Source organism: Scomber scombrus, chromosome 21 (genome assembly GCF_963691925.1).
Source record: "Scomber scombrus chromosome 21, fScoSco1.1, whole genome shotgun sequence".
NCBI lineage: Eukaryota > Metazoa > Chordata > Actinopteri > Scombriformes > Scombridae > Scomber > Scomber scombrus.
The window spans coordinates 24,989,008-25,109,533 of NC_084990.1; the positions used below are offsets into that span (position 1 = coordinate 24,989,008).

Below are 120,526 nucleotides of genomic sequence, written 5' to 3' on the forward strand. Positions count from 1 at the left end.
TCGGTCAGATTATTATTTAAAGCTCAAGCTACAGCCAACTGTAGTTGTTCCTGCTAGTCTGAGGTCAGCACATCAGATAATCACGTTAACTCTGAGTTAATGTGAATGACTTAAATACACGCTAATGCTTTGTGTCTGTGTGACAGTATAAAAACATATAATTTGGCATGATTATTCATGTAGCCTGATAAAGAGAGAGAGAATTAATACTGCACATAAATAACAAAAATTTAACAATAACTGATGAAATGTCACATTATCTCCCAACAAGCTCAACTGAGCCATGTGACACTCATAAGTTTTCTTTAAATGAAACTTTATTTGTAATGTTAGCAGGAGCTTTTGTGGCAGAACCCTTCAAATTCACAAATTCACTATTTGGGCAGAAGTGAAATGGCCAACACAAAAACACCTGCAGCCAATGAGAAAAGGAACATGTGGGAGATCTTCATCCTTGCCCAACCCACAAGCTCGTCAATCTTCTTCAGCAGTCTTGATGTGCATGCTGCTGTCTGGAGAATGGTGGTGATGTCGTCCATGTAGCCTCTCACTGGTGGTAGCCTTTGACCTGATGGCAGTTTCACTCCTCCGACCATCTCCCTTGCCCCAATGAGGATTATCTTGAAGGCTGCAACGAACAGGATGGGAGAGATCGAGCATCCCATGGCAATTCCCACTTTCAGCTGTTGCCAGCCTGTGGTGAAGTCCTGATGGGTGCAGCACATCCGGAGGTCTTCGAAGTACTTGGCTACCAGGGCTCTGGTGCAGACAGGGACATGGAAGAAGTCCAAGGCAAACTCGATGAGTTGGTGGGGGACGGACCCATATGCGTTGGCAAGTTCCAGCCACACTTCATGCAAGTCACCTCTCTCTGTCTTCGACCTCTGCATCTGCTCCCATATCACCGCTGAGTGCTCCATGCACCCTGGGAAGCCAGGAACGCCTGCCTTCTGGCAGCTGGTGTCAATGTACCCGTTGCTTGTGGGGTAACTGGTCAGCCTCTTGGCCAGGATGGAGAAGAAGATCTTCCCCTCAACATTCAGGAGAGCAATGCTCCTAAACTGGCTGATGGAACTGGAGTTCGGCTCCTTCGGGATGAAAACTGTGACAGCTCTTTGCCATTCTGATGGCTTGGTGACAAGCCACTCTCAGGAGGTTCCAAAGGTGCTTCAGGACCCCTGGGAGGTACTTGTATAGTTTGTATGGCATCCCGTTGGGGCCTGGGGCTGAGGCTGCTCTTGCCTTTCGGACTACGCCTGCTATCTCGCTGAGTTTGGGAAGAGCAGCATTGAACGGGGAGGCTGGGGGAGCTGGGCGGGGAACATAGCCAGGCGGTCCCAGCGGAGTTACCTTCGCTGGGTCACTGTACTGCTCCCTGATGTGAATCTCCAGCTCTGATCTTGAGATCTCCAGCTTCCCACTTCTCTTGTCCTCCAGCAGTTGTCTTGCATCCTTGAAGGTATTTTTGAAGAAGTTACTCCTCTCTTTCTCCTTCCGCCTTCTGCGCTTGCGAATGTGCTCTGCCCTCTGCAGGCTGGCAAGGCTTTTCTTCACCTCCTCCCACAGTGGCTTCAGGCCCTCCCTCTCTTCTTCGCTTGCCGTCCTCCACTGCTTTTGGAGCCGCCTTTTCACCAGCTGTTCCATCTCTCTCTTCCTCCTCCCCTTCTGCTTTGGACCAGAACTCCGCTTCTCAGCCTTTACTCCAAACCTGCCTCTGCACTCCTCGTACAGGATGTCTCCTATGGCGTTCAGCTTGGTTTCCACCTGACTACGCAGTGAATGCTCCAGGATGACACTGAGGTCCTTGTCCAGCTGCTGCCAAACTGTGGTGTCATTTGCTTTTGGCCATTTGACTGGCTGCCTCCACCCGTGTTCTTTCCTCTCTGTTCTCTGGCCTGGCTCCTGGTTGATGTCGTTTGTTGGTGTTCTGGGTGTGTTTTCCTCAGTGCCACTCTCAGAGGCATAGGTGTTCACTGAGGGCCCTCCTGTGTCCTCCACCTGCCTTCCCTCAACAACGTTGGATCCCTCAGCACTGTGGTTTGCTACCTGGCTTTGGGTTCCTTTTGTCTAACCTGCGGTTGCAGTGCAATGTTGTTGCTGGCTTTCAACTCCACACCTCTTCCTTCCTTGGTGGATCCTTAATCCTCTGAAAGTGGTCACCTTCTCCCACCCACACCTGCATCTTCTCATGATCCTAGAATCTTTGCCTGTGTCCGTTCCAGTCGTTACCAAGAAATCCATCTGGTTTGGCCCTTCTTCCATAGTCCTCTACACTTGATACAAGTATCAAGACATCTTGTACCTTTCATAGCTTCCTCCATCAACACCTGAAGTGACATCCTGGTTTAAGGTCTATTTTCTTATGCAATAGACTAATATGCAGTACTTCCCAGCAATAAGACGACTACATATCTAACTGCAACAATCCAAAATTTAGGCAAAGCTCAACATCTTTAAAAACTTTGATTGTGACATCAGTGGATCAGTGTGGTTCTAACATGTATCACTGTTTGATGGTGATGGACTCTTTGCTTACCTAAGCTGCTGTTGGCACAGATGTTTATGGTGAGGTCATTCACAAAGGCCTGGAGGGCATCGAAGTCATTGACCATGTACACATGTGCAGGATTTACGGTGATTTCCAACAGCTGTAACAACTTGACATGGCCAACACCTGAGAAAACAATTGTACAATTAAAACTGATTAAAAATTAAACTCAAAAGCGGCTGGAGGTGGAAGCCGTGGCTGCTTTTGTCGGTCATTGTCAGTCGCTACTGTCTGTTTATCTCCGTGGATCATGGATGTATTATAATGCTGTGCATCCACAACAGACTCTCTTCCGGGTGGGGGGGTGCGCGATTACGTAATGCAGAAGGAGAAAACAGACAGGTCGCTCGGCCAATCATATCATCCGGACCGAATGATATGATTGGTCAGAGTTTTCACTGAATATTATGAGAATGGAATAATGATGAGTTTCTATGCCTGGTGGATCTCTCTAACATTTTAGAGTCCATTACCTTATTAATAGCATTTTAACCTAAACTAAAACATGTGTAAACATGTAACAAAGGTAAGGGTAGCTTTAAAGAAATTAACTGATACTAACAGCAAATGTAGTCATATATTTTCTAGCTAATGTTTACATTGTGACAAACATGAAATAGCTTGTTTAATTCATATTATTGTCACTTCATCCTCATTCATTAATTCATTTTCCAACCTGCTTATCCACTCTAGAGGGTTGGGGGGGGGGGGGTTGGAGTCAATCCCAGCTGTCATTGGGTGAGAGGCGGGGTACAACCTAGAGAGGTCACCAGTCCATCACAGGTCTATCATTTCTTTACTTTGTGGTAAAATTATGTAGTTTCATAGCTGCAGAATATTTTAGAGTTTAAATTAACTTTAAAATCTTTTCTGAGGCTGTGCTGCTTCTTTGTTAATCAGACTATCACAATCAGAGCCACTGAGGCACATATTGGTATTTAGTGAATAGTTTCTGTTATGATTAAATGCAGCTGTGTATGTGTAGTTTATGAACATTTTAAGTATATTTTGAAGACTATTATGGGTGGACTTCATTAATCTATGTATAGAATTACAGTACTATTATTCTGGGTGCTGGGATGCAGGAACATCTATTTTTGTTACTTTTGACAGTGAACAATACAAAATGTAAGGTTGTTAACAGTGCATTTCCAAATATCCCTCCAGAAATGTGCTTGGATGTTCAGTATCAGTCAAAAATGTAGACACACATTCCCATTCACTTAAAGATTCAGTGTGTCCAAACCTCTGACTGCTGCTGTACAGAAATCAGCAAATAAGTTCAGACTGAAAGTTTGTTGTCTTGTTTTTTGACTAACATGTATAATATGTACATGTGATAGCTGGTAATACGATTTTTAAAATGTGGAATACAACATCAGGTCAGTAATGGACCAGGCTTAATGTGACTTCAGTGTTTTTCCTGCCTCCTGTGGACTTGTGAGAACATTTGGTTTCCAGAAAAGTAGATTTGATTCAGCGGAAGTCAAAACTAAGATACTCTGCAGATTAAGTGGCCTACAAACTTGAAAAAGGTTAAAATGGCCATACCAATAGCGTAGATCTCAATGCTGCTGTCTCTCAGGTGATCTGATGCAAGGGATACATCGTCCTGAGATTCTCCATCAGTAATCAGCATAACAATTTTTTGTGAGTCTGCACGCATTCCCACATCGGGTTTAAAGTTGTTATGGAGGACATAGTTCAGAGCGATTCCTGTATGACAGCAATAAAGAGACTTTAAAAGGTACAGAGTGGAAAAGCTAAATCCACAACCTTGTTAAAAAAAAGTCAAAGCTATAAACCTGTGGACACAAAAAAGAAAGAAAAAGAGAAGTTATCTACGACACCCAAGATGAAAATTACCACAATTGTTCATCAAATGTTATAGATGAACAATGTTTGTTGTAACCCTATTAATATCATAATTTTAATTATTATTTATTATAATAATATTACAATTACATATTCATAATTATTTTGTGATTATTAATATTATGATAGCAACAATAATAAAAAATTACCATCATCGTTCATCTCTTCTCATTTATATTAACTCTACTATTTCTGGAATCAGTAGAAATTAAAATACTTTTTACTAAACTTACAGTATATGAAGTTTCTGTTCTGATGTTATTTGTTAGAGACACAGTTTAGATGATCTGTCAGTGGAATTAATTGTATACAACATACAGTCACTAATAGCTTCACTTTCCACTGCTGACAGAAATAAATAGAGGAGGTAAATATATGTGGATGTAATCAGAGCCTCTGCCTCAGTCCCTCAGTGTAAAGCTGGTGTGGATCAGCCTGATGTTAAATCACCTGTCATGGTGCCTCCTCCTCTGTATGGCAGGTTGGTTATGGCCTCCAGCAGGGATTGTTTAGTCTGGTGGGTGTTCAGCTCCCACTCGGTCATTGCGTCTCCACTGTACTGAACCAGACCTGCAGAAAACACACAAATGTGTAAAAGTGACACACTGACCCAGCTTTTGTTTTTAAATGATAATGAGAACATCAACGATGATAATTTGACATGTGCATTTGTTTATTACTATTATTATTGTTATTATGTCTTTGGCATCATTGTTTCCCCAACACTCATACACACATGTCTCACACACTCATGACTATTCTTTTTCTCTTGCATAGAGCGATCAAAAGAATTAAAGGACCTATCCAGCAGTTCAGTCCAGTAGGAGTCTACTGACTGAGTCTACTGTCTGACCCTGATACATGAATGAGTCTGGTGAGGCCTGAACCCCTGAGTGTCTCTTCAGTAATCTTTGGCATACAGGACACAGTTCATCAAGTACAGGAAGTGAACGAGACCTGGTATCAGTATCAGCAGCAGTCTTGTACACAGGTTGATGGTACTGAACTGTCAGCAGCTAGAGCATACACCTACAGTAAAAATGTGTCAGTTGTTCATGGTTTGGGTAAATAATTGGTACTAACAGAGGCTGTATGGAGAAAGTGGTAACTTTTGTAGAACATGTAGATTTTTTGTTTTGCTCATTTTGATTATGGTACCTGCACCTGTATTTGAATATATTCACATCTTGGTGTAAATATTTTAGTATTTTGAACACATTTACACAAACATTAGTAGTTGTAGCAGCAGGAGCAGTGGTGTGAACTGTAGTAGTAGTAAAATATTACCCATCTGGACTTTGTCAGGGCCGATGTCGATGTTGTTGATTATTTTGCTGAGAAAGGACTTCATGATCTCAAAGTTTTGACTACCAATGCTCCCAGATCCATCAACCAACATCACGATGTCGGCCTTACTGTCACACTGAGAACCTGAAGGAGAGCAGAGGATTATGGGAAACAACACAGGAGACCAAATGTTGAAGCTAAGGCTGTGTCTGAGTGTCTGTAAACTGAGTTTAAATGTATCCAATATGTAAATCCCTCAAATGTTCCACAATGGAACAACAAAGTAGTGTTCATGTTGCGTACACCACTTCCTGAAAGCAATCCCCCAAATCCATGGATCATATTTTATAGACACAGAATTAGTGGCGAGTAACTCTGCTGCTGACTGGATGACATAAAAGTGATGATGATCAGTGAGTGTCTGAAATTTGGGATTTCTGATGAGTAATGAATAAACTTTGTGTATTAAGAAGTGGATGAGTGAATGAAGGAGGGATTTTGGACACATCCTAAAGGTTTAACATGCTAACATCCTGGCCCAGATCTACCATACTGGCAATCTGGGCAACTGCCCAGGGGCCTTTGATCAGAAAGGGGCCCTTCGTGATGGGAGGAAAAATTACATAACAGCTTCATCTGCCCAGCCCAGCAGTAGCAGCAGCTCAGTGCAGCTCGTCCCAGCATCTGCAGCACTGTCAAGCCCAGCCCAGCAGCAGTCCAGTTCAGAACAGCATCAGCAGCACAGCCACGGTCCCGGTGAACAGCACAGCCCCACGCAGTATCATCAGCTTGTTGGGGACTTTCTCAGTACGAATATTTCAAACATGCCTATCCATTTTTCTTTGTATCCAATAAGATGTTATGTTAGGGTGTTCAGTGTACAAAAGTGCCACATCACCTGGTGTTTACAGACAAGGATCACAAAGGTATACATTGTCCAGTGAATGGCAAAACTGTGAAGTTTCCCCGTATGGATCAACCAAATACAAACAAATGAAATCACTGCGCAAGAAAATACATGACCACAAGTCATCACCTAGTCACAAGCAAGCAGAGGCAATTCTAAAATAGAGATCTGAAAAAACAGATAGATTCAAGTTTGCTAGTGGCACAGGAGGATATGTGCTCCTCTACAATGTCAGTGTCCAGAACAGCTTATTACATTGCAAAACCCAACAGACCCTTCACAGACCGCCCTGAACTGCTTGACCTGCAAAAAACGGATGGGGTAAACATCGGCAGGGTGCTCCACTCCAATGTGACTTGTACAGATATTGTACAATTCATTTAAAAAGAAATTAAATCTGCCCTAATTGAAAGCATAAGGTCTACGAGGCCTAAGCTTACTATTCTTATTGACAAGGGCACTGCCTTAAGCAAGAAGTCATGCCTGATTGTATACTTAAGGTGCTTAGTTAATAATTTGGACCCCACCAAAATCTTCTTAGACTTGGTGGAGCTTGAGTCCACCAATGCAGAGGGGATAACTGAGGCACTTTTGAACTGCCTGTCAGCTCATGGCCTTGACAATGCCTTCCTCAGTGAGTGTTTATTTGGGTTTTGCAGTGACGGAGCCTCTGTTATGTTAGGAAGAAAAGCTAAAGCTCTACACCAAGCTTAAAAGCCAGTTTTCCCATCTCATTGGCTGGCATTGTTTAAACCATAGACTCGAGCTCTCAGTTGGCGATGCTGTCAAGAAATGTGTTGAGGTGAACCGTTTCTCAACTGCCTTTACTATCAGTCCCCAAAGAATCAGAGGGAACTCAATGCAGCTGCCACATATTTTGGCATTCTTGTAAAGAAAATAGGCAGAGTCCTCAGTGAATGAATCCACTCCTCCCAGTCGTATTAATACTCCCATTCCTCCGGCACCGGTCAAGGAGGTGGAGTTGCAGCCATTTTTAACTCAGACTTAACAATCAACCCCTGACCTAAACTTAGTTATAAATCATTTGAAAGTCTTGTTCTCAGTCTTTATCATCCAGCCTGGAAAACTTTACAGCCAGTTTTATTTGTTGTAATATACCGTCCTCCTGGCCCGAATGCTGAGTTTTTATCTGACATGTCAGTTTTTATCAAATGTAGTCCTCAGTTCTGATAAAGTAATTATAGTAGGTGACTTTAACATTCATGTGGATGTTGAGAATGAAGCCTTAACACTGCATTTATTTCATTATTAGATTCAATTGGCTTCTCTCAAAATGTGAATGAACCAACTCACTGTTATAACCACACCCTCGACCTTGTTCTGACATATTGAAGTTGAACATTTAATAGTTTTCCCTCATAATCCTTCTTTATCAGACCATTATTTAATAACTTTTGAATTTCTATTACTGGACTATACACCATTAGACAGACATATTCTTACTAGATGTCTGTCTGAAGATGTTGTCACTAAATTTAAAGAAATAATTCCATCAGTATTGAACTCAATACCAAGTCTCAATACAACAGAGATGACTTATTCTGATTTCAGTTCCCCCCAGATTGACTGTATTGTCGATAGCGCTGCAGACTTACTGAGAACAACTCTGGACTCCAGCGCTCCTTTTAAAAAGAAGGTAATTAAACAACAGAAAACAGCTCCTTGGTATAATTCCCAAACTAGAAAATTAACACAAACTTCACATAAACTAGAAAGAATCTGGCGTTTTAACCAAACTAGAACTCACTTAGCATGGCAAGACAGTCTTAAAACATATAAGAAGGCCCTCCGTAACACCAGAGCCGCCTACTAATCATCACTAATAGAGGAGAATAAAAACAGTCCAAGGTTTCTCTTCAACACTTTCGCTAAATTTAAAAAAGTGAGAACAATTATATAAATGTCATGAAATTGACCTCAAAATGTACACTCTAAATTCCATCAGACAGCAACACAAGGTCTGATGTCAAAGTCCTCATTTAGACCCTTAGGGGCCAGAGTTCCCAATGTGTGGATCCAAAACAGTTCTCGTTTGAGAAGCATAGAGTTTATATCACCCCCTCTGCGTATGTATAAGAGGCGCCTCTGATAGTCCTTTAAGGTAGCTGTAATTAAACCGCTTCTTAAGAAGCCAACTCTTGATTCAGAGGTTCTAGCCAACTATAGGCCTATATCTAACCTCCCCTTTCTCTCTAAGATCCTCGATAAAGCAGTTGCCAATCAGCTGTGTAACTTTCTACATAATAACAGCTTATTTGAGGATTTTCAGTCAGTTTCAGAGCTCATCATAGTACAGAAACTGCACTGGTAAAAGTTACTAATGACCTCCTAACTTCATCAGATAATGGACTCCTCTCTGTCCTCGTCCTGTTAAATCTTAGTGCTGCCTTCAACACTATTGATCATCAAACCCTGTTAAAGAGACTTGAACATTTAATTGGTATTAAAGGAACAGCGTTAAACTGGTTGAAATCGTATTTATCTGATATATTTCAGTTTGTAAATGTTAATGATAAATCCTCCATGCAAACAAAAGTTAGACATGGTGTTCCTCAGAGTTCAGTGCTTGGACCAATTGATAGCCTGGTCACCAGATCCAGGTCCATTCCTCGACTGGCCCTGATGGTTACTGCTGATGATCCTTCTGGTGTTAAATCTGCACTAAGTTGTTAATTTTGAGGGTATTTGGTCATGAACCCAAATCCACCACTGATGGAGGTGTGAGTAACGTCCTCCAGCTCCTCCTGGAGGATCAGAGGTGTTCCCAGACCACATGACATACATTCTCTGTTTTTACCTGATTGGTGATCATCTTCAGCCTGGAGTCCTGGAGACAAAATCAGACAATTAATATTAATATTGGTGCAGAGCTGTGAACTGAACAAACACTGTGAGGCTTTCCAGCAGCTCAGAGCTCATCTCAGTGAAAACACAGATTATTGAACTCACTCAGGAGTCATTTGACCAGTTTACCACTGACCTGCAAAGTGGACCACAATATGACTTTACATCAATATAACATGAACTATAAAGTTTATTTTCCCTGAACAAAGAAAGCAGAAACATGTTTTTGTAGATATTTCATGTTTCCTCGCATTCCTGCAGATGTGTAAATGTAGACTGCAGTATGAGGCACTCAGTTATTTAGAGGTGAAAATAATCATAAAATAAAGACAAAAAACAAACGTCTCTCTTTGATCAGTCTGAGACTTTAAAACCTTTTTTCTCGACCTCACTGCTTCTAGTTTCTGCTTCTTCTTTGAAGATCATCAGATGAGATGAACACATGAACACGAGCTCAACAGACTTATTTATATTTGGGTTGTTTGCTCTGTGTTTTATCTTCTGTGTTCCTGCTCTCCTTCCAGCCCATTTCCCCTCCACACCTGTCCTGTATCAGTCCTCAGTGTCCCTCCAGTCTGTCCTTGTCTGCTCACCTGTTCCTCATCCACTTATTAGTTCTCTTAGTAGTTAAGTCTTGGTTTGTCAAATTTGTCACTTATTGAGTTTTGTACCCAATCACGTTTACATAAAATGTTTAATCAACTGTCCACATCTGATCTGTTCAAGTTTTGCTTTTGCATTATATGAATTTATTTTGTTTGAATGAACTTGTCAAGAAAACAGGATTATTATTTGTTAAAATGTTAAATTTGTACTTGTCTTTGTCAGTCTCTGAACCTCTGTCTTAACACACACACACACACACACACACACACACACACACACACACACACACACACACACACACACACACACACACACACACACACACACATGTGGCTGTTACAGGCTGACAGACTGATGATCCAGTGATCTCTGTGAAGTGCCGCTTTGTGTAATAAAATAGTTAATTAACAGCCGTGAGCTGTAAAGTTGATAAGCAGGTGAAATATACTTTAGACTAGTTGAGCTATAAAATACATTTTGTTTGTACTGCTGTTTACAGCCTTTATATACTGATGATCTGTTGGTTGAGCATGTTTGATTCACAAATTAAATCGGTCGCTCATTTTTCAGTTTGTCTGAATTTGTTCAATTTTCAGTTTTTCTGGAACAAGATGGTCCACTGGAAATATAATGTGTGCCTCCACTACAGCTTCCATGTTAACACATCAGTTATTAAACTGTGAAAAGCGATGTGAAACTATCAGGACTGAACTGAAGATATTTCACTACTTTTTACTGATAAAGTTTTCCTTCAGTGAACTTTTGACTTAAATTCAGTATTTTTCAAAGAGGTTTTGAGTCTTTCACACATCCATCATTAAAGCAGAGTCCTACCTGAGCTGCACAGCAACACCAACAGCATCAGCAGGTGATCCATGACCAGGTAGACCGTCTGTTTCTGTGTCTGTCTGACGGACTCGATAGCTCTCCTCTGCTGATCACATGATCTGTTTCCTCTCATCATCCAGGAAATTAACTGATGAGCTGCTTCTCAGAGCTGAAGCCACTAACCACAGGTGAGCAAGATTTTACTGTGATTAGCAGTTTGACAGAGTTACAGGAAGCAGCTCAAACATGTTTACTGGGTTAGAAAAAAAGAAAAAAAAAGAGGTGCGTCTCAACTGTCAGTCCTGTACCAATAAACATGTTTACCACTGAAAATCTTCCAGCTCACTGATAAGCAACGTTTACTTTGGCTCTGCTCCGACCCAGTCTCACATCAACATGTATCACAGCTACACTGGTCCACAGCCCAAAACCCACTTAGATCAGGGGGAATTCCCAGTGATAACATGCTTTTCATAAGGGAACCCTGCCGTATTTGACATATGGAAAATAATAGGGCTATGGGCCAACGTAGCTATGATACATTTTGATGTGAAACTGGGTTGTCTGCTCCTTCAGGTTACAGGTGGAACATTAATTAGCTTCACTACGTTTCATCTTCCCGCACGTTTCTTTGTGCTGTAGGGCACAAATGAGAAGAGAATGACTGCTGCTCTGCTTGGTCTGCCACACTACATATCAGGACAAAATCCATCAGACGTCATCAGGATGTGTGATGTAAGACCAGAACTATCTCTGTATTGCAATTACTTTAATGTCATTGTTTGTTGTTGTTTTTTTTCTGTGAATTCTCATATTTTAACGTCACGTTGTTGAGGTGAAAGATGTATCCACTGAAACAGCTTAAAAGGAGCATTTTTGATTCTTCTGCCATAATGAGATGAAGAGAGAGAGAGAGAGAGGGCATTGAAAGAGTTGAAATTTAGAGAATTAATTAATGTTTTGTGTTTATGATCAGGAAGGATGCTGGTTCAGTGTTTGAACTTGTAGATGAAAACGGTCTCATACTATTATTTCTGCTTTTCAAGGCTCATGTTGAGACTGTGGATGAAGTCATGAAGGGGATGCAACCCGGTCTGCTGATTGGCTGTGAAGGTGCTGAGAGGCATGCCTCCCCATTTTCATTTGTATTGATGATCCACCTTAGCAACACCCAACTCTTTCTCTATGAACATCAACAATTCCACTGTCCCTCCCTTCAGGTAAAGAGCCTGGGTGTCATCCTGGACAGCACATTATCCTCCGAAGCCCACATCAATAACGTTACTCGGACTGCATACTTCCATCTACGGAACATCAATCGTCTCCGTCCCTCACTTTCACCAACCTGCACCGCTATCCTGGTAAACACCCTGATCACATCCAGTCTGGACTACTGTAACTCTCTCCTCTTTGGTCTTCCGCGGAAATCTCTTCACGAACTCCAGCTGGTCCAGAACGCAGCTGCTCGTATCATCACCAGAACCAGAACCCCCTCTATTGAACACATCACTCCTGCCCTGCAGCAGCTTCATTGGCTCCCTATCAAATCCCGCATTGACTTTAAGATTCTAATCCTCACTTACAAGATCCTTCACAACCTGGCACCATCATATCTCTCTGAACTGATTCACATCTACAAACCTTCAACAACTCTCCGATCCTCCTCTGCCAACCAGCTCTTTGCCCCATCTGCCAACTTAACTACCATCATGGGGTCCAGACCCTTTTATATTGCATTTTATATTCTTAATATTTTTATTGTTATTTTTTTAAATTATTGTTATTATTATTATTATCATTGGAACTTTTTATCATATGGTTTGTTAATGTCCGCAGTATTGAAGCTAACTGTAAATGATGAGCGTTAATGGTTAGCTGGTATCGTGTGACTGGAAACCACCTCATGTACTGGTCACAGCACAATTACGCTCTTCCAGAGAATCAGTGCTATTATACATTTTTTTACTTTTTTCTTTTTCTTAGATTCTGCTTGTTTAGTTTTCTCCCCTTCAGGTTATATATTTATATGCATATCATACATGTACATAGTATACTGTATGTACACTCTTTGGTCACTTCATAAATGTACATATGTGTATTTGCTTAGTTATTTCTGTTGATACCATTTGGGATGACGGAGGAAGTCCATGATGGCCTTTGGACTCCTGTTTAGGAGCAAGTTTTTGTGTTCTTCTTTACTGTGTATCATATATATGAGTATAATGTTGTTACTCCCTTCCTGTAAATTACAAACAAATGAATAAAAAAGGTGTAAAAGTGTTATTGATGCATTAGATTTATTAGCATGAAGCTGTAACATACAATAAATGAGGGATGAGTGAACATTCAGCAGAAACACAAGGAACAGCAAAACAAAGATAAAACATTTGATTTCACTCAATTTTGATTTTCTCAGTTTCTTTATCTCAAAAATCTCTTATTTTGAATATAGTAGTAATGCATTAAAGCTGAATAAGTAGTATATAGAATATAAGAGGCAGTGAAAGAAAAAGATATAAACTCATCAATCATCAATCATCCAGCGTTAGTGCTGGATGTAAATCAGAAGCTGCGGAATCAACCAACATGGACGTCATTCATCGCCATACTGGGCTGAAAAGACCAGAGAATGAGAGGAGGCAGGAAACCAAACATGATTTTCTGCTTCTGAGGGCTTGTGTGGCTCCTTGGAGGTCCTACTCTGCTCCTTAGGCTCTTTCCTCTTCAGCTGGACGAACTGGGATGATAATAATCCATCTCAGTGTTCTCCTGCGGTCCTGACGTCTAACTCCTGCTGACCTGGAGAGACATGACAACACAGATATAAGTGACTGTATCACTCCTCACTTCAGTTCATGATAAACAGACTGAGTGCTTCATTTCAACCAGTCCTCTAAACCATCAGCACAGGGGAAAAAGCAACTCAACACTTTTTTGGATTATTTGAATGGAGAGTAAGGGTTGAGAATATTGCCTACGTAGTACTTTAAAAGCAGGAGTCTCTCTATTATTAGGTAATCACGCCCCTCATTACTCTGTTCACAGTAGAATAATGGATGAAACTACAGCTAATCTGAATTAGACTCCTCCTGTTTTCCTCTGTCAGATTATTGCTTTCAGCAGTAGCAGCTCATGCTATCAGACCTCAGCTCAGACTACAGAGAACTGTAATTATTAACACTGGTCTGAGGTAGGGATGCCCCCTGAAACCTGCTTCTGAACTGGAACCAGTATTAACCAGTTAAAAACCTGAGGTATTTTTAAGCTCAGTTCTTTTATCAGTACTTGAAGAAAACAAGGTGTGAGATTATTGGATGGTAAAATCTGGTTTTGGGTTCTGCTTGTTTCCATGGAGATATTATTGAGTTCATATTGTGACACTGTTGTAAACATTGTTGTTGATGTCAGCAAACTCTGTATTTTTAACTCTAAAATATAAATACATTATAGTCCTGTTGTGGATTCATGACTTTCATTAATTATAATTTTAATATAGTAATAATTTCATTAAAATAATAAAGAGCTGATAAGAGTATTGATGAAGAACCAGATCAATAAGAGGTATTGATAAGAGTAGTAGTATTGATAAAATCCTAATGAAACTGATCCCTAGTGTGAAGTCAGTACATCTGATCATGGTTCTGACACTGAGCTGACAGAGAGCAGCAAACTGCTCTGTTTACACTGTGTTAATACAAAATGATTAAATACCATATACATACAGTATATTGTAACTCTAAACTGCTACTACTGCTGCTTTCTCTTGTAGTGTGAATATCCTTAAAGGTGCAGATTGTCTCAGTTTGAATCAATGAGCCTCCAGGAACAAGCTAACTTCTCTACCCTTTAGGATGCTGTCGTCCTGGATAAGTTTACAGTTCAGTCCAATGGAAACCACCAACTATCACTGTGACAGAGGAAGGAGAGTATTACTGTCAGAGATGATGTCACTGATGGACTTACCTGAGCAGGTGATTTCCAAGATGGAGGAAGAGGAACCTGATGATACACAGTCCCTCAGGTCAGATCCAGGCTGAAACCATTCAGATCTGATCCACCATACAGATCTGTGTGAGGCTCCATTTTTGCTTCTTGTTGAAACAGCAGAGCCACAGTCCAAATATCTACATATTATATCTGCTTCCTTAAGGGACCAGACAGAGTCATTCAGGATCCAGACAGAGTAACTCACTGGTCTCCACTTTCCCTGTTTCACCTCCAGTGTACCTGCACAGCGACTGGCTCCTCCCACCAACCTGACAGGCTCTGAACAGAAACAAGAGAGTTATCAGTAAAAGAATAAAGTGAGTTTCATTAGAACAGAAATGAAGACAAATCAAAGCTGCAGCTCCTCTTCTACCTGAGCAGGTGAGTCCAACAGCTTTACCAGGTGAGCAGGTTCTTCTAGCTGAGTCTGATCTTCTACAGTCCAGGAGAGCAGACTCATTGCCTCCACACTGGAACTCTTTGGTCCACATTGGAGCCTCCACTTCTACATAGAGCGCCCCCTGGAGGACTAAAGGAGCCCCACAGCCAAGCTCCCTACAGACCACCTCTGCATCCTGCTGGTCAAAGTCAGCTTCACACACTGAGGACCACGACTGCTCAGACTTCACCTCCAGTCTGCCTGAACACAGACTAGTCCCATTCACCAGCCTGACAGAGTCTGGAGAGAGAGAGGACCATCATTAGTTTTGGGTAGGGTATTAACTTAAAAATGTAATATCTGGAAGTATCGGTATCAGGTTTTTATAACCGATGTTTGCTCTGTAGGCTTCAGCATTTCCGAGCCTGCATGAACGCAGCATGGGACGTTTACCGGTGCACGCTTGATGACGTAAAACAACAACATGCTAGACTCGTGGGTCGCTTACCGTGGCTAACAAGTTCATATCGTCCATTGCCATGTACACGAGCACACAAACCAGGAACAAGGTTTACTTCCTCGTTGTCATTGGCACTTTTTTCCATAACTTAAGTTGAAGTTGTTCTCTTATTTTGCACAGACAGTGTTTACATGTGGAAAGCCATGTTGCATTTATGTTTGCATCCAGTGGAGCATCACAATAAAATTAGGCTTAATGTGTTAATTCAACAATAGGAGATATGTTATGTTGTTATCTAATAGTTCTGGTGTAAAAAGCCTGCAAATATCAGTATCGGAAATTAAGAGTTGGACAATATTATATTAATACAACAATAATTAAATGTTAAATCAATTCACTTTAATTGTCATTCTTATGGAGGTACATAAAAACGAAATACTGTTTCACAAGTTAAAACACTTTAAAAGAGAGTACAGTGCAATAATTAACATTCAAATTAAAAATTAAAATTAAGACACTATGTAAATAAATATTCCATAGATAGTTAATAAGTTCTAAGTTAGTTAAGTGCATAGTGGGGAGGACAGAGAGCCAGTGATTATTGTGATTATTCTTGTGCATTCAGTAGTCTGACAGCAGATGGGAAACAGTTGTTATGTAATCTAGAAGTCCTTGTCCAAATGCTCCTGTATCTCCTTCCTGACTGCAACAAAGAAAAGTGTCTGTGAGAGGGATGAGAGGAGTCCTGGATGATGCATTTCCCTTTGCGTGTGCATCTCATTGTAGATTTCCAGCAATGGTTACAGCGGGACACCAATAATCCTCTCTGCTGTTTTAATCACTCTGCTCAGTCTCTGTCTCTCTTCTGCTCTGCTGTTCCCGTACCAGGAAGTGATACAGTAGGTGAGGATGCTCTTGATGGTCCCACGGTAGAACACAGTCAGGGCTGACTTGGAGAGGCCTGTTCTCTTCAGCCTCTGGAGTAGATGAAGACGCTGTTGTGCTTTCCTGGCTACAGCTGTGGTATTGTCTCTGGAGGTCAAGTCTTCCCTGAGATGGATCCCGAGGAATTTGGTGCTCTGGACTCTCTCAACAACAGTGCCGCTGATGATTAATAGAGGATAGTGGGCTGGCTGAGCCTTCCTAAAGTCAATTATCACCTCCTTTGTTTTTCGTGTTGAGAGAGAGTTTGTGTGAATTGCACCAAGTCATTAGGGTCTCCACCTCATCCCTGTATGCTGATTCATCTCCATATGTGATGAGCCTCACAACGGTTGTGTCATCAGCCAATTTAATTATGTGGTTGGTGTTATGATTGGCAGAACAGTCATGCGTCAGCATGGTAAAGAGTAGTGGGCTCAGAACACATCCCTGTGGTGATCCAGTACTCACTGTGATGGTGTTGGATGTTCTGCTGTTGATTTTGACCCAGTTGCAGGTGTTAGTGCCCACTCCCAGCAGCTGCAGTTTCTCCACCAGCTGCTGTGGCAGGATGGTATTAAACTCCGAGCTAAAATCAACTAGCAGGATCCTGGCGTAGGTGTTCTTGTCTTCCAGATGAGTGAGGGTGAGGTGGAGCAGGATGGATATGGCATCCTCCGTAGACCGGTTTGTCCTGTATGCAAACTGTAGATGATCCATGCTGGCAGGAAAGTGGGATTTAATGTGGTCCTTGACAAGCCGCTCGAAGCATTTCATGGCAACTGGTGTGAGGGCAACAGGGCGATAGTCATTTAGACAGTGGGGGTTTGAATTTTTAGGAACTAGTACTATGGTGGCGCTCTTAAAACAGGTGGGCACAACAGCTTGGCAGAGAGAGGTGTTAAAAATGTCCGTGAAGACATCCTTTAGTTCGGCTGAACAGCTCTTTAAGACACGGCCTGGTACATTGTCTGGTCCGGAGGCCTTTCTAGGATTTATCCTGGAGAAGGTCCTCCTAACACTCTCAGTAGACAGCTGTAGAACCTGGTCAGTAGATGCTGGTGTCAGCCTTTGTGCACTCCTGGTGTTGGTGTCCTCAAACCGGGAATAGAACCTGTTTAGGTCATCTGGGAGTGTTGCACTGAGCTGTTTTGGCTGTATGTTTATAGCCTGTTACTGTCTGAAATCCCTGCCACAGGCGCCTTGTGTCCATGGTATAGTTCTTCTCCAAGTTCCTCCCATACTGTTTTTTAGCCTCTCTGATCCCCCTTTTCAGATTGTTCCTTGCCTCCATATATGCTGCAGCATCGCCAGCTTTAAAGGCAGAATCGCGGGTCTTCAGGAGTGAACGAACCTCGTCTGTCAACCATGGCTTATTTGTGGCACGTGTTTTAACAGTTGTCACTTCATCAACACATTTGGAGATGAATCCCATTTCTGTCTCTGTGTATTCCTGCAGGTCGTTACCTAACAGTTTTGGTGTAAAAAGCCTACATATGTCGCTATCAGGTGATATCAGTATCGGAAATTAAGAGTTGGAAAATGTAATATTAATATAATAATAATTAAATGTTGGACCTCAGCTCAGACTACAGAGAACTGTAATTATTAACACTGGTCTGAGGTAGGGATGCCCCCTGAAACCTGTCAGAGATGATGTCACTGATGGACTTACCTGAGCAGGTGACCTCCACGGTGTAGGAAGAGGAATCTGATAATACACAGTACTTCAGGTCAGATCCAGACTCAAGACAACCAGATCTGATCCTCCATACAGATCTACGTGAGGCTTCATATCTGCTTCTGGTTGAAACAGCAGAGCCACAGTCCAAATATCTACACATTACAGCTGCTTCCTTCAGGGTCCAGCCAGAATAAGTCACTTGTCTCCACTCTCCCTGTTTCATCTCCAGTGTACCTGCACAGCGACTGGCTCCTCCCACCAACTTGACAGTCTCTGAACAGAAACAAGAGAGTCATCAGTAAAAGAATAAAGTGAGTTTCATTAGAACAGAAACAAGAGTCATCAGTAAAAGAATAAAGTGAGTTTCATTAGAACAGAAATGAAGACAAATCAAAGCTGCAGCTCCTCTTCTACCTGAGCAGGTGAGTCCAACAGCTTTACCAGGTGAGCAGGTTCTTCTAGCTGAGTCTGATCTTCTACAGTCCAGGAGAGCAGACTCATTGCCTCCACACTGGAACTCTTTGGTCCACATTGGAGCCTCCACTTCTCCATAGAGCGCCCCCTGGAGGACTAAAGGAGCCCCACAGCCAAGATCCCTACAGACCACCTCTGCATCCTGCTGGTCAAAGTCAGCTTCACACACTGAGGACCACGACTGCTCAGACTTCACCTCCAGTCTGCCTGAACACAGTCTAGTCCCATTCACCAGCCTGACAGAGTCTGGAGAGAGAGAGGACCATCATTAGTTTTGGGAATATTTAACTGCAACATTCATACCAATAAGGCTTTTTCTGAATTTAAAAGGAACATCTGATAAAGAGACAGAGCACATTCATACCCTGACTCAAGTCTTTATTTACGGAAATATTTTATGTTATTTCTTGTGGTAGAATGAAGAATGAACCAGTGGTGGACAGAAATGCATTATACCTGAAAAAAGAAGATGTAGAAGTTTAAAAGGAGGAGTCTCTCTGTTATTAGGTATCACGCCCCTCATAACTCTGTTCACAGTAGAATAATGGATGAAGCTACAGCTAATCTGAATTAGACTCCTCCTGTTTTCCTCTGTCAGATTATTGCTTTCAGCAGTAGCAGCTCATGCTATCAGACCTCAGCTCTGTCACAACTCAACTAGGACTTGAACCCGGATGCACGACTCTGAGACAAAGTAAAAAAATTAACAATATTTTAATAACAAAGTAGCAAAGCAAAATCACTCTTATGAGGAAAAACTGTAGAGCAAAAAAACAAATCACTCTTTCGAGGAAAACCAACAAAGATTCAGGACAAAGGCAAAGACAAAGTATCAAAATAATGTTAAGCAAGACTATGGCAAACACGTAACACAGAATTCAAAACCTGACTTGGGATAACGTGGCTGGCGTGGTTCTCTGACAACAAGACAAGACGAACTGGCACAGGACAAAGGGAGACGCAGGCTATATACACACACAAGGTGGAAACAATCAGACCAGTGGGAAACACACAAGGGGAAGGAGGAAGTTACCTGAAACGAAAGGAGAGTTAGATTTCAAAATAAAACAGGAAGTCACGAGACAAACAAAACTATACATAACTTAATGTTTCTTCTTGGACATGACAGTACCCCCCCCACCTGTAGGGGCGGCTCTGACGGACCAAACAACTGAGGGTGAGAATTGTAAAAGTCCATGATGAGGTCAGGGTCCACAATGAAGCTTGCAGGGACCCATTGTCGTTCCTCCGGACCGTAGCCCTCCCAGTCCACCAGGAATTGTCTTCCCTGACCCCTGTTGCGCACATCCAGAAGGGCCTTCACGGAGTAGACAGGACCACCATCGACCATCCACGGTGGCGGAGGGGGCAAGGCCGCAGGAACCATCAGACTCTCCTTGATGGGTTTTACCCGGCTGACGTGGAAGGTGGGGTGAGAATTACAGAGAACTGTAATGTAATTATTAACACTGGTCTGACGTAGGGATGCCCCCTGAAACCTGCTTCTGAACTGGAACAAGCTAACTTCTCTACCCTTTAGGATGCTGTCGTCCTGGATAAGCTTACAGTTCAGTCCAATGGAAACCACCAACTATCACTGTGACAGAGGAAGGAAAATATTACTGTCAGAGATGATGTCACTGATGGACTTACCTGAGCAGGTGAGCTCCACAATGGAGGAAGAGGAATATGATGACACACAGTCCCTCAGGTCAGATCCAGAATTAAGACAGTGAAATCTGATCCTCCATACAGATCTGTCTGAGTCCACATTTCTGCTTCTGGTTGAGGCAGCAGAGCCACAATCCAGATATCTACAGATTCCATCTGTTTCCTCCATGGTCAACTGAAAGAATTTGCCATTCACTGGTCTCCACTCTCCATATTTCACCTCCAGTGTACCTGCACATCGACTGGCTCCTCCCACCAACCTGACAGGATCTGAACAGAAACAAGAGAGTCGTCAGTAAAAGAATAAAGTGAGTTTCATTAGAACAGAAACAAGAGAGTCATCAGTAAAAGAATAAAGTGAGTTTCATTAGAACAGAAACAAGAGAGTCATCAGTAAAAGAATAAAGTGAGTTTCATTAGAACAGAAATGAAGACAAATCAAAGCTGCAGCTCCTCTTCTACCTGAGCAGGTGAGTCCAACAGCTTTACCAGGTGAGCAGGTTCTTCTAGCTGAGTCTGATCTTCTACAGTCCAGGAGAGCAGACTCATTGCCTCCACACTGGAACTCTTTGGTCCACATTGGAGCCTCCACTTCTCCATAGAGCGCCCCCTGGAGGACTGAAGGAGTCCCACAGCCAAGCTCCCTACAGACCACCTCTGCATCCTGCTGGTCAAAGTCAGCTTCACACACTGAGGACCACGACTGCTCAGACTTCACCTCCAGTCTGCCTGAACACAGACTAGTCCCATTCACCAGCCTGACAGAGTCTGGAGAGAGAGAGGACCGTCATTAGTTTTGGGAAGATTTAACTGCAACATTCATACCAATAAAGCTGTTTCTGAATTTGAAAGTAACAACTGATAAAGAGAGAGAGCACATTCATACCCAAGTGCTTGCTCATGATAAAATTAATCAAAGAATACAGTCTAGTCATGCTCCATGTGAAAAGTGCCTCAAGATGATTGTTGTTGTGATTTGGCCCGAGATTGATTGATCAAAGTCATCAGTAACCACCAGTATCTGGACTCCATGGGGGGAACTATCTTACTGCTGCTCAGGACAGACGTCCTTTGATTCTAAAACTCTCCCTGCAGAGTCCAAACAGATTACTTTTACTTCATTCTCTGGTCTCTCCTGATTGAACTGTAATTATTAACACTGGTCTGAGGTAGGGATGCCCCCTGAAACCTGCTTCTGAACTGGAACCAGTATTAAACAGTTAAAAACCTGAGGTATTTTTAAGCTCAGTTCTTTTATCAGTACTTGAAGAAAACAAGGAGTGAGATTATTGGATGGTGAAATCTGGTTTTGGGTTCTGCTTGTTTCCATGGAGATATTATTGAGTTCATATTGTGACACTGTTGTAAACATTGTTGTTGATGTCAGCAAACTCTGTATTTTTGACTCTAATATATAAATACATTATAGTCCTGTTGTGGATTCATGACTTTCATTAACTATCGTTTTAATATAGTAATAATTTTATTATAATATAAAGAGCTGATAAGAGTATTAATGAAGAACCAGATCAATAAGAGGTATTGATAAGAGTAGTAGTATTGATGAAATCCTAATGAAACTGATCCCTAGTGTGAAGTCAGTACATCTGATCATGGTTCTGACACTGAGCTGACAGAGAGCAGCAAACTGCTCTGTTTACACTGTGTTAATACAAATGATTAAATACCATATACATACAGTATATTGTAACTCTAAACTGCTACTACTGCTGCTTTCTCTTGGAGTGTGAATATCCTTAAAGGTGCAGATTGTCTCAGTTTGAATCAATGAGCCTCCAGGAACAAGCTAACTTCTCTACCCTTTAGGATGCTGTCGTCCTGGATAAGTTTACAGTTCAGTCCAATGGAAACCACCAACTATCACTGTGACAGAGGAAGGAGAGTATTACTGTCAGAGATGATGTCACTGATGGACTTACCTGAGCAGGTGATTTCCATGATGAAGTAAGAGGAATATGATGATACACAGTCCCTCAGTGCAGATCCAGACTTTACACAGTCAGATCTGATCCTCCATACAGAAATACTGAATGGAGGATCAGATCCGACTTCAATTCTGCTTTGTGAAATAGCAGAGCCACAGTCCAGATATCTGCATATTACATCTGTTTCCTTTAGGGTCCAGTCAGGGTAACTCACTGGTCTCCACTCTCCCTGTTTCAGCTCCAGTGTACCTGCACAGCGACTGGCTCCTCCCACCAACCTGTAAGGCTCTGAACAGAAACAAGAGAGTCATCAGTAAAAGAATAAAGTGAGTTTCATTAGAACAGAAACAAGAGAGTCATCAGTAAAAGAATAAAGTGAGTTTCATTAGAACAGAAATGAAGACAAATCAAAGCTGCAGCTCCTCTTCTACCTGAGCAGGTGAGTCCAACAGCTTTACCAGGTGAGCAGGTTCTTCTAGCTGAGTCTGATCTTCTACAGTCCAGGAGAGCAGACTCATTGCCTCCACACTGGAACTCTTTGGTCCACATTGGAGCCTCCACTTCTCCATAGAGCGCCCCCTGGAGGACTAAAGGAGTCCCACAGTCAAGCTCCCTACAGACCACCTCTGCATCCTGCTGGTCAAAGTCAGCTTCACACACTGAGGACCACGACTGCTCAGACTTCACCTCCAGTCTGCCTGAACACAGACTAGTCCCATTCACCAGCCTGACAGAGTCTGGAGAGAGAGAGGACCGTCATTAGTTTCGGGAATATTTAACTGCAACATTCATACCAATAAAGCTGTTTCTGAATTTGAAAGTAACAACTGATGAAGAGAGAGAGCACATTCATACCCTGACTCAAGTCTTTATCTACAGAAAATATGTTACATTAATTGTAGGATCAGTTCAGTCCAATGGAAACCACCAACTATCACTGTGACAGAGGAAGGAAAATATTACTGTCAGAGATGATGTCACTGATGGACTTACCTGAACAGGTGATCTCCAAGATGGAGGAAGAAGAACCTGATGATGATGCACAGTCCATCAGTGCAGATCCAGGTTGAAGACACTCAGAGCTGATCCACCATACAGACATACGGTATGAGTGTACATTTCTGATTCCTGTAGAAACAGCAGAGCCACAATCCAGAGATCTACATATTGCATCTGCTTTCTTCAGGGTCCAGTCATAGAATTTTCCACCGACTGGTCTCCACTCTCCATATTTCAGCTCCAGTGTACCTGCACAGCGACTGGCTCCTCCCACCAACCTGACAGGATCTGAACAGAAACAAGAGAGTCATCAGTAAAAGAATAAAGTGAGTTTCATTAGAACAGAAATGAAGACAAATCAAAGCTGCAGCTCCTCTTCTACCTGAGCAGGTGAGTCCAACAGCTTTACCAGGTGAGCAGGTTCTTCTAGTTGAGTTTGATCTTCTACAGTCCAGGAGAGCAGACTCATTGCCTCCACACTGGAACTCTTTGGTCCACATTGGAGCCTCCACTTCTCCATAGAGCGCCCCCTGGAGGACTGAAGGAGCCCCACAGCCAAGATCCCTACAGACCACCTCTGCATCCTGCTGGTCAAAGTCAGCTTCACACACTGAGGACCACGTCTGCTCAGACTTCACCTCCAGTCTGCCTGAACACAGACTAGTCCCATTCACCAGCCTGACAGAGTCTGGAGAGAGAAAGGACCATCATTAGTTTTGGGAATATTTAACTTCCTCAGGATCATGGCGGCGCGCGGTTGTGCAGTCGGTCTTAGATCTACTGTTTTGTTCTTTTTTGTATGTATTTTGTTGATTCTGAAGTAATCCTGGCAGGCTCTGCCAAGTAAAGCTTGCGTATAGCCGTCCGGAGTTAATTATTTCGTAAATTACTATCGGTTTACGAAGTAGTTCTCCTGTTACAAGCTACTTTTAACAGACGCATAACACACCGGCGTATATCTACAGGCCACCAGGGTCTCCGTGGATTGTTGTCGGCTCCAACATGCGGCGTAGACAGCGTAGTGAGAGAAAGCAGAAGCGAGGCTGTCAAGCTGGATTGCTAACCAGGTTGAGGAAGCAGCCACACAAACCTCCACGCCTGAGCCTTTTTCTGGCCTACGTCAGATCCATCGCACACAAGATGAACGAACTGGAGCTCCGACAACTTTGTATGTGACGGTTGTGTGATGATTATGAGAGAAACCTGGCCTCAACCGCGATTCCTGAATCTGCCGTAAAGCTACCGGGACGCATTGCCCACCAACAGGACCAAAACAGAAACTCTGGTGGTGGAACTCATAATAATGGGGAAGCCATTATTTAGGGGAGTGAATCTCGTCTCATCACAGGAGCACCATTTGTTGTAACTGGTAATAACAGTCTCACTAAGAGAACCCTAAAATTGTAGGGATTTAGTAATCACTAGAACTAATGAACTCACTGCTGAGCACCAAAATGTAAGAACTAGCTCCACTAAGGAGGGACTACTATACTGTAGGTGATAGCCTTGCTACAAGGCAACCATACATGTAACAGTAGAAAGGAATGCATTTGGTTATTATTAATGACTAATAATTATCCTAAATAATTATTCATTATTAACAAGAAATGAAAGAATAATCAATTGTAATGATTAATTCAGGGCACCACCGGGAAAACCGTAAATAACCAAACTGTCTGATTAGCCTCACTCAGTCATATAATTAAGAAAAGGTGAAGGTGTGAAACTCTGAGCTCTGTCTATTTTGATCAGCCACTTGTCACAATAACATATGCACAATGATCACAAAAATGCTTCTCTTTAAAGCTAAAACACTGTATTATTAAAATGATTAATCAACAACTTAATCAATGAATATTTATACATTGCACTACCACTTTAACTAATAGACAAACAACAACAGATGTGTATGACTGCAAATAAACAGGTGTGTGTGTGTGTGTGTGTGTGTGTGTGTGTGTGTGTGTGTGTGTGTGTGTGTGTGTGTGTGTTGTGTGTGTGTGTAGGAGAGAAGAGGGATGTGTCTGTGTGCGTTTGGGCACAGGGAGAGAAAGGGTGTGTGTGTGTGGGGGGGGGTTCGAGCTGACGGACTCTGCAGTCTTGTCACACAAGAACAGGAACCAGGTCCGGGACCGTTTCCGCTGGACAAAGTGGCGCACGGTCGCTCACTCATGGTCACAGCTCCCAAACACACCGGCTCAACAGCACCCACGTAGAGAATGAATGAGGCTAGGATGTAGCTTAGCTTGTTTCCTATGCTGCCTCACTAACAGCAGAGGTATGGGATGTGAACATGTACGTGTGTGTGTGGTTAGTAAGACGAAGGGAGAAAGAAAGCAGACGACGATCAAGAGAAAGAAAGTAGCAAAGCTTGGTACACAGATAAACATGCACACAGCGTGGCGGCTGTGGACACGTATCACCTGATACTGACCGACAGCTTTTTATTTCTCTCACTCATGATGGCGCTAACCCACGAGCAAGCTAACTTGCTAACGGGTGTAGAGACGTGATTTTAAAGGAAATACAGTAGCTGGTCTGCCCACAGATATTGGCGACCCACGGCGGGGCCTGTGGTGGCTTTAACCGGTCTTTCCACACAGTAGGGCCACTTATTTCCTTTGCAAAAAGCACAGTAACACGAGGTCCTGGCCGATTAACAAACAGTTTAGCATGTTGCTATGACAAAAACTGTGAACAAAGAACAGCCGGTGAAGGCGCACACGCTTAGACAGCAAACCTAAACAACAGCAATAAAAAATAATACTCAGCTAGTATTATACACACAATAATAACTCCGCCCAGACAAAACCCCTTACTGTCCGTTGGTGGCGAGTGGTGCGTTTCTTCCGTTAGGAGGAAGTTCAGCTGTCCTCAAAGCGTCCGACCATTCATCGGCTAACGACGCTGATTTTCAGCTCTCTCTCAGTGGAAATCAGTCAGCTATTCGTGGGAGAAACATCCACGAGCTCTTCGTGGGGAAATCTTCCACAGCCTCAGAACAGGATTAATCCAGCGTTTAGTGGATAAATATTCAGTTCTTAATTAAGAAATGTTCACATATCGATGTCTAATCTCATTGTTATTTATCTCTGGAAAGAAAATGATTCAATTGCAGGTAAACAACAAAAATGAACCTTGTTTTACTCATTAAACAAAAGATATCAACAAAAATGTGTATTCTAATTGAGGGAAAGGTTAGGACACCCTACCCCCTAATAGCTAGTGTTACCCCCTTTGGCTGAAATAACTTCAGTGTAACGCTTCTTGTAGCCATCTACCAGTCTCTTACATCGATCTGAGGAAATTTTGTCCCACTCAACGCAGAATTCTTTCAGCTGTGAGATGTTTGAGGGGTTTTCTTGCATGTACAGCCCGTTCCCCACACTCCACAGCATCTCAATGGGATTAAGATCTGGGCTTTGACTCGGCCAGCCCAGGACTCTCCATTTCTTAGTTTTCAGCCAGTCCTTGGTGGATTTACTGGTATGTTTTGGGTCATTGTCATGTTGCAGGGTCCAGTTCCGCTTCAGCTTTAATTTTTTTACCGATGGTCTCACATGTTCCTCAAGCCATCTCTGATACACAGTAGAATTCATGGTGGATTCTATGATGGTGAGCTGGCCAGGTCCTGCTGCAGCAAAGCATCCCCAAACCATGACACTTCCACCTCCGTGCTTCACAGTTGGTATGAGGTTCTTTTCCTGGAATGCTGTATTTGGTTTACGCCAAACATGTCTTCTGTTCTGGTGTCCAAATAATTCAATTTTAGACTCATCTGTCCAAAGAACATTATTCCAGGAGTCCTGGTCTTTGTCTATGTTCTCTCTGCAACTTCAGTCTGGCCTTCAAGTTTTTTCTTAGAGAGCAAAGGTTTCCCCTCCTTGCACACCTCCCATGAAAATTAAACTTGTGTAGTCTCTTTCTGATTGTAGAGGCAAGCACTTTCACATCTACAGTAGCAAGAGTCTGCTGTAGGTCCCGTGATGACATTTTAGGGTTTTTGGAGACTTGCGGCCTGCTCTCGGGGTGAACTTGCTTGGACGGCCAGACCCCGGCATGTTGACAGATGTTTTGAATGTCCTCCACCTGTAGACTATTTTCCGGACAGTGGAATGGCTGATTTCAAACTTTTTTGAGATCTTTTTAAATCCCTTACCAGACTTATAAGCTGCTACAATCTTCTTTCTGAAGGCCTCAGACAGTTCTTTCGATCTCACCATGGGGCTCACTTTAACCTCAACAGTCAGGGGCACACCAAACTAAATGTCTGAGGTTTAAATACAGCAAACCTCCTTCAATGCTGAATAACAAGTTCAATAACACATGTTCTGATCATTTGCACCTGATGTGAAACACCTGTGTGTGACTTTAGCCATTTTAAGTGGGAATGAATGTGGGGGTGTCCTAATTTATTCCTCACCAGAAATTACATTTTACAGAAAGTTTTAAAAAGTATTTTCTTCAGTTTTAATGTTAAGTTATATTACTTGAATGTGTCAGTATTGTTAAAATAGATATTAAATATTCATATGTCCAAATATGTTTAAAAAAAACACACAGGCTTTCATAGGGTGTCTTAATTTTTTCACATGACTGTATATAAAGAGTGAAAAGAACCAAACCTAAAATTGAACCTTGTGAAACACATTTTGTGACTGGTAAAAACTCAGGTTTTTGGAACTGTGACAGAGGAAGGAAAATATTACTGTCAGATATGATGTCACTGATGATCTTACCTGAGCAAGTGAGCTCCAAGATGGAGGAAGAGGAATATGAGAACACACAGTCCCTCACATCAGAAGCAGAATGAAGCCAGTCAGATCTGAACCACCATGTAGATCTGCTTGAGGCTTCATCTCTGCTTCTTGTTGAAACAGCAGAGCCACAGTCCAAATATCTACATATTACATCTGCATCCTTCGGGATCCAGTCATAGTACCACACTGGTCTCCACTCTCCATATTTCACCTCCAGTGTACCTGCACAGCGACTGGCTCCTCCCACCAACCTGACAGGCTCTGAACAGAAACAAGAGAGTCATCAGTAAAAGAATAAAGTGAGTTTCATTAGAACAGAAACAAGAGAGTCATCAGTAAAAGAATAAAGTGAGTTTCATTAGAACAGAAATGAAGACAAATCAAAGCTGCAGCTCCTCTTCTACCTGAGCAGGTGAGTCCAACAGCTTTACCAGGTGAGCAGGTTCTTCTAGCTGAGTCTGATCTTCTACAGTCCAGGAGAGCAGACTCATTGCCTCCACACTGGAACTCTTTGGTCCACATTGGAGCCTCCACTTCTCCATAGAGCGCCCCCTGGAGGACTGAAGGAGCCCCACAGTCAATCTGCCTACAGACCACCTCTGCATCCTGCTGGTCAAAGTCAGCTTCACACACTGAGGACCACGACTGCTCAGACTTCACCTCCAGTCTGCCTGAACACAGACTAGTCCCATTCACCAGCCTGACAGAGTCTGGAGAGAGAGAGGACCATCATTAGTTTTGGGAATATTTAACTGCAACATTCATACCAATAAAGCTTTTTCTGAATTTGAAAGCAACATCTGATAAAGAGAGAGAGCACATTCATACCCTGACTCAAGTCTTTATCTAGAGAAATATTTAAATAAGATAGATTGTATTTATGTCCCGGACATGTTACTGGGAAGGAACGTCTCTGTACCCCGGACATTGAGCTGCTAGCAGTGGGAATGCGCCCGTATTATTTACCGAGGGACTTGACGTCCACCATTGTTATCGTTGTTATCCTGTCAGCTGATGCAGCGGTAGCCTGTGAAGCCATCAGCTCCACCGCTGCTAAACTACAGACTGAATACCCGGATGCATTCATGGTTATTACAGGTGATTTTAATCATGCTTCACTGGACAAAACTTTAAATAACTTTCACCAGTATATTGACTGCCCCACCAGAGACAATAAAACGTTGCATCAATCAATCGTTGCGATGTTTTGGGAATATTTAACTGCAACATTCATACCAATAAAGATTATTTATTGGTATTGAGAAGAGTATTGATGAAGAACCAGATCAATAAGAGGTATTGATAAGAGTAGTAGTATTGATAAAATCCTAATGAAACTGATTCCTAGTGTGAAGTCAGTACATCTGATCATGGTTCTGACACTGAGCTGACAGAGAGCAGCAAACTGCTCTGTTTACACTGTGTTAATACAAATGATTAAATACCATATACATACAGTATATTGTAACTGTAAACTGCTACTACTGCTGCTTTCTCTTGTAGTGTGAAGATCCTTAAAGGTGCAGATTGTCTCAGTTTGAATCAATGAGCCTCCAGGAACAAGCTAACTTCTCTACCCTTTAGGATGCTGTCGTCCTGGATAAGTTTACAGTTCAGTCCAATGGAAACCACCAACTATCACTGTGACAGAGGAAGGACAATATTACTGTCAGAGATGATTTCACTGATGGACTTACCTGAGCAGGTGATTTCCATGATGAAGTAAGAGGAATATGATGATGCACAGTCCCTCAGTGCAGATCCAGACTGAACACAGTCAGAACTGATGCTCCATAGAGATCTGTATGAGTATTCATTTCTGCTGCTTATTGAAAGAGCAGAGCCACAGTCCAGATGTCTGCATATTATAGCGGCTTCCTTCAGGGTCCAGACAGAGTAACTCACTGGTCTCCACTCTCCATGTTTCATCTCCAGTGTACCTGCACAGCGACTGGCTCCTCCCACCAACCTGACAGGCTCTGAACAGAAACAAAAGAGTCATCAGTGAAAGTATAAAGTGAGTTTTATTAGAACAGAAATGAAGACAAATCAAAGCTGCAGCTCCTCTTCTACCTGGTGAGCAGGTGAGTCCAACAGCTTTACCAGGTGAGCAGGTTCTTCTAGCTGAGTCTGATCTTCTACAGTCCAGGAGAGCAGACTCATTGCCTCCACACTGGAACTCTTTGGTCCACATTGGAGCCTCCACTTCTCCATAGAGCGCCCCCTGGAGGACTAAAGGAGTCCCACAGCCAAGCTCCCTACAAACCACCTCTGCATCCTGCTGGTCAAAGTCAGGTTCACACACTGAGGACCACGACTGCTCAGACTTCACCTCCAGTCTGCCTGAACACAGACTAGTCCCATTCACCAGCCTGACAGAGTCTGGAGAGAGAGAGGACCATCATTAGTTTTGGGAATATTTAACTGCAACATTCATACCAATAAAGCTTTTTCTGAATTTGAAAGCAACATCTGATAAAGAGAGAGAGCACATTCATACCCTGACTCAAGTCTTTATCTAGAGAAATATTTAAATAAGATAGATTGTATTTATGTCCCGGACATGTTACTGGGAAGGAACGTCTCTGTACCCCGGACATTGAGCTGCTAGCAGTGGGAATGCGCCCGTATTATTTACCGAGGGACTTCACGTCCACCATTGTTATCGTTGTTATCCTGTCAGCTGATGCAGCGGTAGCCTGTGAAGCCATCAGCTCCACCGCTGCTAAACTACAGACTGAATACCCGGATGCATTCATGGTTATTACAGGTGATTTTAATCATGCTTCACTGGACAAAACTTTAAATAACTTTCACCAGTATATTGACTGCCCCACCAGAGAGAATAAAACGTTGCATCTTCTGTATGCCAATGCCATTGATGCATATGACGCCATGTTGATATTAAAAATAATAAAACAGTAAATTAAACAAAACAAAATTATATATATATATATATATGTATGTAAACTGTACAGTCCATGGAACCGTCCATTGTGAGTGTGGGTGCGTAGGTTGTGGGATTTTTGGGAATTCAACAATCTGACGGCTTAGTGAAAGAATCTGTCGCAGAATCTGGCTGTTCTGCTACGAATGCTGCAAAACCTCTTGCCAAAGGCCAGTAGGGAGAACAGTCCATGGTGGGGGTGGGAGGGGTCTTGTATGATGTTGTGAGCTCTGGTCACTCAGCGTTTTGTGCAATGTCCTGGATGGGAGGAAATGAAGTCCCAATGATCTTCTCCGCTGCCCTCACCACTATTTGCAGGGACTTCCAATCTGAAGCACTGCAGGCTCCCAACCACACAGAGATGCAGCTGTTCAGTATGCTCTCTATTGTAACTCTGTAAAAAGTGGTCAGGATGGCAGGGGGGAGGTGTGCTCTCCTCATTGGGAGTAAAAAGTGCAGGCACTGCAGAGCTCCCTTTACAAGAGCTTCAGTGTGAAGACACCAGGACATAGTGTCTGTTATCTGCACCCCGAGGAACGTGGTGCTGTTATTTACCTCCACTGGCCTGTTGTTGATGAGGAGTGGTGTGTGACTGTGCTGGTTCCTCCTGAAGTCAACATCTATGTCCTTGGTTTTTACGACATTCAGGACCAGGTTGTTTGTATTGCACCAGTCCACCAGTTGGTTCACCTCCTCTCTGTAGGCCAGGTCATTGTTGTCCCGGATGAGGCCCACTGCTGTTGTTTCGTCTGCATACTTCACAATGTGTGATTAGTAGTGGACCTGGCTCAGTAGTCATGGGTCATCAGAGTGAAGAGCAGTGGACTGAGGGGAGCCAGTGCTCAGGAAGACGACACTGGAGACAGATTGGGCTCGTTGGTGAGGAAGTCCAGCAGCCAGTTACACATAGGGTTGCTGAAACCCAGGGGGCCCAGTTTGCTTTCCAAATGTTGTGGGATGATGGTGTTGAACGCTGAGCTGAAGTCCACAAACAGCATTCGCATATGTGTGTTCTTCTTCTCTAAATGTGCCAAGCTCAGATGTAGTGCGGAGGAAATGGTGTACTCTATGGAGTGATTAGGGCGGTAAGCAAACTGGAACGAATCGAATATGGGGGGCGGGTCTGGAGACACTACAGTTCTTCACAAGCCTCTCAAAGCACCTTATCATGAGACATGTTATTGTGGCTTTTTTGGGCACTGGTATGATGGTAGCAGTTGAAACATGATGGTACAACAGGCTTGTTCAATGAAATGTTGAAGATGTCTGTGAGAACCCGAGCCAGCTGGTCAGCACATTCCCTGAGCACCTGTCCTCGGTCAGGGCCTGCAGCTTTTTGTAAATTCACTCTTCTCAGGGTCCTTCAGACATCAGATGTGTCGAAATTAAGTGCCTGCTCATCAGGATGAGGAATAGCTTTTCTCACAGGAGTGTTGTTAAGTTCCCTTAAACCTCCCAAATTATCTATTTAGCTTGTTGAGGATGTTTGTATTGTTCATACAGGGTGGAGGAGCAGCTTTATAGTCTGTAGTGGCTTGGATACCCTGCCACGTGCATCTGGTGTTCATAGGGTCAAAGAAGAAATTCAGTATCTTCTGACTATAGACACGCCTTGCTGCTCTTATGGCACGGTTGAGGATGGCTCTTGCTGTTCTGAGCACCACCATGTCTAAAGCTTTAAAGGCGTCATACCGTGCGTTGAGGATTCTACGTACCTCCTTAGTCATCGAGGGTTTCTCGTTGGCCCGTATGGTGATGTTCTTGATGACACAGACATCTTCCATGCAATTCTGAATATAAGCAGTCACAGACTCAGCATACTCCTCCACGCTTGTGTGTTGATTATCAGTTGCAGCTACCTTGAACATGTCCCAGTCAGTGCACTCAAAGCAGTCCTATAATGCTTCCATAGTTCCTACAGGCCAGACCCTCACCTGCATAACAGTGGGGTTTTCTCTGATTAGCAGTGGCTTGTATGCAGGAATAAGCATCACAGAGAGATGGTCTGAGGAGCCGAGGTGGGGGCGGGGTGCTGCCTTAAATGCCTTCTTGATGTTCGTGTAGGCTAGATCCAGTGTATTGTCTCCCATAGTTGCAAATCCACATACTGATGGAAGTGAGGGAGAACTGTTTTCATTTTGGCCTGATTGCAGTCCCCTGCCACAATGAAAACACTGTCTGGATGAGTATTTTAAAAGTCACTGATGGAACGGTAGAGAACATTCAGGGCTTCTTTAAAGTTTGTGTAAAGTGAATTCAGCCTTTTTCTTCTAAACACATTAAATAGTTCATAAATGTATTTCTCAAAAATGTGTAAAAAGCATTTCAAACATTTAGATAGCATAAACCCGCCCTGCTGCTGTAGCGGTATTAATACATTCAGGGCACACTACTACTACAGTCTACAGTTAGCTGAGTTAGCCACCGAGTTAGCCGCCGAGCTAGCAGCGTAGCTAGAAGCTAGCAGAAAGCTTTCAGCCATACCGTCCATGTTTCTGGTAGAGGTGGTGACTTTGATTGACAGGTGGTAGGGGGCGCGGCTTCAGCGGACTCGGCGGGAACGCCCACAGCGTTTGGCAGAAGAGAAAGAGGCTCATTTTTACACAACTTTGAAGCCTAATTTCATATATTTGCCAATTTTTTTAATCATTCACATTTGGCAGGCTGGTTAACAACACACTTTTCTGTGGTATGTCAAACTCATATTTATTCTTACTTTACACAGACTTTAACATTTGCACTGGGGGAAATGTACACTGCTGTCATGGTATTAACAGTAAATTCCAATGGAAACCACCAACTATCACTGTGACAGAGGAAGGAAAATATTACTGTCAGAGATGATGTCACTGATGGACTTACCTGAACAGGTGATCTCCAAGATGGAGGAAGAGGAATCTGATGATGATACACAGTCCCTGCGTGCAGATCCAGAATAAAGACAGTCAGATCTGAAGACCCATGCAGATCTGTCTGCGTCTAACTTTCTGCTTCCTGTTGAAACAGTAGAGCCACAGTCCAAATATCCACACATTACATCTGCTTCCTTCAGGGTCCAGTCGGAGGAACTCACTGGTCTCCACTCTCCCTGTTTCATCTCCAGTGTACCTGCACAGCGACTGGCTCCTCCCACCAACCTGACAGGCTCTGAACAGAAACAAGAGAGTCATCAGTAAAAGTATAAAGGGAGTATCATTAGAACAGAAACAAGAGAGTCATCAGTAAAAGAATAAAGTGAGTTTCATTAGAACAGAAATGAAGACAAATCAAAGCTGCAGCTCCTCTTCTACCTGAGCAGGTGAGTCCAACAGCTTTACCAGGTGAGCAGGTTCTTCTAGCTGAGTTTGATCGTTCACAGTCCAGGAGAGCAGACTCATGGCCTCCACAGTGGAACTTTTTGGTCCACATTGGAGCCTCCACTTCTCCATGGAGCGCCCCCTGGAGGACTGAAGGAGCCCCACAACCAAGCTCCTTACAGACCACCTTTGCATCCTGCTGGTCAAAGTCAGCTTCACACACTGAGGACCACGATTGCTCAGACTTCACCTCCAGTCTGCCTGAACACCGACTAGTCCCATTCACCAGCCTGACAGAGTCTGGAGAGAGAGAGGACCTTCATTAGTTTTGGGAAGATTTAACTGCAACATTCATACCAATTAAACTTTTACTGAATTTAAAAGGAACAACTGGTAAAGAGAGAGAGCACATTCATACCCTGACTCAAGTCTTTATCTACAGAACATAGTTCATGTTATTTGTACGATTTTAAAATGTCTTATTCAGGCACCATCTTGTGGTAGAATTTTTATTTTCTCTACTGAATCTTTATTTTAGCAGGAAAACCTCATTAATGGTTAATCATGGTTCTGACACTGAGCTGACAGAGAGCAGCAAACTGCTCTGTTTACACTGTGTTAATACAAATGATTAAATACCATATACATACAGTATATTGTAACTCTAAACTGCTACTACTGCTGCTTTCTTTTGTAGTGTGAATATCCTTAAAGGTGCAGATTGTCTCAGTTTGAATCAATGAGCCTCCAGGAACAAGCTAACTTCTCTACCCTTTAGGATGCTGTCGTCCTGGATAAGTTTACAGTTCAGTCCAATGGAAACCACCAACTATCACTGTGACAGAGGAAGGAGAATATTACTGTCAGAGATGATGTCACTGATGGACTTACCTGAGCAGGTGAGCTCCACTATGGAGGAAGATGAACGTGATGATACACAGTCCATCAGGGAAGATTCAGACAGAAAACAGTCAGATCTGATCCACCATACAGATCTGTGTGAGGCTTCATTTCTGCTTCCTATTGAAACAGCAGAGCCACAGTCCAAATATCTACATAGTACGTCTGCTTTCTTCAGGGTCCAGTCAGAGTAACTCACTGGTCTCCACTCTCCATGTTTCAGCTCCAGTGTACCTGCACAGCGACTGGCTCCTCCCACCAACCTGACAGGCTCTGAACAGAAACAACAGAGTCATCAATAAAGGAATAAAGTGAGTTTCATTAGAACCGAAACAAGAGAGTCATCAGTAAAATAATAAAGTGAGTTTCATTAGAACAGAAACAAGAGAGTCATCAGTAAAATATTGCTTAATAGGACTAGATTTTACAATCCCTAATGATTCAGCTCAGCACTTTCCTTGAAAGGGTTGTGAGATGTCTTCTTGGTTGGATTGGGTTTGGCGATGAACGATTAGTGATGTTTCCTCCCATGCAACACATCTTCAGTTGTTTACCCCAGCTTCATTGGGTGTTTCGACCATTTATCACAAGACACCCTCAGCTGAGGCACGCCCACTGCAGGCTGATCAGACCTGGGTGTGTGCCGCATTGGACTAAGTGGTCATTTGGCTCCCCACCCTGTCTCCTTTCTTCTCAGCCACAGCCAGTGACTGCTCTTCTCAGCGACTGTGGCAAGTTCTTTGATGGTCTTCCACTGGCCCTCTGATGCCAACTTCCTTCAGGAGCCTTATTGTGGAACTAGCAAAAAAGCCCCTGCAGCCCACCTCTACAGGGCACACCTTCACACTCCATCCCTGTTTCTCTGCTTAAGCTGCCAGGTTGGCGTAGCGCAGCTTTTTCCTTTCATATGCCTCATCGGTGGTATCTTCCCAAGGGACCATCAGCTCAAAGATGAAGGCACTTCGGCAGGACTTGGACTCGAAAACCAGATCTGGGCGCAGGTTGGTCACAGCAACTTCTGAAAGGAAGGTGAGTCTTTTGCTTAGGTTGACATGCATTTCCTAGTCCCTAGCTGCACTTAATGGGCCTGAGTCTGATGGTGAGTTGTTGGTCCCCAGTTTCTCCCCTTCCCCGATTAAGGATTTTGTCTGTGGGAAGGTAGTCTGGGCAGTTGGTGGAATGGTATTGGTTGTGGCTCTCTTGTGCTCAATTGCAGAGGCTAAGCATTTCAGCACTTGATTGTGCCTTCAGGTGTATCTTCCTTGGGTCAGGCAGATCTTACAACCCACTAGGATGTGTTTGAGGGTTGCTGGGGCTGCACACAGGAGGAATGCTGGGTCCTCTCCGAACCAGAGATGTAGGTTTGTTGGAGAGGGAAGTACATCGTATGTGGCTCTGATTATGAAACTTAGCCTGTTCGATTCCATGTTCCGCAGCTCCCTCCAGGTTATTTTCCTTTTCTCTATGCTTTTGCTATGCCATTTGCTATGCTTGGGAGACTGCTCTGGCACACCTGGCTGCTTCCTCCTGGCATCGCACCTCCTCCACCACCATGTGTCCTCATTAAGTTGGAGTACCTTTTTGCCATGTGGGTGCTGTTGTTCCTAGCCCAAAGCCTCCTCTGCCGTGTTGGACGTGCCCCATGATGTCCCGGTGACTGAGGGGCAGCCTGTGCATCAGCCACTGCAGCTTGAGGCTTCTTCCCCATTACCACGGTGGGTGCAGCATCTCGTACCAAGGGGTCCCGGGACTCGGTGAGTGTCATCTCCAGTCGTGCTTTGGCACATTTATACTCCTCCACCAGGCTTGAAATAGGCAGGGAGAGGGCTCTGTTCCCATACAGCCCCACACTGCTCAGGCATCTTGGCAGGCCAAGCAGCTTCCTCAATTGAGCATTCACCAGTCTCTCCAGTCGATTGGCATGGGATATAGCAACCTCGTAGATGGTTATTGGCCATACAAGACAAGGCAGGAGACCAAATTGGAAGCACCACAACTTCAACTTCCCTGGAAGAGCAGATCTGTTGATTTGGTTGAGGCCGCTTATTGTATCCTGCCTAAGTTCTTCCAACTGCTCAGCATCTTTGAGGGCTGCATTGTACCAACGTCCAAGGCTTTTGATGGGTTTCTCCAGGATCATTGGTATTTGCTCTCCACTGATGCAGAACCTTTCATTGATGAGTTGGCCTTTGACAATGGAGATGCTGTGAGATTTGCTGGATTTATCCTCCATTCGGGCCCAGTGGATGTTTTTCTGGAGTTTATCCAGCAGGCGTTTGGTGCATGGCTTTGTTGTTGTTATAGTCACCATATCATCCATATATGCCCTGATTGGGGGAAGACGTAGCCCATTCTCCAAGCGTTCACCTCCAACCAACCACTGTGATGCTCGAATAATCATCTCCATTGCCATAGTGAATGCCAGGGGAGAAATAGTGCAGCCTTTCCATTATTCCGATTTCCAGGTGTTGCCAGGTAGTGGTGCTGTCCTGTGTTGTGACGCAGAACTGAAGGTCTTGGAAGTAACCTTTGACCAGCTTTGTTATGCCCTCTGGGACATGGAAGAAATTGAACGCCGTCCAAAGTATCTCGTGTTGCACTGACACGAAGGCATTGGCAAGATCTAGGAAGACCACATGCAGGTCTTTCTTTTCCTTCTTGGCTGTTTGTACTTGGTGCCAGATGATGTTTGCATGTCCCAGCCATCCTGAAAAGCCACCTATCCCGGCCTTCTGTACTGAGGTGTCTACAAGGTTGTTTTTCAACAAGAAGGCTGATAGTCTTTGTGCCACAACACTAAAGAACGTTTTTCCTTCCACATTCAGGAGACAGATCTGGCGGAACTAGCTGATGGTTGAGGAGTTATTCTCCTTTGGAATCAAGATCCCTCTTGCCCTTTGCCATGCCTTTGGTATGATGACTTTATTCCAAGCCACCTTCATTTGGTGCTAGAGGTACTTCAAGACACCAGGAGTGTTCTTATAAACCCTATGGAAACCTATGGAATGCCGTTGGGCCCAGGGGCTGATGCCGACCTCGCCCGCTTAACTGTGTTCTCCACATTCTCCATGTAGGGGGCCTTGTATCCATTTGATGTAATGGTGGTTGGATTGGTGGCATGTCATCCAGAATAGTGGCAGGCACTTGCCTCCGATTGTCGGAATAGGTGTTTTTCAGGTGCTCCTCCAGTTTCCTTACAGGTATTTTTAGGGTCCTGGTTTTCTCTTTGACAAACAGGCTTTTGGCGAACTTGTATGGATATTTGTAGAAAGCAGCCCTCGATCGCTCTTTCTTCTCTCGTTGTTTCCTTGAACACTCTGCTCTTCGCAACACTGCTAGGCGCTGCCTGATGTCGCTCTGGAGTGCCTCAAGACCATCCTTTTTCCACGTCTGTGGCCTTCTTCCACTGCTTTCTCAGCAATTTCCTGCTGTCTTCTGGACTTGCACTGAGCTGATGGTTCCTTTGTCGTTCTTGGGTTCTTACTTCTCACCCCGAATCTCTGTAGATGATCTCTCCCATCTTCTCCATTCTTCTTTCCATATCTCCTTTCAGACCTTCTACGAGCCGAACAAGGTCTGTGTCGATGGTTACCCACTCTTTTTTCTGGCAGGATTTAGGCCACATGATCTGAGGCTTACGCCCATCCATCCTCCATTCTACAACTGGCTGTAGCTGAGTGGGCTCTGGGCTCAGACTAATAATAGACTTGTGCTAGATTGAGCTTTTTCTGGGGTTCTGATACCCTGTGGGCTGTGGTGCTTGTCCTGCCACTGGGCTTCACTCAACTTACTTTTCCTACCTCTAAGGAAGAACTGGTCAATGCGAGGCCCCTCAGTAAGCTCTCTCAGGCACCTTTTCCTGCCCTGATGGATCGTGACACCCTTCTCTGATGTTATTTTTTGCCAGCCACAATTGCAGGTTTGTAGTGAGTGACCTGCCAGTGCAATTGTTCTATTTACCTGCCGTGCTGATCATTTGAATCGTTGTCATTTCCGTTCCGCTGTACGTTCCAAATAAAGTGAGTTTCATTAGAACAGAAACAACAGAGTCATCAGTAAAAGAATAAAGTGAGTTTCATTAGAACAGAAACAAGAGAGTCATCAGTAAAAGAATAAAGTGAGTTTCATTAGAACAGAAATGAAGACAAATCAAAGCTGCAGCTCCTCTTCTACCTGAGCAGGTGAGTCCAACAGCTTTACCAGGTGAGCAGGTTCTTCTAGCTGAGTCTGATCTTCTACAGTCCAGGAGAGCAGACTCATGGCCTCCACACTGGAACTCTTTGGTCCACATTGGAGCCTCCACTTCTCCATAGAGCGCCCCCTGGAGGACTGAAGGAGTCCCACAGCCAAGCTCCCTACAGACCACCTCTGCATCCTGCTGGTCAAAGTCAGCTTCACACACTGAGGACCACGACTGCTCAGACTTCACCTCCAGTCTGCCTGAACACAGTCTAGACCCATTCACCAGCCTGACAGAGTCTGGAGAGAGAGAGGACCATCATTAGTTTTGGGAATATTTAACTGGAATATTCATACCAATAAAGCTTTTTCTGAATTAGAAAATAACAACTGATAAAGAGAGAGAGCACATTCATACCCTGACTCAAGTCTTTATCCACAGAAAATATTTTATGTTATTTCTTGTGGTAGCATGAAGAATGACACTGGTGGACAACAATGCATGATATCAGAAAATAAAGAAGATGTATAAGTTTAAAAGGAGGAGTTTTGTGGATTCATGACTTTCGTTAATTATAATATTAATATAGTAATAATTTTATGACAATTAAAAAGAGCCGATGAGAGTATTGATGAAGAACTGGATCAATAAGAGGTATTGATAAGAGTAGTAGTATTGATAAAATCCTAATGAAACTGATCCCTAGTGTGAAGTCAGTACATCTGATCATGGTTCTGACACTGAGCTGACAGAGAGCAGCAAACTGCTCTGTTTACACTGTGTTAATACAAATGATTAAACACCATATACATACAGTATATTGTAACTCTAAACTGCTACTACTGCTGCTTTCTCTTGTAGTGTGAATATCCTTAAAGGTGCAGATTGTCTCAGTTTGAATCAATGAGCCTCCAGGAACAAGCTAACTTCTCTACCCTTTAGGATGCTGTCGTCCTGGATAAGTTTACAGTTCAGTCCAATGGAAACCACCAACTATCACTGTGACAGAGGAAGGACAATATTACTGTCAGAGATGAAGTCACTGATGGACTTACCTGAGCAGGTGATCTCCAAGATGGAGGACGATAAATATGATGATGATACACAGCTCCTCCGTGCAGATCCAGAACGAAGACAGTCAGAACTGATCACCCATACAGGTCTGTCTGAGTCTAGCCTTCTGCTTCTTGTTGAAACAGCAGAGCCACAGTCCAGATTTCTACATATTGCATCTGCTTCATTCAGGGTCCAGTCAGAGTATCTTAATGGTCTCCACACTCCCTCTTTCACCTCCAGTGTACCTGCACAGCGACTGGCTCCTCCCACCAATCTGAAAGGCTCTGAACAGAAACAAGAGAGTCATCAGTAAAAGAATAAAGTGAGTTTCATTAGAACAGAAACAAGAGAGTCATCAGTAAAAGAATAAAGTGAGTTTCATTAGAACAGAAATGAAGACAAATCAAAGCTGCAGCTCCTCTTCTACCTGAGCAGGTGAGTCCAACAGCTTTACCAGGTGAGCAGGTTCTTGTAGCTGAGTTTGATCGTTCACAGTCCAGGAGAGCAGACTCATTGCCTCCACACTGGAACTCTTTGGTCCACATTGGAGCCTCCACTTCTCCATAGAGTGCCCCCTGGAGGACTAAAGAAGTCCCACAGTCAAGCTCCCTACAGACCACATCTGCATCCTGCTGGTCAAAGTCAGCTTCACACACTGAGGACCACGACTGCTCAGACTTCACCTCCAGTCTGCCTGAACACAGACTAGTCCCATTCACCAGCCTGACAGAGTCTGGAGAGAGAGAGGACCGTCATTAGTTTTGGGAATATTTAACTGCAACATTCATACCAATAAAGCTTTTTAATTGGTATCGATAAAGAACCGGATCAATAAGAGGTATTGATAAGAGTAGTAGTATTGATAAAATCCTAATGAAACTGATCCCTAGTGTGAAGTCAGTACATCTGATCATGGTTCTGACACTGAGCTGACAGAGAGCAGCAAACTGCTCTGTTTACACTGTGTTAATACAAATGATTAAATACCATATACATACAGTATACTGTAACTCTAAACTGCTACTACTGCTGCTTTCTCTTGTAGTGTGAATATCCTTAAAGGTGCAGATTGTCTCAGTTTGAATCAATGAGCCTGTAGCATACGGCTTTATGCCACAACATAGGAAGGTCACGACAGTGTGACGTCATGGCCGTAAAGTGTGATGCAGTGAGTTCAGTAGATGAATGGCCGCTGATGTAAATAAAGACACAGTGAGCATACAGTCGTTGTCCGTGAATTATTGGACATAACATTGGCGACAAGGATGGAGCTTCCTTTTTTTACCTCTGCCTTCGTTCCTCGCTCTGCCTGGTACGCCACCGATCCCGTGGTTCCGCTGGCATGAGTCTTTCCAGACATTCATAGCGGCTATCGGGTTACCCGAGGCTGACGATGTGCGGCTAAAGGCCACGTTGATCCAAAGCCTAGGTAGCAAGGGACAGCGCATCTTCCGCACTCTGAGACCCGCTAAAACGTATGCGGACTGTGTCACCTTACTAGCCGGACATTTCGCTGCTCCACAGAGCGTTATGGTACAGCGGATCGTCTTCCGCCAGCGCGGGCAGCGGCCGGGTGAGTCGGTCCACCACTACGTAACCGACCTCTGGTGTCTGGCTAGCCTCTGTAAGTTCGGCAATTTAGAAGAGGAGATGATACGAGACCAGCTAGCAGAGCACACGACCGACCCCAAACTGTGGGAGAAACTGTTCATGTCGCTGGACGACCTGCCGCTGTCGAGGGCAGTGGTAATGGCCTTGCAGCTCGAGTCTGCTGCTTTGTTAGCATCGCGGCTAGCGGCCTCAGACCCGGCCCCCTCGCAGTCTGCTCCGCTGGCACAGACAGTGGCCCTAACAGCTCAGCTCTCCGAGCCCACTTCCCCTCAGGATAACCTCGAGGTAAATGTCGCGGGTCGCCAGGGCACTGCAGCACGCCGCCGTTGTGGAAACTGCGGTTCTTCTTCCCACCCCACACGCGCACCTGTCTGCCCGGCCACAGGACAGAGGTGCCAATGCTGTGGTAAACTGAATCACTTCTCCAAAGTGTGCCGCTCTGCACCCGTCCCCACAAACCCCTGACTCCGCTCGTCCTGTCCTTCCTGTCTGTGGATGGTGGCCCGACCACCATCCATTCTGTGGGCTTCAGCGCCAAGCCATTTACGTTGTGCACGGTGGAGCTGGACGGTGTGTGCAACCAGAGAGATCTGATCTGAACCAAGCCAGAGGGATGTCAGTGATTCCAATGGAGGCTAACCTGTCCAGGAGTATTGTTATGTCCAATAATGCACGGACAACGACTGTATGCTCACTGTGTCTTTATTTACATCAGCGCCCATTCATACACTGAACACAACTGAATAATGCTTTACGGCAATGACGTCACACTGTCGTGACTTTCCTATGTTGCGGCATACAGCCGTATGCTACAAGTATGACATGAGAAACGGTGTCGAAAGCAACTGTCAGAGATGATGTCACTGATGGACTTACCTGAGCAGGTGAGCTCCCGGATATGATTAGAAGAATCTGATGATACACAGTCCATCAGTGCAGATCCAGACCGAACACAGTCTGGTCTGAGCCTCCATACAGACATCTTTGGGACCTCATATCTGCTTCTTGTTAAAAGAGCAGAGCCACAGTCCAGATATCTACACATGACATTTGCTTCCTTCAGGGTCCAGACAGAGTAACTCACTGGTCTCCACTCTCCATGTTTCACCTCCAGTTCACCTGCACAGCGACTGGCTCCTCCCACCAACCTGACAGGCTCTGAACAGAAACAAGAGAGTCATCAGTGAAAGAATAAAGTGAGTTTCATTAGAACAGAAACAAGAGAGTCATCAGTGAAAGAATAAAGTGAGTTTCATTAGAACAGAAACAAGAGAGTGATCTGTGTGATTTTCTGTAGTCCATTATAATTTCTTAGGTCTTTGCAGTGTTTTTTTCCTGACTTCTGTTGATATGTCTGTCTTGCCTCTGTGGACTCAATGGCTGTCTGTGGTTGTTGTTGTTGTTTTTAGCTGGCCAGTGGCTAACTAAGCTAGCCTGCTACTTTGATAGCCTGGCAGAGCTGGGGACTCGGACTCGCGACTCGGACTCGAGTTGCACTTAAGTCTCACTAAACTGTGACTTCAGACTCGACTTGGTCTCGACCTCAAAAGACTTCAGACTTGACTTCGACTCGAGGCTCGAGACTCGCGAACAACTTTTATTTCATGTTATTATTATTCTCATTATTTATCTGTCATTCATCTTTTTGTATAATCTCTGGCTCTGAGCTAGATGTAAACACCAACGCCATGTGTGGAGCGCGCATCTTCAGTATCAGACATTGACAATGGCGAGTGCGACAAGTTCAGCAGGAGCCTCAGATCATTACGTTTGGATACAATGCCTTCACACTCCCGTTTTTCCCTGGTTCTCCCATATTTCGAAACCATCTCCCGCCGCCCTCCCGTCATTTCTCCCGTAATTGACAAGCCCCAATTTTGTTTGTTAATAATAAGAAGAAGCGCACAATAGCAAAGGTTTTATTTTGAAAGATCAGACAGGAAACCACCGCAACTCCGTTATTTAGTGCCACTAACTTAGTGGCTCCGCTACTAATTATTAAAAAACACAACGTTGCGTTAACTATGGTCATTTTATATATATATATTTTATAATATCCCCACACATTCCCTGCTGTGTGTTGTGTTAAGCAGCAGATTAAAGGTGTGTTTGTACCACAGTGTTAAACTGAGTGTTTCTGTGATGTTCATGTTTTGTTCATTTTGTTATATTTTACAACATTGTTAAAATAATTATTTTACAACATTGTTAAAATAATTATTTTTTTGTTGAAGAAAATACAGTTATGGAATTGAAATAATTCTTAGTGTATGTTTCTTCACATCACATTGCAGTAGATTCTCTATAGTGAACCTACAATTGATACATGTTCATACTGTCCTATATCAAGGTCTAGGTCAAGGTAACAGCCGAAGGTAGATTTGGTTACAGTTTCAGGAGAGGGCATCTCAACTTACAAACAGAAGGATTGTACAGCTCTAAGGTCAGAATTTGAATTTGATTTAGTGTTGGCGAGAGACTTGAGACTTTACTTGGACTCTAGCTCAAAGACTTGAGACTTGACTTGGAGTCTAGCTCAAAGACTTGAGACTTGACTTGGAGTCTAGCTCAGAGACTTGAGACTTGACTTGGACATGTAAAAAATGACTTGTGAACAGCTCTGTAGCCTGGTCACCAGATCCAGGTCCATTCCTCGACTGGCCCTGATGGTTACTGCTGATGATCCTTCTGGTATTAAATCTGCACTAAGAGTCACTGAATGTCTGATTAATGAACTCCTTCAAAAGGCAGGCAGTGTGAATGTTCCACAATGGAACAATGAGTAGAGTTCATGTACAGTACTTCATGTAAACAAACCCATAATAATAATAATCATTTTATAGATATTATAGACACAAAAATGAGCCGTGTGCAGCAGACAGTGATGAAATATAACTGTGATGACTGTACCAAATCTGGATTTTCACTTTCCAATGCTAACATTAGCATATTTTATGAGTTGTTAGTTTTGAGGGTATTTGGTCATAAACCCAAATAGATTGACTGTCCACCACTGATGGAGGTGTGAGTAACGTCCTCCAGCTCCTCCTGGAGGATCAGAGGTGTTCCCAGACCACATGACATACATTCTCTGTTTTTACCTGATTGGTGATCATCTTCAGCCTGGAGTCCTGGAGAGAAAATCAGACAATTAATATTAATATTGGTGCAGAGCTGTGAACTGAACAAACACTGTGAGGCTTTCCAGCAGCTCAGAGCTCATCTCAGTGAAAACACAGATTATTGAACTCACTCAGGAGTCATTTGACCAGTTTACCACTGACCTGCAAAGTGGACCACAATATGACTTTACATCTGTTTTACCAAATATGCCACAGACTGTTATAATATGTGAAAGTAACATGTTCAGTTTTCAGTAACTAGAAGACGGAGCTAAAAACCAAACCAGACAGTCTTATTGAGATTGAGATTTTTTTCCAGCAGAGACCTGAGAACAAGAAAAATTCAGACGTGGAAACATTGAAATCCAGGATGACAACAGTCAAATCGCTAAACTTGAAACCTCAAAACAGCAATGACTCACTAAGCCATTACACTGAAAATAAGATATTTCATTACTACTAATACATTTTTTGAATGCAGGATTTAGACTTAAATCATTTTACAAAGATGTTTTGAAATCTTTCACACATCCATCATTAAAGCAGAGTCCTGCCTGAGCTGCACACTAATTCTGTATAATTTGTTCAGTTTTGTTGTTCTGTGCTTATTGTTGTTGTTGTTTTTTTATTGACAATCAACTCTTAAATAGGTATGTTTAGGTATGTTAGTTACCCTTTTTCCTCCTCATGTATCTCCTCATCAGCCAGAAGACAAACAACACTGAAGCCACTAACTGCAGGTTAAAGGCTCAGTTCACTAAACTTTGACCAGATTTTGATATATTTGCCTTTTTTTTCATCATCGTCAGAATTCAGTCATGATGGACCATCAGTACGACACAGTCAGAATTTCTTCATGACTGGATGGGTTAAATGTGAGAAACAGTTTGTCAGAGAAACAGGAAGTGTCTCAAATACGTGTATTTGATAAGAAAAAAAATATTTCCCAACAGCCAGTCCTGTACATGACAAGAAATGCTCTGCCGTTGCCATGGTAACAGATGTGTAGTCTGTTAGTTGTCCTCAGATGCTAACCCTAACCCAGCCTGGACAACTTTACAGACCTCAGTTCTGATAAAGTAATTATAGTAGGTGACTTTAATATTCATGTAGACATAGATAATGATAGTTGATTTTTTTCATTATTAGATTCAATTTGCTTCTCCCAAAATGTGAATGAACCCACTCACTGTTGTTTGGTTCTTCAAAGCCTGGCAGATGGCTTTGTCTGGTCTGGGTAAAATCAAGCAGAACTCAAAATCCCATATTCCCCCTGGGGGATTCTCTTCCCTGATTGGCTGTGAGGCGCCTGACGTCACTTCCTGCCAATGACGTCACCCGAGTCGGACAAAAGCAAGCTGCACATCGTAAACGATGCTTTTTCACTAGTTATTGTGCCAGGAAAGACGCGGGAGACTTAAAGAAACACGTGTTTCTCCTTCCCCCTTCTTCCTCTGATCTGTTCATCTTTTTTATGTAGATATTTATTTTTGTCATCACAATTCAAGTTATTACAGTTTATATGCTGGCTTTTAGCTGTGGGGGGGGGGGACCCATCCAATCAGAAGGCTTCCTTTTTTGCTGGATCATGCAGTGAATAGCAGTCACTGAATTTTGTTTGAAATGTGACTCATAAAAATGGAATAAATGAAACAGTTCTTGTTTCTGGCCCCCAGATCCTAGGATCTCCGCTGCCGAGCATTCATGTTTTTTGCTGGCGTTAATCTCTCCTCACTGACTCACTCACTGTCACAGACTACTGTTATAATCCACCTCTGTAAACAGTGCACAGCATGTGTTGGTCATATTCCTGCACTGTCTGCACACATGTGGGCAGCCACCCAAGACGACACAGAGCGAACACACCAAAAGAAAAACAAAGATCTGGCTTTTATCGCTTATTTGCACTTCATGTCTTCTTTTTAATAAAGTCACAGAGGTTGAAAGTAACAAGCCTGTTTGACAATGTAATGAGTAGAAAGTAATATTTGTGTTTAAATGTAGGGAGTAAAAGTAAAAAGTCACCCGAAAAATACAAGTACAAATACTTCCTCTGCCTTTAGCTCATTTGGTTTGACTTACTGATATTTGGGTTGTTTGCTCTGTGTTTTATCTTCTGTGTTCCTGCTCTCCTTCCAGCCCATTTCCCCTCCACACCTGTCCTGTATCAGTCCTCAGTGTCCCTCCAGTCTGTCCTTGTCTGCTCACCTGTTCCTCATCCACTTATTAGTAATTTTTCCACAGGAGATGCTAATTTTAATTAATGGATTCATTTATAATTCCCATGTATCTTTTATCTCCACTGACATCTGATGTTTTACACATCGTGATGTTTTCTGAAAAGCTGCCGTTGTTGACAGGAATAAAAGAGGTAAAAAACATTTGTATCCTTCACCCACCTGCCTTTTCTCTTAAGCCCAAGAGTAGCATTTAAACTGTTAACCACCTGATGTGTCTGCAGTTTATTTGCATAGATCACTACATCAATGCACTTCACATGCTGTTAAGCAATCAGAGCGTCAGTGTGGTTTATGTGGCTGCTGTGTAGCTACGTATGAGTCTGAATTTGTTCAACTTTCTTCTAAATGTTCGTAAGTCAGTTTTTCTGGAACAAGATGGTCCACTGGAAATATAATGTGTGCCTCCACTACAGCTTCCATGTTAACACATCAGTTATTAAACTGTGAAAAGAAGCGATGTGAAACTATCAGGACTGAACTGAAGATATTTCACTACTTTTTACTGATAACATTTTCCTTCAGTGAACTTTTGACTTAAATTCAGTATTTTTCAAAGAGGTTTTGAGTCTTTCACACATCCATCATTAAAGCAGAGTCCTACCTGAGCTGCACAGCAACATCAACACCATCAGCAGGTGATCCATGACCAGGTAGACCGTCTGTCTCTGTCTGTCTGACGGACTCGATAGCTCTCCTCTGCTGATCACATGAACTGTTTCCTCTTTTTATCTCACGTGAGCAAGATTTTACTCTGATAAGCAGTTTGACAGAGTAACAGGAAGTAACACGACAATAAACATGTTGCCATGGTAACAAATATGTTCTCTGTAATCTCAGATGCTTTCTGTCACAGAAAAACCTCATAACTTCATTTAGTTCATTTTAAACAGTTGTTTGTTGTTTAGGAAGATTTGAGTTGTTATTATTAAAAACTAAAAGTGTGTGATTTAAAACAGGAAGCTGACAAACCACAAACACCCTTCTGTTTTCTCACTTCACTCTTTTTTGACCCTCTTCCCGTTCTCAGTCCGAGCTTGCTGATTATCAGCATTTTCTTTTGCTCTGCTACTTCAGAGTAAAACTGAAATATGAAAGTTTACCACAGTTCACACAGAAAAATATAAATAAATAAATGTAGAAATACTGAAATCGCCTAAACATAAGATTATTTTGGAAAATAAATCTTTGACATTATTTAGTTATTTAGTTCTCTTTCATTACCAAAATGAAAAGAAAGAAAAAACCCCTCTGTGAGACCATTTACTGTGAATGTGTGTCAGACACTCTACACACATGATGCCAACTTACTGTCATACATTACGCAGCATACATGAGTTAAGCCCTTCTGAACATTAACGACATTTTTAATTATAAAGCAATTCCATTGAAATGTATTAAACTTTCATTTAATAGAAAAATCAATAGATATGCCATCAAAATCTGTAAAATAAATCAATCAATCAACATCAATATATATATATATTTATATTTCACATACCCAAGGAGCTTGGAGAGTGACTCCAGTTTTAAATGTCTGGGGGTAAACATCACTGAGATTAATGCAATATTTGGATCCTACTTTCATCCATGGAGGGCCTGCGCCTGCCATAGGGTTGACTTTCATCATCATCATAACTGATGATCAGCACAATGTAAACATAACATCAATGTAACACTTTTTCTCACATTAAGTAATATTCTCATACCAACATTTGTGTTTATTCGGGGTAATGGTTATTATTCCACTTTGCTGTATGTGATATGACTATAATAATGTTACTCCCTTCCTCTAAATTACAAACCAATTAATACAAAACTGATCACACAAAAGTGTTGTATTGTTTGTTGTAATTGTATATTGTATTAATACATTAGAAATGATATTGCATTAGATTTATTAGCATGAAGCTGTAACATACAATAGTGAACATTCAGTAGAAACACAAGAAACAGCAAAACAAAGATAAAACATTTAATTTCACTCAATTTAGATTTTTCTCAGTTTTATTCAACTCAAAAATCTCTTATTCTGAAAATAGTAATAACACATTTAACACAATCATTTTAATAGCGTAGCTGTAATTTCCTGTATTCTGGTTCTTTATAACAGGGCTGACTATACTGGGAGGAAAACGATGGGTACATTTTGTAATTCCATCCAGAGGAAGTGTTTGGCCTCAGATCACATATTAGAAGACAATGAAAAGCTTAATGAACCTTGACTGAAATGTTTCCTATTCAATATTTCCATTGACAAATTATTCTAAGCTGTTAAATCTCTTTCATCATTCACAGCAGCGAAGGATCTCTGCTCTGTCCCTGCATCCTGCTCCTGTCTCTGACTCTCTCTCATGCTCCTAGATGGCAGGAGAGGAGGTGCACTGATCATTAATTAGTGAGCAGTATCTATTCTTTCATGTTTATAATCAGAACTAATGATACTGAATATAAATACTGAATGTAAATAGTGAATGTAAATAGTGAATGTAAATAGTAAATACAACTGACTGTAAAGTACCAGTCTGTGAGCAGCAGGCCAAAGATTGCTCCTCGAAAAGTAGAATATTTGTCAGTTTTATGAGCCAGTTTATAAATGAGTCAGCAGCTTTTATTAGTCAGCTGCTGTCCATCAGAGACTCAGGTGTGTTTCCAGAAAGCCGTTTATGTGGAAAACTCAGAGTAAGTTAATCCTGAGATGAGTGAAACTCTGAGTCAGTCACCATGGTAACTGAAACTCTGAGTCAGTCACCATGGTAACTGAAACTCTGAGTCAGTCACCATGGTAACTGAAACTCTGAGTCAGTCACCATGGTAACTGAAACTCTGAGTCAGTCACCATGGTAACTAAAACTCTGAGTCAGTCACCATGGTAACTGAAACTCTGAGTCTGTCACCATGGTAACTGAAACTCTGAGTCTGTCACCATGGTAACTGAAACACCCTTCCAAGATGAATATCTGTTAGAACGGTATCACTGCTCCTTACACTCAATCATTTCCTAACATTATCCGGCCATATATGGAGAATGTTAAAATATAAATATATATATATATATATGTATACACACATAACCAAAAACAGACCGGTCCTCTCTACAGTAACAATCAAATAAAAGTAACCATCCTGCTCATCTTTTCACTATTTACTAACGTAGCATTAGCACTTCTTAGCTAACTGAATAGTCTGTAGAGACAGAAACAAAGGCGACAAAATACTAATATTTAGTTTCAGTAAGTTATTAATGTCCTGAACATTTTATTGTGACAGTGTTTGACCACCTAAGCTTCCTGGTGTCTGTGCATCACCAACAACGAGCATCAGCAGCACCGCACGTGTGTGTGTGTGTGTGTGTGTGTGTATGTGCACGTGCACGTGTACAATATGTGAGAAGCCGTCGGTATCAGTGAAAACGTGGACTGGAGTTTCATTGATTTGGGTTTTTTTCTCTCAATAAACAAGTGAAACATTCAATAATGAAGCTCTGCAAACAATAGATGAGGGCTGAGTGAACATTCAGCAGAAACACATCTGATAAAATAGCAAAACAAAGATAAAACATTTGATTTCACTTGATTTTGATTTTTGTCATTTTCTTTTTCTCAAAAATCAAATATATTGAAAATAGCAATAACACATTTGAGCTGAATAAGTGGTGTATAGAATATAAAAGGCAGTGAAGAAAAAAAGATAAAAACTCATAAATCATCAATCATCCAATCAGATCTCCTCTCTGCTCTTCTTCTAGTCGGCTCAATAAAGGTCTCACTACTTCCTGTTTTGGAGCGTTGGTGCTGGTGATGACCAACTGCTGTCAGGGCTCCCTGAGCTTCTTCCTCTTCAGCCGGCTCTCCTTCAGCTCTGGAAACACCGAGGTCATAATAATCCATCTCAGTGTCCTCCTGTGGGTCTGACTTCTGCCCCCTGCTGGCCTGGAGAGACATGACAACACAGATCTGCATCACTCCTCTCTTCAGTTCAAGATAAACAGGCTGAGTGCTTCATTTCAACCAGTCCTCTAAACAAACATGTTCAGTACCTTCAGGATGAAATAGATGATAATGACGACCAACAGCAGAGCCACCAGCAGGACGACTGGTGGGATGATAGAACCTGTTCTGTAAGGTGTCTTATCTGAGGATTTCTCATCTGGATCTGATGAGACACATTCAGTGATCACATTAGATCACATGACATCATGAGGACAACAGCTCCCATCAAACAGGAACTTTACTGACGTTAAATCTCCTAAAATCAGTGAAGTCTGAAGCAGCTTGTTGATTCAGCTCTTAGAGAATAAGTTCATCTGATCCTCTCTGTATGCTGATGATGTTCAACAAAAACCACTAATGTGTTCACAGCTGCTTTGAAAGAATGAATGAAAGTCTGCTGATTCTCTCCTTAAAGCTCCTGTCTGGTTAAAATGATTCAACTGATTGTTAACAGTCAACATCTTTACATGCAGTTAAATCAGATGTGATCCTGGTGAAGCTCTGAGTTCATCATGTAAAGCCCTGTTTATTATCATTATAGTGCTTATCTGGCTTCACTTTTACTTTCCACTCCAACACAGTTGTTATGGTTGAATAATGTTAAAGAAGCCGGGAAGGAAACAGTTTACAGCTCCTTCATCAGACTGTGACTCAGCTCTCTGTAGGTCGCTGGGTCGCTCCTGCTGCCTCATGACTTTTTATCAAACATGGAAACAAAGTCAGTATGACGTCTCAGTTGGACTGAGCTTCACACTCTGCTTCAGCTTACCTGTGACAGTGAGAGAGAGCAGACGGCTCTCAGAGGAGAAGTTATGAGAAAAAACATAGACGCCATAAACACAGCTGTAGTTTCCTTGGTGGGCGGGGTCTGCAGCAGGAAACAGGAAGTCAGCAGAGTGATTGACAGCTGGCTGGGTGTAGTTGTGTGTTGTGTTGGAGGAGGTGAAGGTGAGCTGGAAGGAGCCTCCTGGGTACTGAGGCTGGACGGAGCAGCTGATGGTGAAGTTGGAGCCCTGGAGAACCTGAAACCCCTGCTGCTGGGCCCCGGAGACCCCGTCCATGGTAGAATACACAGAGATGATTGGCTGAAGCAGCAGGTCTGTAAATACAGAGAGATGATTGGCTGAAGCAGCAGGTCTGTAAATACAGAGAGATGATGAATCTTTCTTCTTCTTTGAGAAGTTGAATGTTGCTGTCGTCCTGGATAAGTTTACAGTTCAGTCCAATGGAAACCACCAACTATCACTGTGACAGAGGAAGGAAAATATAACTGTCAGAGATGATGTCACTGATGGACGTACCTGAGCAGGTGAGCTCCATGATGAATGAAGAGTAAACTGATGAAAATACACAGTCCCTCAGGTCAGATCCAAAATAAAGACAGTAAGGGTTGATCCTCCATACAGATCTGTCTGAGGTTTCATTTCTGGCTTCTGAAGAAACAGCAGAGCCACAGTCCAAATATTTACATATTATATCTGCTTCCTTCAGGGTCCAGTCATAATGCTCTACTGGTCTCCACTCTCCATGTTTCACCTCCAGTGTACCTGCACAGCGACTGGCTCCTCCCACCAACCTGACAGGATCTGAACAGAAACAAGAGAGTCATCAGTAAAAGAATAAAGTGAGTTTCATTAGAACAGAAATGAAGACAAATCAAAGCTGCAGCTCCTTCTAGCTTCTAGGTTCTTCTAGCTGAGTCTGATCTTCTACAGTCCAGCAGAGCAGACTCATGGCCTCCACACTGGAACTCTTTGGTCCACATTGGAGCCTCCACTTCTCCATAGAGCGCCCCCTGGAGGACTGAAGGAGCCCCACAGCCAAGCTCCCTACAGACCACCTCTGCATCCTGCTGGTCAAAGTCAGCTTCACACACTGAGGACCACGACTGCTCAGACTTCACCTCCAGTCTGCCTGAACACAGACTAGTCCCATTCACCAGCCTGACAGTCTGGAGAGAGAGAGGACCGTCCAGAATCACCAACATCAATGAAATGAGGTATGCACTTTTTTGTGCAAAGAAAGGCGTAGAATCCTGGCAGTTACCTCCATGCTCAGATTCTCTCAGGAAGCACTGTCTCAGAGCTACCTATCAAGGTGCTATCTGGAGAAGATGCCTCGAGAACAACCCTGAAGTTCCTTCCCCAGTTGAGCATGGGTGGTCTAGAGTGGACCAAGATTGTGACTTGCAGCTCTCCATAGACTGGTTCAATGTCTCCAATGGTCCACAAGCAGTACTTGAGTTTCTGTCCTGCTCATGCAAGAGGGACTGTGTCACTCCATCATGTCAGTGTGTTGCCAACAACTTGGCCTGCACTGACCTATGCCATGCAAGACAGTGCAAAAACCAGAAGGATGACTTTGCTGATGAGAAACAATCCTATTCCTCTGATGAGGATTCCGACGAGGAGTTTGATTAGTGTCGTGGCCTTGAATGATGCAATCGGTACGAAAATGTCATAAAATGTCATTGATCATGCCTAAAAGTCATGACCTTGACCTTTTTCAGTAATGGCAATGTCATAATTGGGTTTACCACACCTTAAAACATAGGAATCCATGTCTCATTTGTTATTTGTTATACCGTTTTTTAGATTTTCAGCTATGTCAGTGTTCTGCTTAATTTATAGGCATTATTTTCTCAAACGCCATGTCTGATATAACACTGAAAATCACCCCCTCCAAATCAGATAATATGGGTAAATGATACATTTTCTGAATCCTTAGGGTCATACCAGTATTTCAGTGTTTGGATTTTGTTTCTTTGATGCTCCCTGGTGCCACAGGATTAAAAGACAAAGATGACTTAGGCGGAAATGGCAGGAAAATGTGTGTGATTAAAAGTTTGAAGAGCTCCAGGGTTGGCTGTACTTATCCAAACTGTTCACAAAGGGATTTAAATCAAAGTCCAGAGTCTCCCCTTTAAAATGATACCAAACATAACAAAATAAAAAAAATATTCCAATATGTCCAATATAGATTTTCAGCTGTCAGTGTTCTGCTTGATTTATACGCATTATTTTTCTCAACCTTAGTTTACATTATGTGTGTTAACTCAAAACAGCTACTCTTGTCAGATGGCCATCATACATCATTGAAAAGCTGAGATTCCAGGCTTTCAGAAATGGTATGGTAGCCTTTGCCACTTTTTCTGTAACGGTTTCCATATTTTGAGGCCCTGGCTCACGGACTTTAAGTGGTGTAACCATCAAAACTTGAACCAAAGAAATTACACTTTCTTAAAAAATGCTCAAATTCTCAATAAAACACCATTTCAACTAGTTTGGCATGATCTTACATTATACACATGATGTGTCACAACGTGCAAGCACCATTTAAGAGGCTATTTTGTTAAAATTGTGAAGAAGGCCTTATAACAGGAGATTGAGATCATAATAAAATAATATCATCTGAACCACCTGATCTCTTTATAATATAATAACATCATCTCTGAGCCAGAACCACTGAACTCATGATGGAGGACTGGAACCAGTTCCTCTCTCTTTCTGCCCACGCACATCTTTTAAAGATACATTATTCAAAATTCCTATTGTCCGATTAAACACACTGTAGGTGATTCAAATATCCAATATTTATCATTCTTTGTGGTTACACCATGGGACCTTTTCAGGAGCATTCAGTCTTACTTTTGGTAAAAACAAATGTTGCAAATGTCATTTTAAATGACACAAAACCAACAGAAACACAAAATATACATATTAATAAACCTGATGCTGCTTTTAAAACTATTTTTTAATACATTTTTGAATTTCTCATCTTGCCAACCCTTGTTTTTCACTGACCCGGCTATGGAAGCAATCATTCGAACACCCAAATAGGTGGTAGGAGGAGAACATCTGCACTCTGGACAGCGCCTAACTCCCATTCGCGCCTATATGGTTGATATGACCACCCTCACCTCAACCATCGCATGTACCAAGTGGCTGCTGAATAAGATTAACACCAACATAACTTGGGCAATGATGAAGTTGAAACCCAGCAAGTTAAGGAGCATATCCATCATGCAAGGAAAATTCGTGAACATTACAGCATATTCTTACTGGCTGCAAAATCAGTCTCTCGCAAAGAGGCACAACAGTGTCCTGCAACAACTGGCCACTACCTTGGAGCGAAGGATATCCACCACCAATGCCCTCCCTCCCCCGACGTCCAGTTTCCCAAACACCATCTCCTTTGTGGAAGCTGGACAACTTCCTTGGAGACCCTCCTGGATGCCGTCCAGGACTGAAAAATGCAGGTTGACCTAGGCCAAAGGCTCTGACAGAGATAATCACAACTAACCTCAGACTGGATATGATCCGATGGTCAACCTCGCAGAAGTCCCTTCACATACTGGAGTTAACTGTCCTGTCGGAGGTTGCGGTTGATGAAGTGTGTGAACGCAAGAGATTGACATATACTGACTTAGCAGCAGAGGCAGAACAACGAGGCTGGCGGACCAAGGTCAACCCGGTAGAGGTTGGCTGTAGAGGGTTTATAGCCACCTCAACATCTAAGCTCCTGAAGAAGATGGCAAACAGTGAGGTCACTGTCAGAGGATGCAGAACGAAGTAGCAGCTGGATCTGGCTGAAAAGAAAGGATTCCGTCTGGGCTGCGAAATGACCAGCAAGAGGGGTGAAAGCTGAGGGGAGCGCACCTGGGATGCTAGGTGATGCTGTTGAGAACTCTGGAGGTGTTGTGAGTCTATCAACGAAACATCAATGAGGGTGCCCACCTGACGACCCCAAGGAAGTGATTAGTAGCCCCTTCTCCACTCAAGATCTCAGAGTGCCAACTTATCTGAGGGATTGAAACACATGTACCTCCACCATGACCAGTCGCTTTTAGTTGTGCCCAGATCCAAGCTAAAGCTCAGGGGAGACCGGGCTTTTTCAGTTGATTTTATTATGTTTGATGTGCTGTTGTTGTTTTCATGTGTCTTGTAAGGCGCCTATAAATAAAATGCATTTTATATTCTTAATATTTTTATTGTTTTTTTTTTAAATTATTGTTATTATTATTATTATCATTGGAACTTTTTATCATATGGTTTGTTAATGTCCGCAGTATTGAAGCTAACTGTAAATGATGAGCGTTAATGGTTAGCTGGTATCGTGTGACTGGAAACCACCTCATGTACTGGTCACAGCACAATTACGCTCTTCCAGAGAATCAGTGCTATTATACATTTTTTTACTTTTTTCTTTTTCTTAGATTCTGCTTGTTTAGTTTTCTCCCCTTCAGGTTATATATTTATATGCATATCATACATGTACATAGTATACTGTATGTACACTCTTTGGTCACTTCATAAATGTACATATGTGTATTTGCTTAGTTATTTCTGTTGATACCATTTGGGATGACGGAGGAAGTCCATGATGGCCTTTGGACTCCTGTTTAGGAGCAAGTTTTTGTGTTCTTCTTTACTGTATATCATATATATGAGTATAATGTTGTTACTCCCTTCCTGTAAATTACAAACAAATGAATAAAAAAGGTGTAAAAGTGTTATTGATGCATTAGATTTATTAGCATGAAGCTGTAACATACAATAAATGAGGGCTGAGTGAACATTCAGCAGAAACACAAGGAACAGCAAAACAGTTGTCCTTTAATTCCCACATAAAACAAATTTCAAGGTCTGCCTATTTTCATCTGCGTAACATTTCAAAAATCAGACATATTCTGTCTCAAAATGATGCTGAAAAACTAATCCATGCATTTGTTACTTCTAGGCTGGATTATTGTAATTCATTATTATCAGGCTGCCCTAACAAGTCTCTAAAGACTCTCCAACTGGTCCAGAATGCAGCTGCACGCGTTCTGACAAAAACTAGAAAGAGAGATCACATTACTCCTATTTTAGCTTCACTGCATTGGCTTCCCATAAAATCAAGAATAGAATTTAAAATCCTTCTCCTCACTTTTAAAGCTCTTACTGGTCAGGCTCCATCATACCTTAAAGAGCTCATAGTACCTTATGTACCTACCAGAACACTGCGCTCCCAGAACGCAGGCCTACTTGTGGTACCTAGTATCTCTAAAAGTAGAATGGGAGGCAGAGCCTTCAGTTATCAGGCTCCTCTCCTGTGGAACCATCTCCCAGATTCGGTCCGGAGGGCAGACACCCTCTCTACTTTTAAGAGTAGGCTTAAAACTTTCCTTTTTGATAGAGCTTATAGTTAGCAAGCTCCTAGTTTATGCTGCTATAGGCTTAGACTGCCGGGGGACTCCTACCTCCATGATGCACTGAGCTCCTCTTTCCTCCTCTCTCTCTCTCTATCCATCCATCTATATCCAATAACATTCATGTACTATTAATGCATTCAGTAACCTACACTTCTTCCCCGGAGTTGTCTGTGCTTTCTCATCTCACAGGTAATCTGGGCCTGTAGACGTCCGGATGACAGATTCCAGTCCCGGACCTTCTAGTTTCAATGTTTATTTTCAATGTGCTACTCTCTCTCTCTCCTATTCTTCCTCTCTCTCCCCTCTACCCCAACCGGTCGAGGCAGATGGCCGCCCACTTTGAGCCTGGTTCTGCCTGAGGTTTCTTCCTGTTAAAAGGGAGTTTTTTCTTGCCATTGTCGCTAAATGCTTGCTCATGTGGGAATGTTGGGTCTCTTTATAAATTAAAACTTGAAGAGTACGGTTTAGAACCTGCTCTATGTGTAAAGTGCCTTGAGATAACTTTGTTGTGATTTGGCGCTATACAAATAAAGATTGATTGATTGATAAAACATTTGATTTCACTCAATTTTGATTTTCTCAGTTTCTTTATCTCAAAAATCTCTTATTTTGAATATAGTAGTAATGCATTAAAGCTGAATAAGTAGTATATAGAATATAAGAGGCAGTGAAAGAAAAAGATATAAACTCATCAATCATCAATCATCCAGCGTTAGTGCTGGATGTAAATCAGAAGCTGCGGAATCAACCAACATGGACGTCATTCATCGCCATACTGGGCTGAAAAGACCAGAGAATGAGAGGAGGCAGGAAACCAAACATGATTTTCTGCTTCTGAGGGCTTGTGTGGCTCCTTGGAGGTCCTACTCTGCTCCTTAGGCTCTTTCCTCTTCAGCTGGACGAACTGGGATGATAATAATCCATCTCAGTGTTCTCCTGCGGTCCTGACGTCTAACTCCTGCTGACCTGGAGAGACATGACAACACAGATATAAGTGACTGTATCACTCCTCACTTCAGTTCATGATAAACAGACTGAGTGCTTCATTTCAACCAGTCCTCTAAACCATCAGCACAGGGGAAAAAGCAACTCAACACTTTTTTGGATTATTTGAATGGAGAGTAAGGGTTGAGAATATTGCCTACGTAGTACTTTAAAAGCAGGAGTCTCTCTATTATTAGGTAATCACGCCCCTCATTACTCTGTTCACAGTAGAATAATGGATGAAACTACAGCTAATCTGAATTAGACTCCTCCTGTTTTCCTCTGTCAGATTATTGCTTTCAGCAGTAGCAGCTCGTGCTATCAGACCTCAGCTCAGACTACAGAGAACTGTAATTATTAACACTGGTCTGAGGTAGGGATGCCCCCTGAAACCTGCTTCTGAACTGGAACCAGTATTAACCAGTTAAAAACCTGAGGTATTTTTAAGCTCAGTTCTTTTATCAGTACTTGAAGAAAACAAGGTGTGAGATTATTGGATGGTAAAATCTGGTTTTGGGTTCTGCTTGTTTCCATGGAGATATTATTGAGTTCATATTGGGACACTGTTGTAAACATTGTTGTTGATGTCAGCAGACTCTGTATTTTTAACTCTAAAATATAAATACATTATAGTCCTGTTGTGGATTCATGACTTTCATTAATTATAATTTTAATATAGTAATAATTTCATTATAATAATAAAGAGCTGATATGAGTATTGATGAAGAACCAGATCAATAAGAGGTATTGATAAGAGTAGTAGTATTGATAAAATCCTAATGAAACTGATCCCTAGTGTGAAGTCAGTACATCTGATCATGGTTCTGACACTGAGCTGACAGAGAGCAGCAAACTGCTCTGTTTACACTGTGTTAATACAAATGATTAAATACCATATACATACAGTATATTGTAACTCTAAACTGCTACTACTGCTGCTTTCTCTTGTAGTGTGAATATCCTTAAAGGTGCAGATTGTCTCAGTTTGAATCAATGAGCCTCCAGGAACAAGCTAACTTCTCTACCCTTTAGGATGCTGTCGTCCTGGATAAGTTTACAGTTCAGTCCAATGGAAACCACCAACTATCACTGTGACAGAGGAAGGAGAGTATTACTGTCAGAGATGATGTCACTGATGGACTTACCTGAGCAGGTGATTTCCAAGATGGAGGAAGAGGAACCTGATGATACACAGTCCCTCAGGTCAGATCCAGGCTGAAACCATTCAGATCTGATCCACCATACAGATCTGAGTGAGGCTCCATTTTTGCTTCTTGTTGAAACAGCAGAGCCACAGTCCAAATATCTACATATTATATCTGCTTCCTTAAGGGACCAGACAGAGTCATTCAGGATCCAGACAGAGTAACTCACTGGTCTCCACTTTCCCTGTTTCACCTCCAGTGTACCTGCACAGCGACTGGCTCCTCCCACCAACCTGACAGGCTCTGAACAGAAACAAGAGAGTTATCAGTAAAAGAATAAAGTGAGTTTCATTAGAACAGAAATGAAGACAAATCAAAGCTGAAGCTCCTCTTCTACCTGAGCAGGTGAGTCCAACAGCTTTACCAGGTGAGCAGGTTCTTCTAGCTGAGTCTGATCTTCTACAGTCCAGGAGAGCAGACTCATTGCCTCCACACTGGAACTCTTTGGTCCACATTGGAGCCTCCACTTCTCCATAGAGCGCCCCCTGGAGGACTAAAGGAGCCCCACAGCCAAGCTCCCTACAGACCACCTCTGCATCCTGCTGGTCAAAGTCAGCTTCACACACTGAGGACCACGACTGCTCAGACTTCACCTCCAGTCTGCCTGAACACAGACTAGTCCCATTCACCAGCCTGACAGAGTCTGGAGAGAGAGAGGACCATCATTAGTTTTGGGTAGGGTATTAACTTAAAAATGTAATATCTGGAAGTATCGGTATCAGGTTTTTATAACCGATGTTTGCTCTGTAGGCTTCAGCATTTCTGAGCCTGCATGAACGCAGCATGGGACGTTTACCGGTGCACGCTTGATGACGTATAACAACAACATGCTAGACTCGTGGGTCGCTTACCGTGGCTAACAAGTTCATATCGTCCATTGCCATGTACACGAGCACACAAACCAGGAACAAGGTTTACTTCCTCGTTGTCATTGGCACTTTTTTCCATAACTTAAGTTGAAGTTGTTCTCTTATTTTGCAAAGACAGTGTTTACATGTGGAAAGCCATGTTGCATTTATGTTTGCATCCAGTGGGGCATCACAATAAAATTAGGCTTAATGTGTTAATTCAACAATAGGAGATATGTTATGTTGTTATCTAATAGTTCTGGTGTAAAAAGCCTGCAAATATCAGTATCGGAAATTAAGAGTTGGACAATATTATATTAATACAACAATAATTAAATGTTAAATCAATTCACTTTAATTGTCATTCTTATGGAGGTACATAAAAACGAAATACTGTTTCACAAGTTAAAACACTTTAAAAGAGAGTACAGTGCAATAATTAACATTCAAATTAAAAATTAAAATTAAGACACTATGTAAATAAATATTCCATAGATAGTTAATAAGTTCTAAGTTAGTTAAGTGCATAGTGGGGAGGACAGAGAGCCAGTGATTATTGTGATTATTGTTGTGCATTCAGTAGTCTGACAGCAGATGGGAAACAGTTGTTATGTAATCTAGAAGTCCTTGTCCAAATGCTCCTGTATCTCCTTCCTGACTGCAACAAAGAAAAGTGTCTGTGAGAGGGATGAGAGGAGTCCTGGATGATGCATTTCCCTTTGCGTGTGCATCTCATTGTAGATTTCCAGCAATGGTTACAGCGGGACACCAATAATCCTCTCTGCTGTTTTAATCACTCTGCTCAGTCTCTGTCTCTCTTCTGCTCTGCTGTTCCCGTACCAGGAAGTGATACAGTAGGTGAGGATGCTCTTGATGGTCCCACGGTAGAACACAGTCAGGGCTGACTTGGAGAGGCCTGTTCTCTTCAGCCTCTGGAGTAGATGAAGACGCTGTTGTGCTTTCCTGGCTACAGCTGTGGTATTGTCTCTGGAGGTCAAGTCTTCCCTGAGATGGATCCCGAGGAATTTGGTGCTCTGGACTCTCTCAACAACAGTGCCGCTGATGATTAATAGAGGATAGTGGGCTGGCTGAGCCTTCCTAAAGTCAATTATCACCTCCTTTGTTTTTCGTGTTGAGAGAGAGTTTGTGTGAATTGCACCAAGTCATTAGGGTCTCCACCTCATCCCTGTATGCTGATTCATCTCCATATGTGATGAGCCTCACAACGGTTGTGTCATCAGCCAATTTAATTATGTGGTTGGTGTTATGATTGGCAGAACAGTCATGCGTCAGCATGGTAAAGAGTAGTGGGCTCAGAACACATCCCTGTGGTGATCCAGTACTCACTGTGATAGTGTTGGATGTTCTGCTGTTGATTTTGACCCAGTTGCAGGTGTTAGTGCCCACTCCCAGCAGCTGCAGTTTCTCCACCAGCTGCTGTGGCAGGATGGTATTAAACTCCGAGCTAAAATCAACTAGCAGGATCCTGGCGTAGGTGTTCTTGTCTTCCAGATGAGTGAGGGTGAGGTGGAGCAGGATGGATATGGCATCCTCCGTAGACCGGTTTGTCCTGTATGCAAACTGTAGATGATCCATGCTGGCAGGAAAGTGGGATTTAATGTGGTCCTTGACAAGCCGCTCGAAGCATTTCATGGCAACTGGTGTGAGGGCAACAGGGCGATAGTCATTTAGACAGTGGGGGTTTGAATTTTTAGGAACTAGTACTATGGTGGCACTCTTAAAACAGGTGGGCACAACAGCTTGGCAGAGAGAGGTGTTAAAAATGTCCGTGAAGACATCCTTTAGTTCGGCTGAACAGCTCTTTAAGACACGGCCTGGTACATTGTCTGGTCCGGAGGCCTTTCTAGGATTTATCCTGGAGAAGGTCCTCCTAACACTCTCAGTAGACAGCTGTAGAACCTGGTCAGTAGATGCTGGTGTCAGCCTTTGTGCACTCCTGGTGTTGGTGTCCTCAAACCGGGAATAGAACCTGTTTAGGTCATCTGGGAGTGTTGCACTGAGCTGTTTTGGCTGTATGTTTATAGCCTGTTACTGTCTGAAATCCCTGCCACAGGCGCCTTGTGTCCATGGTATAGTTCTTCTCCAAGTTCCTCCCATACTGTTTTTTAGCCTCTCTGATCCCCCTTTTCAGATTGTTCCTTGCCTCCATATATGCTGCAGCATCGCCAGCTTTAAAGGCAGAATCGCGGGTCTTCAGGAGTGAACGAACCTCGTCTGTCAACCATGGCTTATTTGTGGCACGTGTTTTAACAGTTGTCACTTCATCAACACATTTGGAGATGAATCCCATTTCTGTCTCTGTGTATTCCTGCAGGTCGTTACCTAACAGTTTTGGTGTAAAAAGCCTACATATGTCGCTATCAGGTGATATCAGTATCGGAAATTAAGAGTTGGAAAATGTAATATTAATATAATAATAATTAAATGTTGGACCTCAGCTCAGACTACAGAGAACTGTAATTATTAACACTGGTCTGAGGTAGGGATGCCCCCTGAAACCTGTCAGAGATGATGTCACTGATGGACTTACCTGAGCAGGTGACCTCCACGGTGTAGGAAGAGGAATCTGATAATACACAGTACTTCAGGTCAGATCCAGACTCAAGACAACCAGATCTGATCCTCCATACAGATCTACGTGAGGCTTCATATCTGCTTCTGGTTGAAACAGCAGAGCCACAGTCCAAATATCTACACATTACAGCTGCTTCCTTCAGGGTCCAGCCAGAATAAGTCACTTGTCTCCACTCTCCCTGTTTCATCTCCAGTGTACCTGCACAGCGACTGGCTCCTCCCACCAACTTGACAGTCTCTGAACAGAAACAAGAGAGTCATCAGTAAAAGAATAAAGTGAGTTTCATTAGAACAGAAACAAGAGTCATCAGTAAAAGAATAAAGTGAGTTTCATTAGAACAGAAATGAAGACAAATCAAAGCTGCAGCTCCTCTTCTACCTGAGCAGGTGAGTCCAACAGCTTTACCAGGTGAGCAGGTTCTTCTAGCTGAGTCTGATCTTCTACAGTCCAGGAGAGCAGACTCATTGCCTCCACACTGGAACTCTTTGGTCCACATTGGAGCCTCCACTTCTCCATAGAGCGCCCCCTGGAGGACTGAAGGAGCCCCACAGCCAAGATCCCTACAGACCACCTCTGCATCCTGCTGGTCAAAGTCAGCTTCACACACTGAGGACCACGACTGCTCAGACTTCACCTCCAGTCTGCCTGAACACAGTCTAGTCCCATTCACCAGCCTGACAGAGTCTGGAGAGAGAGAGGACCATCATTAGTTTTGGGAATATTTAACTGCAACATTCATACCAATAAGGCTTTTTCTGAATTTAAAAGGAACATCTGATAAAGAGACAGAGCACATTCATACCCTGACTCAAGTCTTTATTTACGGAAATATTTTATGTTATTTCTTGTGGTAGAATGAAGAATGAACCAGTGGTGGACAGAAATGCATTATACCTGAAAAAAGAAGATGTAGAAGTTTAAAAGGAGGAGTCTCTCTGTTATTAGGTATCACGCCCCTCATAACTCTGTTCACAGTAGAATAATGGATGAAGCTACAGCTAATCTGAATTAGACTCCTGTTTTCCTCTGTCAGATTATTGCTTTCAGCAGTAGCAGCTCATGCTATCAGACCTCAGCTCTGTCACAACTCAACTAGGACTTGAACCCAGATGCACGACTCCGAGACAAAGTAAAAAAATTAACAATATTTTAATAACAAAGTAGCAAAGCAAAATCACTCTTACAGAGGAAAAACTGTAGAGCAAAAAAACAAATCACTCTTTCGAGGAAAACCAACAAAGATTCAGGACAAAGGCAAAGACAAAGTATCAAAATAATGTTAAGCAAGACTATGGCAAACACGTAACACAGAATTCAAAACCTGACTTGGGATAACGTGGCTGGCGTGGTTCTCTGACAACAAGACAAGACGAACTGGCACAGGACAAAGGGAGACGCAGGCTATATACACACACAAGGTGGAAACAATCAGACCAGTGGGAAACACACAAGGGGAAGGAGGAAGTTACCTGAAACGAAAGGAGAGTTAGATTTCAAAATAAAACAGGAAGTCACGAGACAAACAAAACTATACATAACTTAATGTTTCTTCTTGGACATGACAGTACCCCCCCCACCTGTAGGGGCGGCTCTGACGGACCAAACAACTGAGGGTGAGAATTGTAAAAGTCCATGATGAGGTCAGGGTCCACAATGAAGCTTGCAGGGACCCATTGTCGTTCCTCCGGACCGTAGCCCTCCCAGTCCACCAGGAATTGTCTTCCCTGACCCCTGTTGCGCACATCCAGAAGGGCCTTCACGGAGTAGACAGGACCACCATCGACCATCCGCGGTGGCGGAGGGGGCAAGGCCGCAGGAACCATCAGACTCTCCTTGATGGGTTTTACCCGGCTGACGTGGAAGGTGGGGTGAGAATTACAGAGAACTGTAATGTAATTATTAACACTGGTCTGACGTAGGGATGCCCCCTGAAACCTGCTTCTGAACTGGAACAAGCTAACTTCTCTACCCTTTAGGATGCTGTCGTCCTGGATAAGCTTACAGTTCAGTCCAATGGAAACCACCAACTATCACTGTGACAGAGGAAGGAAAATATTACTGTCAGAGATGATGTCACTGATGGACTTACCTGAGCAGGTGAGCTCCACAATGGAGGAAGAGGAATATGATGACACACAGTCCCTCAGGTCAGATCCAGAATTAAGACAGTGAAATCTGATCCTCCATACAGATCTGTCTGAGTCCACATTTCTGCTTCTGGTTGAGGCAGCAGAGCCACAATCCAGATATCTACAGATTCCATCTGTTTCCTCCATGGTCAACTGAAAGAATTTGCCATTCACTGGTCTCCACTCTCCATATTTCACCTCCAGTGTACCTGCACATCGACTGGCTCCTCCCACCAACCTGACAGGATCTGAACAGAAACAAGAGAGTCGTCAGTAAAAGAATAAAGTGAGTTTGATTAGAACAGAAACAAGAGAGTCATCAGTAAAAGAATAAAGTGAGTTTCATTAGAACAGAAACAAGAGAGTCATCAGTAAAAGAATAAAGTGAGTTTCATTAGAACAGAAATGAAGACAAATCAAAGCTGCAGCTCCTCTTCTACCTGAGCAGGTGAGTCCAACAGCTTTACCAGGTGAGCAGGTTCTTCTAGCTGAGTCTGATCTTCTACAGTCCAGGAGAGCAGACTCATTGCCTCCACACTGGAACTCTTTGGTCCACATTGGAGCCGCCACTTCTCCATACAGCGCCCCCTGGAGGACTGAAGGAGTCCCACAGCCAAGCTCCCTACAGACCACCTCTGCATCCTGCTGGTCAAAGTCAGCTTCACACACTGAGGACCACGACTGCTCAGACTTCACCTCCAGTCTGCCTGAACACAGACTATTCCCATTCACCAGCCTGACAGAGTCTGGAGAGAGAGAGGACCGTCATTAGTTTTGGGAATATTTAACTGCAACATTCATACCAATAAAGCTGTTTCTGAATTTGAAAGTAACAACTGATAAAGAGAGAGAGCACATTCATACCCAAGTGCTTGCTCATGATAAAATTAATCAAAGAATACAGTCTAGTCATGCTCCATGTGAAAAGTGCCTCAAGATGATTGTTGTTGTGATTTGGCCCGAGATTGATTGATCAAAGTCATCAGTAACCACCAGTATCTGGACTCCATGGGGGGAACTATCTTACTGCTGCTCAGGACAGACGTCCTTTGATTCTAAAACTCTCCCTGCAGAGTCCAAACACCAAGTGGCTTAGAATATACCTAATCATGAATATCATCTCTATCATAACGATTACTTTTACTTCATTCTCTGGTCTCTCCTGATTGAACTGTAATTATTAACACTGGTCTGAGGTAGGGATGCCCCCTGAAACCTGCTTCTGAACTGGAACCAGTATTAAACACTTAAAAACCTGAGGTATTTTTAAGCTCAGTTCTTTTATCAGTACTTGAAGAAAACAAGGAGTGAGATTATTGGATGGTGAAATCTGGTTTTGGGTTCTGCTTGTTTCCATGGAGATATTATTGAGTTCATATTGTGACACTGTTGTAAACATTGTTGTTGATGTCAGCAAACTCTGTATTTTTGACTCTAATATATAAATACATTATAGTCCTGTTGTGGATTCATGACTTTCATTAACTATCGTTTTAATATAGTAATAATTTTATTATAATATAAAGAGCTGATAAGAGTATTAATGAAGAACCAGATCAATAAGAGGTATTGATAAGAGTAGTAGTATTGATAAAATCCTAATGAAACTGATCCCTAGTTTGAAGTCACTACATCTGATCATGGTTCTGACACTGAGCTGACAGAGAGCAGAAAACTGCTCTGTTTACACTGTGTTAATACAAATGATTAAATACCATATACATACAGTATATTGTAACTCTAAACTGCTACTACTGCTGCTTTCTCTTGGAGTGTGAATATCCTTAAAGGTGCAGATTGTCTCAGTTTGAATCAATGAGCCTCCAGGAACAAGCTAACTTCTCTACCCTTTAGGATGCTGTCGTCCTGGATAAGTTTACAGTTCAGTCCAATGGAAACCACCAACTATCACTGTGACAGAGGAAGGAGAGTATTACTGTCAGAGATGATGTCACTGATGGACTTACCTGAGCAGGTGATTTCCATGATGAAGTAAGAGGAATATGATGATACACAGTCCCTCAGTGCAGATCCAGACTTTACACAGTCAGATCTGATCCTCCATACAGAAATACTGAATGGAGGATCAGATCCGACTTCAATTCTGCTTTGTGAAATAGCAGAGCCACAGTCCAGATATCTGCATATTACATCTGTTTCCTTTAGGGTCCAGTCAGGGTAACTCACTGGTCTCCACTCTCCCTGTTTCAGCTCCAGTGTACCTGCACAGCGACTGGCTCCTCCCACCAACCTGTAAGGCTCTGAACAGAAACAAGAGAGTCATCAGTAAAAGAATAAAGTGAGTTTCATTAGAACAGAAATGAAGACAAATCAAAGCTGCAGCTCCTCTTCTACCTGAGCAGGTGAGTCCAACAGCTTTACCAGGTGAGCAGGTTCTTCTAGCTGAGTCTGATCTTCTACAGTCCAGGAGAGCAGACTCATTGCCTCCACACTGGAACTCTTTGGTCCACATTGGAGCCTCCACTTCTCCATAGAGCGCCCCCTGGAGGACTAAAGGAGTCCCACAGTCAAGCTCCCTACAGACCACCTCTGCATCCTGCTGGTCAAAGTCAGCTTCACACACTGAGGACCACGACTGCTCAGACTTCACCTCCAGTCTGCCTGAACACAGACTATTCCCATTCACCAGCCTGACAGAGTCTGGAGAGAGAGAGGACCGTCATTAGTTTCGGGAATATTTAACTGCAACATTCATACCAATAAAGCTGTTTCTGAATTTGAAAGTAACAACTGATGAAGAGAGAGAGCACATTCATACCCTGACTCAAGTCTTTATCTACAGAAAATATGTTACATTAATTGTAGGATCAGTTCAGTCCAATGGAAACCACCAACTATCACTGTGACAGAGGAAGGAAAATATTACTGTCAGAGATGATGTCACTGATGGACTTACCTGAACAGGTGATCTCCAAGATGGAGGAAGAAGAACCTGATGATGATGCACAGTCCATCAGTGCAGATCCAGGTTGAAGACACTCAGAGCTGATCCACCATACAGACATACGGTATGAGTGTACATTTCTGATTCCTGTAGAAACAGCAGAGCCACAATCCAGAGATCTACATATTGCATCTGCTTTCTTCAGGGTCCAGTCATAGAATTTTCCACCGACTGGTCTCCACTCTCCATATTTCAGCTCCAGTGTACCTGCACAGCGACTGGCTCCTCCCACCAACCTGACAGGATCTGAACAGAAACAAGAGAGTCATCAGTAAAAGAATAAAGTGAGTTTCATTAGAACAGAAATGAAGACAAATCAAAGCTGCAGCTCCTCTTCTACCTGAGCAGGTGAGTCCAACAGCTTTACCAGGTGAGCAGGTTCTTCTAGTTGAGTTTGATCTTCTACAGTCCAGGAGAGCAGACTCATTGCCTCCACACTGGAACTCTTTGGTCCACATTGGAGCCTCCACTTCTCCATAGAGCGCCCCCTGGAGGACTGAAGGAGCCCCACAGCCAAGATCCCTACAGACCACCTCTGCATCCTGCTGGTCAAAGTCAGCTTCACACACTGAGGACCACGTCTGCTCAGACTTCACCTCCAGTCTGCCTGAACACAGACTAGTCCCATTCACCAGCCTGACAGAGTCTGGAGAGAGAAAGGACCATCATTAGTTTTGGGAATATTTAACTTCCTCAGGATCATGGCGGCGCGCGGTTGTGCAGTCGGTCTTAGATCTACTGTTTTGTTCTTTTTTGTATGTATTTTGTTGATTCTGAAGTAATCCTGGCAGGCTCTGCCAAGTAAAGCTTGCGTATAGCCGTCCGGAGTTAATTATTTCGTAAATTACTATCGGTTTACGAAGTAGTTCTCCTGTTACAAGCTACTTTTAACAGACGCATAACACACCGGCGTATATCTACAGGCCACCAGGGTCTCCGTGGATTGTTGTCGGCTCCAACATGCGGCGTAGACAGCGTAGTGAGAGAAAGCAGAAGCGAGGCTGTCAAGCTGGATTGCTAACCAGGTTGAGGAAGCAGCCACACAAACCTCCACGCCTGAGCCTTTTTCTGGCCTACGTCAGATCCATCGCACACAAGATGAACGAACTGGAGCTCCGACAACTTTGTATGTGACGGTTGTGTGATGATTATGAGAGAAACCTGGCCTCAACCGCGATTCCTGAATCTGCCGTAAAGCTACCGGGACGCATTGCCCACCAACAGGACCAAAACAGAAACTCTGGTGGTGGAACTCATAATAATGGGGAAGCCATTATTTAGGGGAGTGAATCTCGTCTCATCACAGGAGCACCATTTGTTGTAACTGGTAATAACAGTCTCACTAAGAGAACCCTAAAATTGTAGGGATTTAGTAATCACTAGAACTAATGAACTCACTGCTGAGCACCAAAATGTAAGAACTAGCTCCACTAAGGAGGGACTACTATACTGTAGGTGATAGCCTTGCTACAAGGCAACCATACATGTAACAGTAGAAAGGAATGCGTTTGGTTATTATTAATGACTAATAATTATCCTAAATAATTATTCATTATTAACAAGAAATGAAAGAATAATCAATTGTAATGATTAATTCAGGGCACCACCGGGAAAACCGTAAATAACCAAACTGTCTGATTAGCCTCACTCAGTCATATAATTAAGAAAAGGTGAAGGTGTGAAACTCTGAGCTCTGTCTATTTTGATCAGCCACTTGTCACAATAACATATGCACAATGATCACAAAAATGCTTCTCTTTAAAGCTAAAACACTGTATTATTAAAATGATTAATCAACAACTTAATCAATGAATATTTATACATTGCACTACCACTTTAACTAATAGACAAACAACAACAGATGTGTATGACTGCAAATAAACAGGTGTGTGTGTGTGTGTGTGTGTGTGTGTGTGTTTGTGTGTGTGTGTAGGAGAGAAGAGGGATGTGTCTGTGTGCGTTTGGGCACAGGGAGAGAAAGGGTGTGTGTGTGTGGGGGGGGGTTCGAGCTGACGGACTCTGCAGTCTTGTCACACAAGAACAGGAACCAGGTCCGGGACCGTTTCCGCTGGACAAAGTGGCGCACGGTCGCTCACTCATGGTCACAGCTCCCAAACACACCGGCTCAACAGCACCCACGTAGAGAATGAATGAGGCTAGGATGTAGCTTAGCTTGTTTCCTATGCTGCCTCACTAACAGCAGAGGTATGGGATGTGAACATGTACGTGTGTGTGTGGTTAGTAAGACGAAGGGAGAAAGAAAGCAGACGACGATCAAGAGAAAGAAAGTAGCAAAGCTTGGTACACAGATAAACATGCACACAGCGTGGCGGCTGTGGACACGTATCACCTGATACTGACCGACAGCTTTTTATTTCTCTCACTCATGATGGCGCTAACCCACGAGCAAGCTAACTTGCTAACGGGTGTAGAGACGTGATTTTAAAGGAAATACAGTAGCTGGTCTGCCCACAGATATTGGCGACCCACGGCGGGGCCTGTGGTGGCTTTAACCGGTCTTTCCACACAGTAGGGCCACTTATTTCCTTTGCAAAAAGCACAGTAACACGAGGTCCTGGCCGATTAACAAACAGTTTAGCATGTTGCTATGACAAAAACTGTGAACAAAGAACAGCCGGTGAAGGCGCACACGCTTAGACAGCAAACCTAAACAACAGCAATAAAAAATAATACTCAGCTAGTATTATACACACAATAATAACTCCGCCCAGACAAAACCCCTTACTGTCCGTTGGTGGCGAGTGGTGCGTTTCTTCCGTTAGGAGGAAGTTCAGCTGTCCTCAAAGCGTCCGACCATTCATCGGCTAACGACGCTGATTTTCAGCTCTCTCTCAGTGGAAATCAGTCAGCTATTCGTGGGAGAAACATCCACGAGCTCTTCGTGGGGAAATCTTCCACAGCCTCAGAACAGGATTAATCCAGCGTTTAGTGGATAAATATTCAGTTCTTAATTAAGAAATGTTCACATATCGATGTCTAATCTCATTGTTATTTATCTCTGGAAAGAAAATGATTCAATTGCAGGTAAACAACAAAAATGAACCTTGTTTTACTCATTAAACAAAAGATATCAACAAAAATGTGTATTCTAATTGAGGGAAAGGTTAGGACACCCTACCCCCTAATAGCTAGTGTTACCCCCTTTGGCTGAAATAACTTCAGTGTAACGCTTCTTGTAGCCATCTACCAGTCTCTGACATCGATCTGAGGAAATTTTGTCCCACTCAACGCAGAATTCTTTCAGCTGTGAGATGTTTGAGGGGTTTCTTGCATGTACAGCCCGTTCCCCACACCCCACAGCATCTCAATGGGATTAAGATCTGGGCTTTGACTCGGCCAGCCCAGGACTCTCCATTTCTTAGTTTTCAGCCAGTCCTTGGTGGATTTACTGGTATGTTTTGGGTCATTGTCATGTTGCAGGGTCCAGTTCCGCTTCAGCTTTAATTTTTTTACCGATGGTCTCACATGTTCCTCAAGCCATCTCTGATACACAGTAGAATTCATGGTGGATTCTATGATGGTGAGCTGGCCAGGTCCTGCTGCAGCAAAGCATCCCCAAACCATGACACTTCCACCTCCGTGCTTCACAGTTGGTATGAGGTTCTTTTCCTGGAATGCTGTATTTGGTTTACGCCAAACATGTCTTCTGTTCTGGTGTCCAAATAATTCAATTTTAGACTCATCTGTCCAAAGAACATTATTCCAGGAGTCCTGGTCTTTGTCTATGTTCTCTCTGCAACTTCAGTCTGGCCTTCAAGTTTTTTCTTAGAGAGCAAAGGTTTCCCCTCCTTGCACACCTCCCATGAAAATTAAACTTGTGTAGTCTCTTTCTGATTGTAGAGGCAAGCACTTTCACATCTACAGTAGCAAGAGTCTGCTGTAGGTCCCGTGATGACATTTTAGGGTTTTTGGAGACTTGCGGCCTGCTCTCGGGGTGAACTTGCTTGGACGGCCAGACCCCGGCATGTTGACAGATGTTTTGAATGTCCTCCACCTGTAGACTATTTTCCGGACAGTGGAATGGCTGATTTCAAACTTTTTTGAGATCTTTTTAAATCCCTTACCAGACTTATAAGCTGCTACAATCTTCTTTCTGAAGGCCTCAGACAGTTCTTTCGATCTCACCATGGGGCTCACTTTAACCTCAACAGTCAGGGGCACACCAAACTAAATGTCTGAGGTTTAAATACAGCAAACCTCCTTCAATGCTGAATAACAAGTTCAATAACACATGTTCTGATCATTTGCACCTGATGTGAAACACCTGTGTGTGACTTTAGCCATTTTAAGTGGGAATGAATGTGGGGGTGTCCTAATTTATTCCTCACCAGAAATTACATTTTACAGAAAGTTTTAAAAAGTATTTTCTTCAGTTTTAATGTTAAGTTATATTACTTGAATGTGTCAGTATTGTTAAAATAGATATTAAATATTCATATGTCCAAATATGTTTAAAAAAAACACACAGGCTTTCATAGGGTGTCTTAATTTTTTCACATGACTGTATATAAAGAGTGAAAAGAACCAAACCTAAAATTGAACCTTGTGAAACACATTTTGTGACTGGTAAAAACTCAGGTTTTTGGAACTGTGACAGAGGAAGGAAAATATTACTGTCAGATATGATGTCACTGATGATCTTACCTGAGCAAGTGAGCTCCAAGATGGAGGAAGAGGAATATGAGAACACACAGTCCCTCACATCAGAAGCAGAATGAAGCCAGTCAGATCTGAACCACCATGTAGATCTGCTTGAGGCTTCATCTCTGCTTCTTGTTGAAACAGCAGAGCCACAGTCCAAATATCTACATATTACATCTGCATCCTTCGGGATCCAGTCATAGTACCACACTGGTCTCCACTCTCCATATTTCACCTCCAGTGTACCTGCACAGCGACTGGCTCCTCCCACCAACCTGACAGGCTCTGAACAGAAACAAGAGAGTCATCAGTAAAAGAATAAAGTGAGTTTCATTAGAACAGAAACAAGAGAGTCATCAGTAAAAGAATAAAGTGAGTTTCATTAGAACAGAAACAAGAGAGTCATCAGTAAAAGAATAAAGTGAGTTTCATTAGAACAGAAATGAAGACAAATCAAAGCTGCAGCTCCTCTTCTACCTGAGCAGGTGAGTCCAACAGCTTTACCAGGTGAGCAGGTTCTTCTAGCTGAGTTTGATCTTCTACAGTCCAGGAGAGCAGACTCATTGCCTCCACACTGGAACTCTTTGGTCCACATTGGAGCCTCCACTTCTCCATAGAGCGCCCCCTGGAGGACTGAAGGAGCCCCACAGTCAATCTGCCTACAGACCACCTCTGCATCCTGCTGGTCAAAGTCAGCTTCACACACTGAGGACCACGACTGCTCAGACTTCACCTCCAGTCTGCCTGAACACAGACTAGTCCCATTCACCAGCCTGACAGAGTCTGGAGAGAGAGAGAGGACCATCATTAGTTTTGGGAATATTTAACTGCAACATTCATACCAATAAAGCTTTTTCTGAATTTGAAAGCAACATCTGATAAAGAGAGAGAGCACATTCATACCCTGACTCAAGTCTTTATCTAGAGAAATATTTAAATAAGATAGATTGTATTTATGTCCCGGACATGTTACTGGGAAGGAACGTCTCTGTACCCCGGACATTGAGCTGCTAGCAGTGGGAATGCGCCCGTATTATTTACCGAGGGACTTCACGTCCACCATTGTTATCGTTGTTATCCTGTCAGCTGATGCAGCGGTAGCCTGTGAAGCCATCAGCTCCACCGCTGCTAAACTACAGACTGAATACCCGGATGCATTCATGGTTATTACAGGTGATTTTAATCATGCTTCACTGGACAAAACTTTAAATAACTTTCACCAGTATATTGACTGCCCCACCAGAGACAATAAAACGTTGCATCAATCAATCGTTGCAATGTTTTGGGAATATTTAACTGCAACATTCATACCAATAAAGATTATTTATTGGTATTGAGAAGAGTATTGATGAAGAACCAGATCAATAAGAGGTATTGATAAGAGTAGTAGTATTGATAAAATCCTAATGAAACTGATCCCTAGTGTGAAGTCAGTACATCTGATCATGGTTCTGACACTGAGCTGACAGAGAGCAGCAAACTGCTCTGTTTACACTGTGTTAATACAAATGATTAAATACCATATACATACAGTATATTGTAACTGTAAACTGCTACTACTGCTGCTTTCTCTTGTAGTGTGAATATCCTTAAAGGTGCAGATTGTCTCAGTTTGAATCAATGAGCCTCCAGGAACAAGCTAACTTCTCTACCCTTTAGGATGCTGTCGTCCTGGATAAGTTTACAGTTCAGTCCAATGGAAACCACCAACTATCACTGTGACAGAGGAAGGAGAATATTACTGTCAGAGATGATGTCACTGATGGACTTACCTGAGCAGGTGATTTCCATGATGAAGTAAGAGGAATATGATGATGCACAGTCCCTCAGTGCAGATCCAGACTGAACACAGTCAGAACTGATGCTCCATAGAGATCTGTATGAGTATTCATTTCTGCTGCTTATTGAAAGAGCAGAGCCACAGTCCAGATGTCTGCATATTATAGCGGCTTCCTTCAGGGTCCAGACAGAGTAACTCACTGGTCTCCACTCTCCATGTTTCATCTCCAGTGTACCTGCACAGCGACTGGCTCCTCCCACCAACCTGACAGGCTCTGAACAGAAACAAAAGAGTCATCAGTGAAAGTATAAAGTGAGTTTTATTAGAACAGAAATGAAGACAAATCAAAGCTGCAGCTCCTCTTCTACCTGGTGAGCAGGTGAGTCCAACAGCTTTACCAGGTGAGCAGGTTCTTCTAGCTGAGTCTGATCTTCTACAGTCCAGCAGAGCAGACTCATTGCCTCCACACTGGAACTCTTTGGTCCACATTGGAGCCTCCACTTCTCCATAGAGCGCCCCCTGGAGGACTAAAGGAGTCCCACAGCCAAGCTCCCTACAAACCACCTCTGCATCCTGCTGGTCAAAGTCAGGTTCACACACTGAGGACCACGACTGCTCAGACTTCACCTCCAGTCTGCCTGAACACAGACTAGTCCCATTCACCAGCCTGACAGAGTCTGGAGAGAGAGAGGACCATCATTAGTTTTGGGAATATTTAACTGCAACATTCATACCAATAAAGCTTTTTCTGAATTTGAAAGCAACATCTGATAAAGAGAGAGAGCACATTCATACCCTGACTCAAGTCTTTATCTAGAGAAATATTTAAATAAGATAGATTGTATTTATGTCCCGGACATGTTACTGGGAAGGAACGTCTCTGTACCCCGGACATTGAGCTGCTAGCAGTGGGAATGCGCCCGTATTATTTACCGAGGGACTTCACGTCCACCATTGTTATCGTTGTTATCCTGTCAGCTGATGCAGCGGTAGCCTGTGAAGCCATCAGCTCCACCGCTGCTAAACTACAGACTGAATACCCGGATGCATTCATGGTTATTACAGGTGATTTTAATCATGCTTCACTGGACAAAACTTTAAATAACTTTCACCAGTATATTGACTGCCCCACCAGAGACAATAAAACGTTGCATCTTCTGTATGCCAATGCCATTGATGCATATGACGCCATGTTGATATTAAAAATAATAAAACAGTAAATTAAACAAAACAAAATTATATATATATATATATATGTATGTAAACTGTACAGTCCATGGAACCGTCCATTGTGAGTGTGGGTGCGTAGGTTGTGGGATTTTTGGGAATTCAACAATCTGACGGCTTAGTGAAAGAATCTGTCGCAGAATCTGGCTGTTCTGCTACGAATGCTGCAAAACCTCTTGCCAAAGGCCAGTAGGGAGAACAGTCCATGGTGGGGGTGGGAGGGGTCTTGTATGATGTTGTGAGCTCTGGTCACTCAGCGTTTTGTGCAATGTCCTGGATGGGAGGAAATGAAGTCCCAATGATCTTCTCCGCTGCCCTCACCACTATTTGCAGGGACTTCCAATCTGAAGCACTGCAGGCTCCCAACCACACAGAGATGCAGCTGTTCAGTATGCTCTCTATTGTAACTCTGTAAAAAGTGGTCAGGATGGCAGGGGGGAGGTGTGCTCTCCTCATTGGGAGTAAAAAGTGCAGGCACTGCAGAGCTCCCTTTACAAGAGCTTCAGTGTGAAGACACCAGGACATAGTGTCTGTTATCTGCACCCCGAGGAACTTGGTGCTGTTATTTACCTCCACTGGCCTGTTGTTGATGAGGAGTGGTGTGTGACTGTGCTGGTTCCTCCTGAAGTCAACAACTATGTCCTTGGTTTTTACGACATTCAGGACCAGGTTGTTTGTATTGCACCAGTCCACCAGTTGGTTCACCTCCTCTCTGTAGGCCAGGTCATTGTTGTCCCGGATGAGGCCCACTGCTGTTGTTTCGTCTGCATACTTCACAATGTGTGATTAGTAGTGGACCTGGCTCAGTAGTCATGGGTCATCAGAGTGAAGAGCAGTGGACTGAGGGGAGCCAGTGCTCAGGAAGACGACACTGGAGACAGATTGGGCTCGTTGGTGAGTAAGTCCAGCAGCCAGTTACACATAGGGTTGCTGAAACCCAGGGGGCCCAGTTTGCTTTCCAAATGTTGTGGGATGATGGTGTTGAACGCTGAGCTGAAGTCCACAAACAGCATTCGCATATGTGTGTTCTTCTTCTCTAAATGTGCCAAGCTCAGATGTAGTGCGGAGGAAATGGTGTACTCTATGGAGTGATTAGGGCGGTAAGCAAACTGGAACGAATCGAATATGGGGGGCGGGTCTGGAGACACTACAGTTCTTCACAAGCCTCTCAAAGCACCTTATCATGAGACATGTTATTGTGGCTTTTTTGGGCACTGGTATGATGGTAGCAGTTGAAACATGATGGTACAACAGGCTTGTTCAATGAAATGTTGAAGATGTCTGTGAGAACCCGAGCCAGCTGGTCAGCACATTCCCTGAGCACCTGTCCTCGGTCAGGGCCTGCAGCTTTTTGTAAATTCACTCTTCTCAGGGTCCTTCAGACATCAGATGTGTCGAAATTAAGTGCCTGCTCATCAGGATGAGGAATAGCTTTTCTCACAGGAGTGTTGTTAAGTTCCCTTAAACCTCCCAAATTATCTATTTAGCTTGTTGAGGATGTTTGTATTGTTCATACAGGGTGGAGGAGCAGCTTTATAGTCTGTAGTGGCTTGGATACCCTGCCACGTGCATCTGGTGTTCATAGGGTCAAAGAAGAAATTCAGTATCTTCTGACTATAGACACGCCTTGCTGCTCTTATGGCACGGTTGAGGATGGCTCTTGCTGTTCTGAGCACCACCATGTCTAAAGCTTTAAAGGCGTCATACCGTGCGTTGAGGATTCTACGTACCTCCTTAGTCATCGAGGGTTTCTCGTTGGCCCGTATGGTGATGTTCTTGATGACACAGACATCTTCCATGCAATTCTGAATATAAGCAGTCACAGACTCAGCATACTCCTCCACGCTTGTGTGTTGATTATCAGTTGCAGCTACCTTGAACATGTCCCAGTCAGTGCACTCAAAGCAGTCCTATAATGCTTCCATAGTTCCTACAGGCCAGACCCTCACCTGCATAACAGTGGGTTTTTCTCTGATTAGCAGTGGCTTGTATGCAGGAATAAGCATCACAGAGAGATGGTCTGAGGAGCCGAGGTGGGGGCGGGGTGCTGCCTTAAATGCCTTCTTGATGTTCGTGTAGGCTAGATCCAGTGTATTGTCTCCCATAGTTGCAAATCCACATACTGATGGAAGTGAGGGAGAACTGTTTTCATTTTGGCCTGATTGCAGTCCCCTGCCACAATGAAAACACTGTCTGGATGAGTATTTTAAAAGTCACTGATGGAACGGTAGAGAACATTCAGGGCTTCTTTAAAGTTTGTGTAAAGTGAATTCAGCCTTTTTCTTCTAAACACATTAAATAGTTCATAAATGTATTTCTCAAAAATGTGTAAAAAGCATTTCAAACATTTAGATAGCATAAACCCGCCCTGCTGCTGTAGCGGTATTAATACATTCAGGGCACACTACTACTACAGTCTACAGTTAGCTGAGTTAGCCACCGAGTTAGCCGCCGAGCTAGCAGCGTAGCTAGAAGCTAGCAGAAAGCTTTCAGCCATACCGTCCATGTTTCTGGTAGAGGTGGTGACTTTGATTGACAGGTGGTAGGGGGCGCGGCTTCAGCGGACTCGGCGGGAACGCCCACAGCGTTTGGCAGAAGAGAAAGAGGCTCATTTTTACACAACTTTGAAGCCTAATTTCATATATTTGCCAATTTTTTTAATCATTCACATTTGGCAGGCTGGTTAACAACACACTTTTCTGTGGTATGTCAAACTCATATTTATTCTTACTTTACACAGACTTTAACATTTGCACTGGGGGAAATGTACACTGCTGTCATGGTATTAACAGTAAATTCCAATGGAAACCACCAACTATCACTGTGACAGAGGAAGGAAAATATTACTGTCAGAGATGATGTCACTGATGGACTTACCTGAACAGGTGATCTCCAAGATGGAGGAAGAGGAATCTGATGATGATACACAGTCCCTGCGTGCAGATCCAGAATAAAGACAGTCAGATCTGAAGACCCATGCAGATCTGTCTGCGTCTAACTTTCTGCTTCCTGTTGAAACAGTAGAGCCACAGTCCAAATATCCACACATTACATCTGCTTCCTTCAGGGTCCAGTCGGAGGAACTCACTGGTCTCCACTCTCCCTGTTTCATCTCCAGTGTACCTGCACAGCGACTGGCTCCTCCCACCAACCTGACAGGCTCTGAACAGAAACAAGAGAGTCATCAGTAAAAGAATAAAGTGAGTATCATTAGAACAGAAACAAGAGAGTCATCAGTAAAAGAATAAAGTGAGTTTCATTAGAACAGAAATGAAGACAAATCAAAGCTGCAGCTCCTCTTCTACCTGAGCAGGTGAGTCCAACAGCTTTACCAGGTGAGCAGGTTCTTCTAGCTGAGTTTGATCGTTCACAGTCCAGGAGAGCAGACTCATGGCCTCCACAGTGGAACTTTTTGGTCCACATTGGAGCCTCCACTTCTCCATGGAGCGCCCCCTGGAGGACTGAAGGAGCCCCACAACCAAGCTCCTTACAGACCACCTTTGCATCCTGCTGGTCAAAGTCAGCTTCACACACTGAGGACCACGACTGCTCAGACTTCACCTCCAGTCTGCCTGAACACAGACTAGTCCCATTCACCAGCCTGACAGAGTCTGGAGAGAGAGAGGACCATCATTAGTTTTGGGAATATTTAACTGCAACATTCATACCAATTAAACTTTTACTGAATTTAAAAGGAACAACTGGTAAAGAGAGAGAGCACATTCATACCCTGACTCAAGTCTTTATCTACAGAACATAGTTCATGTTATTTGTACGATTTTAAAATGTCTTATTCAGGCACCATCTTGTGGTAGAATTTTTATTTTCTCTACTGAATCTTTATTTTAGCAGGAAAACCTCATTAATGGTTAATCATGGTTCTGACACTGAGCTGACAGAGAGCAGCAAACTGCTCTGTTTACACTGTGTTAATACAAATGATTAAATACCATATACATACAGTATATTGTAACTCTAAACTGCTACTACTGCTGCTTTCTTTTGTAGTGTGAATATCCTTAAAGGTGCAGATTGTCTCAGTTTGAATCAATGAGCCTCCAGGAACAAGCTAACTTCTCTACCCTTTAGGATGCTGTCGTCCTGGATAAGTTTACAGTTCAGTCCAATGGAAACCACCAACTATCACTGTGACAGAGGAAGGAGAATATTACTGTCAGAGATGATGTCACTGATGGACTTACCTGAGCAGGTGAGCTCCACTATGGAGGAAGATGAACGTGATGATACACAGTCCATCAGGGAAGATTCAGACAGAAAACAGTCAGATCTGATCCACCATACAGATCTGTGTGAGGCTTCATTTCTGCTTCCTATTGAAACAGCAGAGCCACAGTCCAAATATCTACATAGTACGTCTGCTTTCTTCAGGGTCCAGTCAGAGTAACTCACTGGTCTCCACTCTCCATGTTTCAGCTCCAGTGTACCTGCACAGCGACTGGCTCCTCCCACCAACCTGACAGGCTCTGAACAGAAACAACAGAGTCATCAATAAAGGAATAAAGTGAGTTTCATTAGAACCGAAACAAGAGAGTCATCAGTAAAATAATAAAGTGAGTTTCATTAGAACAGAAACAAGAGAGTCATCAGTAAAATATTGCTTAATAGGACTAGATTTTACAATCCCTAATGATTCAGCTCAGCACTTTCCTTGAAAGGGTTGTGAGATGTCTTCTTGGTTGGATTGGGTTTGGCGATGAACGATTAGTGATGTTTCCTCCCATGCAACACATCTTCAGTTGTTTACCCCAGCTTCATTGGGTGTTTCGACCATTTATCACAAGACACCCTCAGCTGAGGCACGCCCACTGCAGGCTGATCAGACCTGGGTGTGTGCCGCATTGGACTAAGTGGCCATTTGGCTCCCCACCCTGTCTCCTTTCTTCTCAGCCACAGCCAGTGACTGCTCTTCTCAGCGACTGTGGCAAGTTCTTTGATGGTCTTCCACTGGCCCTCTGATGCCAACTTCCTTCAGGAGCCTTATTGTGGAACTAGCAAAAAAGCCCCTGCAGCCCACCTCTACAGGGCACACCTTCACACTCCATCCCTGTTTCTCTGCTTAAGCTGCCAGGTTGGCGTAGCGCAGCTTTTTCCTTTCATATGCCTCATCGGTGGTATCTTCCCAAGGGACCATCAGCTCAAAGATGAAGGCACTTCGGCAGGACTTGGACTCGAAAACCAGATCTGGGCGCAGGTTGGTCACAGCAACTTCTGAAAGGAAGGTGAGTCTTTTGCTTAGGTTGACATGCATTTCCTAGTCCCTAGCTGCACTTAATGGGCCTGAGTCTGATGGTGAGTTGTTGGTCCCCAGTTTCTCCCCTTCCCCGATTAAGGATTTTGTCTGTGGGAAGGTAGTCTGGGCAGTTGGTGGAATGGTATTGGTTGTGGCTCTCTTGTGCTCAATTGCAGAGGCTAAGCATTTCAGCACTTGATTGTGTCTTCAGGTGTATCTTCCTTGGGTCAGGCAGATCTTACAACCCACTAGGATGTGTTTGAGGGTTGCTGGGGCTGCACACAGAAGGAATGCTGGGTCCTCTCCGAACCAGAGATGTAGGTTTGTTGGAGAGGGAAGTACATCGTATGTGGCTCTGATTATGAAACTTAGCCTGTTCGATTCCATGTTCCGCAGCTCCCTCCAGGTTATTTTCCTTTTCTCTATGCTTTTGCTATGCCATTTGCTATGCTTGGGAGACTGCTCTGGCACACCTGGCTGCTTCCTCCTGGCATCGCACCTCCTCCACCACCATGTGTCCTCATTAAGTTGGAGTACCTTTTTGCCAAGTGGGTGCTGTTGTTCCTAGCCCAAAGCCTCCTCTGCCGTGTTGGACGTGCCCCATGATGTCCCGGTGACTGAGGGGCAGCCTGTGCATCAGCCACTGCAGCTTGAGGCTTCTTCCCCATTACCACGGTGGGTGCAGCATCTCGTACCAAGGGGTCCCGGGACTCGGTGAGTGTCATCTCCAGTCGTGCTTTGGCACATTTATACTCCTCCACCAGGCTTGAGATAGGCAGGGAGAGGGCTCTGTTCCCATACAGCCCCACACTGCTCAGGCATCTTGGCAGGCCAAGCAGCTTCCTCAATTGAGCATTCACCAGTCTCTCCAGTCGATTGGCATGGGATATAGCAACCTCGTAGATGGTTATTGGCCATACAAGACAAGGCAGGAGACCAAATTGGAAGCACCACAACTTCAACTTCCCTGGAAGAGCAGATCTGTTGATTTGGTTGAGGCCGCTTATTGTATCCTGCCTAAGTTCTTCCAACTGCTCAGCATCTTTGAGGGCTGCATTGTACCAATGTCCAAGGCTTTTGATGGGTTTCTCCAGGATCATTGGTATTTGCTCTCCACTGATGCAGAACCTCTCATTGATGAGTTGGCCTTTGACAATGGAGATGCTGTGAGATTTGCTGGATTTATCCTCCATTCGGGCCCAGTGGATGTTTTTCTGGAGTTTATCCAGCAGGCGTTTGGTGCATGGCTTTGTTGTTGTTATAGTCACCATATCATCCATATATGCCCTGATTGGGGGAAGACGTAGCCCATTCTCCAAGCGTTCACCTCCAACCAACCACTGTGATGCTCGAATAATCATCTCCATTGCCATAGTGAATGCCAGGGGAGAAATAGTGCAGCCTTTCCATTATTCCGATTTCCAGGTGTTGCCAGGTAGTGGTGCTGTCCTGTGTTGTGACGCAGAACTGAAGGTCTTGGAAGTAACCTTTGACCAGCTTTGTTATGCCCTCTGGGACATGGAAGAAATTGAACGCCGTCCAAAGTATCTCGTGTTGCACTGACACGAAGGCATTGGCAAGATCTAGGAAGACCACATGCAGGTCTTTCTTTTCCTTCTTGGCTGTTTGTACTTGGTGCCATATGATGTTTGCATGTTCCAGCCATCCTGAAAAGCCACCTATCCCGGCCTTCTGTACTGAGGTGTCTACAAGGTTGTTTTTCAACAAGAAGGCTGATAGTCTTTGTGCCACAACACTAAAGAACGTTTTTCCTTCCACATTCAGGAGACAGATCTGGCGGAACTAGCTGATGGTTGAGGAGTTATTCTCCTTTGGAATCAAGATCCCTCTTGCCCTTTGCCATGCCTTTGGTATGATGACTTTATTCCAAGCCACCTTCATTTGGTGCTAGAGGTACTTCAAGACACCAGGAGTGTTCTTATAAACCCTATGGAAACCTATTGAATGCCGTTGGGCCCAGGGGCTGATGCCGACCTCGCCCGCTTAACTGTGTTCTCCACATTCTCCATGTAGGGGGCCTTGTATCCATTTGATGTAATGGTGGTTGGATTGGTGGCATGTCATCCAGAATAGTGGCAGGCACTTGCCTCTGATTGTCGGAATAGGTGTTTTTCAGGTGCTCCTCCAGTTTCCTTACAGGTATTTTTAGGGTCCTGGTTTTCTCTTTGACAAACAGGCTTTTGGCGAACTTGTATGGATATTTGTAGAAAGCAGCCCTCGATCGCTCTTTCTTCTCTCGTTGTTTCCTTGAACACTCTGCTCTTCGCAACACTGCTAGGCGCTGCCTGATGTCGCTCTGGAGTGCCTCAAGACCATCCTTTTTCCACGTCTGTGGCCTTCTTCCACTGCTTTCTCAGCAATTTCCTGCTGTCTTCTGGACTTGCACTGAGCTGATGGTTCCTTTGTCGTTCTTGGGTTCTTACTTCTCACCCCGAATCTCTGTAGATGATCTCTCCCATCTTCTCCATTCTTCTTTCCATATCTCCTTTCAGACCTTCTACGAGCCGAACAAGGTCTGTGTCGATGGTTACCCACTCTTTTTTCTGGCAGGATTTAGGCCACATGATCTGAGGCTTACGCCCATCCATCCTCCATTCTACAACTGGCTGTAGCTGAGTGGGCTCTGGGCTCAGACTAATAATAGACTTGTGCTAGATTGAGCTTTTTCTGGGGTTCTGATACCCTGTGGGCTGTGGTGCTTGTCCTGCCACTGGGCTTCACTCAACTTACTTTTCCTACCTCTAAGGAAGAACTGGTCAATGCGAGGCCCCTCAGTAAGCTCTCTCAGGCACCTTTTCCTGCCCTGATGGATCGTGACACCCTTCTCTGATGTTATTTTTTGCCAGCCACAATTGCAGGTTTGTAGTGAGTGACCTGCCAGTGCAATTGTTCTATTTACCTGCCGTGCTGATCATTTGAATCGTTGTCATTTCCGTTCCGCTGTACGTTCCAAATAAAGTGAGTTTCATTAGAACAGAAACAACAGAGTCATCAGTAAAAGAATAAAGTGAGTTTCATTAGAACAGAAACAAGAGAGTCATCAGTAAAAGAATAAAGTGAGTTTCATTAGAACAGAAATGAAGACAAATCAAAGCTGCAGCTCCTCTTCTACCTGAGCAGGTGAGTCCAACAGCTTTACCAGGTGAGCAGGTTCTTCTAGCTGAGTCTGATCTTCTACAGTCCAGGAGAGCAGACTCATGGCCTCCACACTGGAACTCTTTGGTCCACATTGGAGCCTCCACTTCTCCATAGAGCGCCCCCTGGAGGACTGAAGGAGTCCCACAGCCAAGCTCCCTACAGACCACCTCTGCATCCTGCTGGTCAAAGTCAGCTTCACACACTGAGGACCACGACTGCTCAGACTTCACCTCCAGTCTGCCTGAACACAGTCTAGACCCATTCACCAGCCTGACAGAGTCTGGAGAGAAAGAGGACCATCATTAGTTTTGGGAATATTTAACTGCAACATTCATACCAATAAAGCTTTTTCTGAATTAGAAAATAACAACTGATAAAGAGAGAGAGCACATTCATACCCTGACTCAAGTCTTTATCCACAGAAAATATTTTATGTTATTTCTTGTGGTAGCATGAAGAATGACACTGGTGGACAACAATGCATGATATCAGAAAATAAAGAAGATGTATAAGTTTAAAAGGAGGAGTTTTGTGGATTCATGACTTTCGTTAATTATAATATTAATATAGTAATAATTTTATGACAATTAAAAAGAGCCGATGAGAGTATTGATGAAGAACTGGATCAATAAGAGGTATTGATAAGAGTAGTAGTATTGATAAAATCCTAATGAAACTGATCCCTAGTGTGAAGTCAGTACATCTGATCATGGTTCTGACACTGAGCTGACAGAGAGCAGCAAACTGCTCTGTTTACACTGTGTTAATACAAATGATTAAATACCATATACATACAGTATATTGTAACTCTAAACTGCTACTACTGCTGCTTTCTCTTGTAGTGTGAATATCCTTAAAGGTGCAGATTGTCTCAGTTTGAATCAATGAGCCTCCAGGAACAAGCTAACTTCTCTACCCTTTAGGATGCTGTCGTCCTGGATAAGTTTACAGTTCAGTCCAATGGAAACCACCAACTATCACTGTGACAGAGGAAGGAGAATATTACTGTCAGAGATGAAGTCACTGATGGACTTACCTGAGCAGGTGATCTCCAAGATGGAGGACGATAAATATGATGATGATACACAGCTCCTCCGTGCAGATCCAGAACGAAGACAGTCAGAACTGATCACCCATACAGGTCTGTCTGAGTCTAGCCTTCTGCTTCTTGTTGAAACAGCAGAGCCACAGTCCAGATTTCTACATATTGCATCTGCTTCATTCAGGGTCCAGTCAGAGTATCTTAATGGTCTCCACACTCCTTGTTTCACCTCCAGTGTACCTGCACAGCGACTGGCTCCTCCCACCAATCTGAAAGGCTCTGAACAGAAACAAGAGAGTCATCAGTAAAAGAATAAAGTGAGTTTCATTAGAACAGAAACAAGAGAGTCATCAGTAAAAGAATAAAGTGAGTTTCATTAGAACAGAAATGAAGACAAATCAAAGCTGCAGCTCCTCTTCTACCTGAGCAGGTGAGTCCAACAGCTTTACCAGGTGAGCAGGTTCTTGTAGCTGAGTTTGATCGTTCACAGTCCAGGAGAGCAGACTCATTGCCTCCACACTGGAACTCTTTGGTCCACATTGGAGCCTCCACTTCTCCATAGAGTGCCCCCTGGATGACTAAAGAAGTCCCACAGTCAAGCTCCCTACAGACCACATCTGCATCCTGCTGGTCAAAGTCAGCTTCACACACTGAGGACCACGACTGCTCAGACTTCACCTCCAGTCTGCCTGAACACAGACTAGTCCCATTCACCAGCCTGACAGAGTCTGGAGAGAGAGAGGACCGTCATTAGTTTTGGGAATATTTAACTGCAACATTCATACCAATAAAGCTTTTTAATTGGTATCGATAAAGAACCGGATCAATAAGAGGTATTGATAAGAGTAGTAGTATTGATAAAATCCTAATGAAACTGATCCCTAGTGTGAAGTCAGTACATCTGATCATGGTTCTGACACTGAGCTGACAGAGAGCAGCAAACTGCTCTGTTTACACTGTGTTAATACAAATGATTAAATACCATATACATACAGTATACTGTAACTCTAAACTGCTACTACTGCTGCTTTCTCTTGTAGTGTGAATATCCTTAAAGGTGCAGATTGTCTCAGTTTGAATCAATGAGCCTGTAGCATACGGCTTTATGCCACAACATAGGAAGGTCACGACAGTGTGACGTCATGGCCGTAAAGTGTGATGCAGTGAGTTCAGTAGATGAATGGCCGCTGATGTAAATAAAGACACAGTGAGCATACAGTCGTTGTCCGTGAATTATTGGACATAACATTGGCGACAAGGATGGAGCTTCCTTTTTTTACCTCTGCCTTCGTTCCTCGCTCTGCCTGGTACGCCACCGATCCCGTGGTTCCGCTGGCATGAGTCTTTCCAGACATTCATAGCGGCTATCGGGTTACCCGAGGCTGACGATGTGCGGCTAAAGGCCACGTTGATCCAAAGCCTAGGTAGCAAGGGACAGCGCATCTTCCGCACTCTGAGACCCGCTAAAACGTATGCGGACTGTGTCACCTTACTAGCCGGACATTTCGCTGCTCCACAGAGCGTTATGGTACAGCGGATCGTCTTCCGCCAGCGCGGGCAGCGGCCGGGTGAGTCGGTCCACCACTACGTAACCGACCTCTGGTGTCTGGCTAGCCTCTGTAAGTTCAGCAATTTAGAAGAGGAGATGATACGAGACCAGCTAGCAGAGCACACGACCGACCCCAAACTGTGGGAGAAACTGTTCATGTCGCTGGACGACCTGCCGCTGTCGAGGGCAGTGGTAATGGCCTTGCAGCTCGAGTCTGCTGCTCTGTTAGCATCGCGGCTAGCGGCCTCAGACCCGGCCCCCTCGCAGTCTGCTCCGCTGGTACAGACAGTGGCCCTAACAGCTCAGCTCTCCGAGCCCACTTCCCCTCACGATAACCTCGAGGTAAATGTCGCGGGTCGCCAGGGCACTGCAGCACGCCGCCGTTGTGGAAACTGCGGTTCTTCTTCCCACCCCACACGCGCACCTGTCTGCCCGGCCACAGGACAGAGGTGCCAATGCTGTGGTAAACTGAATCACTTCTCCAAAGTGTGCCGCTCTGCACCCGTCCCCACAAACCCCTGACTCCGCTCGTCCTGTCCTTCCTGTCTGTGGATGGTGGCCCGACCACCATCCACTCTGTGGGCTTCAGCGCCAAGCCATTTACGTTGTGCACGGTGGAGCTGGACGGTGTGTGCAACCAGAGAGATCTGATCTGAACCAAGCCAGAGGGATGTCAGTGATTCCAATGGAGGCTAACCTGTCCAGGAGTATTGTTATGTCCAATAATGCACGGACAACGACTGTATGCTCACTGTGTCTTTATTTACATCAGCGCCCATTCATACACTGAACACAACTGAATAATGCTTTACGGCAATGACGTCACACTGTCGTGACTTTCCTATGTTGCGGCATACAGCCGTATGCTACAAGTATGACATGAGAAACGGTGTCGAAAGCAACTGTCAGAGATGATGTCACTGATGGACTTACCTGAGCAGGTGAGCTCCCGGATATGATTAGAAGAATCTGATGATACACAGTCCATCAGTGCAGATCCAGACCGAACACAGTCTGGTCTGAGCCTCCATACAGACATCTTTGGGACCTCATATCTGCTTCTTGTTAAAAGAGCAGAGCCACAGTCCAGATATCTACACATGACATTTGCTTCCTTCAGGGTCCAGACAGAGTAACTCACTGGTCTCCACTCTCCATGTTTCACCTCCAGTGTACCTGCACAGCGACTGGCTCCTCCCACCAACCTGACAGTCTCTGAACAGAAACAAGAGAGTGATCAGTGAAAGAATAAAGTGAGTTTCATTAGAACAGAAACAAGAGAGTCATCAGTGAAAGAATAAAGTGAGTTTCATTAGAACAGAAACAAGAGAGTCATCAGTGAAAGAATAAAGTGAGTTTCATTAGAACAGAAACAAGAGAGTCATCAGTGAAAGAATAAAGTGAGTTTCATTAGAACAGAAACAAGAGAGTCATCAGTAAAAGAATAAAGTGAGTTTCATTAGAACAGAAACAAGAGAGTCATCAGTGAAAGAATAAAGTGAGTTTCATTAGAACAGAAACAAGAGAGTCATCAGTGAAAGAATAAAGTGAGTTTCATTAGAACAGAAACAAAAGAGTGATCTGTGTGATTTTCTGTAGTCCATTATAATTTCTTAGGTCTTTGCAGTGTTTTTTTCCTGACTTCTGTTGATATGTCTGTCTTGCCTCTGTGGACTCAATGGCTGTCTGTGGTTGTTGTTGTTGTTTTTAGCTGGCCAGTGGCTAACTAAGCTAGCCTGCTACTTTGATAGCCTGGCAGAGCTGGGGACTCGGACTCGCGACTCGGACTCGAGTTGCACTTAAGTCTCACTAAACTGTGACTTCAGACTCGACTTGGACTTGACCTCAAAAGACTTCAGACTTGACTTCGACTCGAGGCTCGAGACTCGCGAACAACTTTTATTTCATGTTATTATTATTCTCATTATTTATCTGTCATTCATCTTTTTGTATGATCTCTGGCTCTGAGCTAGATGTAAACACCAACGCCATGTGTGGAGCGCGCATCTTCAGTATCAGACATTGACAATGGCGAGTGCGATAAGTTCAGCAGGAGCCTCAGATCATTACGTTTGGATACAATGCCTTCACACTCCCGTTTTTCCCTGGTTCTCCCATATTTCGAAACCATCTCCCGCCGCCCATTTCTCCCGTAATTGACAAGCCCCAATTTTGTTTGTTAATAATAAGAAGAAGCGCACAATAGCAAAGGTTTTATTTTGAAAGATCAGACAGGAAACCACCGCAACTCCGTTATTTAGTGCCACTAACTTAGTGGCTCCGCTACTAATTATTAAAAAACACAACGTTGCGTTAACTATGGTCATTTTATATATATATATTTTATAATATCCCCACACATTCCCTGCTGTGTGTTGTGTTAAGCAGCAGATTAAAGGTGTGTTTGTACCACAGTGTTAAACTGCAGTGTTTCTGTGATGTTCATGTTTTGTTCATTTTGTTATATTTTACAACATTGTTAAAATAATTATTTTTTTGTTGAAGAAAATACAGTTATGGAATTGAAATAATTCTTAGTGTATGTTTCTTCACATCACATTGCAGTAGATTCTCTATAGTGAACCTACAATTGATACATGTTCATACTGTCCTATATCAAGGTCTAGGTCAAGGTAATAGCCGAAGGTAGATTTGGTAACAGTTTCAGGAGAGGACATCTCAACATACAAACAGAAGGATTGTACAGCTCTAAGGTCAGAATTTGAATTTGATTTAGTGTTGGCGAGAGACTTGAGACTTTACTTGGACTCTAGCTCAAAGACTTGAGACTTGACTTGGAGTCTAGCTCAAAGACTTGAGACTTGACTTGGACTCTAGCTCAAAGACTTGAGACTTGACTTGGAGTCTAGCTCAAAGACTTGAGACTTGACTTGGACTCTAGCTCAAAGACTTGAGACTTGACTTGGAGTCTAGCTCAGAGACTTGAGACTTGACTTGGACATGTAAAAAATGACTTGTGAACAGCTCTGTAGCCTGGTCACCAGATCCAGGTCCATTCCTCGACTGGCCCTGATGGTTACTGCTGATGATCCTTCTGGTATTAAATCTGCACTAAGAGTCACTGAATGTCTGATTAATGAACTCCTTCAAAGGCAGGCAGTGTGAATGTTCCACAATGGAACAATGAGTAGAGTTCATGTACAGTACTTCCTGTAAACAATCCCATAATAATAATAATCATTTTATAGATATTATAGACACAAAAATGAGCCGTGTGCAGCAGACAGTGATGAAATATAACTGTGATGACTGTACCAAATCTGGATTTTCACTTTCCAATGCTAACATTAGCATATTTTATGAGTTGTTAGTTTTGAGGGTATTTGGTCATAAACCCAAATAGATTGACTGTCCACCACTGATGGAGGTGTGAGTAACGTCCTCCAGCTCCTCCTGGAGGATCAGAGGTGTTCCCAGACCACATGACATACATTCTCTGTTTTTACCTGATTGGTGATCATCTTCAGCCTGGAGTCCTGGAGAGAAAATCAGACAATTAATATTAATATTGGTGCAGAGCTGTGAACTGAACAAACACTGTGAGGCTTTCCAGCAGCTCAGAGCTCATCTCAGTGAAAACACAGATTATTGAACTCACTCAGGAGTCATTTGACCAGTTTACCACTGACCTGCAAAGTGGACCACAATATAACTTTTACATCTGTTTTACCAAATATGCCACAGACTGTTATAATATGTGAAAGTAACATGTTCAGTTTTCAGTAACTAGAAGACGGAGCTAAAAACCAAACCAGACAGTCTTATTGAGATTGAGATTTTTTTCCAGCAGAGACCTGAGAACAAGAAAAATTCAGACGTGGAAACATTGAAATCCAGGATGACAACAGTCAAATCGCTAAACTTGAAACCTCAAAACAGCAATGACTCACTAAGCCATTACACTGAAAATAAGATATTTCATTACTACTAATACATTTTTTGAATGCAGGATTTAGACTTAAATCATTTTACAAAGATGTTTTGAAATCTTTCACACATCCATCATTAAAGCAGAGTCCTGCCTGAGCTGCACACTAATTCTGTATAATTTGTTCAGTTTTGTTGTTCTGTGCTTATTGTTGTTGTTGTTTTTTTATTGACAATCAACTCTTAAATAGGTATGTTTAGGTATGTTAGTTACCCTTTTTCCTCCTCATGTATCTCCTCATCAGCCAGAAGACAAACAACACTGAAGCCACTAACTGCAGGTTAAAGGCTCAGTTCACTAAACTTTGACCAGATTTTGATATATTTGCCTTTTTTTTCATCATCGTCAGAATTCAGTCATGATGGACCATCAGTACGACACAGTCAGAATTTCTTCATGACTGGATGGGTTAAATGTGAGAAACAGTTTGTCAGAGAAACAGGAAGTGTCTCAAATACGTGTATTTGATAAGAAAAAAAATATTTCCCAACAGCCAGTCCTGTACATGACAAGAAATGCTCTGCCGTTGCCATGGTAACAGATGTGTAGTCTGTTAGTTGTCCTCAGATGCTAACCCTAACCCAGCCTGGACAACTTTACAGACCTCAGTTCTGATAAAGTAATTATAGTAGGTGACTTTAATATTCATGTAGACATAGATAATGATAGTTGATTTTTTTCATTATTAGATTCAATTTGCTTCTCCCAAAATGTGAATGAACCCACTCACTGTTGTTTGGTTCTTCAAAGCCTGGCAGATGGCTTTGTCTGGTCTGGGTAAAATCAAGCAGAACTCAAAATCCCATATTCCCCCTGGGGGATTCTCTTCCCTGATTGGCTGTGAGGCGCCTGACGTCACTTCCTGCCAATGACGTCACCCGAGTCGGACAAAAGCAAGCTGCACATCGTAAACGATGCTTTTTCACTAGTTATTGTGCCAGGAAAGACGCGGGAGACTTAAAGAAACACGTGTTTCTCCTTCCCCCTTCTTCCTCTGATCTGTTCATCTTTTTTATGTAGATATTTATTTTTGTCATCACAATTCAAGTTATTACAGTTTATATGCTGGCTTTTAGCTGTGGGGGGGGGGGGGGGGCATCCAATCAGAAGGCTTCCTTTTTTGCTGGATCATGCAGTGAATAGCAGTCACTGAATTTTGTTTGAAATGTGACTCATAAAAATGGAATAAATGAAACAGTTCTTGTTTCTGGCCCCCAGATCCTAGGATCTCCGCTGCCGAGCATTCATGTTTTTTGCTGGCGTTAATCTCTCCTCACTGACTCACTCACTGTCACAGACTACTGTTATAATCCACCTCTGTAAACAGTGCACAGCATGTGTTGGTCATATTCCTGCACTGTCTGCACACATGTGGGCAGCCACCCAAGACGACACAGAGCGAACACACCAAAAGAAAAACAAAGATCTGGCTTTTATCGCTTATTTGCACTTCATGTCTTCTTTTTAATAAAGTCACAGAGGTTGAAAGTAACAAGCCTGTTTGACAATGTAATGAGTAGAAAGTAATATTTGTGTTTAAATGTAGGGAGTAAAAGTAAAAAGTCACCCGAAAAATACAAGTACAAATACTTCCTCTGCCTTTAGCTCATTTGGTTTGACTTACTGATATTTGGGTTGTTTGCTCTGTGTTTTATCTTCTGTGTTCCTGCTCTCCTTCCAGCCCATTTCCCCTCCACACCTGTCCTGTATCAGTCCTCAGTGTCCCTCCAGTCTGTCCTTGTCTGCTCACCTGTTCCTCATCCACTTATTAGTAATTTTTCCACAGGAGATGCTAATTTTAATTAATGGATTCATTTATAATTCCCATGTATCTTTTATCTCCACTGACATCTGATGTTTTACACATCGTGATGTTTTCTGAAAAGCTGCCGTTGTTGACAGGAATAAAAGAGGTAAAAAACATTTGTATCCTTCACCCACCTGCCTTTTCTCTTAAGCCCAAGAGTAGCATTTAAACTGTTAACCACCTGATGTGTCTGCAGTTTATTTGCATAGATCACTACATCAATGCACTTCACATGCTGTTAAGCAATCAGAGCGTCAGTGTGGTTTATGTGGCTGCTGTGTAGCTACGTATGAGTCTGAATTTGTTCAACTTTCTTCTAAATGTTCGTAAGTCAGTTTTTCTGGAACAAGATGGTCCACTGGAAATATAATGTGTGCCTCCACTACAGCTTCCATGTTAACACATCAGTTATTAAACTGTGAAAAGAAGCGATGTGAAACTATCAGGACTGAACTGAAGATATTTCACTACTTTTTACTGATAACATTTTCCTTCAGTGAACTTTTGACTTAAATTCAGTATTTTTCAAAGAGGTTTTGAGTCTTTCACACATCCATCATTAAAGCAGAGTCCTACCTGAGCTGCACAGCAACACCAACACCATCAGCAGGTGATCCATGACCAGGTAGACCGTCTGTCTCTGTCTGTCTGACGGACTCGATAGCTCTCCTCTGCTGATCACATGAACTGTTTCCTCTTTTTATCTCACGTGAGCAAGATTTTACTCTGATAAGCAGTTTGACAGAGTAACAGGAAGTAACACGACAATAAACATGTTGCCATGGTAACAAATATGTTCTCTGTAATCTCAGATGCTTTCTGTCACAGAAAAACCTCATAACTTCATTTAGTTCATTTTAAACAGTTGTTTGTTGTTTAGGAAGATTTGAGTTGTTATTATTAAAAACTAAAAGTGTGTGATTTAAAACAGGAAGCTGACAAACCACAAACACCCTTCTGTTTTCTCACTTCACTCTTTTTTGACCCTCTTCCCGTTCTCAGTCCGAGCTTGCTGATTATCAGCATTTTCTTTTGCTCTGCTACTTCAGAGTAAAACTGAAATATGAAAGTTTACCACAGTTCACACAGAAAAATATAAATAAATAAATGTAGAAATACTGAAATCGCCTAAACATAAGATTATTTTGGAAAATAAATCTTTGACATTATTTAGTTATTTAGTTCTCTTTCATTACCAAAATGAAAAGAAAGAAAAAACCCCTCTGTGAGACCATTTACTGTGAATGTGTGTCAGACACTCTACACACATGATGCCAACTTACTGTCATACATTACGCAGCATACATGAGTTAAGCCCTTCTGAACATTAACGACATTTTTAATTATAAAGCAATTCCATTGAAATGTATTAAACTTTCATTTAATAGAAAAATCAATAGATATGCCATCAAAATCTGTAAAATAAATCAATCAATCAACTTAATATAGGGTTGCAAAGATGAGTACACACTTGATTAAAACCAACACGTACATCACTAATACTCAGTGTGTCCTGCCTTACGTTTGAGTATAAACTGACCCTTCCTATTATTGTCCCATCTGTCCTGTTCCACCACCAGAGTTCACTCAGGTTTCTGTTTGCAGGAGGGCCAGAGGGGACGGGGCTACCACAGGACAGCACACTTCCAGAGATTAGTCTCAGCATCTTTATTGAACATCTTCCTGTTCTCAGTCTGAGTTTGTATATAATCAGCATTTTCTTTGGCTCCACTCCTTCAGAAATCAGTTAAAATATGAATTAGTTTACCAAGTTTCAAATAAACAAAAAATAGGTACATTTATATGTGTATACATTTTTTTATATACAGTATGTTTCATTTCATGTTCATAGTTACTATGAAGTTACTATCACAGCCACAACCCAGTGTTCATTAACAGTGAAGGAATAATAATAATAATAATTATTATTATTATTATTATAATGGGTGCTATTTATATATATATATATATTTATATTTCACATACCCAAGGAGCTTGGAGAGTGACTCCAGTTTTAAATGTCTGGGGGTAAACATCACTGAGATTAATGCAATATTTGGATCCTACTTTCATCCATGGAGGGCCTGCGCCTGCCATAGGGTTGACTTTCATCATCATCATAACTGATGATCAGCACAATGTAAACATAACATCAATGTAACACTTTTTCTCACATTAAGTAATATTCTCATACCAACATTTGTGTTTATTCGGGGTAATGGTTATTATTCCACTTTGCTGTATGTGATATGACTATAATAATGTTACTCCCTTCCTCTAAATTACAAACCAATTAATACAAAACTGATCACACAAAAGTGTTGTATTGTTTGTTGTAATTGTATATTGTATTAATACATTAGAAATGATATTGCATTAGATTTATTAGCATGAAGCTGTAACATACAATAGTGAACATTCAGTAGAAACACAAGAAACAGCAAAACAAAGATAAAACATTTAATTTCACTCAATTTAGATTTTTCTCAGTTTTATTCAACTCAAAAATCTCTTATTCTGAAAATAGTAATAACACATTTAACACAATCATTTTAATAGCGTAGCTGTAATTTCCTGTATTCTGGTTCCTTATAACAGGGCTGACTATACTGGGAGGAAAACGATGGGTACATTTTGTAATTCCATCCAGAGGAAGTGTTTGGCCTCAGATCACATATTAGAAGACAATGAAAAGCTTAATGAACCTTGACTGAAATGTTTCCTATTCAATATTTCCATTGACAGAGAATGAATAGAATAATTTGTCAGTTTTATGAGCCAGTTTATAAATGAGTCAGCAGCTTTTATTAGTCAGCTGCTGTCCATCAGAGACTCAGGTGTGTTTCCAGAAAGCCGTTTATGTGGAAAACTCAGAGTAAGTTAATCCTGAGATGAGTGAAACTCTGAGTCAGTCACCATGGTAACTGAAACTCTGAGTCAGTCACCATGGTAACTGAAACTCTGAGTCAGTCACCATGGTAACTGAAACTCTGAGTCAGTCACCATGGTAACTAAAACTCTGAGTCAGTCACCATGGTAACTGAAACTCTGAGTCTGTCACCATGGTAACTGAAACTCTGAGTCTGTCACCATGGTAACTGAAACTCTGAGTCAGTCACCATGGTAACTGAAACTCTGAGTCTGTCACCATGGTAACTGAAACACCCTTCCAAGATGAATATCTGTTAGAACGGTATCACTGCTCCTTACACTCAATCATTTCCTAACATTATCCGGCCATATATGGAGAATGTTAAAATATAAATATATATATATATATATGTATACACACATAACCAAAAACAGACCGGTCCTCTCTACAGTAACAATCAAATAAAAGTAACCATCCTGCTCATCTTTTCACTATTTACTAACGTAGCATTAGCACTTCTTAGCTAACTGAATAGTCTGTAGAGACAGAAACAAAGGCGACAAAATACTAATATTTAGTTTCAGTAAGTTATTAATGTCCTGAACATTTTATTGTGACAGTGTTTGACCACCTAAGCTTCCTGGTGTCTGTGCATCACCAACAACGAGCATCAGCAGCACCGCACGTGTGTGTGTATGTCCACGTGCACGTGTACAATATGTGAGAAGCCGTCGGTATCAGTGAAAACGTGGACTGGAGTTTCATTGATTTGGGTTTTTTTCTCTCAATAAACAAGTGAAACATTCAATAATGAAGCTCTGCAAACAATAGATGAGGGCTGAGTGAACATTCAGCAGAAACACATCTGATAAAATAGCAAAACAAAGATAAAACATTTGATTTCACTTGATTTTGATTTTTGTCATTTTCTTTTTCTCAAAAATCAAATATATTGAAAATAGCAATAACACATTTGAGCTGAATAAGTGGTGTATAGAATATAAAAGGCAGTGAAGAAAAAAAGATACAAACTCATAAATCATCAATCATCCAATCAGATCTCCTCTCTGCTCTTCTTCTAGTGGGCTCAATAAAGGTCTCACTACTTCCTGTTTTGGAGCGTTGGTGCTGGTGATGACCAACTGCTGTCAGGGCTCCCTGAGCTTCTTCCTCTTCAGCCGGCTCTCCTTCAGCTCTGGAAACACCGAGGTCATAATAATCCATCTCAGTGTCCTCCTGTGAGTCTGACTTCTGCCCCCTGCTGGCCTGGAGAGACATGACAACACAGATCTAAGTGACAGCATCACTCCTCTCTCTAGTTCAAGATAAACAGGCTGAGTGCTTCATTTCAACCAGTCCTCTAAACAAACATGTCCAGTACCTTCAGGATGAAATAGATGATAATGACGACCAACAGCAGAGCCACCAGCAGGACGACTGGTGGGATGATAGAACCTGTTCTGTAAGGTTTCTCATCTGGATCTGATGAGACACATTCAGTCATCACATTAGATCACATGACATCATGAGGACAACAGCTCCCATCAAACAGGAACTTTACTGATGTTAAATCTCCTAAAATCAGTGAAGTCTGAAGCAGCTTGTTGATTCAGCTCTTAGAGAATAAGTTCATCTGATCCTCTCTGTATGCTGATGATGTTCAACAAAAACCACTAATGTGTTCACAGCTGCTTTGAAAGAATGAATGAAAGTCTGCTGATTCTCTCCTTAAAGCTCCTGTCTGGTTAAAATGATTCAACTGATTGTTAACAGTCAACATCTTTACATGCAGTTAAATCAGATGTGATCCTGGTGAAGCTCTGAGTTCATCATGTAAAGCCCTGTTTATTATCATTATAGTGCTTATCTGGCTTCACTTTTACTTTCCACTACAACACAGTTGTTATGGTTGAATAATGTTAAAGAAGCCGGGAAGGAAACAGTTTACAGCTCCTTCATCAGATTGTGACTCAGCTCTCTGTAGGTCGCTGGGTCGCTCCTGCTGCCTCATGACTTTTTATCAAACATGGAAACAAAGTCAGTGTGACGTCTCAGTTGGACTGAGCTTCACACTCTGCTTCAGCTTACCTGTGACAGTGAGAGAGAGCAGACGGCTCTCAGAGGAGAAGTTATGAGAAAAAACATAGACGCCATAAACACAGCTGTAGTTTCCTTGGTGGGCGGGGTCTGCAGCAGGAAACAGGAAGTCAGCAGAGTGATTGACAGCTGGCTGGGTGTAGTTGTATGTTGTGTTGGAGGAGGTGAAGGTGAGCTGGAAGGAGCCTCCTGGGTACTGAGGCTGGACGGAGCAGCTGATGGTGAAGTTGGAGCCCTGGAGAACCTGAAACCCCTGCTGCTGGGCCCCGGAGACCCCGTCCATGGTAGAATACACAGAGATGATTGGCTGAAGCAGCAGGTCTGTAAATACAGAGAGATGATTGGCTGAAGCAGCAGGTCTGTAAATACAGAGAGATGATTGGCTGAAGCAGCAGGTCTGTAAATACAGAGAGATGATGAATCTTTCTTCTTCTTTGAGAAGTTGAATGTTGCTGTCGTCCTGGATAAGTTTCCAGTTCAGTCCAATGGAAACCACCAACTATCACTGTGACAGAGGAAGGAAAATATAACTGTCAGAGATGATGTCACTGATGGACGTACCTGAGCAGGTGAGCTCCATGATGAATGAAGAGTAAACTGATGAAAATACACAGTCCCTCAGGTCAGATCCAAAATAAAGACAGTAAGGGTTGATCCTCCATACAGATCTGTCTGAGGTTTCATTTCTGGCTTCTGAAGAAACAGCAGAGCCACAGTCCAAATATTTACATATTATATCTGCTTCCTTCAGGGTCCAGTCATAATGCTCTACTGGTCTCCACTCTCCATGTTTCATCTCCAGTGTACCTGCACAGCGACTGGCTCCTCCCACCAACCTGACAGGCTCTGAACAGAAACAAGAGAGTCATCAGTAAAAGAATAAAGTGAGTTTCATTAGAACAGAAACAAGAGAGTCATCAGTAAAAGAATAAAGTGAGTTTCATTAGAACAGAAATGAAGACAAATCAAAGCTGCAGCTCCTTCTAGCTTCTAGGTTCTTCTAGTTGAGTCTGATCTTCTACAGTCCAGGAGAGCAGACTCATGGCCTCCACACTGGAACTCTTTGGTCCACATTGGAGCCTCCACTTCTCCATAGAGCGCCCCCTGGAGGACTGAAGGAGCCCCACAGCCAAGCTCCCTACAGACCACCTCTGCATCCTTCTGGTCAAAGTCAGCTTCACACACTGAGGACCACGACTGCTCAGACTTCACCTCCAGTCTGCCTGAACACAGACTAGTCCCATTCACCAGCCTGACAGAGTCTGGAGAGAGAGAGGACCGTCCAGAATCACCAACATCAATGAAATGAGGTATGCACTTTTTTGTGCAAAGAAAGGCGTAGAATCCTGGCAGTTACCTCCATGCTCAGATTCTCTCAGGAAGCACTGTCTCAGAGCTAACTATCAAGGTGCTATCTGGAGAAGATGCCTCGAGAACAACCCTGAAGTTCCTTCCCCAGTTGAGCATGGGTGGTCTAGAGTGGACCAAGATGGTGACTTGCAGCTCTCCATAGACTGGTTCAATGTCTCCAATGGTCCACAAGCAGTACTTGAGTTTCTGTCCTGCTCATGCAAGAGGGACTGTGTCACTCCATCATGTCAGTGTGTTGCCAACAACTTGGCCTGCACTGACCTATGCCATGCAAGACAGTGCAAAAACCAGAAGGATGACTTTGCTGATGAGAAACAATCCTATTCCTCTGATGAGGATTCCGACGAGGAGTTTGATTAGTGTCGTGGCCTTGAATGATGCAATCGGTACGAAAATGTCATAAAATGTCATTGATCATGCCTAAAAGTCATGACCTTGACCTTTTTCAGTAATGGCAATGTCATAATTGGGTTAACCACACCTTAAAACATAGGAATCCATGTCTCATTTGTTATTTGTTATACCGTTTTTTAGATTTTCAGCTATGTCAGTGTTCTGCTTAATTTATAGGCATTATTTTCTCAAACGCCATGTCTGATATAACACTGAAAATCACCCCCTCCAAATCAGATAATATGGGTAAATGATACATTTTCTGAATCCTTAGGGTCATACCAGTATTTCAGTGTTTGGATTTTGTTTCTTTGATGCTCCCTGGTGCCACAGGATTAAAAGACAAAGATGACTTAGGCGGAAATGGCAGGAAAATGTGTGTGATTAAAAGTTTGAAGAGCTCCAGGGTTGGCTGTACTTATCCAAAATGTTCACAAAGGGATTTAAATCAAAGTCCAGAGTCTCCCCTTTAAAATGATACCAAACATAACAAAATAAAAAAAATATTCCAATATGTCCAATATAGATTTTCAGCTGTCAGTGTTCTGCTTGATTTATACGCATTATTTTTCTCAACCTTAGTTTACATTATGTGTGTTAACTCAAAACAGCTACTCTTGTCAGATGGCCATCATACATCATTGAAAAGCTGAGATTCCAGGCTTTCAGAAATGGTATGGTAGCCTTTGCCACTTTTTCTGTAACGGTTTCCATATTTTGAGGCCCTGGCTCACGGACTTTAAGTGGTGTAACCATCAAAACTTGAACCAAAGAAATTACACTTTCTTAAAAAATGCTCAAATTCTCAATAAAACACCATTTCAACTAGTTTGGCATGATCTTACATTATACACATGATGTGTCACAAAGTGCAAGCACCATTTAAGAGGCTATTTTGTTAAAATTGTGAAGAAGGCCTTATAACAGGAGATTGAGATCATAATAAAATAATATCATCTGAACCACCTGATCTCTTTATAATATAATAACATCATCTCTGAGCCAGAACCACTGAACTCATGATGGAGGACTGGAACCAGTTCCTCTCTCTTTCTGCCCACGCACATCTTTTAAAGATACATTATTCAAAATTCCTATTGTCCGATTAAACACACTGTAGGTGATTCAAATATCCAATATTTATCATTCTTTGTGGTTACACCATGGGACATTTTCAGGAGCATTCAGTCTTACTTTTGGTAAAAACAAATGTTGCAAATGTCATTTTAAATGACACAAAACCAACAGAAACTAATATACATATTAATAAACCTGATGCTGCTTTTAAAACTATTTTTTAATACATTTTTGAATTTCTCATCTTGCCAACCCTTGTTTTTCACTGACCCGGCTATGGAAGCAATCATTCGAACACCCAAATAGGTGGTAGGAGGAGAACATCTGCACTCTGGACAGCGCCTAACTCCCATTCGCGCCTATATGGTTGATATGACCACCCTCACCTCAACCATCGCATGTACCAAGTGGCTGCTGAATAAGATTAACACCAACATAACTTGGGCAATGATGAAGTTGAAACCCAGCAAGTTAAGGAGCATATCCATCATGCAAGGAAAATTCGTGAACATTACAGCATATTCTTACTGGCTGCAAAATCAGTCTCTCGCAAAGAGGCACAACAGTGTCCTGCAACAACTGGCCACTACCTTGGAGCGAAGGATATCCACCACCAATGCCCTCCCTCCCCCGACGTCCAGTTTCCCAAACACCATCTCCTTTGTGGAAGCTGGACAACTTCCTTGGAGACCCTCCTGGATGCCGTCCAGGACTGAAAAATGCAGGTTGACCTAGGCCAAAGGCTCTGACAGAGATAATCACAACTAACCTCAGACTGGATATGATCCGATGGTCAACCTCGCAGAAGTCCCTTCACATACTGGAGTTAACTGTCCTGTCGGAGGTTGCGGTTGATGAAGTGTGTGAACGCAAGAGATTGACATATACTGACTTAGCAGCAGAGGCAGAACAACGAGGCTGGCGGACCAAGGTCAACCCGGTAGAGGTTGGCTGTAGAGGGTTTATAGCCACCTCAACATCTAAGCTCCTGAAGAAGATGGCAAACAGTGAGGTCACTGTCAGAGGATGCAGAACGAAGTAGCAGCTGGATCTGGCTGAAAAGAAAGGATTCCGTCTGGGCTGCGAAATGACCAGCAAGAAGGGTGAAAGCTGAGGGGAGTGCACCTGGGATGCTAGGTGATGCTGTTGAGAACTCTGGAGGTGTTGTGAGTCTATCAACGAAACATCAATGAGGGTGCCCACCTGACGACCCCAAGGAAGTGATTAGTAGCCCCTTCTCCACTCAAGATCTCAGAGTGCCAACTTATCTGAGGGATTGAAACACATGTACCTCCACCATGACCAGTCGCTTTTAGTTGTGCCCAGATCCAAGCTAAAGCTCAGGGGAGACCGGGCTTTTTCAGTTGATTTTATTATGTTTGATGTGCTGTTGTTGTTTTCATGTGTCTTGTAAGGCGCCTATAAATAAAATGCATTTTATATTCTTAATATTTTTATTGTTTTTTTTTAAAATTATTGTTATTATTATTATTATCATTGGAACTTTTTATCATATGGTTTGTTAATGTCCGCAGTATTGAAGCTAACTGTAAATGATGAGCGTTAATGGTTAGCTGGTATCGTGTGACTGGAAACCACCTCATGTACTGGTCACAGCACAATTACGCTCTTCCAGAGAATCAGTGCTATTATACATTTTTTTACTTTTTTCTTTTTCTTAGATTCTGCTTGTTTAGTTTTCTCCCCTTCAGGTTATATATTTATATGCATATCATACTTGTACATAGTATACTGTATGTACACTCTTTGGTCACTTCATAAATGTACATATGTGTATTTGCTTAGTTATTTCTGTTGATATCATTTTGGATGACGGAGGAAGTCCATGATGGCCTTTGGACTCCTGTTTAGGAGCAAGTTTTTGTGTTCTTCTTTACTGTATATCATATATATGAGTATAATGTTGTTACTCCCTTCCTGTAAATTACAAACAAATGAATAAAAAAGGTGTAAAAGTGTTATTGATGCATTAGATTTATTAGCATGAAGCTGTAACATACAATAAATGAGGGATGAGTGAACATTCAGCAGAAACACAAGGAACAGCAAAACAAAGATAAAACATTTGATTTCACTCAATTTTGATTTTCTCAGTTTCTTTATCTCAAAAATCTCTTATTTTGAATATAGTAGTAATGCATTAAAGCTGAATAAGTAGTATATAGAATATAAGAGGCAGTGAAAGAAAAAGATATAAACTCATCAATCATCAATCATCCAGCGTTAGTGCTGGATGTAAATCAGAAGCTGCGGAATCAACCAACATGGACGTCATTCATCGCCATACTGGGCTGAAAAGACCAGAGAATGAGAGGAGGGAGGAAACCAAACATGATTTTCTGCTTCTGAGGGCTTGTGTGGCTCCTTGGAGGTCCTACTCTGCTCCTTAGGCTCTTTCCTCTTCAGCTGGACGAACTGGGATGATAATAATCCATCTCAGTGTTCTCCTGCGGTCCTGACGTCTAACTCCTGCTGACCTGGAGAGACATGACAACACAGATATAAGTGACTGTATCACTCCTCACTTCAGTTCATGATAAACAGACTGAGTGCTTCATTTCAACCAGTCCTCTAAACCATCAGCACAGGGGAAAAAGCAACTCAACACTTTTTTGGATTATTTGAATGGAGAGTAAGGGTTGAGAATATTGCCTACGTAGTACTTTAAAAGCAGGAGTCTCTCTATTATTAGGTATCACGCCCCTCATTACTCTGTTCACAGTAGAATAATGGATGAAACTACAGCTAATCTGAATTAGACTCCTCCTGTTTTCCTCTGTCAGATTATTGCTTTCAACAGTAGCAGCTCATGCTATCAGACCTCAGCTCAGACTACAGAGAACTGTAATTATTAACACTGGTCTGAGGTAGGGATGCCCCCTGAAACCTGCTTCTGAACTGGAACCAGTATTAACCAGTTAAAAACCTGAGGTATTTTTAAGCTCAGTTCTTTTATCAGTACTTGAAGAAAACAAGGAGTGAGATTATTGGATGGTAAAATCTGGTTTTGGGTTCTGCTTGTTTCCATGGAGATATTATTGAGTTCATATTGTGACACTGTTGTAAACATTGTTGTTGATGTCAGCAAACTCTGCATTTTTAACTCTAATATATAAATACATTATAGTCCTGTTGTGGATTCATGACTTTCATTAACTATAATTTTAATATAGTAATAATTTAATAATAATATAAAGAGCTGATAAGAGTATTGATGAGGAACCAGATCAATAAGAGGTATAGATGAGAGTAGTAGTATTGATGAAATCCTAATGAAACTGATCCCTAGTGTGAAGTCAGTACATCTGATCATGGTTCTGACACTGAGCTGACAGAGAGCAGAAAACTGCTCTGTTTACACTGTGTTAATACAAATGATTAAACACCATATACATACAGTATATTGTAACTCTAAACTGCTACTACTGCTGCTTTCTCTTGTAGTGTGAATATCCTTAAAGGTGCAGATTGTCTCAGTTTGAATCAATGAGCCTCCAGGAACAAGCTAACTTCTCTACCCTTTAGGATGCTGTCGTCCTGGATAAGTTTACAGTTCAGTCCAATGGAAACCACCAACTATCACTGTGACAGAGGAAGGAAAATATTACTGTCAGAGATGATGTCACTGATGGACTTACCTGAGCAGGTGAGCTCCACAATGGAGGAAGAGGAACCTGAGGATACACAGTCCCTCAGGTCAGATCCAGACTGAAGACAGTCAGATATGATCCACCATACAGATCTGTCTGAGGCTTCATTTCTGCTTCCTGTTGAAACAGCAGAGCCACAGTCCAAATATCTACATATTACATCTGCTTTCTTCAGGGTCCAGTCAGAGTCACTCATCACTGGTCTCCACTCTCCATGTTTCACCTCCAGTGTACCTGCACAGCGACTGGCTCCTCCCACCAACCTGACAGGATCTGAACAGAAACAAGAGAGTCATCAGTAAAAGAATAAAGTGAGTTTCATTAGAACAGAAACAAGAGAGTCATCAGTAAAAGAATAAAGTGAGTTTCATTAGAACAGAAACAAGAGAGTCATCAGTAAAAGAATAAAGTGAGTTTCATTAGAACAGAAATGAAGACAAATCAAAGCTGCAGCTCCTCTTCTACCTGAGCAGGTGAGTCCAACAGCTTTACCAGGTGAGCAGGTTCTTCTAGCTGAGTCTGATCTTCTACAGTCCAGGAGAGCAGACTCATGGCCTCCACACTGGAACTCTTTGGTCCACATTGGAGCCTCCACTTCTCCATAGAGCGCCCCCTGGAGGACTGAAGGAGCCCCACAGCCTAGCTCCCTACAGACCACCTCTGCATCCTGCTGGTCAAAGTCAGCTTCACACACTGAGGACCACGACTGCTCAGACTTCACCTCCAGTCTGCCTGAACACAGACTAGTCCCATTCACCAGCCTGACAGAGTCTGGAGAAAGAGAGGACCATCATTAGTTTTGGGAATATTTAACTGCAACATTCATACCAATAAAGCTTTTTCTCAATTTGAAAGTAACAACTGATGAAGAGAGAGAGCACATTCATACCCTGACTCAAGTCTTTATCTACAGAAAATATGTTATGTTAGTTGTAGGATTTGAAAATGTCTTATTTAGAATGACCCAGTGGTGGACAGAAATGCATGGTATCAGAAAATAAAGAAGATGTAGAAGTTTAAAAGGAGGAGTCTCTCTGTTATTAGGTAGTCACGCCCCTCATAACTCTGTTCACAGTAGAATAATGGATGAAGCTACAGCTAATCTGAATTAGACTCCTCCTGTTTTCATGCAACTAACCCCTGAGGAACTCCACATATCATAGCTACTCGATCAGATTCATAACTTCCAACGGTCACATAATAACTCCACCGAAACACCATATACATACAGTATATTGTAACTGTTAACTGCTACTACTGCTGCTTTCTCTTGTAGTGTGAATATCCTTAAAGGTGCAGATTGTCTCAGTTTGAATCAATGAGCCTCCAGGAACAAGCTAACTTCTCTACCCTTTAGGATGCTGTCGTCCTGGATAAGTTTACAGTTCAGTCCAATGGAAACCACCAACTATCACTGTGACAGAGGAAGGAAAATATTACTGTCAGAGATGATGTCACTGATGGACTTACCTGAGCAGGTGATCTCCAAGATGGAGGAAGAGGAATCTGATGATACACAGTCCCTCAGTGCAGATCCAGACTGAACACAGTCAGAACTGATGCTCCATACAGATCTGTATGAGGCGCTTCTGCTTCTTGTTGAAACAGCAGAGCCACAGTCCATATATCTACATATTACGTCTGCTTCCTTCATGGTCCAGTAATAATGCTCTACTGGTCTCCACTCTCCATGTTTCATCTCCAGTGTACCTGCACAGCGACTGGCTCCTCCCACCAACCTGACAGGCTCTGAACAGAAACAAGAGAGTCATCAGTAAAAGAATAAAGTGAGTTTCATTAGAACAGAAACAAGAGAGTCATCAGTAAAAGAATAAAGTGAGTTTCATTAGAACAGAATCAAGAGAGTCATCAGTAAAAGAATAAAGTGAGTTTCATTAGAACAGAAACAAGAGAGTCATCAGTAAAAGAATAAAGTGAGTTTCATTAGAACAGAAACAAGAGAGTCACCAGTAAAAGAATAAAGTGAGTTTTATTAGAACAGAAATGAAGACAAATCAAAGCTGCAGCTCCTCTTCTACCTGAGCAGGTGAGTCCAACAGCTTTACCAGGTGAGCAGGTTCTTCTAGCTGAGTCTGATCTTCTACAGTCCAGGAGAGCAGACTCATTGCCTCCACACTGGAACTCTTTGGTCCACATTGGAGCCTCCACTTCTCCATAGAGCGCCCCCTGGAGGACTGAAGGAGCCCCACAGCCAAGATCCCTACAGACCACCTCTGCATCCTGCTGGTCAAAGTCAGCTTCACACACTGAGGACCACGGCTGCTCAGACTTCACCTCCAGTCTGCCTGAACACAGACTAGTCCCATTCACCAGCCTGACAGAGTCTGGAGAGAGAGAGGACCATCATTAGTTTTGGGAATATTTAACTGCAACATTCATACCAATAAAGCTTTTTTATTGGTATTGATAAAGAACCGGATCAATAAGAGGTATTGATAAGAGTAGTAGTATTGATAAAATCCTAATGAAACTGATCCCTAGTGTGAAGTCAGTACATCTGATCATGGTTCTGACACTGAGCTGACAGAGAGCAGCAAACTGCTCTGTTTACACTGTGTTAATACAAATGATTAAACACCATATACATACAGTATATTGTAACTCTAAACTGCTACTACTGCTGCTTTCTCTTGTAGTGTGAATATCCTTAAAGGTGCAGATTGTCTCAGTTTGAATCAATGAGCCTCCAGGAACAAGCTAACTTCTCTACCCTTTAGGATGCTGTCGTCCTGGATAAGTTTACAGTTCAGTCCAATGGAAACCACCAACTATCACTGTGACAGAGGAAGGACAATATTACTGTCAGAGATGATGTCACTGATGGACTTACCTGAGCAGGTGAGCTCCAAGATGGAGGAAGAGGAATGTGATGATACACAGTCCCTCAGCTCAGATCCAGAATGAAGTAAGTTAGAGCTGATCCACCATACAGATCTGTCTGAGGCTTCATTTCTGCTTCTTATTGAAACAGCAGAGCCACAGTCCAAATATCTACATATTACATCTGCTTTCTTCAGGGTCCAGTCAGAGTCACTCATCACTGGTCTCCACTCTCCATGTTTCATCTCCAGTGTACCTGCACAGCGACTGGCTCCTCCCACCAACCTGACAGGCTCTGAACAGAAACAAGAGAGTCATCAGTAAAAGAATAAAGTGAGTTTCATTAGAACAGAAACAAGAGAGTCATCAGTAAAAGAATAAAGTGAGTTTCATTAGAACAGAAACAAGAGAGTCATCAGTAAAAGAATAAAGTGAGTTTCATTAGAACAGAAATGAAGACAAATCAAAGCTCCAGCTCCTCTTCTACCTGAGCAGGTGAGTCCAACAGCTTTACCAGGTGAGCAGGTTCTTCTAGCTGAGTCTGATCTTCTACAGTCCAGGAGAGCAGACTCATTGCCTCCACACTGGAACTCTTTGGTCCACATTGGAGTCTCCACTTCTCCATAGAGCGCCCCCTGGAGGACTGAAGGAGCCCCACAGCCAAGATCCCTACAGACCACCTCTGCATCCTGCTGGTCAAAGTCAGCTTCACACACTGAGGACCACGACTGCTCAGACTTCACCTCCAGTCTGCCTGAACACAGACTAGTCCCATTCACCAGCCTGACAGAGTCTGGAGAGAGAGAGGACCATCATTAGTTTTGGGAATATTTAACTGCAACATTCATACCAATAAAGCTTTTTCTCAATTTGAAAGTAACAACTGATGAAGAGAGAGAGCACATTCATACCCTGACTCAAGTCTTTATCTAGAGAAAATATGTTATGTTAGTTGTAGGATTTGAAAATGTCTTATTTAGAATGACCCAGTGGTGGACAGAAATGCATGGTATCAGAAAATAAAGAAGATGTAGAAGTTTAAAAGGAGGAGTCTCTCTGTTATTAGGTAGTCACGCCCCTCATAACTCTGTTCACAGTAGAATAATGGATGAAGCTACAGCTAATCTGAATTAGACTCCTCCTGTTTTCATGCAACTAACCCCTGAGGAACTCCACATATCATAGCTACTCAATCAGATTCATAACTTCCAACGGTCACATAATAACTCCACCGAAACACCATATACATACAGTATATTGTAACTGTAAACTGCTACTACTGCTGCTTTCTCTTGTAGTGTGAAGATCCTTAAAGGTGCAGATTGTCTCAGTTTGAATCAATGAGCCTCCAGGAACAAGCTAACTTCTCTACCCTTTAGGATGCTGTCGTACTGGATAAGTTTACAGTTCAGTCCAATGGAAACCACCAACTATCACTGTGACAGAGGAAGGACAATATTACTGTCAGAGATGATGTCACTGATGGACTTACCTGAGCAGGTGATTTCCATGATGAAGTCAGAGGAATCTGATGATACACAGTCCCTCAGTGCAGATCCAGACTGAACACAGTCAGAACTGATCCTCCATACCGATCTGTATGAGTATTCATTTCTGCTTCTTGTTGAAACAGCAGAGCCACAATCCAGGGATCTACATATTATATATGCTTCCTTCAGGGTCCAGCGAGAGGAACTAACTGGTCTCCACTCCCCATATTTCAGGTGCAGTGTACCTGCACAGCGACTGGCTCCTCCCACCAACCTGACAGGCTCTGAACAGAAACAAGAGAGTCATCAGTAAAAGAATAAAGTGAGTTTCATTAGAACAGAAACAAGAGAGTCATCAGTAAAAGAATAAAGTGAGTTTCATTAGAACAGAAACAAGAGAGTCATCAGTAAAAGAATAAAGTGAGTTTCATTAGAACAGAAATGAAGACAAATCAAAGCTGCAGCTCCTCTTCTACCTGAGCAGGTGAGTCCAACAGCTTTACCAGGTGAGCAGGTTCTTCTAGCTGAGTCTGATCTTCTACAGTCCAGGAGAGCAGACTCATGGCCTCCACACTGGAACTCTTTGGTCCACATTGGAGCCTCCACTTCTCCATAGAGCGCCCCCTGGAGGACTGAAGGAGCCTCACAGCCAAGCTCCCTACAGACCACCTCTGCATCCTGCTGGTCAAAGTCAGCTTCACACACTGAGGACCACGACTGCTCAGACTTCACCTCCAGTCTGCCTGAACACCGACTAGTCCCATTCACCAGCCTGACAGAGTCTGGAGAGAGAGAGGACCATCATTAGTTTTGGGAATAATTAACTGCAACATTCATACCAATAAAGCTTTTTTATTGGTATTGATAAAGAACCGGATCAATAAGAGGTATTGATAAGAGTAGTGGTATTGATCAAATCCTAATGAAACTGATCCCTAGTGTGAAGTCAGTACATCTGATCATGGTTCTGACACTGAGCTGACAGAGAGCAGCAAACTGCTCTGTTTACACTGTGTTAATACAAATGATTAAACACCATATACATACAGTATATTGTAACTCTAAACTGCTACTACTGCTGCTTTCTCTTGGAGTGTGAATATCCTTAAAGGTGCAGATTGTCTCAGTTTGAATCAATGAGCCTCCAGGAACAAGCTAACTTCTCTACCCTTTAGGATGCTGTCGTCCTGGATAAGTTTACAGTTCAGTCCAATGGAAACCACCAACTATCACTGTGACAGAGGAAGGAGAATATTACTGTCAGAGATGAAGTCACTGATGGACTTACCTGAGCAGGTGATCTCCACGATGGAGGACGATAAATATGATGATGATACACAGTCCCTCAGTGCAGATCCAAAATGAAGACAGTAAGATATGATCCTCCATACAGATCTGTCTGAGTCTACATTTCTGCTTCTTGTTGAAACAGCAGAGCCACAGTCCAAATATCTGCATATTATATCTGCTTCCTTCCGGGTCCAGAGAAAGGGACTCACTGATCTCCACTCTCCATGTTTCAGCTCCAGTGTACCTGCACAGCGACTGGCTCCTCCCACCAACCTGAACTCTGAACAGAAACAAGAGAGTCATCAGTAAAATAATAAAGTGAGTTAGTTTGAAAAGTGAATTTGAAAGTAATTAGTGCATTTTCTAATTTCCTGCTAACTACAAACAATAGTCTGGATTTAGAGCTCATCATAGCACAGATACTGCACTAATAAAAGTTACTAATGACCTTTTTGACTTCATCAGACAATGGACTTCTCTCTGTCCTCGTCCTGTTAGATCTTAGTGCTGCCTTCAACACTATTGATCATCAAACCCTGTTACAGAGACTTGAACATTTAATTGGCATTAAAGGAACAGCATTAAACTGGTTTAAATCCTATTTATCTGATAGATTTCAGTTTGTAAATGTTAATGATAAATCCTCCATGCAAACAAAAGTTAGACATGGTGTTCCTCAGGGTTCAGTGCTTGGTCCAATACTATTCTCCTTATATATGCTTCCTTTAGTTATACTATTCTCCTTATATATGCTTCCTTTAGTTATACTATTCTCCTTATATATGCTTCCTTTAGTTAATACTATTCTCCTTATATATGCTTCCTTTAGTTAATACTATTCTCCTTATATATGCTTCCTTTAGTTATACTATTCTCCTTATATATGCTTCCTTTAGTTATACTATTCTCCTTATATATGCTTCCTTTAGTTATACTATTCTCCTTATATATGTTTCCTTTAGTTATACTATTCTCCTTATATATGCTTCCTTTAGTTATACTATTCTCCTTATATATGCTTCCTTTAGTTATACTATTCTCCTTATATATGCTTCCTTTAGTTATACTATTCTCCTTCCTTTAGGAAAAAACATTATTCGGAAACACTCAATAAATGTTCATTGTTATGCAGACGATACTCAATTATATCTATCAATAAGGCCTGATGAAATCAACCAGTTAACTAAACTACAAACATGCATTAAGGATATAAAGGCCTGGAAGACCTGCAATTTCCTGCTATTAAACTGAAATTAAGTTATTGTGCTTGGCCCTAAACACCTCAGAAACACATTATCTAATGATATTATTACTACTCTGGATGGCATTACTTTGGCCTCCAGCACCACTGTAAGGAACCTAGGAGTTATATTTGACCAGGATTTGTCCTTTAATTCCCATATAAAACTAATTTCAAGGACTGACTTTTTTCATCTGCGTAACATTTCAAAAATTAGACACATCTGTCTGAAAATGATGCTGAAAAACTAATCCATGCATTTGTTACTTCTAGGCTGGATTATTGTAATTCATTATTATCTGGCTGTCCTAATAAATCTCTAAAGACTTTAACTAATGGTTAAAGACTCTCCAGCTGGTCCAGAATGCAGCTGCACGAGTTCTGATAAAACTAGAAAGAGAGATCACATTACTCCTATTTTAGCTTCACTGCATCGACTTCCTGTAAAATCTAGAATAGAATTTAAAATCCTTCTCCTCACTTTTAAAGCTCTTAATGGTCAGGCTCCATCATATCTTAAAGAACCTCATGAACCTACTGGAACACTGCGCTCCCAGCTCATAGAACCTCATGAACCTACTAGAACGCTGCGCTCCCAGCTCATAGAACCTCATGAACCTACTAGAACACTGCGCTCCCAGCTCATAGAACCTTATGAACCTAGAACGCTGCGCTCCCAGCTCATAGAACCTCATGAACCTACTAGAACACTGCGCTCCCAGCTCATAGAACCTTATGAACCTAGAACGCTGCGCTCCCAGCTCATAGAACCTCATGAACCTACTAGAACACTGCGCTCCCAGCTCATAGAACCTTATGAACCTACTAGAACACTGCGCTCCCAGCTCATAGAACCTCATGAACCTACTAGAACACTGCGCTCCCAGCTCATAGAACCTTATGAACCTACTAGAACACTGTGCTCCCAGCTCATAGAACCTTATGAACCTACTAGAACACTGTGCTCCCAGCTCATAGAACCTTATGAACCTACTAGAACACTGCTCTCCCAGCTCATAGAACCTTATGAACCTACTAGAACACTGTGCCCCCAGCTCATAGAACCTTATGAACCTACTAGAACACTGTGCTCCCAGCTCATAGAACCTTATGAACCTACTAGAACACTGTGCTCCCAGCTCATAGAACCTTATGAACCTACTAGAACACTGCGCTCCCAGCTCATAGAACCTTATGAACCTACTAAAACACTGTGCTCCCAGCTCATAGAACCTTATGAACCTACTAAAACACTGCGCTCTCAGCTCATAGAACCTTATGAACCTACTAGAACACTGTGCTCCCAGCTCATAGAACCTTATGAACCTACTAGAACACTTCACTCCCAGCTCATAGAACCTCATGAACCTACTAGAACACTGCGCTCCCAGCTCATAGAACCTCATGAACCTACTAGAACACTGCGCTCCCAGCTCATAGAACCTCATGAACCTACTAGAACACTGCGCTCCCAGCTCATAGTACCTCATGTACCTACTAGAACACTGCGCTCCCAGCTCATAGTACCTTATGTACCTACTAGAACACTGCGCTCCCAGCTCATAGAACCTTATGAACCTACTAGAACACTGCGCTCCCAGCATGCAGGCCTACTTGTGGTTCCTAGTATCTCTAAAAGTAGAACAGGAGGCAGAGCCTTCAGTTCTCAGGTTCCTCTCCTTTGGAACCATATCCCAGATTGGGTCGGGGGGGCAGACACCCTCTCTACGTTTAGGGTTCCAGCTCCTACTTTATGCTGCTATAGGCTGGGGGACTCCCATGATGCACTGCTCCTCTCTCTCTCTATCCATCATCTATATCCATTAACATTCGTGTACTATTAATGCATCAATAAGATAAACTTCTTCCCCGGAGTTGTCTCACAGGTAATCTGGACCTTCAATGTGCTTCTCTCTCTCCTCTCCTTCCTCTCCTTCCTCTCCTTCCTCTCTCTCTCTCTCCTCTCCTTCCTCTCTCTCTCTCTCCTCTCCTTCCTCTCTCTCCTCTCCTTCCTCTCTCTGGTTCTGAGTTTTTTCTCTCCACTGTCACCAAGTGCTGCTCATGTGTGAATGTTGGGTCTCTTTAAATTAAACTGAAGAGTTCGGTTTAGAACCTGCTCTATGTGGAAAGAGCTTTGAGATAACTTTGTTGTGATTTGGCGTTATACAAATAAAGATTGATTGATTGATTGATTGACTATAACCTGCTCCGGAGCAGGTTAGCCGTTCAGCATAAGTTACCATGGTGATTTACCAGTTAACATGGTGATTTACCAGTTACCATGGTGATTTACCCCGGTAAGAAGTGAACCAGCGTCGTAGGACGGAAAACCCAGAGTTAACCCTGAAGTTACCTCTATCTAAGTTAACATATTTTATGAGTTTTCTTAGGTTTGAGGGTATTTGGTCATGAACCCAAATAGATTGACTGTCCACCACTGATGGAGGTGTGAGTAACGTCCTCCAGCTCCTCCTGGAGGATCAGAGGTGTTCCCAGACCACATGACATACATTCTCTGTTTTTACCTGATTGGTGATCATCTTCAGCCTGGAGTCCTGGAGAGAAAATCAGACAATTAATATTAATATTGGTGCAGAGCTGTGAACTGAACAAACACTGTGAGGCTTTCCAGCAGCTCAGAGCTCATCTCAGTGAAAACACAGATTATTGAACTCACTCAGGAGTCATTTGACCAGTTTACCACTGACCTGCAAAGTGGACCACAATATAACTTTTACATCTGTTTTACCAAATATGCCACAGACTGTTATAATATGTGAAAGTAACATGTTCAGTTTTCAGTAACTAGAAGACGGAGCTAAAAACCAAACCAGACAGTCTTATTGAGATTGAGATTTTTTTCCAGCAGAGACCTGAGAACAAGAAAAATTCAGACGTGGAAACATTGAAATGCAGGATGACAACAGTCAAATCGCTAAACTTGAAACCTCAAAACAGCAATGACTCACTAAGCCATTACACTGAAAATAAGATATTTCATTACTACTAATACATTTTTTGAATGCAGGATTTAGACTTAAATCATTTTACAAAGATGTTTTGAAATCTTTCACACATCCATCATTAAAGCAGAGTCCTGCCTGAGCTGCACACTAATTCTGTATAATTTGTTCAGTTTTGTTGTTCTGTGCTTATTGTTGTTGTTGTTTTTTTATTGACAATCAACTCTTAAATAGGTATGTTTAGGTATGTTAGTTACCCTTTTTCCTCCTCATGTATCTCCTCATCAGCCAGAAGACAAACAACACTGAAGCCACTAACTGCAGGTTAAAGGCTCAGTTCACTAAACTTTGACCAGATTTTGATATATTTGCCTTTTTTTTCATCATCGTCAGAATTCAGTCATGATGGACCATCAGTACGACACAGTCAGAATTTCTTCATGACTGGATGGGTTAAATGTGAGAAACAGTTTGACAGAGAAACAGGAAGTGTCTCAAATACGTGTATTTGATAAGAAAAAAAATATTTCCCAACAGCCAGTCCTGTACATGACAAGAAATGCTCTGCCGTTGCCATGGTAACAGATGTGTAGTCTGTTAGTTGTCCTCAGATGCTAACCCTAACCCAGCCTGGACAACTTTACAGACCTCAGTTCTGATAAAGTAATTATAGTAGGTGACTTTAATATTCATGTAGACATAGATAATGATAGTTGATTTTTTTCATTATTAGATTCAATTTGCTTCTCCCAAAATGTGAATGAACCCACTCACTGTTGTTTGGTTCTTCAAAGCCTGGCAGATGGCTTTGTCTGGTCTGGGTAAAATCAAGCAGAACTCAAAATCCCATATTCCCCCTGGGGGATTCTCTTCCCTGATTGGCTGTGAGGCGCCTGACGTCACTTCCTGCCAATGACGTCACCCGAGTCGGACAAAAGCAAGCTGCACATCGTAAACGATGCTTTTTCACTAGTTATTGTGCCAGGAAAGACGCGGGAGACTTAAAGAAACACGTGTTTCTCCTTCCCCCTTCTTCCTCTGATCTGTTCATCTTTTTTATGTAGATATTTATTTTTGTCATCACAATTCAAGTTATTACAGTTTATATGCTGGCTTTTAGCTGTGGGGGGGGGGGGACCCATCCAATCAGAAGGCTTCCTTTTTTGCTGGATCATGCAGTGAATAGCAGTCACTGAATTTTGTTTGAAATGTGACTCATAAAAATGGAATAAATGAAACAGTTCTTGTTTCTGGCCCCCAGATCCTAGGATCTCCGCTGCCGAGCATTCATGTTTTTTGCTGGCGTTAATCTCTCCTCACTGACTCACTCACTGTCACAGACTACTGTTATAATCCACCTCTGTAAACAGTGCACAGCATGTGTTGGTCATATTCCTGCACTGTCTGCACACATGTGGGCAGCCACCCAAGACGACACAGAGCGAACACACCAAAAGAAAAACAAAGATCTGGCTTTTATCGCTTATTTGCACTTCATGTCTTCTTTTTAATAAAGTCACAGAGGTTGAAAGTAACAAGCCTGTTTGACAATGTAATGAGTAGAAAGTAATATTTGTGTTTAAATGTAGGGAGTAAAAGTAAAAAGTCACCCAAAAATACAAGTACAAATACTTCCTCTGCCTTTAGCTCATTTGGTTTGACTTACTGATATTTGGGTTGTTTGCTCTGTGTTTTATCTTCTGTGTTCCTGCTCTCCTTCCAGCCCATTTCCCCTCCACACCTGTCCTGTATCAGTCCTCAGTGTCCCTCCAGTCTGTCCTTGTCTGCTCACCTGTTCCTCATCCACTTATTAGTAATTTTTCCACAGGAGATGCTAATTTTAATTAATGGATTCATTTATAATTCCCATGTATCTTTTATCTCCACTGACATCTGATGTTTTACACATCGTGATGTTTTCTGAAAAGCTGCCGTTGTTGACAGGAATAAAAGAGGTAAAAAACATTTGTATCCTTCACCCACCTGCCTTTTCTCTTAAGCCCAAGAGTAGCATTTAAACTGTTAACCACCTGATGTGTCTGCAGTTTATTTGCATAGATCACTACATCAATGCACTTCACATGCTGTTAAGCAATCAGAGCGTCAGTGTGGTTTATGTGGCTGCTGTGTAGCTACGTATGAGTCTGAATTTGTTCAACTTTCTTCTAAATGTTCGTAAGTCAGTTTTTCTGGAACAAGATGGTCCACTGGAAATATAATGTGTGCCTCCACTACAGCTTCCATGTTAACACATCAGTTATTAAACTGTGAAAAGAAGCGATGTGAAACTATCAGGACTGAACTGAAGATATTTCACTACTTTTTACTGATAACATTTTCCTTCAGTGAACTTTTGACTTAAATTCAGTATTTTTCAAAGAGGTTTTGAGTCTTTCACACATCCATCATTAAAGCAGAGTCCTACCTGAGCTGCACAGCAACACCAACACCATCAGCAGGTGATCCATGACCAGGTAGACCGTCTGTCTCTGTCTGTCTGACGGACTCGATAGCTCTCCTCTGCTGATCACATGATCTGTTTCCTCTTTTTATCTCACGTGAGCAAGATTTTACTCTGATAAGCAGTTTGACAGAGTAACAGGAAGTAACACGACAATAAACATGTTGCCATGGTAACAAATATGTTCTCTGTAATCTCAGATGCTTTCTGTCACAGAAAAACCTCATAACTTCATTTAGTTCATTTTAAACAGTTGTTTGTTGTTTAGGAAGATTTGAGTTGTTATTATTAAAAACTAAAAGTGTGTGATTTAAAACAGGAAGCTGACAAACCACAAACACCCTTCTGTTTTCTCACTTCACTCTTTTTTGACCCTCTTCCCGTTCTCAGTCCGAGCTTGCTGATTATCAGCATTTTCTTTTGCTCTGCTACTTCAGAGTAAAACTGAAATATGAAAGTTTACCACAGTTCACACAGAAAAATATAAATAAATAAATGTAGAAATACTGAAATCGCCTAAACATAAGATTATTTTGGAAAATAAATCTTTGACATTATTTAGTTATTTAGTTCTCTTTCATTACCAAAATGAAAAGAAAGAAAAAACCCCTCTGTGAGACCATTTACTGTGAATGTGTGTCAGACACTCTACACACATGATGCCAACTTACTGTCATACATTACGCAGCATACATGAGTTAAGCCCTTCTGAACATTAACGACATTTTTAATTCTAAAGCAATTCCATTGAAATATATTAAACTTTCATTTAATAGAAAAATCAATAGATATGCCATCAAAATCTGTAAAATAAATCAATCAATCAACATCAATATATATATATATTTATATTTCACATACCCAAGGAGCTTGGAGAGTGACTCCAGTTTTAAATGTCTGGGGGTAAACATCACTGAGATTAATGCAATATTTGGATCCTACTTTCATCCATGGAGGGCCTGCGCCTGCCATAGGGTTGACTTTCATCATCATCATAACTGATGATCAGCACAATGTAAACATAACATCAATGTAACACTTTTTCTCACATTAAGTAATATTCTCATACCAACATTTGTGTTTATGAAAGGAGAAAGTATAATGACAGTTCTTCAGATACACATTTATCTGTGATCGCTGTAATTACTGATACAATGGAGGTTTTCTTTAGGTAATTTATATTGATTGTGTTTAAACCACTGATTTTACACTAATTTTCTTTTTCACACATTTCTCTTTCAATTGGTGTTGTTTCAGACACACAGAAGGAACTCAGGAATGTGCCATGTGTCTATACTTTAAGGCTGGTGAAGTGTCTTTTAATTAATGACTGTGTGACTCTGATCTGATGATAGAAAAGAGAGTGAGTCGGAGTGTCTCTCCGATAAGTTCTGACGTCTGAAGGAGACACCAAAATCTGTCTTATGTTACTTTTATGTAGTTATTGTCACTTTTGGGGTTTCATCTTGGAATGTTAATGGATCTGTGTTTGTCCCAGAGAAAACCAGTCAGTCTCTATATCACACGTGGTCCAGTTTACTATCTGAGGGTCAAAGGTGACTCTGACCAGATGATGTTCTGACCTACTAAATGAATAACTCAGTACATACCTGTTCTTCAAGGTGTTGCCCTGCTATTATAAATTTGTGTTGATGGGTTTATTAATTTTCATAATGAATGATTGCTAATAGCCAAACCTGTAACCAAGGCCCAACAAATGGTGCCCCGTGTGATGCAGAATATTATTGGCAATTATTCATAACTGTGCAATACTCATTTGATGAAGTCTGTGATGGCCTTTGGACTCCTGGGTAGCAGCAGGTTTGGGTCGGAGTGTGTGAGGGTTTTCTTCTTTGAGGGTTAATGGAAGGGAAACTCGGGGTAATGGTTATTATTCCACTTTGCTGTATGTGATATGACTATAATAATGTTACTCCCTTCCTCTAAATTACAAACCAATTAATACAAAACTGATCACACAAAAGTGTTGTATTGTTTGTTGTAATTGTATATTGTATTAATACATTAGAAATGATATTGCATTAGATTTATTAGCATGAAGCTGTAACATACAATAGTGAACATTCAGTAGAAACACAAGAAACAGCAAAACAAAGATAAAACATTTAATTTCACTTTTTCTCAGTTTTATTCAACTCAAAAATCTATTAATCTGAAAATAGTAATAACACATTTAACACAATCATTTTAATAGCGTAGCTGTAATTTCCTGTATTCTGGTTCCTTATAACAGGGCTGACTATACTGGGAGGAAAACGATGGGTACATTTTGTAATTCCATCCAGAGGAAGTGTTTGGCCTCAGATCACATATTAGAAGACAATGAAAAGCTTAATGAACCTTGACTGAAATGTTTCCAATTCAATATTTCCATTGACAGAGAATGAATATAATAATTTGTCAGTTTTATGAGCCAGTTTATAAATGAGTCAGCAGCTTTTATTAGTCAGCTGCTGTCCATCAGAGACTCAGGTGTGTTTCCAGAAAGCCGTTTATGTGGAAAACTCAGAGTAAGTTAATCCTGAGATGAGTGAAACTCTGAGTCAGTCACCATGGTAACTGAAACTCTGAGTCAGTCACCATGGTAACTGAAACTCTGAGTCTGTCACCATGGTAACTGAAACACCCTTCCAAGATGAATATCTGTTAGAACGGTATCACTGCTCCTTACACTCAATCATTTCCTAACATTATCCGGCCATATATGGAGAATGTTAAAATATAAATATATATATATATATGTATACACACATAACCAAAAACAGACCGGTCCTCTCTACAGTAACAATCAAATAAAAGTAACCATCCTGCTCATCTTTTCACTATTTACTAACGTAGCATTAGCACTTCTTAGCTAACTGAATAGTCTGTAGAGACAGAAACAAAGGCGACAAAATACTAATATTTAGTTTCAGTAAGTTATTAATGTCCTGAACATTTTATTGTGACAGTGTTTGACCACCTAAGCTTCCTGGTGTCTGTGCATCACCAACAACGAGCATCAGCAGCACCGCACGTGTGTGTGTATGTCCACGTGCACGTGTACAATATGTGAGAAGCCGTCGGTATCAGTGAAAACGTGGACTGGAGTTTCATTGATTTGGGTTTTTTTCTCTCAATAAACAAGTGAAACATTCAATAATGAAGCTCTGCAAACAATAGATGAGGGCTGAGTGAACATTCAGCAGAAACACATCTGATAAAATAGCAAAACAAAGATAAAACATTTGATTTCACTTGATTTTGATTTTTGTCATTTTCTTTTTCTCAAAAATCAAATATATTGAAAATAGCAATAACACATTTGAGCTGAATAAGTGGTGTATAGAATATAAAAGGCAGTGAAGAAAAAAAGATAAAAACTCATAAATCATCAATCATCCAATCAGATCTCCTCTCTGCTCTTCTTCTAGTCGGCTCAATAAAGGTCTCACTACTTCCTGTTTTGGAGTGTTGGTGCTGGTGATGACCAACTGCTGTCAGGGCTCCCTGAGCTTCTTCCTCTTCAGCCGGCTCTCCTTCAGCTCTGGAAACACTGAGGTCATAATAATCCATCTCAGTGTCCTCCTGTGGGTCTGACTTCTGCCCCCTGCTGGCCTGGAGAGACATGACAACACAGATCTGCATCACTCCTCTCTTCAGTTCAAGATAAACAGGCTGAGTGCTTCATTTCAACCAGTCCTCTAAACAAACATGTTCAGTACCTTCAGGATGAAATAGATGATAATGACGACCAACAGCAGAGCCACCAGCAGGACGACTGGTGGGATGATAGAACCTGTTCTGCAAGGTGTATTATCTGAGGATTTCTCATCTGGATCTGATGAGACACATTCAGTCATCACATTAGATCAC

The 120,526-nt window shown here is 42.5% G+C and overlaps 3 protein-coding genes and 1 pseudogene across 3 annotated transcripts; all 4 read right to left on the reverse strand.

Annotated features, from left to right (window-relative positions):
* Positions 1 to 13,624: 13,624 nt before the first annotated feature.
* Positions 13,625 to 43,133, reverse strand: LOC134003175 (scavenger receptor cysteine-rich type 1 protein M130-like). Its single transcript, XM_062442303.1, has 20 exons — positions 43,064 to 43,133; positions 41,004 to 41,309; positions 40,576 to 40,860; positions 39,514 to 39,819; positions 37,977 to 37,984; positions 35,332 to 35,611; positions 30,271 to 30,579; positions 29,895 to 30,176; positions 28,602 to 28,907; positions 28,177 to 28,458; positions 23,820 to 24,125; positions 23,432 to 23,725; positions 22,870 to 23,175; positions 22,433 to 22,726; positions 19,986 to 20,270; positions 18,339 to 18,620; positions 17,841 to 18,130; positions 16,947 to 17,758; positions 16,628 to 16,846; positions 13,625 to 13,715 (listed from the first exon to the last, which is right to left on the reverse strand). The coding sequence occupies exons 1-20, from the start codon at positions 43,116 to 43,118 to the stop codon at positions 13,625 to 13,627; spliced, it is 5,598 nt and encodes a 1,865-aa protein (XP_062298287.1). The 5' UTR covers positions 43,119 to 43,133.
* Positions 43,134 to 45,169: 2,036 nt separating this feature from the next.
* On the reverse strand, positions 45,170 to 68,025 carry LOC134003176 (scavenger receptor cysteine-rich type 1 protein M160-like; annotated as a pseudogene).
* Positions 68,026 to 68,030: 5 nt separating this feature from the next.
* LOC134003177 (scavenger receptor cysteine-rich type 1 protein M130-like) lies at positions 68,031 to 93,521 on the reverse strand. Its single transcript, XM_062442304.1, has 15 exons — positions 93,461 to 93,521; positions 90,596 to 90,625; positions 88,062 to 88,343; positions 86,002 to 86,307; positions 85,574 to 85,858; positions 84,512 to 84,817; positions 82,975 to 82,982; positions 80,330 to 80,609; positions 75,269 to 75,577; positions 74,893 to 75,174; positions 73,598 to 73,903; positions 73,124 to 73,405; positions 68,799 to 69,104; positions 68,411 to 68,704; positions 68,031 to 68,050 (listed from the first exon to the last, which is right to left on the reverse strand). The coding sequence occupies exons 1-15, from the start codon at positions 93,501 to 93,503 to the stop codon at positions 68,031 to 68,033; spliced, it is 3,339 nt and encodes a 1,112-aa protein (XP_062298288.1). The 5' UTR covers positions 93,504 to 93,521.
* Positions 93,522 to 96,821: 3,300 nt separating this feature from the next.
* LOC134003178 (scavenger receptor cysteine-rich type 1 protein M130-like) lies at positions 96,822 to 116,694 on the reverse strand (the record flags this gene model as incomplete). The annotated part of the gene is given in 16 exon segments (XM_062442305.1): positions 96,822 to 97,022; positions 97,138 to 97,238; positions 97,845 to 98,005; positions 98,090 to 98,174; positions 104,354 to 104,638; positions 104,831 to 105,207; positions 105,716 to 105,734; positions 105,824 to 106,114; positions 106,405 to 106,710; positions 107,217 to 107,501; positions 107,694 to 107,999; positions 108,699 to 108,980; positions 109,173 to 109,478; positions 109,985 to 110,266; positions 113,752 to 113,781; positions 116,615 to 116,694. Coding segments are annotated over 16 exon segments (3,360 nt in total), but the record flags the coding sequence as incomplete, so codon positions are not given.
* Positions 116,695 to 120,526: the final 3,832 nt, after the last annotated feature.

Coding starts and splice junctions, on each gene's coding strand:
- LOC134003175 (XM_062442303.1), bottom strand. CDS start 43,118: ATGGACTGTGTATCATCAGATTCTTCTAATCATATCCGGGAGCTCACC. Junction 39,820..40,575: donor CTTGGAGATCACCTGCTCAG/GTAAGTCCATCA, acceptor CTCTCTCTCCAG/ACTCTGTCAGGCTGGTGAAT. Junction 16,847..16,946: donor GTGGAGACCCTAATGACTTG/GTGCAATTCACA, acceptor ATTAATCATCAG/CGGCACTGTTGTTGAGAGAG.
- LOC134003177 (XM_062442304.1), bottom strand. CDS start 93,503: ATGGATCACCTGCTGATGGTGTTGGTGTTGCTGTGCAGCTCAG. Junction 90,626..93,460: donor GGTGTTGCTGTGCAGCTCAG/GTAGGACTCTGC, acceptor TTTTCTCTCCAG/GACTCCAGGCTGAAGATGAT. Junction 84,818..85,573: donor CTTGGAGATCACCTGCTCAG/GTAAGTCCATCA, acceptor CTTTCTCTCCAG/ACTCTGTCAGGCTGGTGAAT.